Below are 144,179 nucleotides of genomic sequence, written 5' to 3' on the forward strand. Positions count from 1 at the left end.
CTCCCAGATCTTTCAGGATAAGCTAAGTGCTGATTTTCAGTTGTTTGGTTTTTTTTTGTCCAGCTTGCTTATTATGTCTCTATGCTAGCTGGTAGCTCTAGTGGACTGAGGTTCTCCCCATGTGCCATGAGTTGGCACATGGGTTCTTGTAATCTCAGGATGGTTTTTTTTGATTAGGGTTTTTTGCTGACCGCTCAGACCCCTTTTGTATCGTTCTGCTTTCTAGTTTACAGCGGGCCTCAATTTGCTGAACCTATATATATCATCTCTATGTGTGTGCCTTCCTCTCATTTCACCGTCAATACATGTGGGGGGCAACTGTACCTTTTGGGGTTCATTCCTCTGGAGGCAAGTGAGGTCTTATTTTCTCTGTAGTACTAGTTAGCTCTTAGGCTGGTGCGTGGCGTCTAGAACCAACGTAGGCACGCTCCCTGGCTATCTCTAGTTGCGTTTGTCAGGCGTAGGGCAGCGGTCAGCCCAGGTTCCATCACCCTAGAGCTCGTCCGATATTTTGTATTACTTTGCTTGTCCCTTGCTATCCCTAGCCATTGGGATTCATGACAGTATAGCCGGCCGACAAAGTGTTAATTGTTTGGGCTGAAGCAGGAGTAAAAGAAGTGTTTAAGGGAATTTTTTTTTTTTTTTTTTCCCTTCAGAGTTTTGCTGCCTAGCCCTTAATTGCTGTCTAGCTGCTTCTTACCTCCTCTTAACCCTTGAATGGCTCTGATCTTAGCTGTTTAACATGGATGTCCAGAGTTTGGCTTCCAGCCTGAGTAATCTCGCGGCAAAAGTTCAAAACATACAGGATTTTGTTGTTCACACTCCCATGTCTGAACCTAGAATTCCTATTCCAGAGTTCTTTTCTGGAGATAGATCTACCTTCCTGAATTTCAGGAACAATTGTAAATTGTTTCTTTCTTTAAAATCTCGCTCCTCTGGAGACCCTGCTCAACAGGTCAAGATTGTAATATCTTTCCTGCGGGGCGACCCTCAGAATTGGGCATTTGCATTGGCACCAGGGGATCCTGCATTGCTCAGTGTGGATGCGTTTTTTCTGGCATTGGGATTGCTCTATGAGGAACCTAACCTAGAGATTCAGGCTGAAAAGGCTTTATTAGCCCTCTCTCAGGGGCATGATGAAGCGGAAATATATTGTCAAAAATTTCGGAAATGGTCGGTGCTTACTCAGTGGAATGAGTGCGCCCTGGCTGCAAACTTCAGAAATGGTCTTTCTGAGGCCATTAAGGATATTATGGTGGGGTTCCCTACGCCTACAGGTCTGAATGAGTCTATGGCTATGGCCATTCAGATTGATCGGCGTTTACGGGAGCGCAAACCCGTGCACCAGTTGGCGGTGTCTTCTGAACAGGCACCTGAGACTATGCAATGTGATAGAATTCAGTCCAGAAGTGAACGGCAAAATTATAGGCGGAAAAATGAATTGTGTTTTTATTGTGGTGATTCAGCTCATGTTATATCAGCATGCTCTAAACGCACAAAAAGGGTTGATAAATCTTTTGCCATTGGTACTCTGCAGCCTAAGTTCATTTTGTCTGTGACTCTGATTTTTTCACTGTCTTCCATTTCCGTCGATGCCTATGTGGATTCGGGCGCTGCCCTGAGTCTTATGGATTGGTCATTTGCTAAACGCTGCGGTTTTAGTCTGGAGCCTCTGGAAGTTCCTATTCCTCTGAAGGGAATTGACTCTACACCATTGGCTATGAATAAACCGCAGTATTGGACACAAGTGACCATGCGCATGACTCCCGTTCATCAGGAGGTGATTCGCTTCCTTGTACTGTATAATTTACATGATGTACTAGTGCTTGGTCTGCCATGGTTACAAACTCATAATCCTGTCCTGGACTGGAAAACTATGTCTGTGTTAAGCTGGGGATGTCAGGGGGTTCATGATGATGCACCTCCGATTTCAATCGCTTCATCTACTCCTTTTGAGATCCCTGCGTTTTTGTCTGACTATAGGGATGTTTTTGAGGAGCCTAAGCTCAATTCGCTCCCTCCTCATAGAGAGTGTGACTGTGCTATAGAATTGATTCCTGGCAGTAAGTTCCCTAAGGGTCGTTTATTTAATCTGTCACTGCCAGAGCATACTGCTATGCGGAATTATATTAAGGAGTCCTTGGAAAAGGGACATATTCGTCCATCTTCGTCCCCTCTGGGAGCAGGTTTCTTTTTCGTGGCAAAAAAAGATGGTTCCCTGAGGCCTTGTATAGATTATCGCCTTCTGAATAAGATTACAGTCAAATACCAGTATCCATTGCCATTATTAACTGATTTGTTTGCTCGCATTAAGGGGGCTAGGTGGTTCACTAAGATAGATCTTCGCGGTGCGTATAATCTGGTGCGGATAAAACAGGGTGATGAGTGGAAAACCGCATTTAATACGCCTGAGGGCCATTTTGAGTATTTGGTAATGCCTTTTGGACTCTCCAATGCTCCGTCAGTCTTTCAGTCCTTTATGCACAATATTTTCCGTGAATATCTGGATAAGTTTATGATTGTGTATTTGGATGATATTTTGGTGTTTTCTGATGACTGGGAGTCTCATGTTCTACAGGTCAGGAAGGTGTTTCAGGTTCTGCGGGCCAATTCTCTGTTTGTGAAGGGTTCAAAGTGTCTCTTCGGAGTCCAGAAGATTTCTTTTTTGGGGTACATTTTTTCTCCTTCTGCTATTGAGATGGATCCCGTCAAGGTTCAGGCTATTTGTGACTGGACACAACCTACATCTGTTAAGAGCCTTCAGAAGTTCTTGGGGTTTGCTAATTTTTATCGTCGGTTCATTGCTAATTTTTCCAGTATTGTCAAACCTTTGACTGATTTGACTAAAAAGGGTGCTGATGTTGCTGATTGGTCTCCTGCGGCCGTGGAGGCCTTTCGGGAACTTAAGCGCCGGTTTTCTTCTGCTCCTGTGTTGTGTCAGCCAGATGTTTTACTTCCTTTTCAGGTTGAGGTTGATGCTTCCGAGATTGGAGCGGGGGCGGTTTTGTCACAGAGAAGTTCTAATGGCTCGGTGATGAAGCCATGTGCATTCTTCTCTAGAAAATTCTCGCCCGCCGAGCGCAATTATGATGTGGGTAATCGGGAGCTTTTGGCCATGAAGTGGGCATTTGAGGAGTGGCGTCATTGGCTTGAGGGTGCTAAACATCGTGTGGTGGTCTTGACTGATCACAAGAATCTCATTTACCTTGAGTCTGCCAGGCGTTTGAATCCTAGACAGGCTCGTTGGTCGTTGTTTTTTTCTCGTTTCAATTTCGTGGTTTCATACCTGCCAGGTTCAAAGAATGTGAAGGCAGATGCTCTTTCCAGGAGTTTTGTGCCTGACTCTCCTGGAGACTCTGGGCCTACTGGTATCCTTAGGGATGGGGTAATATTGTCCGCCGTATCCCCAGACTTGCGACGTGCTTTGCAGGAGTTTCAGGTGGATAAACCGGATCGTTGTCCACCAGAAAGACTGTTTGTTCCGGATGATTGGACCAGTAGAGTCATCTCCGAGGTCCATTCTTCTGTGTTGGCTGGTCATCCTGGAATATTTGGTACTAGAGACTTGGTGGCCAGGTCTTTTTGGTGTCCTTCCTTGTCTAGGGATGTGCGTACCTTTGTGCAGTCTTGTGAAGTGTGTGCTCGAGCTAAGCCTTGCTGTTCTCGGGCCAGTGGGTTGTTGTTATCCTTGCCCATCCCGAAGAGGCCTTGGACGCACATTTCCATGGATTTTATTTCTGATCTTCCGGTTTCACAGAAAATGTCCGTTATCTGGGTTGTGTGTGACCGCTTTTCTAAGATGGTTCATTTGGTGCCCTTGCCTAAGTTGCCCTCCTCCACTGAGTTGGTCCCTTTATTTTTTCAGAACGTGGTCCGTTTGCATGGGATTCCGGAGAATATCGTTTCTGACAGGGGATCCCAGTTTGTGTCTAGATTTTGGCGGACGTTTTGTGCCAGGATGGGCATTGATTTGTCTTTCTCGTCTGCATTCCATCCTCAGACGAATGGCCAGACGGAGCGAACTAATTAGATCTTGGAAACTTATTTGAGGTGTTTTGTTTCTGCTGATCAAGATGACTGGGTTGCTTTTTTGCCACTGGCCGAATTTGCTCTTAATAATCGGGCTAGTTCTGCCACGTTGGTCTCTCCTTTTTTTTGTAATTCGGGGTTTCATCCTCGTTTTTCCTCTGGTCAGGTGGAGTCTTCGGATTGTCCTGGAGTGGACATGGTGGTGGACAGGCTACATCAGATTTGGAATCAGGTGGTGGACAATTTGAAGTTATCTCAGGAGAAGACTCAGCAGTTTGCTAATCGCCGTCGCCGCGTGGGTCCCCGACTTCTTGTTGGGGATTTGGTGTGGTTGTCTTCTCGTTTTGTCCCTATGAAGGTCTCTTCTCCTAAGTTCAAGCCTCGGTTCATCGGTCCTTATAGGATCTCGGAGATTCTTAACCCTGTATCTTTTCGTTTGGCTCTCCCAGCATCGTTTGCTATTCATAATGTGTTCCATTGGTCATTGTTGCGGAGGTATGAGGTGCCCGTTGTTCCTTCGGTTGAGCCTCCTGCTCCGGTGCTGGTGGAGGGAGAATTGGAGTATGTTGTTGAGAAGATCTTGGATTCTCGTGTTTCCAGACGTAAACTCCAGTATTTGGTTAAGTGGAAGGGTTATGGTCAGGAGGATAATTCCTGGGTGGTCGCCTCCGATGTTCATGCGACTGATTTGGTCCGCGCCTTCCATAGAGCTCACCCTGATCGCCCTGGGGGTTCTCGTGAGGGTTCGGTGACCCCTCCTCAAGGGGGGGTACTGTTGTGGATTCTGTTTGTGGGCTCCCTCTGGTGGTTACTGCTGGTACTGGGTGACTTTGGTGGGTTGCGGCCTTTGGTTTCCACCTGTCCATCAGAGGCTGGGTGTTTCCTATCTTACCTGGCCTTTCTGTCATTCCCTTGCCGGCTATCAATGTATTCAGATGTGCTCTGTTTGGTTCCTGCCTACCTGCTCCCAGATCTTTCAGGATAAGCTAAGTGCTGATTTTCAGTTGTTTGGTTTTTTTTTGTCCAGCTTGCTTATTATGTCTCTATGCTAGCTGGTAGCTCTAGTGGACTGAGGTTCTCCCCATGTGCCATGAGTTGGCACATGGGTTCTTGTAATCTCAGGATGGTTTTTTTTGATTAGGGTTTTTTGCTGACCGCTCAGACCCCTTTTGTATCGTTCTGCTTTCTAGTTTACAGCGGGCCTCAATTTGCTGAACCTATATATATCATCTCTATGTGTGTGCCTTCCTCTCATTTCACCATCAATACATGTGGGGGGCAACTGTACCTTTTGGGGTTCATTCCTCTGGAGGCAAGTGAGGTCTTATTTTCTCTGTAGTACTAGTTAGCTCTTAGGCTGGTGCGTGGCGTCTAGAACCAACGTAGGCACGCTCCCTGGTTATCTCTAGTTGCGTTTGTCAGGCGTAGGGCAGCGGTCAGCCCAGGTTCCATCACCCTAGAGCTCGTCCGATATTTTGTATTACTTTGCTTGTCCCTTGCTATCCCTAGCCATTGGGATTCATGACAGGAGACCACAGGCCTGGAGGTAAGATTGATGTATGTAGTTGTGTCTTTCAATTGGTGGAATGCCTCACGTTCCCACTTTACGTTAGGCCAGACGACAATTTTCCCCCCCTTTGTCTGATGCCTTAAAGACCACATCTTCGTAGGACTGCAGTTCCCTAATTGATGAAGATTTCAACTGAAGGGCTAAGAGACAAGGGGGTAACCTCATCGACTTTGGCATGACGTTGTGGGGAACCCAACTTGATGCTCAGATGTTTGTTCTGTAAGCAATTCCTCCAACACCTGCAATGCCTTCAACTCTGAAGATTATGTGCTGGTGAGTTCTTGTTGTGCAACTTCTTTAAAATAAGATTATGTGAAAAGATGTGTAAGTCCTTCAGGGCTGAAAAATAATGAAAGGAGTTAGTAAGGGCGAAGGTCAGTCCTCTCCCCAACACCTCCAATTGTATTTTGGAAAGCACACGAGTGGACAGATTGATTACCTGTAACCCCCCCTGGGGACCAGCTCCAGGATGTCTGCTTGTTGCCCCTTTTTATTTCTTGTGGTCTGTCTCATCTCAATTTTATTGGGCCCTATCTTTATACATTTCATGACTATTTCTAAAGTTAGGTTGTTGATCATCATATGAGGTGCTGGATTTGATAGAGGCCGATCTACATTGTGAGGTATATCCCCCTCTATGTAGGGGCCGTGACCAGTCATATGGGGTCCTCCACTTATAACTCTGCTGGTTTTCTGGTCATTAATATCCCTCTGAAAATTTTTTTATTTTGGCTATCTGTATTTCAGTGGCCCACCGTTGGACTTTCTAATCCACTTCGTCATTGAGATTCTTTAAGGAAGCCCTCTTATAGTAAGATATTGTTTGCAGCTATTTATTCCAAAGGGTGTGCAATCAAATATTAAGTTAAGGGTGCCAACAGTTTTGTATAGCCCATTTTTAGTGTTTTGTGTGAAATGTCCAATTTGTCTTTTTTTCTTAACTTTTTTGTTATCAAAACTATACACAAAGGAAATTACATCTGTATAACACAACGTGTAATTGCAATAATTTTCTGTGAGAAATAGTTCATTTTCTGGAACAATTTCAAGGGTGCCTGCACTTTTGGCCATTGGCTCAAAAGTTCACATACCCCAGCCGAGTTTTTGCTTTCTTAGCCTTTTTTCAGAGAATATGAATGATAACACCGAAACTTTTTCTCCACTCATGGTTAGTGGTTGGGTGAAGCCATTTATTGTCAAACTACTGTATTTTCTCCTTTTAAATCATAGTGACAACCCAAAATATCCAAAAGACCCTGATCAAAAGTTCACATACCCTGGTGATTTTGGCCTGATATCATGCACAGAAGTTTACACAAATGGGTTTCAATGGCTACTAAAGGTAACATCCTCACCTATGACATTTTTGCTTGTAATCAGTGTGTGTTCATAAAAGTTGAGTGAGTTTCTGGGATCCCGACAGACTCTTGCATCTTTTGTCCAGCCACTGACATTTCTGGATTGTGATTCATGGCGAAAGCAAAAGAATTGTCAAAGGATCTAAAGGAAAAGGTAGTTGATTTCCAGCCCTGATAGTGGTCAGTGTTAGCCTGCGGCTAGTTCTCCGGTGGGCCAGCCTGACCCTGTAGTTCAGTGAGATTGGAGTTCACAGGAGTTCATAAATACGTTTACATGCTGCTAAATGTATATATATATATATATATATATATATACACAAGTGCTTCTCACTAGGGTTGAGCGACTTTTACTTTTTTAGGATCGAGTCGGGTTTCGTGAAACCCGACTTTCTCAAAAGTTGGTTCGTGTGAAATCGGCCGATTATTGTGAAAAGTCGGGGGGCCGACTGAAACACGAAACCCAATGCAAGTGAATGGGGATATTTTTTTGTTTTTTTTCTTCTCTCTCTCTCTCTCTCCTCGGACTGTGTAAATCACTACATCCAAAACGGTAAGATGGCGTTTATACCCCCACCCCCTGTGACGCCGCACAAACCAAGACGAAACCTATGTCATCACGCTGCCCACACTCCTTCATTGGCTGAAAAAATGGCGGTTAAAGCGTCATACGAAACGTGACTTTGGCGCGAAGATCGCCGACCGCATGGCCGATCCGACACTGAGATGGGCTCGGGTTTCACGAAACCTGACTTTGCCGAAAGTCGGCGACTTATGAAATTGACCGATCCGTTTCGCTCAACCCTACTTCTCACTAAATTAGAACATCATCAAAAAAGTTAATTTATTTCAGTTCTTCAATATAAAAAGTGAAAAGCATATATTATATAGAGTCATTTCAAACAGTTTATAACGCAGAGCCGTGAAAATAAAAAATAATTTTTTTTTCCTCACAAATTATTTTTTAGCCCCCAGTTTTGTATTTTCCTAAGGGTAACAGGAGAAATTGGACCAAAATAGTTGTGGTCCAATTTGTCCCAAGTACGGTGATACCCCATATGTGGGAGGAACCACCGTTTGGGCACATGGCAGAGCTCGGAAGGGAAGGAGCGCAGTTTGGAATGCAGACTTAGATGGAATGGACTGCAGGCGTCACATTGCATTTGCAGAGCCCCTGATGTACCTAAACAGTAGAAACCCCCCACAAGTGACCCCATATTGAAAACTAGACCCCCCAAGGAACTTATCTAGATGTGTTGTGAGAACTTTGAACCCCCAAGTGTTTCACTACAGTTTATAACACAGAGCCGTGAAAATAAAAAAATCCTTTTTTTTCCACAAAAATTATTTTTTAGCCCCCGGTTTTGTATTTTCCCAAGGGTAACAGGAGAAATTGGACAACAAAAGTTGTTGTTCAATTTGTCCTGAGTACGGTGATGCCCCATATGTTTGGGTAAACCATTGTTTGGGCGCAGGGGAGAGCTCGGAAGGGAAGGAGCACTGTTTTACTTTTTCAACGCAGAATTGGCTGGAATTGAGATCGGACGCCATGTCGAGTTTGGAGAGCCCCTGATGTGCCTAAACAGTGGAAACCCCCAATTATAACTGAAACTCTAACCCAAACATACCCCTAATCCTAATCCTAACCATATCCCTAACCACACCCCTAACCCAAACATGCACCTAACCCTAATCCCAACCACACCCCTAACCCCAACGCACCCCTAACCCCAACACACCCTGTCATGATCTCTGCAGGCAGAGATCATAGCAAGCCTATAGAGGGACAAGCTCTCGGAAGATGGAACTATACTGACCATGAACTAAGCCTGCCGCGCAACTAGAAATAGCCAGGTAGCATTTCCTATTTATCGCTAGATGCCCAGCTCTGGCCTAAGACCTAAATAGCTAGCAGAGGGAAATATAAGACCTGGCTCACCTCTAGAGAAATATTCCAAAGAAGACAGTAGCCCCCCACATATAATGACGGTGAGTTCAGATGAAACAACAAACGCAGCAGGAAAATAGTCTTAGCAAATTTGAGGTCCGCTTACTAGATAGCAGAAGACAGATAGTATACTTTCATGGTCAGCAGAAAAACACTAACAAAACACCATCCAGAGATTACCTTAAACTCTGGCATTAACTCATAACGCCAGAGTAGCAATCCCTGATCAACGAGAGCTTTCCAGACACAGTAACAAAACTTCAGCTGTGAACTGGAACAAATAGGCAAAACAAAACATGGACAAAAGTCCAACTTATCTAGTAGTAGTCTAGAAGCAGGAACAAGCACTGAGAGGCATCAGATAACATTGTTGACCGGCAAGAAACCACCAGAGAAATGAGCTTAAATAGCGACACCCACTACTGATGGAATCAGGTGAAACAGGAAAGAGGATGACAAGTCCAATTCCACAAGCGGCCACCGGGGGAGCCCAGAATCCAAATTCACAACAGTACCCCCCCCTCAAGGAGGGGGCACCGAACCCTCACCAGATCCACCAGGGCGACCAGGATGAGCCCTATGGAAGGCACGAACAAGATCAGAAGCATGAACATCAGATGCATTGACCCAAGAATTATCCTCCTGGCCGTAACCCTTCCAGTTGACCAGATACTGGAGTTTCCGTCTGGAAACACGAGAGTCCAAAATTTTCTCCACAACGTACTCCAACTCACCCTCAACCAACACCGGAGCAGGAGGCTCAACTGAAGGTACAACAGGTACCTCATACCTGCGCAATAACGACCGATGAAAAACGTTATGAATGGAAAAGGACGCAGGGAGGTCCAAACGGAAAGAAACAGGATTAAGAATCTCCAATATTCTATAAGGGCCGATGAACCGAGGTTTAAACTTAGGAGAAGAGACCCTCATAGGGACAAAACGAGAAGACAACCACACTAAATCTCCAACACAAAGCCGAGAACCAACACGACGATGACGGTTGGCAAAACGCTGAGTCTTCTCCTGGGACAACTTCAAATTGTCCATAACCTGCCCCCAAATGTGATGCAATCTCTCTACCACCGCATCCACTCCAGGACAATCCGAGGATTCCACCTGACCGGAGGAAAATCGAGGGTGAAACCCCGAATTACAGAAAAACGGGGACACCAAGGTGGAAGAACTGGCCCGATTATTGAGGGCGAACTCTGCCAATGGCAAAAAAGCAACCCAATCATCCTGGTCAGCAGAGACAAAACACCTCAGATATGTCTCAAGGGTCTGATTAGTCCGCTCGGTCTGGCCATTAGTCTGAGGGTGAAAAGCAGACGAAAAAGACAAATCTATGCCCATCCTAGCACAGAATGCCCGCCAAAATCTAGACACAAATTGGGTACCTCTGTCAGAAACAATATTCTCAGGAATACCGTGCAATCGGACAACATTCTGAAAAAACAGAGGAACCAACTCAGAAGAAGAAGGCAACTTGGGCAGAGGAACCAAATGGACCATTTTAGAGAAACGGTCACAGACCACCCAGATGACAGACATCTTCTGGGAAACAGGCAGATCTGAAATAAAATCCATCGAGATGTGTGTCCAAGGCCTCTTAGGAATAGGCAAGGGCAACAGCAGTCCGCTAGCCCGAGAACTACAAGACTTGGCCCGAGCACAAACGTCACATGACTGCACAAAGACTCGCACATCTCGTGACAGAGAAGGCCACCAGAAGGATCTTGCCACCAAATCCCTGGTACCAAAAATTCCGGGATGACCTGCCAATGCAGAAGAATGTACCTCAGAGATGACTCTGCTGGTCCAATCATCCGGAACAAACAGTCTATCAGGCGGACAACGATCCGGTCTATCCGCCTGAAACTCTTGCAAGGACCGCCGCAGATCAGGAGAAACGGCCGACAAAATTACTCCCTCCCTAAGGATACCTGTGGGTTCAGAATTACCAGGAGAGTCCGGGTCAAAACTCCTAGAAAGGGCATCTGCCTTAACATTCTTAGAACCCGGTAGGTATGACACCACAAAATTAAAGCGAGAAAAAAATAAAGACCAGCGCGCCTGTCTAGGATTCAGGCGTCTGGCAGTCTCAAGATAAATCAAATTTTTGTGGTCAGTCAATACCACCACCTGATGTCTAGCCCCCTCGAGCCAATGGCGCCACTCCTCAAACGCCCACTTCATGGCCAAAAGCTCCCGATTCCCAACATCATAATTCCGCTCTGCGGGCGAAAATTTGCGAGAAAAGAAGGCACAAGGCCTAATGACGGAGCAGTCGGAACCTTTCTGCGACAACACTGCCCCAGCTCCGATCTCCGAAGCGTCAACCTCAACCTGAAAAGGCAGATTCACATCAGGCTGACGCAACACAGGGGCAGAGGCAAAACGGCGCTTAAGCTCCTGAAAGGCCTCTACAGCATGAGGGGACCAATTAGCAACATCAGCGCCTTGTCTGGTCAAATCAGTCAGTGGTTTAACGACATCCGAAAAACCAGCAATAAATCGGCGGTAAAAGTTGGCAAAGCCCAAAAATCTCTGAAGACCCTTAAGAGAGGAGGGCTGAGTCCAGTCACAAATAGCTTGCACCTTGACGGGATCCATCTCAATGGAAGAGGGAGAAAAAATATACCCCAAAAAGGAAATTTTCTGGACCCCAAAAACGCACTTAGACCCCTTCACACATAAAGAATTAGACCGCAGAACCTGAAAAACTCTCCTGACCTGCTGGACATGAGAGTCCCAGTCATCAGAAAAAATCAGAATATCATCCAGATATATTATCATAAATTTATCCAGAAAATCGCGGAAAATATCATGCATAAAAGACTGGAAAACTGAAGGGGCATTAGAAAGACCAAAAGGCATGACCAAATACTCAAAGTGGCCCTCGGGCGTATTAAATGCGGTCTTCCACTCATCCCCCTGCCTGATCCGCACCAAATTATACGCCCCACGAAGATCAATTTTAGAGAACCACTTAGCACCCTCTATACGAGCAAACAAATCAGTAAGCAATGGCAATGGGTATTGATACTTAACAGTGATCTTATTCAGAAGCCGATAATCAATACATGGTCTCAAAGAGCCGTCTTTTTTTGAGACAAAGAAAAACCCAGCTCCCAAGGGAGAAGAGGATGGACGAATATGTCCCTTTTCCAAAGACTCCTTTATATATTCCCGCATAGCAGCATGTTCCGGCACAGACAAATTAAACAAACGACCCTTTGGATATTTACAACCCGGTATCAAATCTATGGCACAATCGCACTCACGGTGCGGAGGTAACGACCCAAGCTTGGGTTCGTCAAAGACGTCTTGATAATCAGAGAGGAACTCAGGGACTTCAGAGGGAATGGACGACGAAATAGAAACCAAAGGTACGTCCCCATGAATACCCTTACATCCCCAGCTCAACACAGACATTGCTCTCCAGTCCAAGACTGGGTTGTGAGACTGCAACCATGGCAATCCCAGTACCAAATCGTCATGTAAATTATACAGCACCAGGAAACGAATAATCTCCTGGTGATCCGGATTGATACGCATGGTTACTTGTGTCCAGTATTGTGGTTTATTATTAGCCAATGGGGTGGAGTCAATCCCCTTCAGAGGAATAAGAGTCTCCAAAGGCTCTAAATCAAAACCACAACGATTGGCAAAGGACCAATCCATAAGACTCAGAGCGGCGCCAGAGTCAACATAGGCGTCCGTGGCAATGGATGACAAAGAGCAAATCAGGGTTACAGACAAAATAAACTTAGACTGAATGGTGCTAATGGAAACAGACTTATCAAGCTTCTTTGTACGCCTAGAGCATGCTGATATAACATGAGTAGAATCCCCACAATAGAAACACAATCCATTCTTCCGTCTAAAATTCTGTCGCTCGCTCCTGGACAGAATTCTATCACACTGCATACTTTCTGGCGTCTTTTCCATAGACACCGCCAGATGGTGCACCGGTTTGCGCTCCCGCAGACGCCTATCAATCTGAATAGCCATTGTCATGGACTCATTCAGACCTGCAGGCAAAGGGAACCCCACCATAACATCCTTAACGGCATCAGAGAGACCTTCTCTGAAAGTTGCCGCCAAGGCGCACTCATTCCACTGAGTAAGCACAGACCATTTACGGAATTTTTGGCAGAAAACTTCAGCTTCGTCTTGCCCCTGAGATAGTGCCATCAAAGTTTTTTCTGCCTGAAGTTCCAAATGAGGTTCCTCATAAAGCAAGCCCAAGGCCAGAAAAAACGCATCCACATCGCGTAACGCAGGATCCCCTGCTGGCAATGAGAAGGCCCAATCTTGAGGGTCACCCCTGAGCAAGGAAATCACAATCCTAACCTGCTGAGCAGGGTCTCCAGCTGAACGAGACTTCAGGGACAAATAAAGCTTACAATTATTTCGGAAATTCTGGAAGCTAGCTCTATTCCCTGTGAAGAACTCCGGTAAAGGAATTCTCGGCTCAGATACCGGAGCATGTACCACAAAATCTTGTAAATTTTGTACTTTCGTGATGAGATTATTCAAACCCGCAGTTACACTCTGGAGATCCATTATTGTCAGGTGCACACAGAGCATACAGAGATTAGGAGGAGAGAGAGAGAAAAGACTGCAGAAGGCAGACTGGAGGAAAAAAAAAAAAAAAAAAAAAAATTTCAGCAGACTTCTTATAACTCTCCTTTCTCAACCTGGGTCTTTAACACTTTACGGGCCGGTCAAACTGTCATGATCTCTGCAGGCAGAGATCATAGCAAGCCTATAGAGGGACAAGCTCTCGGAAGATGGAACTATACTGACCATGAACTAAGCCTGCCGCGCAACTAGAAATAGCCAGGTAGCATTTCCTATTTATCGCTAGATGCCCAGCTCTGGCCTAAGACCTAAATAGCTAGCAGAGGGAAATATAAGACCTGGCTCACCTCTAGAGAAATATTCCAAAGAAGACAGTAGCCCCCCACATATAATGACGGTGAGTTCAGATGAAACAACAAACGCAGCAGGAAAATAGTCTTAGCAAATTTGAGGTCCGCTTACTAGATAGCAGAAGACAGATAGTATACTTTCATGGTCAGCAGAAAAACACTAACAAAACACCATCCAGAGATTACCTTAAACTCTGGCATTAACTCATAACGCCAGAGTAGCAATCCCTGATCAACGAGAGCTTTCCAGACACAGTAACAAAACTTCAGCTGTGAACTGGAACAAATAGGCAAAACAAAACATGGACAAAAGTCCAACTTATCTAGTAGTAGTCTAGAAGCAGGAACAAGCACTGAGAGGCATCAGATAACATTGTTGACCGGCAAGAAACCACCAGAGAAATGAGCTTAAATAGCGACACCCACTACTGATGGAATCAGGTGAAACAGGAAAGAGGATGACAAGTCCAATTCCACAAGCGGCCACCGGGGGAGCCCAGAATCCAAATTCACAACAACACCCCTAACCCTAATCCCAATCCTAATCCCAACCATAAATGTAATCCAAACCCTAACTTTAGCCCCAACCCTAACCCTAGCTTTAGCCCCAACCCTATCCCTAACTTTAGCCCCAACCCTAACTTTAACCTGTCATGTCGGACGCTGTTCACACTAGGGCGTCCGACAGACAGCAGTAATTCCACTTATGTCCACTACACGCTCAGTGGCGTTGGCTAGATTTTATCCAGCTTGCTCGGGGTTAATCTTGCTGGTAATCAGGTTGGAGGCTGGGTCACGCCCACAGCCTTTAAATAGTCGCGCTGGACTTTGGGCATCACCAATTATAGCTTGTGCTTTGTGCCTAGTGATTCCGGTCTGGAGTGGTGGTCTTGCTGTAGGAATATCGTATCTGGTGGTGTATAATCCTTTGTCATATTCCTCCTTTCTATTTGTATTTGTTTTGCCCTTTGCACATTATAGTGTATTCCTGTGTGTCTGCGGCGTGGTGCATTTTTCAGTTTTCCCTGTCTGTGCTTTCTGTGGGGATTGGTGTGTGGTCTCTTCACGGGGTGGTGGGTGGTGGTTTCAGCTTAGGGCTGAAACAGGAGTCAGGGTCAGGCCTGGCGGCCCAGACATGCACACCTTTAGTGTAACTTCTGGGAAAGGGACAGACAGGGTTTCCCTAGTCTGAGGGATATCGCAGGGGCCCAGGAAACCAACCTTAGTCTACCCAGTTCTCCCGTGATATAACCCCAACACTAACCCTAACTTTAGCCCCAACCCTAATTCTAGTCCCAACCCTAACTGTAGCCCTAAACCCTAACTTTAGCATCAACCCTAACCCTAACTTTAGCCCCAACCCTAACTGTAGCCCTAACCCTAACTTTAGCCCCAACCCTATCCCTAACCCTAATGGGAAAATGGAAATAAATACATTGTTTTAATTTTATTATTTTTCCCTAACTAAGGGGGTGATGAAGGGGGGGGGGGTTATTTACTTTTATAGTGGGGGTTTTTAGCAGATTTTTATGATTGGCAGCTGTCACACACTAAAAGACGCTTTTTATTGCAAAACATAGTTTTTGCGTCTCCACATTTTGAGAGCTATAATTTTTCCATATTTTGGTCCACAGAGTCATTTGGGGTCTTGTTTTTTGCTGGACGAGTTGAGTTTTTATTGGTACCATTTTTTGATCGCATTTTATTCAGATTTTTGTAAGGCAGAATGACCAAAAACCAGCAATTCATGAATTCCTTTTTTTTTTTTGGGGGGGTGGGGGGGAGTTTACACCGTTGCACGTTTGGAAAAATTGATAAAGCAGTTTTATTCTTCGGGTCAGTATGATTACAGTACGATACCTCATTTATATCATTTTTTTATGTTTTGGCGCTTTTATACGATAAAAAATATTTTATATAAAAAATAATTATTTTTGCATCGCTTTATTCTGAGGACTATAACTTTTTTATTTTTTGCTGATGTTGCTGTATGGTGGCTCATTTTTTGCGGGTACCATGGTTATTTATATCCGACTTTTTGATTGCGTGTTATTCCACTTTTTGTTCGGCAGTATGATAATAAAGTGTTGTTTGTTGTTGTTTGCCTCGGTTTTTTTTTTAACGTTGATCGCGTTAGATGTACTATCCCATCGGTGGTCATACGGGCCCATACCACCTCGATGGGATAGTACGTCTAATGTCAGAAAGGGTTTAACAGAAATAAACACTTGAAATAGATCACTCTGTTTGTAATGGCTCTATATAATATACGAGATTCACTTTTTTTAATTGAAGAACTGAAATAAATAACTGTGTATGGGTATGCATTTATTATGTGTATGAAAAAAAGAAGTAAAATATGAAAATGTGTATTACAGAATATTTAAAATGTAGCAATTACATATTTAAGAAGGTGGTTTTAAAATGGATTAAACCAAGGCTTTTTCTAATTAACTGAACTTCTGAACTTTCCAAACAAAACTATTTTTACATAACTATTCATGTTTGCCAGGTCTGAAAACTAAGTGTGGATAAACAATTCAGCTTTATTAGGATGCAAAAGCAAAGCTGGCAACACAAAACCTTCAGTCTAACCTGAAGATAAAGGATTTGGCATAGTCACTCTTTCTCCAGCCCCAAAGTCATGCTCACAGGGATGCAGAGGGCAACTCTAATTAGACTGCAAATATCTGCAGACTAAATATACAACAGAAAGAGACAGTCTCTAATATATTTATTTATTATGGCTACTTTGCACACTTGTTTTAAAGCGAATGCGCAAAAATACCATTGGCATCAAACATTTTTAATGTCTTTTTACATGAGTATATGATGTCATTCTAAAACCATCACTGTCCCCCAAAATTCTCTGCATAAAAGCAAAAATTACCCAACATGTTGTGTGTAGACTTTATAATATTTATGATAGACTTTGACTTCAACTGACAACTAATCTCAGAGTTTTTAGGAAAAAATGCTCTAAAATTTTGTAGATAAACAAAACGCAAACAAAAAGGGCTGTATTAAAATTACCTTAATAAGTACGGTACTCTTCACCAAATGTTTTGGGTTGAGCTGCTCACAAAATGTAATAGTGGCTGCAAAGATTAATACAATTTTTTTTTTTATTTCGCCTTTCCGTTGCAGAGATATTAGCAATCAAATATTTGGCAACTAATGACTAGTGATAATCAAATTTGTTCGCCAAACATAAATTTGGCATGAATATGGCACATTCAGATTCGTGATCGGGAACACAAGCAATATTTTATAAAATAAAACAAAATCAGAAACATTCAATAAAAAGTGCTGAGATATATTTCCATTGCTTCAAAAGTATTTTCAGGACTTTGCCTACAATAATGGTGGTTTATCATGAGTGCGGGGCACGTGTTTGATGAGGGGTGGAGGCTTGCAGAGCTCAGAGGAGTGGCGTTCTTGAAACAGTAATTTTTTTTCTTCTAACTTTATGTGTGCACATTGCGGCTAGCGAGTCACGGTGCAGGAAACATCCACAATGTCCTGACACAATGGCTTGTGTCATTGGCTGCTGAAATGACATGTCCCTCTCCATATATAGAGCGGACATCTTGTGTTAGAGCCATTTTAACACTGTAAGGCTATGTGCACAAATTCCAGATTTTTAGCTTTTTTTAGCGTTTTTGCGGCTGATTTCCGCTGCTAAAATGCTTAAAAAACGCTCAATGCAATCCGCAATTTTTGTGCCCATGCTGTGTTTTTTCAGCAAAAAAAACGCATTGTGGAAAAAAACCGCAGCATGTTCATTAATTTTGCGGAAAATCTGCGGATTTGCCGCTGTAGAATTGTATTTGGACCATAGGAAACAAACGCTAAAAATCCGTGAAAAAAACATGACAAATACGTGCAAAAAAAACGATAAAAATGCTAAAAAGACGCAAGCAGATTTCCTGCAAACGGAGCCCAGATTTCTTCTGGAAAATTCTGCATACTTTCGGCTATGTGTGCACATAGCCTAACAGCGCAGAGAGACTGCTCCTGACGCTGGCACTGTATGCAGATAGATTTTAGGATGTTAGCTAGGAGGTTGTTTGTTAGTCAGATAGTTTAGCTAGATAGTGTCCTGTGTGGCTATGAGATCGACCTTCCAGCAATATATACACTGCTCAAAAAAATAAATGGAACACTTAAACAGCAGAATATAACTCCAAGTAAATCAAACTTCTGTGAAATCAAACTATCCACTTAGGAAGCAACACTGTTTGACAATCAATTTCACATGCTGTTGTGCAAATGGAACAGACAACAGATGGAAATTATTGGCAGTTATCAAGACACACTCAATAAAGGAGTGGTTCTGTAGGTGGGGACCACAGACCCCATCTCAGTACCAATGCTTTCTGGCTGATATTTTGGTCACTTTTGAATGTTGGTTGTGCTTTCACACTCGTGGTAACATGAGACGGACTCTACAACCCGCACAAATGGCTCAGGTAGTGCAGCTCATCCAGGATGGCACATCAATGCGAGCTGTGGCAAGAAGGTTTGCTGTGTCTGTCAGCATAGTGTCCAGAGGCTGGAGGCACTACCAGGAGACAGGCCAGTACACCAGGACTTGTGGAGGGGGCCATAGTAGGGCAACAACCCAGCAACAGGACCGCTACCTCAGCCTTTGTTCAAAGAGGAACAGGAGGAGCACTGCCAGAGCCCTGCAAAATGACCTCCAGCAGGCCACAAATGTGCATGTGTCTGCACAAATGGTTAGAAACCGACTCCATGAGGATGGTTTGAGTACCCGACTTCCACAGATGGGGGTTGTGCTCACAGCCCAACACCGTGCAGGATGCTTGGCATTTGCCACAGAACACTAGGATTGGCAAATTTGCCACTGGCACCCTGTGCTCTTCGCAGATGAAAGCAGGCTCACACTAAGCACATGTGACAGATTTGACATAGTCTGGAGAAGCCGTGGAGAGTGATCTGCTGCCTGCAACATCCTTCAGTATGACCGGTTTGGCAGTGGGTCAGTAATGGTGTGGGGTGGCATTTCTTTGGAGGGCCACACAGCCCTCCATGTGCTTGCCAGAGGTAGCCTGACTGCCATTAGGTACTGAGATGAGATCCTCAGACTCCTTGTGATACCATATGCTGGTGTGGTTGGCCCTGGGTTCCTCTTAATGCAGAACAATGCCAGACCTCATGTGGCTGGAGTGTGTCAGCAGTTCCTGCAAGTTTAAGGCAGTGAAGCTATGGACTGGCCCTCCCTTTCCTCAGACCTGAATCCGATTGAAAACATCTGGGACATCATGTCTTTCACCATCCACCAACGTCCCGTTGCACCAGAGACTGTCCAGTAGTTGGCGTATGCTTTAGTCCAGATCTGGGAGGAAATCCCTCAGGAAACCATCCACTGCCTCATTAGGAGCATGCCCATGAGATGTAGGGAGGTCATACAGGCACGTGGAGGCCACACACACTACTGAGCATCATTTCCTTGTCTTGAGGCATTTCCACTGAAATTGGATCAGCCTGTAACTTCATTTTCCACTTTGATTTTGAGCATCATTCCAACTCCAGTCCTTTGTGGGATATTTTTTGTGATTTACGTTGATCATTTTTAGGTTTTATAGTTCTCAACACATTCCACTATGTAATGAATAAATATTTACAACTGGAATATTTCATTCAGTGATATCTAGGATGTGGGATTTTAGTGTTCCCTTTATTTTTTGAGCATTGTATATTTTGCCATTACTGAGGTCCACAGACAAAGACAGCAGGGCACATTTCATACAAGTGTGTTGTGCACTGCTTCTATTGTGCTCTATGCATGAGTATAGTGTTCTAAATCTTATTTTTTTCACTAGCTATATGTGAAACAGCCTGCTGTATCCCACATTGTCATTTAGTGCTGTGGTGACATTGTTCTGTGATTTGAGCTGTTGTGCATGGAAATTTTTTTTTTTGCCAATTTCTACCTTGATTCATCATGCCATATCTCACCTTGTTATTTAGTGGTGGTGAAAATCCACAGTATGCATAGCTCATGCACATTAAAAAAATATTATTTTTTATGTTGCTAAACGTGATTCAGCCCACTATATCCCACTTTGTAATTTTATAGCGGAGAAATGAAGCTGTCTGCAGAGCTCATGCACATTAAAAAAATAGGAAAAAGTTAACACATGCTCATAAATAAGGGAAGAAGATCAGCATAATCATAAAAGTGTATAGATAGAATAGCACCTTTAGTATAGATGTATAAATGTGACATAAAGACATACATACACACCAAGTATATATAATAGTAATGGTGTAAATACAGGTTAAATTGGTGTTAATATAATATGAGTAGATAACAAGGTACAGAAGTGCAGGAGTCAGAGAAGCCGATCAAGCATGTGGACAAAGTGAGTGTTGACTAATATAAAGTTAGCTTGAGTAAAGTGCATGTGCAATAATTATGAAAGGAGATAAGGATTTCATCTTTGCCTAAAGTGTAAGTGCAACACCCGCTAGAGCCGTGGGGTACTCAGAACCGGATTGCATGCTCTTAAAGGGATGGTCAAGGCAGCAACTGACCCAGTCCATGGCCCTGAGTGTGCAATAAAAGGGGATGAGGGAAACATTTGTAAGGGATAAGAAAATTGTTTGTGACGCCACCTGTGGTACTCGGCAAGGGATGGCCAATGCTGCTTAAAGGGATCTGCTGGGGCTGATGGTGATGCAGCTTAGATGGTTTCGCTCCCCACAGGTGGAGCGGAGGCCCCAGGGCTACAGGACAGTCTATGAGGGGTTGTAGATGTTAGGGTGCAGGAATCAATGAATGACACAGGGACCGTAGTTTTTTTACCTTTAATTGCAAGTGCAATCTGGAATACTGGTGACAAGTGATCTGGGAAATCCGGGCAGCCTGCGGTACACAATCCCCCTAGCCAAGTGGGGATGGAAGCCATCCTACTGCACTGTTTGCTGGGTTCTTGATGCCTTAAGCTTTCCTCAAGTCCCTCTCTCAGTCTGTCCCTCGGGTGGAACACTACCCACATGGCAGACAGCTCGAGCCTTTTTCAGGTGTCCCTCTCTCGTGGTGACTTCCAGTCTCTAGTCTGCTGCTGTGCCTTTGGGTGTCAGATGTGGCCAGGACACCTGCAATCTATTGGCATCCGGATTCAGTTGTGGGGTATACAGTTCCCTCTCAACCACAGATTCCGGTTTCCTGCACTCAATCCTGGGGTGAGCTCAAACACAGCTCCACTCCCAGTCCCTCTCCTTCCATTTTTCCTCTCCCTTTACTGTCTCACACAGACTGACCTCTAACTCCTCCTCCAAGCTCTGAAACCGTGTCCAGAGCTTCCCCTTCTGGTCTGGAGCCAGGAAAGTGTTGTATGCCAATGTTACCTGCTAAGGGGATCCCTTCTTGCTTCCAGGCATGGCATCACCCTCCCCGGGAGGCAGGCAATACCACTGTGGCAACCGGACTCCTGGGGTGCCACATAAATGTGCAGCTGGAGCACCCCCAGGTGCAGGGCAGTGGGGTACTCAGTACCGGGTCCCTCTGTCTCGGTTCTGGGGATGTCACGGTGGCCCGACCCGGTCCGTGGCCCTGCTAAGGGGCGCCCAATTAAAGGGTGTAGTTTGTCAAGTGTTTGTGACGCCACCTGTGGTGTTCGGTCAGGATGACCGATGCTGCTGAGGGGTCCGCTGGGGTGATGTTATGGCAGCTAGATGGTATACTTTCCCACAAGTGAAGTATGTCCCCAGGGCTTCCCGGTAAGGTAGATGGTGATGGTGCAGGTCGCAGTAAATAACGAGGACACAAGGTTGCAGTCTCTTTACCTTTTACTGTAGACTTCAGCGTCCACAATCCAGAGCACTGCTAACAGGGCTGGCTGAATCCGGCCTGTCCGAAGGCACATCCAGAGTTCCCTTTGCAGGTGGAAATCAGTAGCCTTCCTACTAGCGCCTGTGTGTTGTAGTACTTCCCTGCTGAGCACCACGGGATAGTCCTCACAACTGTCGTGTATGTTTCTGATATCCTCTCTCTCCGTCCCCCAGATTGTATGGATAGGACGACCCATATGACGGGGTAGGCCTGGAGCTATTTTATAGGGACCCTAGAGACGTCCCTCTCCCACAATTTGCCTCCGTTGTCTTCATTAGGTTAAAGGTTGGGCAGCTAACTTGGAATTAACTGTCCTGCCGTAGTTTGAAGTAATGCGTAGAGCCTATTACTCCCTCGGTGTTCCGGCCACCGGCTATGCGCCTCAGAAGGATGTTGCCGATCTTAAGGCAGAACTCCTCCCGGTATTATCTCCTTGTGCTGTGATCTCGTTTCTCACTTCTCCACAATATACTTCGCTTCGTGTCCTTTCTTAGGATGCTGCCGCAATGGGGTGCAGGCGCAGCTCCGTAACGTTCTATCTCTTGCTAAGTCTCTGCCAGGATCCCACCCCTGACAGGGTCCTCTGTCTGCAGCTCAGATGTTCCTCCTTCTCCCCCTGTCTGCCTGACAGGTCTTTCTTGGGTCTCACCCAGCAGCTTTCTCCAACTAACTTCCTATCCAACCCCCAGTTTTACCCGAGTGTGAGGAGTGGCCTAATAGATAGAACCCTTTGCTCCCCCTGGTGGTTGGAGTGTGAAGTGTAGTGTGTGACTGTGATACCTGGTCAGGTGAACTCCTTTAGTGCCATCAGACGTACCATCACTCCCCCTGGTGGAAGAGCGACAATACTGCAACGACCAGGACTCTGGGGCGCTGTACAGCCAGGTCTCCTACGCTCGTTTAAGCGCTTTCCTTCTTCTGGCAAGCACCCAAAATGCCGAAACGCACTTATACTTGGTGTGTATGTATGTCTTTATATCACATTTATACATCTATACTAAAGGTGCTATTCTATTATATCATTTTATGATTTTGCTGATTTCTGCCCTTATTTATGAGCATGTGTTAACTTTTTCCTATATTAACTCTTTGGAGATTACATTATTTGGAGTGACTACTATCCTCCTTTTTGGAACGTGCGCCATCACCTGGTTCAGCTTTTTTTCCTTCGTGTTTTTTATTTATTGTTTCAAACAAAATTTTGTATTTTGTATCTTTACATCTCTTGTTATGGTCTATTCTTTCATCATGTCCTCTTATATGATTCCTATCTAAGTTTGTGCATGACATTTAAAGCTATATCATATCTTACAAATGTGTTCTATTTTTGCTAATTGGTGTTCAATGTGTACATGGGGTAGGTGGTAATGTTTGTGAAACCAACAATGTCACGTTCTATACAAAGACAACTTCTGTTACTGGACGGGCTACTTCACTACCTTTCTTTGGCAGATGCACAGTGGTACGTCTTGTTTAGGCACATCAAGGGCTCTGCAAACGTAACATGATGCCCGCAGACCATTCCATCAAAGTCTGTATTTCAAAACATCACTACTTCTCTTCTGAGCCCCGACGTCTGCCCAAACAATGGTTCCCCCCACATATGGGGTACCAGTGTACTCAGGACAAACTGGACAACTTTTGGGGTCCAATTTCTCCTGTTACCCTTGTGAAAATAAAAAATTATGGGCTATAAAATCATTTTTGAGGAAAAAAAATGATATTTTCATGGGTTTGCTTTATAAACTTCTGTGAAGCACTTGGGGGTAAAAAGTGCTCACCACACATCTAGATAAGTTCCTTGGGGGTTCTAGTTTCCAAAAATGTGTCACTTGTGGGGGGTTTCTACTGTTTAGACACATCAGGGGCTCTGCAAAGGTAACATGATGCCCGCAGACCATTCCATCAAATTCTGCATTTCAAAACGTCACTACTTCCCTTCAGAGCCCCGACGTGTGCCCAAGCAGTGTTCCCCCCCATATATGGGGTGCCATCGTACTCAGGACAAACTGGACAACAACTTTTGGGGGCCAATTTCTCCTGTTACCCTAGTGAAAATAAAAAATTGTGGGTTTTTTTCACGGCTCTGCTTCTGTGAAGCACTTGGGGGTTCAAAGTGCTTACCACACATCTAGATAAGTTCCTTGGGAGGTCTAGTTTACAAAATGGGTTGATTTGTGGGGGATCTCCAATGTTTAGGCACACAGGGGCTCTCCAAATACGACATGGTGTCCGCTAACGATTGGAGCTAATTTTCCATTCAAAAAGTCAAATGCCGCTCCTTCTCTTCCGAGACCTGCCGTGCGCCCAAACAGTGGTTTATCATCATATATGAGGTATCGGTGTACTCAGGAGAAATTGCCCAGGAAATATTAGGATCCATTTTATCCTCTTGCCCATGTAAAAATGAAAAGACATTGAGGCTAAATGAAAATTTTTGAGAAAAAAAAGTACTTTTTCATTTTTGCGGATCAATTTGTGAAGCACCTGGGGGTTCAAAGTGCTCACTACACAACTAGATAAGTTATTTGGGGGGTCTAGTTTCCAAAATGGGGGTACTTGTGGGGGAGCTCCAATGTTTAGGCACAGAGGGGCTCTCCAACCCAAACATGGTATCCGCTAGCGATTAGAGCTAATTTTTCATTCAAAAAGTCAAATGGCGCTCCTTCCCTTCTGAGTCCTGCCATGCACTAAACAGTGGTTTATGACCACATATGAGGTATCAGTGTACTCAGGAGAAATTGCCCAACAAATTTTAAGATCCAGTTTATCCTGTTGACCATGTGAAAATGGAAAAAATTGAGGCTAAATGAAAATTTTTGAGAAAAAAAGTACTTTTTCATTTTTACAGATCAATTTGCGAAACACCTGGGGGTTAAAAGTGCTCAATATACATCTAGATAAGTTCCTTGGGGGGTCTAGTTTCCAAAATGGGGTCACTTGTGGGGAAGCTCCAATGTTTAGGCACACAGGGGCTCTCCAAACGCAACATGGTGTCCGCTAATGATTGGAGCTAATTTTTCATTCAAAAAGTCAAATGGCACTCCTTCCCTTCCGAGCCCTGCTGTGCGCCCAATCAGTGGTTCCCCCCACATATGGGGTTTCAGCGTACTCAGGACAAATTGATCAACAAGTTTTGGGGTCCACTTTTTCCTTTTACCCTTTGGAAAATAGAAAAATTGTTGCTAAAAGATCATTTTTGTGACTAAAAAGTTAAATGTTCATTTTTTTCCTTCCATGTTGCTTCTGCTGCTGTGAAACACCTAAAGGGTTAATAAACTTCTTGAATGTAGTTTTGAGCAATTTGAGGGGTGCAGTGTTTAGAATGCTGTCACTTTTTGGTATTTTCAGCCATATAGACCCCTCAAACTGACTTCAAATATGAGGTGGTCCCTAAAAAATGGTTTTGTAAATTTTGTTGTAAAAATTAGAAATCGCTGGTCAATTTTAATCCTTATAGCTTCCTAACAAAAAAAAATTTGTTTCCAAAATCATGCTGATGTAAAGTAGACATGTGGGCAATGCTAATTATTAATTATTTTGTGTCACATAACTCTCTGGTTTAACAGAATAAAAACTCAAAATTTGAAAATTGCTAAATTTTCAAAATTTTCGCCAAATTTCCAATTTTTTCACAATAAACACAAAAATTATCGACCTAAATTTACCACTAACATGAAGCCTAATATGTCCCAAAAAACAATCTCAGAATCGCTAGGATCCGTTGAAGGGTTCCTGAGTTATTACCTCATAAAAGGACACTGGTCAGAATTGCAAAAAATGGCCAGGTCATTAAGGTCAAAATAGGCTGGGTCATGAAGGGGTTAATCTTGTGTAATTGCACACTTTAGTGTGGCTTCTGTGCCTGCTGTTGCTGCTGCTGCAAATGTTAAAGAGAATCTGTCACCCCAAAAATCGTATATGAGCTAAGGCTGTAATGCTGTAGATAAGCCCCCAATGTAACCTGAAAGGTAAGAAAAATAGGTTATATTATACTCACCCAGGGTGAGTATAATAGAATATTGTATGTAATAATGCTGTAGATAAGCCCCTGATGCCAGTGATCTTAGCTCATATACGATTTTTGGGGTGACAGATTCCCTTTAACACAAATGTGTGGAAATGTGAACAGTCATGTTTGGTCTATATCTTCTTGGTAGGCTGTAGTGGAAGATGTGTTGGTCCCTATAATACTATTTCTACTCTTGTGAAATTGATGCTACTTCAGTGGTGTCAGGCCCTCATTTTTGGAAATATGAACACTCCTGGTTGGGTGTCCATGTGATGGGTTGGCTGTAGTGGAAGAGATGTTGATCCCTATTATACTACTTCTACTCTTGTGAAATTGATGCCACTTTGGTGGTGTATGCCAATAATTTTTGGAAATGTGAAGAGTCCTGATTGCATCTCTCCATCTGCTGGGTTAGCTGTAGTGAAGGAGATATCATTCTCCACTATACTCTTTCCACTGTGGTGAAATTGGTGCCACTTCAGTGACTTTAATGGCGCTCGGTTATGTTCAGCTAATATTCAATTAATAAATCAGCAAATATTGCAAATTTGGCAATCGTAATCTGAACTGTACATTGAAATATTCGCTCATCTCTACTAATTAGTCAAGTTTAATTAAGTCCAAAAGGGTGTTATTAAATATTTTACTGGGATGTGTACTTCTTCTCCCTGTATGAGTTGCTATGTGATAATAAAAGTTAACTCATTATGTGCCAATACTTCAATTGCTAATATCTCTACAACAGAGAAGTAAAATAAAAAAAATAAACGTAGTATTCCGCTCTGAGCCATTATTCCATTGTGTGTCTAGTTCAACATGAAAAATGTGATGAAAGGTCCTCTTTAACTAATATTAGCTACAGACAGAAAATAATACACTTTCACTCACAAGCAGTGTAGTCCCATTACTTTGTTGGGGAGCAGTGTTAAGAAGTGCAGAAGTAGGGATAAGAACTTAACATTAATTAACATTAAGTACATTTTTGCCCTAGGGGACAACAGCATTTTTCTGTCGCTGCTATATAACATTAAACATAACATTGTTTTGTTTTTTTTCTGAATTTTAGAGTACATTTTGAATTTTTTTTTTTCTTAACATACATAGTAGTGTGGCCTTTAACCCCTTCCTAACCTTGGATATACCACTGCGTCTAGGTTGGTAGATACTTACTGACTTTGGATGTACTAGCTACATCATGGCTAAATTGCGGCAAAGTTGCGGTGATCGCATTATTGTGCCTGCTGACTCTTGCAGCAAGGCACTTGGAGTTGTTTTCCAGGGGGGGTAGCGACGCCCCCAGCAACTACGATTGCTGTAATTAGCGGTTCAATTCTTAATGGTCGATCACCGCTTGGGCTGTAAGAGCACCGATCATAGGCTGGAGCCAAGCAACCATGGTGTCACCAGCGCCACCTCTGATTGGTGCGATCAGATGAAGATTTTGATCACACTAATAAGAGTGCCCAAACGCGATGTGTCCCCACAATGACCACCTTGTACTTCCTCATTTCGATGAGAATAAGCAGACGTGTTCCAGCTTCTTTGAATCGAAAATTTTATTACAAATTGCTTCTTAAAAAACCATGGCAATAGCGAAGTTCACTTGGCAAGATGTAGTTACGCGTTTCAACCTGCTCGAGGTGTCCTTTATCAAACTATACATCAACAGGTCCTATAGAACTTTTATACAAAAAGTGACCAATAAAAGAGTGATTTCAAATCACATGACAAACATGCTAATCATATTAAAATTCCACGTGCAAAAACAGGTGAAGAGGGGGAGGAGAAGTGAAAGAAGGAGAAAGAAACAAGAGAAGCAGTGTAAATACATAAAATCATGTCATTACATACATATACTTAGACACAAAAAGAAAGAAAAAAATTAATAATGGAACCAAAATTTATTGTGACCATTCAGCCCCACAGGATGGGATGTTCCCAAATAAAAAAAATCCCAAATGCCTCTCTTCTCATTAGAAGTCTATTGATGTTTCATTCTCTCAATGGATGAGCAATGTGTTCTATTCCAGAAATTCTAAATGAAGCAGTACTTCTTTGATGACAATGAATAAAATGCCTGGATGCAAATGAAATGGCATGATTTGAACTGGAAAGAGAAACAGTGCCTGTTATGTGTTCAGAAATTCTGACCTTTAAATTGCGGGTGGTGCAAACTATATGCATCAGATTGCATTCAATGCATTTTACCATGTAGACAACATTGAGAGAGTTGCAGTTTATACACTGCTCAAAAAAATAAAGGGAACACTAAAATCCCACATCCTATATATCACTGAATGAAATATTCCAGTTGTAAATATTTATTCATTACATAGTGGAATGTGTTGAGAACAATAAAACCTAAAAATGATCAGCGTAAATCAAAACTAATATCCCACGGAGGTTTGAAGTTGGAATGATGTTCAAAATTAAAGTGGAAAATGAAGTTACAGGCTGATCCAACTTCAGTGGAAATACCTCAAAACAAGGAAACAATGCTCAGTAGTGTGTGTGGCCTCCATGTGCCTGTATGACCTCCCTACAATGCTTGGGCATGCTCCTGATGAGGCGGCAGATGGTCTCCTGAGGAATCTCCTCCCAGACCGGGACTACAGCATGCGCCAACTCCTGGACAATCTGTGGTGCAAAGTGACGTTGGTGGATGGTGCGAGACATGATGTCCCAGATGTGTTCAATCGGATTCAGGTCTGGGGAATGGGCGGGCCAGTCCATAGCTTCAATTCCTTCATCTTGCAGAAACTGCTGACACACTCCAGCCACATGAGATCTGGCATTGTCATGCATTAGGAGGAGCCCAGGGCCAACCGCACCAACATATGGTCTCACAATGGGTCTGAAGATCTCATCTCGGTACCTAATGGCAGTTAGGCTATCTCTGGCAAGCACATGGAGAGCTTAGAGGTCCTCCAAAGAAATGCCACCCCACACCATTACTGACCCACTACCAAACTAGTCATGCTGAGGGATGTTGCAGGCAAGAGATCACTCTCTACAGCTTCTCCAGACTCTGTCACATCTGTCACATGTGCTTAGTGTGAGCCTGCTTTCATCTGTGAAGAACACAGGGTGCCAGTGGCAAATTTGCCAATCCTAGTGTTCTGTGGCAAATGCCAAGCATCCTGCACGTTGTTGGGCTGTGAGCACAACCCCCATCTGTGGACGTCGGGCACTCAGACCATCCTCATGGAGCTGGTTTCTAACCGTTTTGTGCAGACACATGCACATTTGTGGCCTGCTGGAGGTCATTTTGCAGGGCTCTTGCAGTGCTCCTCCTGTTCCTCCTTGCACAAAGACTGAGGTAGCCTTCCTGCTGCTGGGTTGTTGCCCTCCTACGCCCCCCTCCACGACTCCTAGTGTGCTGGCCTGACAGACACACACAGCAAACCTTCTTGCCACAGCTCGCATTGATGTGCCATCCTGGATGAGCTGCACTACCTGAGCCACTTGTGTGGGTTGTAGAGTCCGTCTCATGCTACCACGAGTGTAAAAGCACAACCAAAATTCAAAAGTGACCAAAACATAAGCCAGAAAGCATTGGTACTGAGATGTTGTCTGTGCTCCCTACCTGCAGAACCACTCCTTTATTGAGTGTGCCTTGATATTTGCCAATAATTTCCATCTGTTGTCTATTCCATTTGCACAACAGCATGTGAAATTGATTGTCAAACAGTGTTGCTTCTTAAGTGTACAGTTTGATTTCACAGAAGTTTGATTTACTTGGAGTTATATTCTGTTGTTTAAGTGTTCCCTTTATTTTTTGAGCAGTGTATATTGTTGAATTTTAAATTGTTGGGTGTTGTTGAAGTTGGAGAAAGTGCGAGTTGTTGCAGAATCTGTATGTGCTTTACATCTAGATCCTCCGCAGCCAAAGAATCCCAGATGGTTTAACTATGTCTTTTGTCTGGCTGTGGGATTAAAGAGGCTAGGTGAAATAATATTTCCCAATGTCACAGCTCTCTTAGCAACTACGTTACAACCTGATTCTAAAATGGTAGATAAAGTAAAATCATCATATAAAATTTGATCCTGTGCTTGTGTGTAATAAGATCTCACCTGTTCTTTCTGTGCACTATGTCCACTGCTCTATTCAAAGATCGCCGAGGATAACCCCTTCTTATTAATTTATCACAGCAATTATTCCCTTCTTCCTCCAGAATGGCATTCTCATTACAATTTCTAGTGATGCAGGTTAATTCTCCTACTGGTATAGAGTTAAATGTATGTTGGGGATAACTGCTCTTTGCATGTAGAATGGTATTGCCTGGTAAGGGCTTGGAAAATGTAGAAGTGATAATATTCCTTCCATGCACACCTTCCAACTGTAAATCCAAAAATAAAATAGAAGACAAATGAACAGTGTATGTAAAGAAAATGTTGAATTGGCTAGAATTAAGATACAGAATTAATTCTGGTATGACGGATACAATACCAGACCAAATAATCAATGTGTCATCAATGTATCTGCCATACTAGAAAATGTGTGACAAAAAAAAGATTGTCAATCGTGTACAAATACTTCTCCTCCCAATAAGCCATCACTAAATTGGCAAGTGAGGGTAAGTATTTCCCATCCATTGACACTCCTCTGGGTCGGAAATAGCACTGGCTGTCAAAGCAAAAATAATAGTGGTTCATCAGAAAGTGTGTAACCTGGATTATATACATGCACAAATCAGATGAAAAATCACTATATTTTTTTAAATGATATTCAAGTGCCTCAGCCACATTTTGAGGAATGGATGTATACAGAGCTGTGACATCACAATTTAGCCATGAAAAATCATTACTCCAAATGAAGTCGGTGAATTGATGCAAGACATCTCTGGAGTCAAACCCGGCGTTCTCAAACATAATGGTTGAAGAAGTGAGTCCAGCCATTCACTCAAGTTTTCGGTAATAGATCCAATGCCAGAGATTATCGGTCTCATTGGTGGTGGTGACAAATTCTTGTGAACTTTTAGTAATGCATGCATAATAGGAGGCACTGGGCATTCAACTTTCAGGAAATCAACCTGTGCCTTGGAAAGTACACCCCCAAAAAATCCCCCATCCACCAGTTTATGCACCTGAAATTTTTTGGTAGGATCAATAGAAAGTTTCCTATAAGTGGCTTCATCCTACAAAAAAGATTTAATCTGAATGCTATATGTGTCAGTATCCATAATCTCAACAAGACCACTCTTGTCAGCCATTTTAATAGTTAATTCAAACATGTACTTCAACTGCCGCAAACTGTGAGGGATTTAAATTGCAATGTTGTCTGGTACTTATTAATCATGTCCAAATGTGTTATTTCTCTTTCCATAACAGTTTGAAAATGATTAGTGATGAGCGAATATATTCGTTACTCGAGATTTCCCGAGCACTCTAGAGTGTCCTCCGAGTATTTTTTAGTGCTCGGAGATTTAGTTTTCAGAGCCGCAGATGAATGATTTAGCCAGCATAAGTACATGTGGGGGTTGCCTGGTTGCTAGGGAATCCCCACATGTAATCAAGCTGGCTAAGAGATGGAAATCATTCAGCTGCGGCGATGAAAACTAAATCTCCAAGCACTAAAAAATACTTGGAGGATACCTGAGTGTGCTCAGGAAATCTCGAGTAACGAGTATATTTGCTCATCACTAAAAACGATCCATATAGTCAACTCTTCAGTGGATAGGATAAAAAAGGGGTTTCTGGTGGCCAAGTGTGAAACTGTATTCACAGTCTTCTCCTTTGGTGAACTAATTGTATGTAAATCCTGAAGATCTTTCAAAGCAAATTTAAATTTCCAAAATTCATTATCAGGGATAGAAAAATTCTGATCAGTTGCCGCACACTCAGTTGAAAAAAAATGTTTGTTTTTTTTAACTTTAAGATTCCTGAATGAACTTATTGATATCCAATAGTGCTTGAAATAATTTTAATTGTAGCTTATTTATAGTTTAATAAAGGACGCCTCAAGTGTTTGGAACTCGTAACTATATCTTGCCATGTGAAATTAACCATTGCCATGGTTCTTTTAAGAAGCAATTTGTAATACATTTTTGGATTTAAAGAAGCTGGAACACATTTCTTTTTTCTCATCAGTACTACATGTGTAACTCCGCAAGTTCCATGCTTCAGAAAGCCGAGTGTCGCTGTGGGTGAGTTGGTTCATTCTTTTTTCTTAGTTAAATTAATTAATTTCTTTGAAGTTAATAAGACTAGATTAGTTATAGTAAAAATATACCATAGTAATCTATGTCTAGTACACTAATTTTTGCTGAATTTAGTTAAGGTTAGCGTTAGCATTTGTGCGTGCATCCAGCAACTACAGCAACTATTGAGCGCTGATCACTGATGCACATCAGTGATTGGCTTCTGGTTGTTTTTTTGTGTGTGAAAAAAAATTAATTAGTTGATAGGACTAGATTAAGGACAGTAAAAACATACGGTAGTAATTTGCATCTACTACAGTTTTTTTTTACTGAATTGAATCAGGACTAGAGTCAGATAGTGTCGAAAAAAGGAATCACATCCGTGCGTCTTATAGCCATTGAGCGCTGATCAGCGACACATTATTGATCAACCTCTAGTTGTTTTCCTTTTTTTTCCACTGAAAAAATAATTTAAAAAATTTGATTAGTTGATATGACTAGATTAGATACAAATATGGCAAAATTAAGCAATCTTCAGCTCACCGGGTTGACAAATGCCAGGGATGAGAGTGTGGTGCATGGAGACTTTAGGTTTGTTTCCTGAGCAAGTGAACAGGGAAAAGGCCTGGAAAATCCAGAAACTGCAAGGTTCACTAAAACACTACATTTATTTATAGGTTAAAAGTAAAACATGAAAAAACAAAAATTAAAAAGACATATTAGCAGTGCACTATGGTCTACGCATTTTGAGCAATACTAGCTCTTAACCCAGACAACTAACATTCAGAGTCTCTGAAAATATATAGCAAAGAATGTAGGTGTGGCATGGACAAAATCTCAGATGTGCTTAATTGTTAACCCTATGCATATTAGAAGAGAAATAAAATGGTGAGGGAGGAAGAAAGAGAAGAGGGGAGGGAATTGAGGGAAAGGGAAAACCAGAAAAAAGATAATAGTACACATAAATAAAAAAGTATTTGGTTCAAGAATGTATGTTTCCCAAGATTAAATGATATCCTGTAAAAAATGTGATTTTTTTTTAAATTTACATGACTGAATGTTATAATTTTCTGTTTAGCACCTGGGGGTTCAATGTGGGCACAATTTGTTAATAATAAATTCCCTGGGAAGTCTAGTTTACAAAAGGGTTCACTTGTGGGGGATTTCCACTGCTTAGTTATATCAGGGGCTCTCCAAACGCAACAATGATGCCGAAAGACCATTCCATCAAAGTTTGCATTACAAAATGTCCCTTCTTCCTTTTCAAGCCCTATCATGCACCCAAACAGTAGTTTTCCTCCACATATTGAGTATCAGAGTACTCAAGAGAAATTGCTAAACAGATTTTGGGGTCCATTTTCTCCTGTTACCCTTACAAATAAAAATTGGTGGCTAAAATAAATTTTGGGGGGAAAAATTGTTTTTTTTTATTTTCACTACTCAACATTATAATTTTCTGTGAATCACCTGGGGGACCTTGGAAGGACTAGTTCCCAAAATGGGATCACTTGTGGGGGATTTCCCCTGTAGGCACATCAAGGTGTCTCAATACATGACATGACATTTGCAGACCATTCTGTCAAAGTCTGCTTTCCAAAAATGCCACTGTTACTCCTTCCCTTCCATGTGCACAGGTATTAGTTTTTCTTCACACATGGGGTATCATCGTACTCGTGAGAAATTGCACAATTGGTCTCTATTTTCTCCTGTTACCCTTGTGAAAATAAAAAATATTGGGGATATAATAACTGTCCCCTGTCTCCACCCTCAATTCATCATTGGCTATTCCCCGTCCCCACCCTTGATTCATTATTTGCTGTCCCCATCCCCCACCCTCAATTCATTTGTTTTCCCTCATCATCCCACCCTCAATTCATCATTTGCTGTCCCTAGTAACTCACCCTCAATTCATTATTTGCTGTCCCCAACCATCAATTTGTCATTTGCTTTTCCCCATCCCCCACCCTCAATTCATTATTTGCTGTCCCTGTCCCCACACTCAATTCATCATTTGCTCTCCCCCATCTCCCACCCTCAATTCATCATTTGCTCTCCTCCACCCCTAATGCAATGCATCATTATTTGTGCTCCCCACCTCAATACATCATTACTTTCTGTCCCCCACCCTCAATACATCATCTTTTGCCTATACCCCATCCTCCACCTTCAATTCAACATCATTTTCTCCCCCATATCCATTTAATTCATTTTATTGAAAAAAAAAGTTTTTCATGCTTACCTCTGATTTGATGCCCTTCTTTACTTCTGAACTTACATTTTGGCATACTATATGTCATCTACATGATTGTTGTGAATTCCGCTCTTGGGCTCCCTCCGGTGGCTGTAAGTGGCACTATTGTGAGTTCTGTTCTTGGGCTCCCTCCGGTGGTTATAAGTGGTACGGCTGCTCCTTGGATTTAGCAGTCAGCAGCTGCTTCCACTGATTGTCTATTCGGGCTCGGCTATTTAGCCTGGCTCTATCCTTCAGTTAGTGCCAGTTGTCAATGTTCCTGGTTGGATTTACATCTCTGCTTGGATTTCTCTGCTATTCTGACCAGATCATCAAAGATAAGTCCTGGCTTGGTTCTTTGCAGTCCATATGTTGTGGACTTAATAGTTCAGTACATTCTATGTTTTTTCTAGTCCAGCTTGTCAGTATGGATTTATTCAGTTAAGCTGGAAGCTCTGGAGAAGCAGATTTACCCTCCACACCTTTAGTCAGGTGGTGGAGATTTTTGTAAACTCTGTGGTGGATTTTTCTAGTATTTTAATACTGACCGCACAGTATTCTGTCCTGTCCTATCTATCTAGCTAGATTGGCCTCTTTTGCTATATCCTGGTTTCATCCTGTGTATGTCATTTCCCTCTCCACTCACAGTCAATATTTGTGGGGGGCTGTCTATCCTTTGGGGATTTTCTCTGAGGCAAGATAGCTTTCCTGATTCTATCTTTAGGGGTATTTAGTCCTCCGGCTGTGACGAGGTGTCTAGGGAGTGACAGGAACATCCCACGGCTACTTCTAGTGTTGTGTTAAGTTCAGGGTCTGCGGTCAGTAAAGGTACCACCTCCTCCTGAGCACGTCCCATGTTGCTCCTAAACCACCAGTTCATAACACATGATAACATCATTGAGTAGGTGCTGTTACCAGGGTGACACCAAAGAGGCAGAGGGAGCTCCCCTGGAGCTGTGCAGCCATTTTATTTTGACGGCAGCGGAGCTCCATGAAAGCTTTCAGCACAGAGATGTGCATAGTCGAAGGTGTCGCACCAGCGGCCTACAATTAATTATTATACCCTGGGGCCCAGAGAACAGAAGCAAAAAAGGGGTATCTGGGCCCACCACTTTGCTTCTGCTCACTGTGCCCCATATACCAGTAAGGGCAGTAATGCCCTAATGTCAACTCTGTAATGCATATTTAATTGACTAAATATTACATACATAATACAGTAATTCACAGTAGATAATGAATAAATTAGTCACAATCAAACTAGCTCACCAGAAAGCTCTATACTACTTAGAATAAAATATAACCTTTATTTTGTCTTCAATAAATTTTAAAAAATACATAAAACATGAAAACACACACTACCACCAGAAAATGAAAAACAGAAATACCACAGGGAGGTGCCTAAAATGTTACTCATCTGAGCCGCCCTAGCTATCAGCAGAGTGTGGCACCCTAAACACCTGTGCAATGGTGCCCCCACTCGTCAACGGCTTGCCCTGCCTTCCCTATTAAGCCCTGAGTTGTGGCAGGGAAAAAGAGGAACAGGAAGTAGGTAGGTTTAGAAGGGATGTCATCCTGATGTGTCCAAAAAATTAATTGGTGTAAAAAATGTATTGGCCAGCATATAAAGTTATAGCTGCTTGGGTATAGCGTAAAGTAGGTAACTCAAAATAATCTGTCCCTATGTATCTGATTATCTACCTAGCTGCAGGGGGTTGGTACCTTATATAAACAAGATCGGTGCGCCCTCTCATCTGCAATTGTCCCTGTTTTTTTCCCTAATATGTTGTAAGATAGGGGAGGACTAACATGCTCAGAGCTATGGCATAAAAGATGACTGTAAGTTCTTAGTGTGTCCATATATTGGTTCAGTATAAAAGAGAAAAGAGATTGGATAGTAGATACTTATTTTACTACAAATTTTTGAGGGGTAGAGTCAAGTGTTTATAGATAAGCAAGGAGTCAGGTAATCACAGATAGGATGATAAACATATGCAGAATATGATAACTGCAAGAGATATTTCATATATCGGGCTTGCTTATGGGAAACAAAAATATAAAAATATAAAATATTATATAGCCCCTAAACAACCGTATGTGGGACGGGAACCATTAAAAAGACAATTAGATAGATAATATGGCCTCTTGATATATCACATACACATTCAATATTCATTAATATATATGGCCTATGTCCTATTCCTGTGATGCTAGCAACAGTGTGCCACTTGAGACAGGTGAATAACCATCAAATGCATGGGACTCCTCCCTATATTCAGGGAAGTTTACATGGCCTATATCCTATTCCAGTGATAATAGCAACAAAGTTCCACTCAGGGCAGGTGAATAGCCAGCAAATATACAGGTTCCCTCCCTATGTTCAGGGAGATTATCATGTTAGCAAAAGACAACTCAGATGTCATAAAGGTCAGAAATACAAATCCATAAAAATCAAAGTGAGTAGCCCATATCAGGACAATATAAAGATTCAGTGAATCAGACAAAACCTTGTAAACAGAGATGAACACTTGTATGACACAACACAGATCCCTAACGAAAATCAAAATTGACGCGTTTTTTCCTCTTCCGAGGTTCATCAGGAGTATAGTAAAGGAGTACTTAGCTGATGGTGTCCACATTCTGAAAAGGTTCAATGGCCAGATAACGCAGGATGCATGGAGTTAGTTCCCTCTAATGCAGTGATATAAGAAGCTTAGCACACTTTGATAGATAAATAATAAAATTATTTTTCTATTGCATGCAATTTCTTAAGATCTGCAAGTCTTTGACACATCTCTGCAATGCCATAGGTTCTCTTTTCTTAAGGCTAGGGTCACATTGAGTTATGTGACCGCGTTTAACGGACTACGTTACACCGCGGCATAACGCGGTGTTAACGTAGTCCGTTAACGCCGCCATAGCCTGTAATGGTGAATGCGTCGCTAGCACCCGCCCACATTGGGCGTGCGCTAGCGATGTGCCGTCATTTGAGTGATGGCCCGCGAACGCTGCTTGCAGAGTTCGCGGTCCGTTCCTCGCTAGCGCAGATCGGGGATCTGTGCTAGCGGGATCGGCTAACGCGATCCCTTTTGGGACATTGCGTTAGCGCAGTCCGTAGCGCTATGCGCTAAACGGACTGCCTTAACGCAATGTGACCCTAGCCTAATACATTTTAATGTTATTTTTCTGATGTGAAAAATATTGTATTTATGTATACAATGACTTGAAAAACAATATGCATATTGTAAGGTTGCCCTTTCTGAGTGGATTGGGGGACAATTGCTTGGCACGGGATTCAAGCACACGGGCACGATTTTTCACACAACAGTCTATCTGGTTTATTAAAGACTCATAAACCATATCATGAACAGTCCATTACACATTCAATCAGGACATCACATTAAGTCTGCGGCAACTAAACACGCTGGTCCTCTTCTGACCAGTTGCCGTGGGTTACCACACAGTTCATAGAACACCATAAGCACCAACAGTCTTATTGAGGTACCTTACAGGAGCTCCTGCTCCATCTGCTGACTCCTTGTCAGTCCACTCTTCTGGGTAAGCTGCCTCACAGGGATCACCAACTTGCCTGGCCGGCCCACCTTAGTCAGTCCAGACCCACCGAAGGACAGTAGCTTCCCCAACACCGATCGTCCAGGGCCACAGACTCAGAACCACGATCACACTGTGCTCTTCAGGACGTCCATCCCACCAGGGACCGTCCAACACAGAGGCATATAACCTGTCCGGGTGCTATTCAGGACGTTAGTCCAACACCCCAGGCATATGACCTGTCCGGGTGCTATTCAGGATGTTAGTCCAACACCCTAGGCCACCAGGTCTGAAGCCGCACCATGTGCTCTTCAGGACTCCTACTCCCAGGAAATCCAACACATCAGCATGTGCTCTTCAGGACTCCTACTCCCAGGAAATCCAACACATACTTCCAGGACCTTCACCACTCAGGTCCAAACACTGGAACCACACAGGAACATGTGACCCACACCCTGGTCACATTATATACCCTTAACCACTTCCCTGGGTGGGAGTGTGGATGTGTGGCCAGTTTATCCCGCCCATCTCACATAATAAGCCTAGTAAGTCTCCCTTACAACTACACAAACTCTTGAGGGACTACAGGTCCCAGAACAACAACATTGCATCAGACTTACCACGCAGACTCCCTCTGCGACACATATCGGCCATTCACAACACTGCCAGTCACTGTTTCACCACCATTATAACAACAGATATGCCTCCATGCATATCCCAAGGAGCACACACAGCGCCTCCTAGCTGCCACAGGGGTCACTGCATCACAATATTAATAACAAAGTTAACAGTTTGGAAAGTACAAAGATAGTTCACTGTTTATGTTTATCATATATTCTCTGAAAATAAAGTAAAAAATATATTTAAAAAATGTATTATACCTTTTGATTTGATTTTTGATATATCTTTACTTACTCCCACTAAACACCCCTTTATAACTGCTTTATTTATGACATATGCTTTCTATATTAGAGTAATATGCCTTAAACTTATATATTTTACCGTTGCTGCATCCTAAAACATAAAAGTATTTTAAATCATCCGGGTCAAATGAGTTCTCACTGAAGTATTTTTCCAGGTCATACTTAGCAGTCCCAAGAGTCAACAGTATGTAAAATGTATCCTGTAGCTTGGAAGCACTGGCACCGTACTGGACTCCTGGCATAGCGTCCTGTTAGAGAAGTACTGATGTAATAAAAGGGATGCTAGTAAAACCATTTATTTGGCTGGATTGTCAGAATTACTGCCAGTAGTAAAGTCTTCAAAAATTACCTGTATTCCATATGAGCTGTTAACGCTGTTTTTTCAATATACAATAGTTATCAGTTTCTCATTTTCTCAAAATTTTCTTTAAAAATAAAGTCTAAAATATATTTCTGTACTAAGAGAATATGGCAATATTGTCCAAAAGAGAATTAAGTTAACCACATTGATATAAAAGATATCAAAAAGGTAATAATTTTGTACTGCATAGCTTTAGAAAGAGGATATTTTTCTGCATTGGCTCTGTTTTACTTAAAGGGATTGTCCACTACTTAACTATGCCTTATTAATGGCTCCTCGGGGCTGAATAAATTGAAAAATGATGTACTTACCTTCCAGACCAATGCTGCTCATTTGCTCTCCTCCAGAAGTCTTGTGTCATGAGCAATGTCACTTCACAGCTGCAGACAGTCGGAAGCTGCTAATTGAATGCAGCCTTCCCATTATCATCCTTCTAGACATAATTGTGAAGGCTACAGTCCCTTTAACTAACCGAAAAGCTTTTATCAACATACAAATGCTAAATAAGTGCTATGTGAAGTACAGTAGGAAAATTACTATACTTTCCTAATACATTTATTGCTTTAAGCATATCAAGCTACAGTGGTATGTAAATGTTTGGACACCCCTAGTCAAAATTACTGTTATCGTGAACAGTTAAGTAAGCTAAAGATGAAATGATCTCTAAAAGGCCTAAAGTTAAAGATGACACATTTCCTTTGTATGTTAGGAAAAAAATAATACTCTCATCTTTTACATTTTAAAAATTACAAAAAAGAAAATGGGCCTATGCAAAAGTTTGTTCATCCTTGGAGATTTGTGTTCTCAAATAACAAAGGTTGCAGACCTTGATTAGCCTGTTAGCATTATGGCTTGTTCACTAACATCATTAGGAAAGGCTAGGTGATGTAAATTTCCCAGCTTTATAATAATTAATCCTCCTCAACCCTGTTCCAAAAAACAGCAGCCATGGGTTCTTCTAAGCAGCTGCCAACCACTCTGAAAATGAAAATGGTGGAAGCCCACAAAGCAGGAGAAGGCTCATTCCTAAGTTTGAAATGTACTTAAGAAATGGCAGCTAACAGGAACAGTAAAGGTCAAAGTAAGTTCTGGAGGACCAAGTAAATTTTCAGTGAGAGCTGCTCATAGGATTGCTAGAGAGGCAAATCAGAACCCTGCTTGACTGCAGAAGACTTTGAGAAAGATTTAGCAGGCTCTGGAATTGTGGTACATTGTTCTACTGTTCAGAGACACCTGCCAAATGTGGCCTTCATGGAAGAGCCATCAGAAGAAAACCTCTCCTTTGTCCTCACTATAAAATTCTGCTTCAGAAGTATGTAAAAGAACATCTAAACAAGCCTGATGCATTTTGGAAACATGTTCTTTGGACAAATGAGGTTAAAATAGAACTCTTTGGCCTCAATGATCAAAGGTATGTGTGGAGAAAAAAGGGCACAGAATTTCACAGCTCTCTCTGAGAGCTGCCACTGTGCAGGTGCGGGCAGCGCCAACTCGGAGGAGGAAATTTTTCTTCTTCTCCAGCAAGATGGCACCACCGGCGCCTGCGCAATAGCAGACATCAGATCACCTCTATATACACCGATAACTTCTACTGCACAAGCGCGGTGGGCACCATATTAATTTTTTTTACTATCTGGAAAACCTCAAGCACAGTTATTATTAACACAGTAAACATGCCATTATGCTGCAGCGCAGGTGCCACCTGCCTGCAGAAGTTTTTTTTTTAATTCTTCAGTATGTACATATATTCAGTATGTAAATTAGTGGGCAGGTCACTGAGGAATCAGTGACTTATCAGCAGGCTGCATTATGAATATCTAATCAGAGTACCACCTGAAGACTCCCCACAGGCCACCCCGCAGTATGGGCATATCATTAACACAAAACTGAAAATAAAGATTAAACATCAACCACAAGATGGATTTCTTCAACATCATTTTAATCAGTATATCGGCGCCGACCTGACACTGTGTGTAGGTTACTGTGCCCAATCCTGCTGACAGCTTACCTTTAAGAGATGCTGTCAAACATGATCACAACACTGTACAAGGCATCGAGCTCCATTGTACCAGTGATCCTTAGTCGGGACAGCATAATCAATGCTATTGTTACAAATGAGACAGCCCTTGTTCATTCACTCTATATCAACATGAAAAAAATGAAATGCTTTACTGGACTTTAAATGGGCTTTTCCACTAAAGACATTCATTAAATATGCTCTGGATCCTGAAAAACAAATTTAGTAAAGTCTTGCTTAAATAGAGCTGTACTACACATACTGGACCATCACTTTATTACACATTTTTATAATTCTACAGACTCACTATGATTGACCTCCAGCGATCATAAATGTATAACTTATTCACACGATGGCCCATATGCAATGGATATAAAAAGTGTTCACATCAATGTTAACATGCCAGGTTTTCGTCATCTATAAAAATCATGCCAAGAAAAATCATTGCAATTTGTTTCCACCTTTAATGTCACCTTTTGTACAAATCCGGTGAGAAACAAACTGAAATGATGGCAAGGGTGAAAGTATAAATAGCAATACTAAAATAATGTGGTTGAATAAGTGCAAACTTCCTCATATTGGGATGTGGTTAGTCAATCACATTTAAACTAGTGTTAAGTAGAAGCCAGAACACAGCTGTGATCGTATACAGAGATTCTGATTGCTCTCATATAAAGTTTCTGTTCCAGAAGAATTTTTCTGACTTTTATTAGTTGCATTTTACAGTACAATCCATGGTCCGTAAACAGCTTACAACACAGCTAACGTATCTCAATTTTGACAATTAACATCAGGAGATGGGTCAAGAAAAATTTCCATGTGTTATATATACTCTGGAACAAAGTAAAGATGGTAAGTAAAAAGTGGCTTAAACTTGACATAATAGTGAAATTACCTAGAACTAGACATCTTAGAGAAATTGATGAAAAAGTAAGAAGGAAATCAGTCCAGGAAGCTGCCAGGAGGCCTAGAATAACATTAAAGGAGATTGAGGAATTTCTAGCATGTACTGGTTGCGTACTGCACGTTACAGCAACCCGTATTCTTCATATGTCTGGACTGTGCTGTAGGCTGGCAAGATGGAAGCACTTTCGAAGAAAAAAAACATCTAAGCCCAGTTATATTTTGTCAATACCTACAATAAGACTGACTAAACATGGGAAAAAAATGTTATGTTCTGATGAGACAAAAGTTGAGCTTTTTAGCCAAAATTCTAAAAGGTAAGTTTGGTGCAAAGTCCACTCTGCACATCACCAAAAAAAATCATACCCACAGTGAGGCAAAGTGAAGACAGCATAATGCTTTTGGAAGGATTTTCAGTAACTGGAACTTGGGCTTTAGTCAAGGTGGAGAGAATTATGAACACTTGCAAATATCACTCAATTTTACTACAAACCTTCTGGCCATTGCTAAAAAGCTAAAGATGAACAGGAATTTCACCTTTTAGCACAGTAACAACTCTAATGATACCTTCAATTAATGTGAAAAGAAGATCAAAATTTTTGAATGGCCCAGCCAGAGCCTAGACCTGAATCCATTTGAAAGTCTGTAATTTGACCTGAAGAGGGCACAGTACACAGGAGATGCCCCTGTCTTCTGATAGATTTGGAGAACTATTGCAAGGAAGAGTGGCCAAAAATTGTCAATTCTAGATGTGCTATGCTCATTGAATCCTATCCAAAAATACCCTGAGTCCTGTCATAAGTTAAAAACTTACTTTAAAAAGGGGTTTTCTCAAGAATATCCCTGTATTTCACATAATCCATCTTCCCTTCGACCTGGACCTTTTTCCCTGTCCCTGCTGCAGAAAAACATCCCAACAGCATGATGCTGCCACCACCATGTTTCATTGTGGTGGTGTTCTTGGAGTTTTGAGCTGTGTTGTTTTGGCACCAGACATAGTGTTTACATTGGTGCTGAAAAAGTTCAATTCTGGTCTCATCTGACCATAGCACCTTCCTCCATACATTTGGAGAGTCTCCCACATGTCTTTTGGCAAATTCAAAACAACCTTACAATTTTTGTGTGTAAGTAAAGGCTTTTTCTGGCCACTCTTCCACAAAGGCTACCTATATGGAGTGTACAGCTTATTGTGTTCATGTGGACATATACTCCAGTCTCGGTTTGGGAACTATGCAGCTCCTTCATGGTCACCTTTGTATCTGTGCTGCCCCTCTAATTAATGACTTCCTTGCCCACACTGGGAGTTTTGTTGGACGGTCCTCTTGGCAGGTTTGTTGTGGTACTATGCTCTTTCCATTTGATGATAATGGATTTGTTGGTGCTCCAGGGGATCATCAGATATTGGTATATTTTTTTTTTACCCAACCCTGAATTGTACTTGTCAACAACTTTGTCCCTGACTTGTTTGGAAATCTCCTTGGTCTTCATGGTGTTGTTTTGAAGAGGTGCCTCTTGCTTAATGGTGTTGCAGCCTCTGTGGCCTTTCAGAAAGGTGTGGGTATAGTGACAGACTATGTGACAGTTAAATTGCACACATGTGGACTTTCTTTCACTAAGCATGAGATTTATGAAGGTCATTGTTTGCACTAGAAATTTTTAGGGGTGAATACATATACACAAGCCAATTTTTAGACATTCGATCCCATAAATTTAACTTATGCCTATATTTTTCTCATTTCATTTTACCAACTTAGACTATTTAGTGCTGATGCATCAAATACAAATCTGATTACAAAAATCTTTAAACACAGGTTGTAATGTAACTAAATAGGTAAAAAGCCAAGGGGTGAATACTTTCACAAACCACTGTATCCAGGCATGTGATTACATACAAAATTAATGCTTATTGCAGATACATAGTTGATTTATGTGTAACGGTGCCAGGATGGTAGTCATGGCGAGGGGCTTCAAAATTTCCACACCCTGGCACTCCGCTACATAAACATCATGTACAGTCTGAGTAATGTGTGTACATTGCCAGTCACTCACTTGTGGAATTGAGTTTTCTTAAGGGTGCTGCATTCCAGAGTTCTTCAGCACCACACAATGAAGGTCCGAGGCAAGTTCATTTTTAATAAAATAACTTTACTGAGCTCATCCAGTTTTATCACAGACACGGCACCGTAATCTTCATACTTCAAGGACATTCCTTTCCCTGAACTTCCCTGGTCTTCCTGCCATTTCTCATTCCCGTGTCATATCCTCCGGTACCGCAGCTCCCAAGTAGCCATACTAGCTTCGTCCTGTTGCTCCCCATCCACTTTCCCCATCCTGGGCAAAACTAAAGGATGCCACTGCCAATCCTTTTTATACCATAGGTCTTGGACGTTCTGGGATTTATCATTAAGCCTAACTGCTGTCTCTCTCATGCTGCTCTGATCCTTTGAACCTCATATCTCATACCATCCATAGGGCCTGGACTTTTAAGCTTCTCCTCACAGACTTGTTCCTCTCACAACCTGATAGCTCTGCTCAACTCTACTAACTGATTACCTCAGGGAGACACTCTTCCTGCCACAACCTGTCCCCACCCCCTTTCTCTACTGTCACTATTCTGACTGAAATCAGTTCTGAACCTAACTCAATCTAATCTCCTACTCTACAGTGCCTCCAGTGTTCTAACTCCTAAATGACCCCTTGTTAACACTAAACCTTACTCTATCACTATATCTCCCTATCTCTATCCCTAACCCATAAAGATATATATATATATATATATATATATATAACTTACTCAGTACATATACATTAGCACGCTGTTTGACATGTTAATACACAATAATACAATATCACATAACACATAACTTTTAGTGATGAGCAAGTGTGCTCGTTACTCAGGTTTCTCCGAGCATGCTCAGGTGGTCTCTAAGTATTTCAGCGTGCTCGGAGATTTAGTTTATGTCGACGCAGCTGAATGATTTGTGGCTGCTAGACAGCCTGAATACATATGGGGATTGCCTGTTTGCTAAGCAACCACCACATGTATTCAAGCTGTCTAGCAGCCACAAATCATGCAGCTGCATCGACATAAACTATATATCTGAGCATGCTGAAATATTTGGAGACCACCCGAACATGCTCGGAGAAATCCAAGTAACGAGCATACTCACTCATAACTGATCAATTTACATGTGAAACGTACCCGCTTTATTAGGAAAATGTGCAAATGCATGCAGGGCATAAGCTAGCCCCTCATACACCCCTTACACATGCATGCTATGACCACGGATTTCTCCTCCCAAAGTGATAGTTTAGTTACTATTTGCTGGGATTTTTTAGAACTCTATGTATCAAAATTTCACTTTGGTTCTTTTGATTATTTTTTATTGACTACATATCCCAGTATTACCCGCAGAGTAAGTACAGACATGATTGAAATGGAAATAGGAGATGCTGTCATTTGCTGTGACACTATGATTTTATTTTGTTTAATGCTTCAATAAATGGTCTCAAGTGCACAAATGTGTAATTTTATTTTACAGGGATAATAAACCTTGAAAGCTTGCTGACTGAGAAAAAAAAACTCTTAAAAATACTGACTTTATTTTCAGTGAGCAAGTTCCCAAAATAAATAGTCTTGTGGAAATCTGGCAAGAGAGAGGTCTTCCACCTTCTAGCTTTCTCGAAAATTAACTAACATAGATAGATACAAATAGGATTGAGTTTCACTCCCTTTCCATAATTAATGTTTAAGTGCTTTGAAGACTTAAAGGGAGACATGAAGAAGATGACTGAATTCCTCCATAATGATAAATACCTTTTCTTTAAACGGATTTCTCATTAAAAACATTTATCATCTATTCACAGATATATTTCTAACATGACATTCCTTACCATTTTTCTCGCCTCAGAATATCCTGTGATGTTTAAGGCAAGATTACCTACTTTAAATTGAAAAGACATGTCTTGTGATACTGTGTAGCAAGATGTTTATGCTATGTCTGTCTAAGTGTGGTCACCCAGTGGTTATGAGTAGGGTTGAGCGACCTTTAGTTTTTTAGGGTCGAGTCGGGTTTTGTGAAACCCGACTGTCTTAAAAGTCGAGTCGAGTGAAATCGGCCGACCACCGTGAAAAGTCGGGTTTCGGCCGAAACACGAAACCCAATGAAGGAAATTATTATTATTTTTTTTTTCTCTCTCACTTCTCTCTCTCTCTCTCTCTCTCTCTCTCTCTCTCTCTCTCTCTCTCTCTCTCTCCCGTCCCAGCACAGAAAATTTCGTATTGCACATTCCAAATCCCTACTGCGCACAAGCGATAACATGACGATAGGCGTTCACTCCCCTAAGACCTATGTCATCACTCTGCCCACGCTCATTCATTGGCTGAAAAAATGGCGCTAAACGCGTCATACGAAAGGCGACTTTGGCGCCAAGATCGCGTACCGCATGGCCGACCCCGCACAGGGATCGGGTCGGGTTTCATGAGACGCCGACTTTGCCAAAAGTTTTGACTAGGAAGCGGATTTACATGAGAGAATAGTCTTAATGCTGTACGGTCACTTTAAGGGAACGTTTAATTTTTGTAAAAAAAGTTTTGTTCTATACTTTAAAGTCATATGCTGTATATATGTAAACAGGCGTGTGATACATCATTTATGTCATGTTGGAGGAGCCGACCTGCTCTGTTCACTTGTTTTATGTTTTGTAAAATTGTTAACATATATAGTTTTGACCCGTTTCGCTCAACCCTAGTTATGAGGGTCCTATCAGCATGTTAGAAATTGGAACCCTTAACCAAATTCAAGAACAGGTAATGGTGGGCACATCTGTCCACTGTTTCTAGAAACATTTGTATCCTTTTCATCATTTATGGGAATATCATCTTTAATACAGTGGGGGAAATAAGTATTTGATCCCTTGCTGATTTTCTAAGTTTGCCCACTGACAAAGACATGAACAGTCTATAATTTTAAAGGTAGGTTAATTTAAACATTGAGAGATAGAATATCAAAAATAAAATCCAGAAAATTACATTGTGTAAATGATATAAATTTATTTGCATTTTGTAGTGATAAATAAGTATTTGCTACCTCTGGCAAACAAAACTTAACACTAGGTGGCAAAACTCTTGTTGGCAAGCACAGCAGTCAGGCGTTTTTTATAGTTGATGATGAGATTTGTGCACATGTCAGGAGGAATTTTGTTCCACTCCCCTTTGCAGATCATCTCTAAATCATTACGATTTTGAGGCTGTCGCTTGGCAACTCTGAGCTTCAACTCCCTCCATAAGTTTTCTATAGATTAAGGTCTGGAGACTGACTAGACCACTCCATGACATTAATGTGTTTCTTTTCGAGCCACTCCTTTTTTGCCTTGGCTGTATGTTTTGGGTCATTGTCTTGCAGGAAAATCCAGCCACGACCCATTTTTAATGTCCTGGTGAAGGGAAAAAGGTTGTCACTCAGGATTTTAAGGTACATTGCTCCATCCATACTCCTATTGATACGGTGAAGTTGTCCTGTGCCCTTAGCAGAGAAACACTCCCAAAACATAATGTTTCCACCTCCATGCTTGACAGTGGAGATGGTGTTCTTTGAGTCATAGGCAGCATTTCTGTTCCTCCAAACACAGAGAGATGAGTTAATGCCAAAGAGCTCAATATTTGTCTCATCTGATCACAGCACCTTCTCACCTTCTCCCAGTCACTCACAGAATCATTCAGGTGTTCAGATGGGACTGCACATCTGCCTTTTTGAGCAGGGGGACATTGCAGGATTTTAAATCTTCACGGCGTAATGTGTTACCAATGGTTTTCTTGGTGACTGTGGTCCCAGCTGCCTTGAGATCATTAACAAGTTCCCCCCGTGTAGTTTTAGGCTGATCTCTTATCTTCCTCATGATCAAGGTAACCCCACGGGGTGAGATTTTGCATTGTGCCCCAGATCGATGTCGATTGACAGTCATTTTGTATTTCTTCTATTTTCTTACTATTGCACCAACAGTTGTTTCCTTCTCACCCAACGTCTTACTTATGGTTTTGTAGCCCATTCCAGCTTTGTGAAGGTCTATGATCTTATCCCTGACATCCTTATAAAGCTCTTTTGTTTGCTCATGTTGTAGAGGTTTATGTCTGACTGATTAATTGAGTCTGTGAACAAGAGTCTTTTATAAAGATGACTATGTAAGACAGCTGTCTCCCTTAAAATTATAGACTGTTCATTAGAGATGAGCCACCTCCATAGTGTTCGGGTTTGGTTCAGTTCGTCGAACAGGGCCGTGTTCGACAAACTGTTTGTCGAACGTTCGACGAACACCGTCGAAACCCATTGAAACCAATGGCAGGCAAACACAAACACATACAAACACATGGAAAACACATAGAAAACACCTTAAAAGGTGTCCAAAAGCTGACAAGCTGCTCAGAAGACACAACAAACACATGGAAAGTCACAACTACATATTACATGCTACATATAGTCATGCGAAAAGAAAAGAGGTGGAGGAGTAAAAGGAGGAGGAGACACAGATATAGGCATGTCATGCCCTTCCAAAATCAAGAAAGGCTGGAGTAAAAATCTAAACTCACTCTACCAACACCCAGACGTCTTGACAAAAAAATAAAAAAATACATATCTTTAGGTAGAATGGCGGCAGGTCCATTCAGAACACTTTCCTTAGAAGACGTAGTGGTACCCCCGTTGGGAGTTGTGCCAAAAAATGAACCCAATACATTCAGACTAATCCACCATTTGTCATATCCAAGGGGCAGGTCAGTAAACGACAACATCGGCGTGGAACCAAGTACAGTACTATGTACTGTTCCTCCTTTGATGAGGCAATCAGGCGGGTCAAGAAGTTGGTAAGGGGCACCCTAATGGCCAAAACAGACATTGAGGGGGCGTTCCGGTTACTACCTGTGCCTCCGAATAGTGTCCTCCCATTGGGCTGCTTCTGTGAAGGAGCATACTACATAGATCGATGTTTGCCCATGGGGTGCTCCATATCCTGCTCACTACTTGAGGCGTTTAGTTGCATCCTTGAATGTGTCGTCATGGACGTTTGTAAGGCGGCACATATTATCCATTACCTCGACGACCTCTTATGCCTGGGCCCAAAAGATTCGCCACTGTGTGAAAACATGCGGTAGTCCACCTGTGAGAAGGAGAGAGCTGGAGGGAGAGTGGACACCCCAGAGCCAAGGGGTTAGATTGAGAAAGAAAGAAGGCGGTGTAGCTTGCTTCATGGGTGGGGTATTCTGCTGAGTAGCAGAAATTGCTACTAGGCCCAAAATGATTTCCTGGGCTAGATGCCGTTACAAAATAGCAGTTAGGTAAACAGGCGGTGTAGCTTGCTTCATGGGTGGGGTACGCTGCTGAGTATCACCAAATTCTACTAGGCCCAAAAGGATTTCCTGGATCAGATGCCGTTAAAAATAGTGCTTAGGCAAACAGGCGGTGTAGCTTGCTTCATGGGTGGGGTATTGTGCTGAGTTGCACAAAATGCTATTAGGTACAAAATGATTTCCTGGGCTAGATGCAGTTAAAAATTAGTAATTAGATCAACAGGTGGTGTAGCTTGCTTCATGGGTGGGGTACGCTGCTGAGTAGCACTAAATTCTACTAGGCCCAAAAGGATTTCCCAGGCTAGATGCCGTTGCAAAATAGTACTTAGGTAAACAGGCGGTGTAGCTTGCTTAATGGGTGGGGTACGCTGCTGAGTAGCACCAAATTTTACTAGGCCCAAATGGATTTCCTGGGCCAGATGCCCTTAAAATTAGTACTTAGGTAAACAGGCAGTGTAGCTTGCTTCATGGGTGGGGTACGCTGCTGAGTAGCACTAAATTCTACTAGGCCCAAAAAAATTTCCTGGGCTAGATGCCATTACAAAATAGTAGTTAGGTAAACAGGCGGTGTAGCTTGCTTCATGGGTGGGGTACGCTGCTGAGTAGCACTAAATTCTACTAGGCACAAAAGGATTTCCCGGGCTAGATGCCGTTACAAAATAGTAGTTAGGTAAACAGGCTGTGTAGCTTGCTTCATGGGTGGGGTACGCTGCTGAGTAGCACCAAATTATACTAGGCCCAAAAGGATTTCCTGGGCCAGATGCTGTTAAAAATAGTACTTAGGTAAACAGGCAGTGGGTGGCTGGGCTACTCTGCTGACTAGCAGACACTGAAGCTTTGGAGCAGACCTCTGAATCCCAGGCCATAGTATGAGTAAACAACTCTGCAGATGACCGCACCCACCTGGAATTGACCATGACAACGTCATGTAAAACTCAGCAAGGGGACTAAATAAAAGAGTCTCCATTTTTTCAAAAAATTCGGCCACAGACACCATTTAAGTGGCATCAATTTCGCCAGAGTTTTTTAAAACGGTTGGTGAGGTGATATTTAAAAGTCAAGCTTTTAGTCTCCCCAAGATGACACAGGGGTAGAAAAGTCCTTGCGGATCCAGGATTTGTTCATCTTGATGAACGTTAGTCTGTCTACATTGTCACTGGACAGCCGTGGGCGCTTATCTGTCAGCACACCACCAGCAGCGCTGAACACACGTTCAGAGAGAACGCTGGCTGCGGGGCACGACAAGATCTCCAAGGCGTGAGTGGTAAGCTCAGGCCATTTTTCAAGATTGAAAGCCCAAAATGAGCAGTTCCACAGTCATGGCATCGATATTAACTTGGAGATACTCTTGTACCATCCTCTCTAGGCGTTGGCTGTGCGTCAGACTTCTTGTGTCCTGTGGCCTTGCAAAGGATGTCTAAAAAAAATATTGAAACGATTGGAAAAAATTGCTGTTACCACCAGATACGATGTTACTGTTACAGTTAGAGTGATGACTCAATAGTCCCATGGTTGGCAAGTTAGATCTCAGAGATTGACTACGTGCACCACTGGTGTTTTGTGGAAAAGCAGATGTTAGATTCTGTAACAGTCTCTGCTGATACTCCTGCACGCGTGAATCCCTTTCTATGGCAGGAATTATTTCGCCAAATTTGCTTTTGTACCGGGGATCTAAGAGTGTGGCAACCCAGTAGTCAGCATTACTTCGGATTCTGACAATCCGAGGGTCATGTTGCAGGTAGTGCAGCAAGAAGGCACTCATGTGTCTTGCGCATCCAGAGGACCAAGTCCTTGTTGTCTTGGTGGTGGCAAGGTGAGAATCATGCTTCCTTCGTCTGCCCTCTCCCCCCAACCTTGCACAACTGAAATTTAATCAAGGTCTCCCTCATCTGATGAGTCTTCCATGCCCAGCGCCAGTTCGTCCTCCACTTCTTCCCCGCCTCCTGCACCTTCCTCAACAGTTTGGTTGCTACCATGTGCCCTCGGTAATCCCTCTCCCCCGGCCTCCAATGCCAGCCACCTTGGTGCTGCCAACCTTCTTGACCTTGGAGATATGATCCCTTCCGCATATGACTCCTCCTGTTCCTCCTCCCCCTCTTGTTCCACCACCTCACTCCGAACACTATGTAAGGTGTGCTCCAGCATGTAAATCACCGGAATGGTCATGCTGATAATGGCATCGTCAGCACTAAACATCTTCGTTGCTATTTCAAAACTGTGCAGAAGGGTGCATAGGTCCCTGATCTGAGACCACTCCTGCAGCGTGATTTGCCCCACCTCTTGAGCTCGTTGGCCCAGGCTATACATCATAACGTATTAAACCATGGCTCGTCGGATAGTGCAGACACTGCTCCTAGGCCCAAAACTATTAACTGGATTAGATGCAGTAAAAATTGAGATACACAGGTGGTATAGTTTGTTTCACAGGCTGGCTACTCTGCTGACGTGCAGACACTGCTCCTAGGCCCAAAACTATTAACTGGATTAGATGCAGTAAAAATTGGGATACACAGGTGGTATAGTTTGTTTCACAGGCGGGCTACTCTGCTGACGTGCAGACACTGCTCCTAGGCCCAAAACTATTAACTGGATTAGATGCAGTAAAAATTGAGATACACAGGCGGTATAGTTTGTTTCAAAGGCGAGCTACTCTGCTGACGTGCAGACACTGCTCCTAGGCCCAAAACTATTAACTGGATTAGATGCAGTAAAAATTGAGATACACAGGCGGTATAGTTTGTTTCACAGGTGGGCTACTCTGCTGACGTGCAGACACTACTGCTAGGCCCAAAACTATTAACTGGATTAGATGCAGTGAAAATTGAGATACACAGGCGGTATAGTTTGTTTCACAGGTGGGCTACTCTGCTGACATGCAGACACTGCTCCTAGGCCCAAAACTATTAACTGGATTAGATGCAGTAAAAATTGAGATACATAGGCGGTATAGTTAGTTTCACAGGCAGGCTACTCTGCTGAGGTGCAGACACAGCTCCTAGGCCCAAAACTATTAACTGGATTAGATGCAGTAAAAATTGAGATACACAGGAGGTATAGTTTGTTTCACAGGCAGGCTACTCTGCTGACGTGCAGAAACTGCTCCTAGGCCCAAAACTATTAATTGGATTAGATGCAGTAAAAATTGAGATACACAGGCGGTGTAGTTAGTTTCACAGGCGGGCTACTCTGCTGACGTGCAGACACTGCTACTAAGCCCAAAACCCAAAATGATTTACTGGGTTAGATGCAGTAAAAATTGAGATGCACAGGCGGTGTAGCTAGCTTCCCAGGCAGGCTACTCAGATGACTATCAGACAATGCTACTAGCCCAAAAGGATTGGCTGAGCTAGATTACACCAAATGCTGTGACTAACACTTGCACAGCACTGGCTCAGACCTGCCTGGCAAACAGTGCTATGAACTGCTGTAACCTACCCTGAAAAGGGCTGATATCACAACTAGTCTCGACTCCTCCCGACTCCCTAAACCTATCTCTCTGACAATTTGCTCCAAAAAAACACTCTTAGTCTGTATAGCGCCCACAGCAGCAGCGGTGCTGTCTAACACTAAGCTGCAGCAGTGAGGAAATGGTGGCGACGGAGCAAATGGCTGGCTCTAGGGTTGAGCGACTTTCATTTTTTTAAGATCGAGTAGGGTTTTGGGAAACCCGATTTTGTCCAGAGTCGAGTCGAGTGCAGTCGGCCGATTATCGCTAAAAGTCGGGGATCGACCGAAACACGAAACCCAATGCAAGTCAATGGGGAAGCATAGTCGGCAGTGAGTGGAGGCCAGGAAAACACCTACAGTGCCCATTTTAATGCCAAAAACATCCATTCTTGTTTCTGAAGCTTGCCAATCTTAATTAACTGTATAATAATAGTTGGGCATAAGGAATTGGGGGAAAGTTGTGGGGGGAGTATGGCTGGCTCAAGTTTTTCGTGGGCCCAGGAAATGCGGACTACGTCACGGCGGTGGAGCAGGGAAAGGTAAGTATTTAAACGTTGCAAGTGCTGTGATCCTGAGCAAGCAGGGGGGGGCCCACTCGTTCGCATTGGCACTGGCACAGGGCCCCTCAAAGTACGGCGGTGTGTTTGCATGGCGGGGGCGCCTCCCACCAGCAGCGACACTTTTGCGTACTCTGAGGGGCCCTGTGCCAGTGACGTCGCCAACGAGTATGCCCCCCCACCTGATGAAGGAACCTGCACTTTCATCTGCACCTTCCTCTTTGTCCCTGTGTAAGGTGGTATAACATGCGGGAAGGGGAACCTTACTTTCAGCAGGGTCAGATTCTGGCTGTGTAGAGTACAAGGGGAATGTAGTGGTCTAGGTCAATGTACCAGCAGACTCATTTAGCAGTGGCTGGGCAATGGGCAGGATGAGGAGGAAACAGATATAGGGCCAAAGAATAAAGTAGGCTAAATGCAGTTCAAAATTGGTAACAGGACTAAACAGGCGGCATTGCTTTGTTCAGTGGAGTAGCAAACCCAAGAGCAGCAGACACTGTTTCAAGGGCCTAACCACACTAGTAGGCCAAATGCAGTTTAATATCTGATAGTATAGGGCGAAAGCCAGAATGTGGAAGCTCAGCTTTGTTCAGTTGAGGACAACACCAGGGAGGGGCAGACACCTTTAGTAGGCCGGAAAAGCCTATTGCATTTTTTAAAATGGTAATTTGGAGCAGAAGGTTGAAGCTCAGCTTTATTTAGTTGAGGGCAACACCAGGGAGGGGCAGAAGCCGTTAGTAGGCCCTAACCACCATTTTGTTTTTTAAAAACCACTTAATGAGAGCCGGAAGGTTGAAGCTCAGCTTTATTCAGTTGAGGACAACACCAGGCAGGGGCACACAGACAGACACCTTTAGTAGGCCGGAAAAGCCTATTGCATTTTTTAAAATGGTAATTTGGAGCAGAAGGTTGAAGCTCAGCTTTATTTAGTTGAGGACAACACCAGGCAGGGGCACACAGACAGACACCTTTAGTAGGCCGGAAAAGCCTATTGCATTTTTTAAAATGGTAATTTGGAGCAGAAGGTTGAAGCTCAGCTTTATTTAGTTGAGGACAACACCAGGCAGGGGCACACAGACAGACACCTTTAGTAGGCCGGAAAAGCCTATTGCATTTTTTAAAATGGTAATTTGGAGCAGAAGGTTGAAGCTCAGCTTTATTTAGTTGAGGACAACACCAGGCAGGGGCACACAGACAGACACCTTTAGTAGGCCGGAAAAGCCTATTGCATTTTTTAAAATGGTAATTTGGAGCAGAAGGTTGAAGCTCAGCTTTATTTAGTTGAGGACAACACCAGGCAGGGGCACACAGACAGACACCTTTAGTAGGCCGGAAAAGCCTATTGCATTTTTTAAAATGGTAATTTGGAGCAGAAGGTTGAAGCTCAGCTTTATTTAGTTGAGGACAACACCAGGCAGGGGCACACAGACAGACACCTTTAGTAGGCCGGAAAAGCCTATTGCATTTTTTAAAATGGTAATTTGGAGCAGAAGGTTGAAGCTCAGCTTTATTTAGTTGAGGGCAACACCAGGGAGGGGCAGAAGCCGTTAGTAGGCCCTAACCACCATTTTTTTTTTAAAAAACCACTTAATGAGAGCCGGAAGGTTGAAGCTCAGCTTTATTTAGTTGAGGACAACACCAGGCAGGGGCACACAGACAGACACCTTTAGTAGGCCGGAAAAGCCTATTGCATTTTTTAAAATGGTAATTTGGAGCAGAAGGTTGAAGCTCAGCTTTATTTAGTTGAGGGCAACACCAGGGAGGGGCAGAAGCCGTTAGTAGGCCCTAACCACCATTTTTTTTTTAAAAAACCACTTAATGAGAGCCGGAAGGTTGAAGCTCAGCTTTATTTAGTTGAGGACAACACCAGGCAGGGGCACACAGACAGACACCTTTAGTAGGCCGGAAAAGCCTATTGCATTTTTTAAAATGGTAATTTGGAGCAGAAGGTTGAAGCTCAGCTTTATTTAGTTGAGGACAACACCAGGCAGGGGCACACAGACAGACACCTTTAGTAGGCCGGAAAAGCCTATTGCATTTTTTAAAATGGTAATTTGGAGCAGAAGGTTGAAGCTCAGCTTTATTTAGTTGAGGACAACACCAGGCAGGGGCACACAGACAGACACCTTTAGTAGGCCGGAAAAGCCTATTGCATTTTTTAAAATGGTAATTTGGAGCAGAAGGTTGAAGCTCAGCTTTATTTAGTTGAGGGCAACACCAGGGAGGGGCAGAAGCCGTTAGTAGGCCCTAACCACCATTTTGTTTTTTAAAAACCACTTAATGAGAGCCGGAAGGTTGAAGCTCAGCTTTATTCAGTTGAGGACAACACCAGGCAGGGGCACACAGACAGACACCTTTAGTAGGCCGGAAAAGCCTATTGCATTTTTTAAAATGGTAATTTGGAGCAGAAGGTTGAAGCTCAGCTTTATTTAGTTGAGGACAACACCAGGCAGGGGCACACAGACAGACACCTTTAGTAGGCCGGAAAAGCCTATTGCATTTTTTAAAATGGTAATTTGGAGCAGAAGGTTGAAGCTCAGCTTTATTTAGTTGAGGACAACACCAGGCAGGGGCACACAGACACACACCTTTAGTAGGCCGGAAAAGCCTATTGCATTTTTTAAAATGGTAATTTGGAGCAGAAGGTTGAAGCTCAGCTTTATTTAGTTGAGGACAACACCAGGCAGGGGCACACAGACAGACACCTTTAGTAGGCCGGAAAAGCCTATTGCATTTTTTAAAATGGTAATTTGGAGCAGAAGGTTGAAGCTCAGCTTTATTTAGTTGAGGACAACACCAGGCAGGGGCACACAGACAGACACCTTTAGTAGGCCGGAAAAGCCTATTGCATTTTTTAAAATGGTAATTTGGAGCAGAAGGTTGAAGCTCAGCTTTATTTAGTTGAGGACAACACCAGGCAGGGGCACACAGACAGACACCTTTAGTAGGCCGGAAAAGCCTATTGCATTTTTTAAAATGGTAATTTGGAGCAGAAGGTTGAAGCTCAGCTTTATTTAGTTGAGGACAACACCAGGGAGGGGCAGAAGCCGTTAGTAGGCCCTAACCACCATTTTTTTTAAAAAAAACCACTTAATGAGAGCCGGAAGGTTGAAGCTCAGCTTTATTTAGTTGAGGACAACACCAGGCAGGGGCACACAGACAGACACCTTTAGTAGGCCGGAAAAGCCTATTGCATTTTTTAAAATGGTAATTTGGAGCAGAAGGTTGAAGCTCAGCTTTATTTAGTTGAGGACAACACCAGGGAGGGGCAGAAGCCGTTAGTAGGCCCTAACCACCATTTTGTTTTTTAAAAACCACTTAATGAGAGCCGGAAGGTTGAAGCTCAGCTTTATTCAGTTGAGGACAACACCAGGCAGGGGCACACAGACAGACACCTTTAGTAGGCCGGAAAAGCCTATTGCATTTTTTAAAATGGTAATTTGGAGCAGAAGGTTGAAGCTCAGCTTTATTTAGTTGAGGACAACACCAGGCAGGGGCACACAGACAGACACCTTTAGTAGGCCGGAAAAGCCTATTGCATTTTTTAAAATGGTAATTTGGAGCAGAAGGTTGAAGCTCAGCTTTATTTAGTTGAGGACAACACCAGGCAGGGGCACACAGAGAGACACCTTTAGTAGGCCGGAAAAGCCTATTGCATTTTTTAAAATGGTAATTTGGAGCAGAAGGTTGAAGCTCAGCTTTATTTAGTTGAGGACAACACCAGGCAGGGGCACACAGACAGACACCTTTAGTAGGCCGGAAAAGCCTATTGCATTTTTTAAAATGGTAATTTGGAGCAGAAGGTTGAAGCTCAGCTTTATTTAGTTGAGGGCAACACCAGGGAGGGGCAGAAGCCGTTAGTAGGCCCTAACCAAAGTTGAAGGCCAAATGCAGTTTAATTTCTGATACTATAGGCCGAAAGCCAGAAGGTGGAAGCTCCGATTTAGACAGTGGAGGACAATTTGAATTAGGGACTGCAGACAGACTTAGTAGGCTGTCCCCTGTGGACCATGCATCCACCACATTAACCCATTGCGCCGTAATGGACACGTAATCTTCCGTGGCCATGCCTACAGGTCCATGCGTCTGTTGTCAGGTGCACCTTTGTACTCACAGATTGCCAGAGTGCATGGACAATGCGGTCTTCTACATGCTGGTGGAGGGTTGGGATGGCTTTTCTCGCAAAAGAAGTGTCGACTGGTTAGCTTGTAGCTGGGTACAGCGTAGTCCATCATGGCCTTATTAATAGTAAATAAAATATATAACTAGGCTCTATGAACTTTTAAATAGGTTCCAGGGGTACACGGGCAGCATTGGTGTGGTCAGTGGAGGAGTATTGCAAGTAGGGGCCGCAGACAGGCTATCAAAGGCCTAAAATAACAAACAGTAGGCAGTCATGGCAGTTTTACATCGGTTACATGGATACACAGGCAGGCACTCCAGGCAGCATTGTGGTCAGTGGAGGAGTATTGCAAGTAGGGGCCGCAGACAGGCTATCAAAGGCCTAAAATAACAAACAGTAGGCAGTCATGGCAGTTTTACATCGGTTACATGGATACACAGGCAGGCACTCCAGGCAGCATTGTGGTCAGTGGAGGAGTATTGCAAGTAGGGGCCGCAGACAGGCTATCAAAGGCCTAAAATAACAAACAATAGGCTCATTGCAGTTTTACAGCGGTTACATGGATACACAGGCAGCTAGGTGGTGAGTGGAGGAGTATTTAAAGTAAGGACCGCAGACAGGCTATCAAAGGCCTAACATAACAAACAATAGGCTCATGGCAGTTTTACAGCGGTTACATGGATAGACGGGCAGGCAGCTTGGTGGTGAGTGGAGGAGTATTTAAAGTAGGGACCGCAGACAGGCTATCAAAGGCCTAACATAACAAACAATAGGCTCATGGCAGTTTTACAGCGGTTACATGGATAGACGGGCAGGCAGCTTGGTGGTTAGTGGAGGAGTATTTAAAGTAGGGACCGCAGACAGGCTATCAAAGGCCTAAAATAACAAACAGTAGGCAGTCATGGCAGTTTTACATCGGTTACATGGATACACAGGCAGGCACTCCAGGCAGCATTGTGGTCAGTGGAGGAGTATTGCAAGTAGGGGCCGCAGACAGGCTATCAAAGGCCTAAAATAACAAACAGTAGGCAGTCATGGCAGTTTTACATCGGTTACATGGATACACAGGCAGGCACTCCAGGCAGCATTGTGGTCAGTGGAGGAGTATTGCAAGTAGGGGCCGCAGACAGGCTATCAAAGGCCTAAAATAACAAACAATAGGCTCATTGCAGTTTTACAGCGGTTACATGGATACACAGGCAGCTAGGTGGTGAGTGGAGGAGTATTTAAAGTAAGGACCGCAGACAGGCTATCAAAGGCCTAACATAACAAACAATAGGCTCATGGCAGTTTTACAGCGGTTACATGGATAGACGGGCAGGCAGCTTGGTGGTGAGTGGAGGAGTATTTAAAGTAGGGACCGCAGACAGGCTATCAAAGGCCTAACATAAAAAAATGGGCTGGCTGTAGGCACTTTATAATTGGTTCCAGGGGTACACGGGCAGCAGTGGTCTGGTCAGTGGAGGACTAGTGGAAGGAGGGACCGCAGACAGGCTTCAAAGGCCTAACATAAAAAAATGGGCTGGCTGTAGGCACTTTATAATTGGTTCCAGGGGTACACGGGCAGCAGTGGTCTGGCCAGTGGAGGACTAGTGGAAGGAGGGACCGCAGACAGGCTTAAAAGGCCTAACATAAAAAAATGGGCTGGCTGTAGGCACTTTATAATTGGTTCCAGGGGTACACGGGCAGCAGTGGTCTGGCCAGTGGAGGACTAGTGGAAGGAGGGACCGCAGACAGGCTTCAAAGGCCTAACATAAAAAAATGGGCTGGCTGTAGGCACTTTATAATTGGTTCCAGGGGTACACGGGCAGCAGTGGTCTGGCCAGTGGAGGACTAGTGGAAGGAGGGACCGCAGACAGGCTTCAAAGGCCTAACATAAAAAAATGGGCTGGCTGTAGGCACTTTATAATTGGTTCCAGGGGTACACGGGCAGCAGTGGTCTGGCCAGTGGAGGACTAGTGGAAGGAGGGACCGCAGACAGGCTTCAAAGGCCTAACATAAAAAAATGGGCTGGCTGTAGGCACTTTATAATTGGTTCCAGGGGTACACGGGCAGCAGTGGTCTGGTCAGTGGAGGACTAGTGGAAGGAGGGACCGCAGACAGGCTTCAAAGGCCTAACATAAAAAAATGGGCTGGCTGTAGGCACTTTATAATTGGTTCCAGGGGTACACGGGCAGCAGTGGTCTGGCCAGTGGAGGACTAGTGGAAGGAGGGACCGCAGACAGGCTTCAAAGGCCTAACATAAAAAAATGGGCTGGCTGTAGGCACTTTATAATTGGTTCCAGGGGTACACGGGCAGCAGTGGTCTGGCCAGTGGAGGACTAGTGGAAGGAGGGACCGCAGACAGGCTTCAAAGGCCTAACATAAAAAAATGGGCTGGCTGTAGGCACTTTATAATTGGTTCCAGGGGTACACGGGCAGCAGTGGTCTGGCCAGTGGAGGACTAGTGGAAGGAGGGACCGCAGACAGGCTTCAAAGGCCTAACATAAAAAAATGGGCTGGCTGTAGGCACTTTATAATTGGTTCCAGGGGTACACGGGCAGCAGTGGTCTGGTCAGTGGAGGACTAGTGGAAGGAGGGACCGCAGACAGGCTTCAAAGGCCTAAAATAACAAACAATAGGCTCATGGCAGTTTTACAGCGGTTACATGGATACACGGGCAGCTTGGTGGTGAGTGGAGGAGTAGTGCAAGGAGTGTCTGTCCCAGTACTCCCAAAATATAAATAGATGTTAATGTCTCGCAAAACAACCAAAACAAAAAAAAAGGTGGCATACTTAGGTACAGGGGTGGGCTCATCTGCTGAGTTTCTGACATAGTAATTTGGCAGTAACTATTTAATGGTGCCAATATAGGACACAGACACAGACTACTTTAAGTTGCATCATAGATGTCTACAAATTTGTATTGTCAGTGCCAGACATTGAATGATGTCAGCGAATAGACTAAAGATTGGTGGAGCTGTGCGACATAATTTTGCACGTGGTAGAGCACATTTTGAGCTGGGGTAGGGGGGAACTCTCTTGAGGCCGGCGGGACCGCCCTAGGGCCCCTCATGTTACAACGGTGTGTCTGACGTTGGGTGCGCACCACCACCACCAGAGACACTACATTGTACTATGAGGGACCCAGTAGCAATGCCGTCAACCAAAAGCGAGCACACCCACCTCTTCAGACAAACAGCAGTCTCACGGGTGCTTGCGCCAAGTCGCGATACCACGGCCCCGTGTGGGGAGTTTTGCCATTTAGGGAGGTGTAAACATGTCGTATGCTGTACAATCAGCTGCAGCAAATTAGACATTAGAAAAGTAATTCACAGGCAAGAGCTTTTCATAGGAAAGCTAGGTGTCGGCCGGGCAAGGTGGGGCAAAAGATTTCGAAATCCAGTTGTGGTTCATTTTAATGAATGTTAGATCGTCAACATTTTGGGTAGCCAGACGAGTCCTTTTTTCGGTTAATATTGAACCTGCAGCACTGAATACTCTTTCTGATAGGACACTTGCTGCCGGGCAAGCAAGCTCCTGCAATGCATATTCTGCCAATTCTGGCCAGGTGTCTAATTTGGAGGCCCAGTAATCAAATGGGAATGACGGTTGAGGGAGAACATCGATAAGGGATGAAAAATAGTTAGTAACCATACTGGACAAATGTTGTCTCCTGTCACTTTCAATTGATGCAGCAGTACCTGTCCTGTCTGCGGTCATAGCAAAATCACTCCACAACCTGGTCAGAAAACCCCTCTGTCCAACGCCACTTCTGATGTGTGCACCCCTAACACTCCTAGTCTGCTGCCCCCTGGAGCTCGTGTGAGAACGATCACGTGCGCTGTGTGCTGGGAATGCCTGAAGCAAACGGTCAACAAGAGTTGATTGTTTGGTTGCTAATATTAGTTCCAAGTTCTCATGTGGCATAATATTTTGCAATTTGCCTTTATAGCATGGATCAAGGAGGCAGGCCAACCAGTAATCGTCATCGTTCATCATTTTCGTAATGCGTGTGTCCCTTTTTAGGATACGTAAGGCATAATCCGCCATGTGGGCCAAAGTTCCAGTTGTCAAATCTCCGGTTGTGATTGGTTGAGGGGCAGTTGCAGGCAAATCTACGTCACTTGTGTCCCTCAAAAAACCAGAACCCGGCCGTGACACGCAACCAATTTCCTGTGCCCCCGGGAAAGGTTCGGCATTAAAAATATACTCATCCCCATCATCCTCCTCGTCCTCCACCTCCTCTTCGCCCGCTACCTCGTCCTGTACACTGCCCTGACCAGACAATGGCTGACTGTCATCAAGGCTTTCCTCTTCCTCTGGTGCAGACGCCTGCTCCTTTATGTGCGTCAAACTTTGCATCAGCAGACGCATTAGGGGGATGCTCATGCTTATTACGGCGTTGTCTGCACTAACCAGCCGTGTGCATTCCTCAAAACACTGAAGGACTTGACACATGTCTTGTATCTTAGACCACTGCACACCTGACAACTCCATGTCTGCCATCCTACTGCCTGCCCGTGTATCCTCCCACAAATAAATAACAGCACGCCTCTGTTCGCACAGTCTCTGAAGCATGTGCAGTGTTGAGTTCCACCTTGTTGCAACATCTATTAGGCGATGCTGGGGAAGGTTCAAAGACCGCTGATAGGTCTGCATACGGCTGGCGTGTACAGGCGAACGTCGGATATGTGAGCAAAGTGCACGCACTTTGAGGAGCAGGTCGGAGAACCCAGGATAAGTTTTCAATAAGCACTGCACCACCAGGTTTAAGGTGTGAGCCAGGCAAGGAATGTGTTTCAGTTGGGAAAGGGAGATGGCAGCCATGAAATTCCTTCCGTTATCACTCACTACCTTGCCTGCCTCAAGATCTACTGTGCCCAGCCACGACTGCGTTTCTTGTTGCAAGAACTCGGATAGAACTTCCGCGGTGTGTCTGTTGTCGCCCAAACACTTCATAGCCAATACAGCCTGCTGACGCTTGGCAGTAGCTGGCCCATAATGGGACAACTGGTGTGCAACAGTGTCATCTGCCGATGGAGTGGTTGGCAGACTGCGTTCTGTGGAAGAGCTGTAGCTTCTGCAGGAGGACGAGGAGGAGGAGGAGGAGGGGGTGCGAACGCCTACAGCCAACTGTTTCCTAGACCGTGGGCTAGGCACAACTGTCCCTAAATTGATGTCGCCTGTGGACCCTGCATCCACCACATTCACCCAGTGTGCCGTGATGGACACATAACGTCCCTGGCCATGCCTACTGGTCCATGCATCTGTAGTCAGGTGCACCTTTGTACTCACAGATTGCCTGAGTGCATGGAAGATGCGCTGTTTAACATGCTGGTGCAGGGCTGGGATGGCTTTTCTGGAAAAAAAGTGTCGACTGGGTAGCTCGTATCGTGGTTCAGCGTACTCCATCAGGGCTTTGAAAGCTTCGCTTTCAACTAACCGGTAGGGCATCATCTCTAACGAGATTAGTCTAGCTATGTGGGCGTTAAAACCCTGTGTACGCGGATGCGAGGATAAGTACTTCCTTTTTCTAACCAGAGTCTCATGTAGGGTGAGCTGGACTGGAGAGCTGGAGATCGTGGAACTTTCGGGTGTGCCGGTGTACATGGCAGACTGAGAGACGGTTGGAGACGGTATTGTTTCCGCCGGTGCCCTAGATGCAATATTTCCTCCTACAAAACTGGTGGTTCCCTGACCCTGACTGCTTTTGGCTGGCAAAGAAACCTGCACAGATACTGCCGGTGGTGCGGAAAATGGTGGCCTTACAGTGACGGAAGGGATGTTGCGTTGCTGACTAGCTTCATTGGCCGAGGGTGCTACAACCTTAAGGGACGTTTGGTAGTTAGTCCAGGCTTGAAAATGCATGGTGGTTAAGTGTCTATGCATGCAACTAGTATTTAGACTTTTCAGATTCTGACCTCTGCTTAAGCTAGTTGAACATTTTTGACAGATGACTTTGCGCTGATCAGTTGGATGTTGTTTAAAAAAATGCCAGACTGCACTCTTCCTAGACTCGGATCCCTTTTCAGGGATTGCAGACTGAGCTTTAACCGGATGGCCACGCTGTCCTCCAACAGGTTTTGGCTTTGACACGCGTTTTGGGCCAGATACGGGCCCGGCAGATGGAACCTGTTGCGATGTTGATGCCTGCTGCGGCCCCTCCTCCACCTCCGCTTCTGAACTACTGCCGCCTGCACCCTGTTCCCCCAATGGCTGCCAATCGGGGTCAATAACTGGGTCATCTATTACCTCCTCTTCGAGCTCGTGTGCAACTTCATCTGTGTCACTGTGTCGGTCGGTGGTATAGCGTTCGTGGCGGGGCAACATAGTCTCATCAGGGTCTGATTGTGGATCTGTACCCTGAGAGGGCAATGTGGTGGTCTGAGTCAAAGGAGCAGCATAGTACTCTGGCTGTGGCTGTGCATCAGTGCACTCCATGTCAGAATATACTTGTAATGGGCATGGCCTGTTAAATGTTTCACTTTCTAAGCCAGGGACGGTATGTGTAAAGAGCTCCATGGAGTGACCCGTTGTGTCGCCTGCTGCATCCTTCTCTCTTGTTGTAGTTTTTGCTGAGGAGGACAAGGAAGCGACTTGTCCCTGACCGTGAACATCCACAAGCGACGCGCTGCTTTTACATTTACCAGTTTCGGAAGAGGAGGCAAAAGAGCTAGAGGCTGAGTCTGCAATGTAAGCCAAAACTTGCTGTTGCTGCTCCGCCTTTAAAAGCGGTTTTCCTACTCCCAGAAAAGAGAGCGTTCGAGGCCTTGTGTAGCCTGACGACGAAACTGGCTCCACAGCTCCAGACTTAGGTGGAATATTTTTATCCCCACGACCACCTGATGCTCCACTACCACTACCATCATTACCAGCTGACAATGAACGCCCACGACGACCTCTTGCACCAGACTTCCTCATTGTTTTAAAATCTTAACCAAAGTAACTTTATTTGTTGCTGTCAAACAACTTACACGGTGAGCTATAACTTCAGTATGATTTCAATATCCCTTAACAGGTTGGTGAGACCACAAGGAAAATCAGGCACAATGTTACACACTCTGTTTTCTGTGGCACAAAATCACAGAGATGACACACACGCAGGACTGTCACTCAAGCACTAATGTCAATATTAATCTCCCACCTAATTTTTTTTTTTTTTTCTCAGGGAGACTTTAGAAACCAAATAATATTAAAAAAAAAAAAAAAAGGCTTTCTATGGCCCACAATTAGAGAGAGAGAGGTGGCACACCCAGGAGTCAAGACTGGCACACAAGCTGAAAGGGCAATATTACTCTCCCACTGTTTTTTTATGTTTTTTTTTTTTTTTCAGGGAGACTTTAGAAACCAAATAATAAGAAAAAAAAATAAATAAATAAATAGGCTTTCTATAGCCCACTGAATGAGAGATAGCACACACAGCAGTGGCACACAAGCCCTGACTGAGGCCAATATTTTTCTCCCACTGATTGATGTAGTGTTTTTGTGTTGAGGTAGATTTTAGAACACAAATCAAGGAAAAAAAAAATGCTTTCTATGGCCCACTGAATGAGAGAGAGGTGGCACACCCAGGAGTCAAGACTGGCACACAAGCTGAAAGGGCAATATTACTCTCCCACTGTTTTTTTATGTATTTTTTGTTTTTTAAGGGAGACTTTAGAAACCCAATAATATTAAAAAAAAAAAAAAAATAGGCTTTCTATGGCCCACTGAATGAGAGGGAGAGAGGTGGCACACCCAGGAGTTAAGACTGGCACACAAGCTGAAAGGGCAATATTACTCTCCCACTGTTTTTTTATGTTTTTTTTTTTTTTTCAGGGAGACTTTAGAAACCAAATAATATTAAAAAAACAAAAAAAAAAATAGCCTTTCTATGGCCCACTGAATGAGAGAGAGAGGTGGCACACCCAGGAGTCAAGACTGGCACACAAGCTGAAAGGGCAATATTACTCTCCCACTGTTTTTTTATGTATTTTTTGTTTTTTAAGGGAGACTTTAGAAACCCAATAATATTTAAAAAAAAAAATAAATAGGCTTTCTATGGCCCACTGAATGAGAGGGAGAGAGGTGGCACACCCAGGAGTCAAGACTGGCACACAAGCTGAAAGGGCAATATTACTCTCCCACTGTTTTTTTATGTTTTTTTTTTTTTTTCAGGGAGACTTTAGAAACCAAATAATAAGAAAAAAAATAAATAAATAAATAGGCTTTCTATAGCCCACTGAATGAGAGATAGCACACACAGCAGTGGCACACAAGCCCTGACTGAGGCCAATATTTTTCTCCCACTGATTGATGTAGTGTTTTTGTGTTGAGGTAGATTTTAGAACACAAATCAAGGAAAAAAAAAAAATGCTTTCTATGGCCCACTGAATGAGAGAGAGGTGGCACACCCAGGAGTCAAGACTGGCACACAAGCTGAAAGGGCAATATTACTCTCCCACTGTTTTTTTATGTTTTTTTTTTTTTTTTTCAGGGAGACTTTAGAAACCAAATAATATTAAAAAAACCAAAAAAAAAAATAGCCTTTCTATGGCCCACTGAATGAGAGAGAGAGGTGGCACACCCAGGAGTCAAGACTGGCACACAAGCTGAAAGGGCAATATTACTCTCCCACTGTTTTTTTAGTTTTTTTTTTTTTTTTTCAGGGAGACTTTAGAAACCAAATAATATTAAAAAAAATTAAAAAATAGGCTTTCTATAGCCCACTGAATGAGAGATAGCACACACAGCAGTGGCACACAAGCCCTGACTGAGGCCAATATTTTTCTCCCACTGATTGATGTAGTGTTTTTGTGTTGAGGTAGATTTTAGAACACAAATCAAGGAAAAAAAAAAAAATGCTTTCTATGGCCCACTGAATGAGAGAGAGGTGGCACACCCAGGAGTCAAGACTGGCACACAAGCTGAAAGGGCAATATTACTCTCCCACTGTTTTTTTATGTATTTTTTGTTTTTTAAGGGAGACTTTAGAAACCCAATAATATTTTAAAAAATAAATAAATAGGCTTTCTATGGCCCACTGAATGAGAGGGAGAGAGGTGGCACACCCAGGAGTCAAGACTGGCACACAAGCTGAAAGGGCAATATTACTCTCCCACTGTTTTTTTATGTTTTTTTTTTTTTTTCAGGGAGACTTTAGAAACCAAATAATATTAAAAAAACAAAAAAAAAAAATAGCCTTTCTATGGCCCACTGAATGAGAGAGAGAGGTGGCACACCCAGGAGTCAAGACTGGCACACAAGCTGAAAGGGCAATATTACTCTCCCACTGTTTTTTTATGTATTTTTTGTTTTTCAAGGGAGACTTTAGAAACCCAATAATATTTAAAAAAAAAAATAAATAGGCTTTCTATGGCCCACTGAATGAGAGGGAGAGAGGTGGCACACCCAGGAGTCAAGACTGGCACACAAGCTGAAAGGGCAATATTACTCTCCCACTGTTTTTTTATGTTTTTTTTTTTTTTTCAGGGAGACTTTAGAAACCAAATAATAAGAAAAAAAATAAATAAATAAATAGGCTTTCTATAGCCCACTGAATGAGAGATAGCACACACAGCAGTGGCACACAAGCCCTGACTGAGGCCAATATTTTTCTCCCACTGATTGATGTAGTGTTTTTGTGTTGAGGTAGATTTTAGAACACAAATCAAGGAAAAAAAAAAAATGCTTTCTATGGCCCACTGAATGAGAGAGAGGTGGCACACCCAGGAGTCAAGACTGGCACACAAGCTGAAAGGGCAATATTACTCTCCCACTGTTTTTTTATGTATTTTTTGTTTTTTAAGGGAGACTTTAGAAACCCAATAATATTTAAAAAAAAAAATAAATAGGCTTTCTATGGCCCACTGAATGAGAGGGAGAGAGGTGGCACACCCAGGAGTCAAGACTGGCACACAAGCTGAAAGGGCAATATTACTCTCCCACTGTTTTTTTATGTTTTTGTTTTTTTTTCAGGGAGACTTTAGAAACCAAATAATATTAAAAAAACAAAAAAAAAAAATAGCCTTTCTATGGCCCACTGAATGAGAGAGAGAGGTGGCACACCCAGGAGTCAAGACTGGCACACAAGCTGAAAGGGCAATATTACTCTCCCACTGTTTTTTTAGGTTTTTTTTTTTTTTTCAGGGAGACTTTAGAAACCAAATAATATTAAAAAAAAAATAATAAAAAAAATAGGCTTTCTATAGCCCACTGAATGAGAGATAGCACACACAGCAGTGGCACACAAGCCCTGACTGAGGCCAATATTTTTCTCCCACTGATTGATGTAGTGTTTTTGTGTTGAGGTAGAATTTAGAACACAAATCACGGAAAAAATAAATAGGCTTTCTATGGCCCACTCAGTGAGAGATGGCACACACAGGGATGGCACTGTAGCAGAAATGCCAATCTTAATCTCCCACAAAAAAAACAAAAAAAAAACAGGGACTGTCCTACAATTACTATCTCCCTGCAGTAATCTAAGCCAGGTATGGCAGGCAGCAATAGGAGTGGACTGATGCACAAATTAAATAAAAAGTGTGGACAAACAAAAAAGATAGCTGTGCAGAAAGGAAGGAACAAGAGGATATGTGCTTTGAAAAAAGCAGTTGGTTTCCACAGTGGCGTACACACAGCAATACAGCTATCACGGAGCCTTCTAGGGCAGCCCAATGAGCTACAGCGCTGAGGGGAAAAAAAAAAAAAAATAGCTTCCACAGTCCCTGCACACCGAAGGTGGTGTTGGACAGTGGAAATCGCTGCAGCACAAGCGGTTTGGTGGTTAGTGGACCCTGCCTAACGCTCTCCCTGCTTCTGACGAAGCGGCAGCAACCTCTCCCTAAGCTCAGATCAGCAGCAGTAAGATGGCGGTCGGCGGGAACGCCCCTTTATAGCCCCTGTGACGCCGCAGACAGCAAGCCAATCACTGCAATGCCCTTCTCTAAGATGGTGGGGACCAGGATCTATGTCATCACGCTGCCCACACTCTGCGTTCACCTTCATTGGCTGAGAAATGGCACTTTTCGCGTCATTGAAACACGACTTTGGCGCGAAAGTCGCGTACCGCATGGCCGACAAGCACAGGGGTCGGATCGGGTTTCATGAGACGCCGACTTAGCCAAAAGTCGGCGACTTTTGAAAATGATCGACCCGTTTCGCTCAACCCTAGCTGGCTCTTATAGGGCAAGAACATGTGACATACACAGCCAATGACACATGCCTTTGCTTGTGTGCATCACATGCACATTGCTGTGTGTGTGTGTGTGTGTGTGCACTGCTGATAGGCTCAGAGACTGCACCGCCCCTCTGTAAATGCAGGAAAGAAAAAAAAAATGTCTACTTCTTAAATTTCTACTTCTTACTATAAAGGCAGACGAAATTCACTAATTGAAAATCAATGTCAACCAAAGGTATCTGGATGAGTGTGCAGAAATAGAGAATGGTCTCATGTAAAGAAGAAAATGGTGGTTTTAAATGAGCTGTAAAGTGAAAAAGAAAAGGAGGGAAAAAGGGAAAAAAGGAAAAAGCAGAGGGGAAAAATTAAAGGAAAAAAAAGAAAAAAAAAAGAAAAAAATTATAGAAAAGAAGGAGGGAAAGGGGGTAGAACAAGATTATGCTGTAAAACATACGGCTCATGATGTCAAAAGAATTAAAAATAAGGAGGAAAAGATTCAGTATAGGAAGAGCACGCATATATATATATACACTCACCGGCCACTTTATTAGGTACACCTGTCCAACTTCTTGGTAACACTTAATTTCTAATCAGCCAATCACATGGCGGCAACTCAGTGCATTTAGGCATGTAGACATGGTCAAGACAATCTCCTGCAGTTCAAACCGAGCATCAGTATGGGAAAGAAAGGTGATTTGAGTGCCTTTGAACGTGGCATGGTTGTTGGTGCCAGAAGGGCTGGTCTGAGTATTTCAGAAACTGCTGATCTACTGGGATTTTCACGCACAACCATCTCTAGGGTTTACAGAGAATGGTCCGAAAAAGAAAAAAAATCCAGTGAGCGGCAGTTCTGTGGGCGGAAATGCCTTGTTGATGCCAGAGGTCAGAGGAGAATGGGCAGACTGGTTCGAGCTGATAGAAAGGCAACAGTGACTCAAATCGCCACCCGTTACAACCAAGGTAGGCCTAAGAGCATCTCTGAACGCACAGTGCGTCGAACTTTGAGGCAGATGGGCTACAGCAGCAGAAGACCACACCGGGTACCACTCCTTTCAGCTAAGAACAGGAAACTGAGGCTACAATTTGTACAAGCTCATCGAAATTGGACAGTAGAAGATTGGAAAAACGTTGCTTGGTCTGATGAGTCTCGATTTCTGCTGCAACATTCGGATGGTAGGGTCAGAATTTGGCGTAAACAACATGAAAGCATGGATCCATCCTGCCTTGTATGGAGCATCTTTGGGATGTGCAGCCGACAAATCTGCGGCAACTGTGTGATGTCATCATGTCAATATGGACCAAAATCTCTGAGGAATGCTTCCAGCACCTTGTTGAATCTATGCCACGAAGAATTGAGGCAGTTCTGAAGGCAAAAGGGGGTCCAACCCGTTACTAGCATGGTGTACCTAATAAAGTGGCCGGTGAGTGTATATATATATATATATGTACATGTACTGTATATATATATATATATATACACTGCTCTAAAAAATAAAGAGAACACTAAAATCCTACATCCTAGATATCACTGAATGAAATATTCCAGTTGTAAATCTATATTCATTACATAGTGGAATGTGTTGAGAACAATAAGATCTAAAAATGATCAACGTAAATCACAACTAATATCCCACTGAGGTCGGGAGTTGGAATGATGCTTAAAATCAAAGTGGAAAATGAAGTTAGAGGCTGATCCAACTTCAGTGGAAATGCCTCAAGACAAGGAAATGATGCCCAATAGTGTGTGGCATCCACGTGCCTGTATGTTCTCCCCACAATACATGGGCATGCTCCTGATGAGGTGGCGGATGGTTTCCTAAGGGATCTCTTCCCAGAACTGGACTAAAGCATCTGCCAACTCCTGAACAATCTGTGGTGCAACGTGACATTGGTGGATGGTGCGAGACATGATGTCCCAGATGTGTTCAATCGGATTCAAGTCTGGGGAACTGCTGACACACTCCAGCCACATGAGGTCTGGCATTGTCATGCATTAGGAGGAACCCAGGGCCAACCGCACCAGCATAGGGTCTCACAAAGGGTCTGAGGATCTCATCTCGGTACGTAATGGCAGTCAGACTACCTCTGGCGAGCACATGAAGGGCTGTGAGGCCCTCCAAAGAAATGCCACCCCACACCATTACTGACCCACTGCCAAACAGGTCATGCTGAAGGATGTTGCAGGCAGCAGATTGCTCTCCACGATATCTCCAGACTCTGTCACATCTGTCACATGTGCTCACTGGGAACCTGCTTTCATCTGTGAAGAGCACAGGGCGCCAGTGGCGAATTTGCCAATCCTGGTGTTCTGTGGCAAATGCAAGTGTCCTGCATGGTGTTGGGCTGTGAGCACAACCCCCATCTGTGGACGTCGGGTGCTAGGACCATCCTCATGGAGTCGGTTTCTAACCATTTGTGCAGACACATGCACATTTGTGGCCTGCTGGAGGTCATTTTGCAGGGCCCTGGAAGTGCTCCTCATGTTCCTCTTTGCACAAAGGCTGAGGTAGTGGTCCTGCGGCTGGGTTGTTGCCCTCCTATGGCCCCCTCCTCAACTCCTGGTGTACTGGCCTGCCTCCTGGTAATGCCTCCAGCCTCTGGAGACTACGCTGACAGATACAGCAAACCTTCTTGCCACAGCTCACATTGATGTGCCATACTGAATGAGCTGCACTACCTGAGCCATTTGTGCGGGTTGTAGAGTACGTCTCATGCTACCATGCGTGTGAAAGCACAACCAACATTCAAAGGTGACCAAAACATCAGTCACAAAGCATTGGTACTGAGATTTGGTCTGTGGTCCCCACCTTCAGAACCACTCCTTTATTGAGTGTGTCTTGATAATTGCCAATAATTTCCATTTGTTGTCTATTCCATTTGCACAACAGCATATGAAATTGATTGTCAAACAGTGTTGCTTCCTAAATGGACAGTTTGATTTTACAGAAGTTTGATTTACTTGGAGTTATATTCTGTTGTTTAAGTGTTCCCTTTATTTTTTTGAGCAGTGCATATATACATACAGGTGGGTGTTTCTCACAAAATTAGAATATCATCAAAAAAGTTAATTCATTTCAGTTCTTCAATACAAAAAGTGAAACTCATATATTATATAGATTCATTTCAGAGTGAGCTATTTTGAGTGTTTATTTCTGTTAATGTTGATGATTAATTAGAATAATTAACAAAAACACCTACAAAGGCTTCCTAAGCGCTTAAAAAGGTCCCTTAGTATGTTTCAGTAGGCTCCATTATAATGGGAAATATTGCTGAATTGACCGACATCCAGAAGGCAATCATTGACACACTCCACAAGTAGGGCAAGTCACAGATCACTGTTTGTATTGAGTCTATATAATATATGAGATTCACTTTTTGTATTTAAGGACTTAAATAAATTAACTTTTTGATAATATTCTAATTTTGTACAGAATACCTAAGGAAACGAAAATGAGCATATTATTGGTAAACAACTTCATGTTCTCTACTAAGTGCATGAGGCTCCAATGCTTGAAGCCGATATATCCAAAATGCTTCATTTTCTTTTAGTTTAAGAGATCTGTTGCCCTATCTCCTAGCCAAAAGGATAGTGTCTATAACATGAAAACATAATTATGATATATTATGCCCCTTGAAAATAAAGGGTGATGGAATTGGTAGCATTGTTTTTTTCCACCGAATGGTGGATTTATGTTGGGAAAAGCGGTCTTGGATATGTTGGGAGGTTTCCCCAACATATCCAAGACTGCATGGGCATTTAATGAGATATATCACATGTATGGAGTCACAAGTAAAGAATCCTTTAATGGGAAACCTTCTGCCAGTCCTGGGATGGGCAAAGGACTCCCCTTCATAATATTAGAGCAATGCAGACAGCGAAGGCAAGGGAAGGTCCCTTTACTATGAGTGGCCAGGAAATTCTGTTGGTTCATAAGTTGGAGCCAATATCTGCTCTGAACAAGAGGTTCCTAAGATTCTGTGACTTTTTGTAAGAAAGGCATGGTGGCATGTTAAACTCAGGAATATGTGGATAGGAGTTGCCTAGTAGAGACCGATTTTTAAAGATGACTTGGTGAATATATCACATAAAGGGGTGGAATGTGTTGACAAATGTAACCCTGGGGGAATTGTTTTTATCTGTTGGTTTGGGTGGGAGAGAAAAGGATAGGAGGGGGTCAGGGCACCCTCTATTTTTAAACTTCTGTCTAACCTCATTAAGATGGATGACGGGTGGGGCTGTCTGTGACTATGTGATTTACTCTCCAAAACTGAGACCGAGGAAGTGACTTTTTGATGTGACCACGGTGGCAGCTTGTGTAATCAAGAAGGCTATTCCTATCGGTCGGTTTTGTGTATAAGTCAGTAGATATGGTGCCTTCATCATTAAGAAGATCTTTAGTGTCCAGGAAGTTTATCTTTTGCTGATCTTGATGTATAGTAAAGCTTAGGTTGGGTACCTGTTGGTTAATAACCATGTAGAAAATGTACTGTGCTGTCAGGGCAGGAAGAGGAGGAGGATGACTCCAAGGGCAAGGAATGTGATAATACAGAGGATGATGATGATGTGTTAGATCCCAGTTGATGTGAACATAGAGGCACACAGCTGAGTAGGTCATCTGAGGAACAAGACAAAGTAGTTACATTGCACCATACGTTGCAGACACGTAGTGATACAGCCATGACTGTGGCTGTAACTAGCAGCATCCAAAGGGTCTGCAGCTCGCAGGGGTAGCAAGAGTTGCCTAGTCTGGGCCTCTTTTGACATGGTAAAGGATGAGCCAACTCACATAATCTGCGAACTTTGCAAAAAAGCTGAGTTGAGGTAAAAAGTGCAATAATTTACTACATGTAAGGACCTTCACATGTGCAATCGACATGCGTTACTGTAGGAATCCCACTGCACAAAAATGCGTACAAGCAAACCTCATCAAACAAAAGCCAGCCCCATCAATCACATCTGCTGCTTCTTCCTCCTCCTCTGTTACCATGCCAACTATTCAACTATTAAGACGAAGGTCTTTGACCGCAGAACCTTGGATACTTTACCCGCTCAAGTCATGTTGACTGAGAGCCCACCATCAACTGTAATGGAAGTGGACATGCCTGCATTTTTTGACCGATCTCAGAGAACGAGCACACCACAATATTCTCAATCCACTGTAACATCTCTGCCTGCACCTCCCTCATGAACCAGCAGTTTGTCCAGTTCACCGTACTCCACCCTCTCTCAGGACTGCAGCCAGCCAATGGTTTCACAGTTATTGTCACGTAAAAGATGATCTCCTCCTACGCATGACAAAGCTAAGAGGTTGAACTCCACTATCTCCAATCTGTTGGCCACCGGAATGCTGCCATTCCGCCTGATAGATACAGATGGTTTCCTAAAGCTGATGGCTAGCGCAGTTCCCCAGTACCAATTGCCCCATTGCCATTACTTTTCTAAGAAAGCTGTGCCTGCGCTACACCAGCATGTCGCAGACAACATCACCCATTCCTTGACTAAATCTCTGTCTGCCAGGGTGCATTTCACCACAGACAGTTGGATGACTAAGCATGGCAAAGAGCGTTACATCTCACTGACTGGGCACTGGTGACTCTGGTAGCTGAGGTTGCAGGCACTGCTTCACACGTCTTGGAATCCCCAAGGATTGCAGGACAAACCTCTACATTTAAAACTTTTCTCCACTTCTTCTGCCTCCTCCTCTATCTCCTCTAGGGCCTCCAGCTGTGCCCTCAACCTCTGCCTTAATGAGAAATGCATTCCAAGAGTGCATAATTAATCACCACCACCTCCTTACTGCATAGCCAGGGCTCACTGCAATCAGGTAGTATTAAAAGTGATATGCCTTGGAGATCGCAGTCATGCAGCTGTAGAGTTGTGGACAGCTTTCCAGGCTGAGTTTGATCATTGGCTGTCTCTTCTGAACCTGAGTCCAGGGAAGGCTGTGACCGAAAACAGTGTGAACCTTGTGGCGGCCCTATGGCGAGGCAAGCTCACACACGTGCCTTGCATAGCTCACGTCCTCAACCTGGTGATACAGCATTTTGCCTGCCACTATCCTGGCCTGGGTGAGCTGCTCCAGAAAGAACGTAAGCTGTGTGCTCATTTACGCCATTCGCACCCCTCAGGTCATTGACTGGCATTGATACAGAGGTCTTTGTCCATGCTAGTTAACAGGTTGATATGCGATGATCCGATACAGTGGAATTCCACTCTGCACATGTTGCAATGACTGTGACAGCAGCAATGAGTTCTGAAACAGTATGTCATGTTGTATATCCTTGGCCAAAGTAGTACGACTGTGGCGTATATCACCTTTATAGAGTGGGCACAGATTAAAGACCTCTGCTCCCTACTGCACAGTTTCGAAATGGATACTAAGATGGTTAGCACTGACGACACCATCATCAGCATCACTATTCTGGTCATCTATGTGCTGGAGCAGACTTTGAATAGCCAGCCGGAGGAGATGGCAGTCCCAGCAGAAGAGGAAGAAGTAGAGGAGGATGCAGAAGGGATAACATTGTCACTAAGTTCCAGACTGTCATCACACAGGTGGGTGCAAAGGGAAGGTGGATTACTGCGATTAAGAGGGGCTGGTGATAACAGGAAAACTGTTATCGAAGGTGCAAGATCCGGGGAACAAATGGAAGAGGTGATGGGCGAGCAACTGTCAGATGAAGAGAACAATTCTCCCCTCTCTGTTGTTTGTGGTTGGAAGGAGGTGATTGAGGAAACAAGCCTCATTGTTACCCAGCCACCAACACAGCATGGGCTTGGACCTCATGGTAGAGCCAAACATATGAGTGCCTTCTTGCTGTACTATCAGCAACATGATCCCCATATAGTTATGATTAGGAATACTGCTGACTACTGGTTTGCCACTCTATTAGATCCACGCTATAATACCAAATTTTGCCAGATGCTTCCGACCTTGGAAAGGGACCTGCGATTGCTGGGGTATTGAAACATGCTTTTACGAGTGGAGAAAATGGTGCAGGAGTATCTGGAAATGAATATCAATACCATCAGGGAGGGTTTGGACCCTTTCACATTTTGGTCTTCCAAAATGGATGAGTGGCCTGAGCTCGCCTCACATGCCTTGGAGGTTTTACTGTGCCTGGCAGCCAGCATTCTCTCAGAACGCGTCTTCAGCACTGCTGGTGGTGTCTTGACAGATAAGAGCAGCTGGCTGTCCCCTGAAAGTGTAGACCACCTAACTTTCATCAAAATGAACAAGTCATGGATTTCCGAAGAATTTGGATACTGTGCAGGTTGGGTGATATTGCATTTTTTAGTGTAATGCATTAATGTCACGTAACTGCACTCTGTGATATCTTTAGTGTGGCTTCTGTGCCTGCTGCTGCTGAGGTTAACACAAATTTGTGGAAATGTGAACAGTCATGGTTGGTCTATATCTGTTGGGTTGGGTTGGGTTGGGTTGTAGTGGAAGACGTGTCGGTCCCAATTATACTGTTTCAATTCTCGTGACAGTTATTCCACTTTGGTGGTGTCCGGTCTTCATTTTTTAAAATGCAAAAACTCCAGGTTGGGTGTCCATCTGCTGGATTAGGTGTAGTGGATGACCTGTCAGTCCCTATTATACTATCTATACTGTGGTGAAATTGATGCCACTTTAGTGGTGTCTGCCAATAATTTTTGGAAATGTGAACACTCCTGGTTGGGTGTCCATCTGCTGTATTGGGTGTAGTGGAAGACCTGTCGGTCCCAATTATGCTGTTTCTAATGTGGTGAAATTGATGCGACTTCTGTGGTGTAAGGCCCTCATTTGTTTAAATGTGAACACTCCTGGTTGGGTGTCCATCTGCTGGATTGAGTGTAGTGGAAGACCTGTCGGTCCCAATTATACTATTTCTACTGTGGTGGAATTGATGCCACTTTGGTGGTGTCTGGCAAAATTTTTTGGAAATATGAACACTCCTGGTTAGGTCTCCTTCATGCGTGTTGCCTGTAGCAGTAGGTCTCGGAAACCATCTGGCCTCCACTTCCTTGGACTAAGCTACCCGTGTTACTATCCTTAAATTTTTCTGACAATGGTAGTTTGCAAAACTGATATTTGTGCCACCTGAGTGTGGCTGAGCATGAAAGTAGGTAGAGGTGTTGCATTTGGTATCAGGGCTCCCCGCAAAGGAGGCCTACGTCTTCCTGTGACATTCAATTTAAAGCTGTAAATGCTGTACCAGCTCCCATTACCTCATGTCTTGCTGATTTCTGCAGTGCCATATTACAATTTGGACTGTGGGTGAATTGATGCCACTTTCCTACTTTCCTGGTGTCTATTCCTCATTTGATTTATTGTGGCAGCATTTGGGGCTGTTATAAGTTGTTTTGCATGCGTTGTTTTTTTCTCCCATCGACATGAATGGCACTCGGTTATGTTCAGCGAATATTCAACGAATTAATTGGGAATATTGCAAATTCAGCAATCGTAATGCAAACCGAACATTGAAATATTCGCTCATCTCTAGTGTTGAGCATTCCGATACCGCAAGTATCGGGTATCGGCCAATATTTGCTGTATCGGAATTCCGATACCGAGATCCGATACTTTTGTGATATCGGGAATCGGTATCGGGATCGATATTAATGTGTAAAATAAAGAATAAAAATAAAAAATATTGATATACTCACCTCTCCGACGCAGCCTGGACCTTACCGATGTAACCAGCAGGTGAGTATATCAATATTTTTTATTTTTATTCTTTATTTTACACATTAATATGGATCCCAGGGCCTGAAGGAGAGTTTCCTCTCCTTCAGACCCTGGAAACCATACAGGATACCTTCCGATACTTGGTGTCCCATTGACTTGTATTGGTATCGGGTATCGGTATCGGCGATATCCGATACTTTTCGGGTATCGGCCGATACTATCCGATACCGATACTTTCAAGTATCGGACGGTATCGCTCAACACTACTCATCTCTAATAATGAGCAAGTTTGTCTGTCAGGGCAGAGCTGACAGTTTCTGGCAGCATGGAGGTGCTGCTTCATCTCCATGCTGTTGAAGCGATCAGCCTGCAAAGAATGATTGTCCCGTAGTGGGACAAAGTAAAGAAGTTAGAAAAAGTAAAAAAAAAATTAAATAATTGTAAAAATATTTTAAAAAATAATAATAATAAAAAAATCAAAATGTATTGTAACACTAAATAAATATTTGAATGAAAAACAAAAAAGCAATAAAAGTACACATATTTGGTATCACCGTGTCTGCAAAGACCTGACCTATAAAAATTTCTCACTTGATAACCCCCTTAGTGAACACCATAAAAAAAAATAAAAAACAATGCAAAAAACAATGCTTTCTCATCTTAGCACCTAACAAAAAGTGGAAAAAAACACAATAAAAAAGAAGGATATAAATAAGCATGGTACTGCTGAAAATGACATTCTGTCCTGCAAGAAACAAGCTATCAAACAGCTTCATCAGCTGAAAAATAAAAAAGTTATAGTGTTAGGCGAAGGATTCTCCTGCTGCGTGGGATAGATCCCAAGCATTATCTGATTCTGTGGTTTCCGATTCAAGTCCAGCTGCTGCAGTGACGCTGCTACCATGAGGCAACTTGAGCTCTTTGGCTCAGGCAGCAGAAGAGAGGGGGCGGCAGATTCTGTAACTGGATTTGCGCTGCTAGGTTTTTTTGGTTTTTTTTAAACTCAGGGGTCAAGTGCCTGAGGAGGATGGGGGAGCCACGCACACAGGGGAGGAGGATGGGGGAGCCACGCACGCAGTGGAGGAGGATGGGGGAGCCACGCACACAGGGTGGGAGGATGGGGGAGCCATGCACATAGGGTGGGAGGATGGAGAATAAATATGGAGTATAAATACTAGGCCCTATAGGGGGGACACAGTGTGTATAGAAAGGAGAGGTCAGTGTGAAGAGCATGTACAATAAGAGGGACAGTGTGGGGGTCATATTTTGTGCAGACAATATAGTGAGGGGCAATTTATTATACAGGAGCATTATAATGACACTTATATCTTTAAGGGCGTCTTGTGGAGACTTTCTGCAAAAGAGCAGAGAAGATGGAAGTCTGCAAAGACGGCTGTGGATGAGAAAACTCATCATGGGGTCTGGACAAGATGAAGAAAAGGAGAACGACTCCAGAGACAACGTCATCTATAAGGTACCTGGATGTAAATGTTATTTGTGATACTAACTAACTCTCATGTTTTTATTTATGTTAGGAGCATTAAAGGGGATGTCCAGGTTTGTGATGAGTCTGCAGTCATTCTTTGTGACTGCAGACTTCTGACTTCTCACAGTGCGCACTGCACGCTGTCAGGATTCTCTGGTGCTGGTGATTTACATACATGCTGTCACATGCTGACTAGACATTTGTGACCTCACTCTATGAAAATGAACTGAGTGAGGCCGGGCATGTCTAGTTGGAATGTGGTCAGAAGTATACAAATTACATGCTTGTGCTGACATGACCGTCCACCGGCCAGGGAGAATCCTAAATGTGTGCAGTGTATTAGTTGTGAGAATTCAGAAGCTGCGATGTCAGGATTCAGCTCTGCAGGTTCCAGTCGTCACATGGACACGTCACTCATATGCGATTTTCATACTCATGGTCCTGTGACAACGAGCTTCTCTTCTGCTTCTCTCAGTTTTTCACTGAACATTGAGAGCATTAGGGAGAGGAGCTCGTGGATACATGACTGAGTGTGCATATCGCATATGTCCTTGGTGGAGGGGGGGCACCAAAATGAATTCTTGCCCCTGGTGCCAGAAACCCTAGATACACCTCTGCTGGTATGCTACTGTGAGCGGCGATTGCCGGGTTTGGTGGAGGGATGTGTGTGCACAGGCAGTGAGGCAGGGACTGTGTGTGTGTGTGTGGGGGGGGCGCCATTTTTCCTTTCGCCTCAGGCAGCAGAGAGGCTAGGTTCACCCCTGAGCTGCTGCAATTGCTGCTCAGCACAGATAGTATACATTTGGTTACTACTGTCTCTCCAGCCAAGTCTATGGTAACCAGTGATATACAGGCGCAGCCTTGCGCTCTGGAGTCCAGAGATCACCTTACTGAGCACGTCCGTGATGTGGCATCTTCTCATTGGTTGTCAGACAGCTGCTCTGGTGATGTGCCAGCTCCCGATTGGCCCATGAGTGATGTCTCTGCCAACTGGGCATGAATGTTTGGGGTGGAGCCTAGCATATAAAAGGCTCTCAGCGGAACACGTGAGCGTGCTAGTGTCATTTATGTTTGGCGTGTGTGTGTGTGCGTCCGCCCATGCATGTGCATGTCTTTTCTCAGATACTGTACACGTTGGCAACCAGGCTTTTATGCGATTTCGTACCCTTGGCTCAACCCCTGAGTCTCTATTCTGCTACATGCTTATGGTGGCGTTTAGGCACAGGTTCAGTAGTGTCAGGACTGGGGTAACTAGCCACTTGGCTTAGCATCTGTTTCATCCATGTGCACGATTGGCACAGTTCAGGCACAGAGCAAGATCAACCCTTATGCTATACTTCTCAGTGAAAGCGACAGGGTATTGTATCTAGCGTCAAAGTGCTCTCTCTCTTGGCTCAGCATCTGCTTCATTCATGTGTGCGGTTAGCACTGTTAGTTGCAGAGCTATCCCAATCCACTTGCTATTATGCCTGAGATGTTAACAGGGTATAGCACTTCGTATACTCGTGCCGTACCTCTCGGGGAAGTAAATGAACTTGGTACTGTGTGTTCCACGTTTGGCATTTCTGAAGCAATAAGAGGCCACCTAAAGTATGGGTACATGCCTCCAGATGCACGGGCTGGGCATAATGTGCTTGTGACTGCAACATACTGGTCACTACAGTGTACTGGTCACTACAGGAGCAGTTTGCAATTTTCACTCTTCAACATACATTCCTGCTTGTTTCTGGAAAATATCCATTTAGTCAAAATCAGCAATACCCCTGTAGAGAAATTCCCAAAGGGGTATAATTTCCAAAGTGGGGTCACTTGAGGAGGGATTCTGCTCTTCTAGTGTGGCGCCCCTGAGGGTCCATTCACCTCACCAAGAGGTGTGGAATTCCGCTCTCGGGTAAGGAGAGGCGCTGAACAGAACCCTACACCTGCATCCAACACCAGACAATTCAATCAGGGCACCTGGATGCACCCTAAGGGAGGAAGGTCTCATCTCAGGCTAGATAGGAAAGGATGTTGGAGGAGTGGGTGGGGTAGGTAGAGTAGGGGTGGAGCTTGTTAGGAACATCAGCTAGACACAGATTGAGAGGGAAGTGGAGCTGAGCAGACGTGGGGGTCTGCAGCTCCTGTCAGACTTAAAGGGGTTCCCAAAGAGAGGGAACTGAAAGAAAGTGGCACGACAGAAATAACTGAAGGAAGGGGTTCCAGGGGCACGGGTAGTGAGCAATCCACCTGTGGGACCGGTATACAGACATGGAGAAACCAGATTGCAGTGAGGGATCGGCCCTAAAACTAGTGGAGAAACTAAGGACTCAGCTAGATAACCAGAGGCAGTGGTATCTGCACATGCCACAGCCACATCCACACATATTTGCTGAAAAGGCAGCCATATAGGAGCAAGGGGACTCAGAGGACATCGCCCGACAAGGTCCGAGTCTGCTGAATTGTGACACTATGTGTGAAGTCGCAGGGCAGAAGGGTGTAAGCCAGTGTAGGGAGACGGCCAGAGAAAGGAACATAAGAAAGTGGGTTCTTGAAAGTGTACCCAATTTGCTTGAGAGCTGGCTGGACCACAGACCTGAAGGACATGGCACCTCGGCTGGGGTAACTAAGAGTTGTGAGTAAAGCATTGGAAACTGCACCACGCTGTGTCCTCACATTTATTTACTGCTCCATCTACTCTGCACCACAGCTACTACAGCTACCACAACAGCCAACACCACCATCATACAACCTAAGTGCCCTGGCAATAAAGCTCTGCCTGTGGAGAGCTGTACCAACTCTGCTGCATCGCCATCAGCCCCAGCAGTCTCTTCAAGCAGCCAACACCTTTATTCCCGAGTACCACAGGTAGCTTCACGAACAAACTCAATAAACTTTATTTCTCATGTACTTAACCCATTTTATTGGATGCCCAGGGCTGCAGACCGGATCACTGCCACTGTGACACATCTCTTTAAGAACTGGCCCAGTTCCGAGTACCCAAAGTCCTAGCAAGCACTCCACTAGCAATTAGGGGCTCTGCATATGGAGTCCGCAAACTCTTCTAGGAAAATCTGCGCTCCAGGAGGCAAATAGCGCTTCGTCCCTCCTGAGTCTCTCCGTATGGCTAAGTAGTACTGTACAGCCACATATGGGGTATTGCCATGTTCAGTAGAAATTGTGGGACAAATTATGGTGCCATTGTTACCCACTTCTTGTGTGAAAAAATAAAATCTGGGACTAAAACTAAATTTTGATGGCAAAAATGTAGTTATTTTTTCTTCACTGCTCAACTCGTATAATTTTCTGGTATAAAATTCTGTGACACACCCTTGGTGTCAATATGATCACTGCACACCTAGATGAATTCATTAAGAGGTATAGTTTGTAAAATGGGGTCACTTATGAGGGGTTCTGCTGTTCTGGCACCTCATGGGCTCTCCCAGTGTGTCATGGTACCGGCAAACCATAACAGAGAAATCTGGCTCTCCTAACCTTCTGAGCTTTGCGCTGTGCTGAAAAATACTTCCCGGTTACTTTTACATTTCTGTGAAGCACCAGGGGGTTCAAGGTGCTTACCATGCATTTAAATACATTCCTTGAGGGGTCTAGTTTCCAAAATGGGGTAACTTGTAGGGTGTTTCCCCTGTTTAGCCACATCAGGGGCTCTCCAAATGGGACATGACGTCCGCTAATGATTCCAGGAAATTTTACATTCAAAAAGTCAAATGATGCTCTTTCCCTTCTTAGCTCTACCGTGCTTCCAAACAGTAGTTTTCTTCCTCTTATGGGGTATCGGCATATTCAGGAGAAATTGCACAGCAAATTGTACGGTGCACTTTTTCCTGTTACCATTATAAAAAAACGCAATATTTTGTGCTAAAAATATATTTGTGGGAAAAATTAATTTTTTTTTATTTTTACGGTTCAACATTATAAACTTCTGTGAAGCACCTGAGGGTTCAATGTGCTAGTTTCCAAAATGGTGTCACTTGTGGGGGATTTTCACTGTTTAGGCACATGAGAGGCTCTCCAAATGCGACATGGTGTCTGCTAATTGTTGCAGAAAATTTTGCATTCAAAGATATCACTACACATCTAGATAAGTTCCTTGAGGGGTCTAGTTTCCAAAATGGGGTCACTTGTGGGATGTTTCCACTGTTTAGGCACATCAGGGGCTCTCCAAATGGGACATGACTTGCGCTAATGATTCCAGGAAATTTGACATTCAAAAATCCACTAATTGTTGCAGCAAATTATGCATTCAAAAAGTCAAATGGAGCTTCTTCCCTTCCAAGCCCTGCTGTGCGCCCAAACAGTGGTTTTCATCGGCGTTAAGATAAATGTTCATTTTTTTTCCATATTCCAAAAATTCCTGAAGGGTTAATAAACTTCTTGCATGTGGTTTTGAGCACCTTCATAGATGCAGGTATAAGGTATTTTCTATCATATAGACCCCTCAAAGTGACTTCAAATGTGATGTGCTCCCTAAAAAAAATGGTGTTGCAAAAATGAGAAATCGCTGGTCAACTTTTAACCCTTTTAACTTCCTAACAAAAAAATGTGGTTACAAATTTGTGCTGATGTAAAGCAGACATGTGGAAAATGTTACTTATTACCGGTAAGTATTTTGTGTGACATATCGCTGTGATTTAAGAGCATGAAAATTCAAAGTTAGAAAATTATTAAATTTTATAAATTTTCGCCAAATTCAGTTTTTTTCACAAATAAACGCAAGTTATAGCAAATACATGTTACCACTATCATGAAGTACAATATGTCACAAAAAAACAGATTTAGAATCACTAATTCCAGAGTTATTACCTCATAAGAGACAGTAGTAAGAATTGTAAAAATTGATCTTTTCATTAACGTTCAAAACACCCTCGAGGGTAAAGGGGTTAAATTTAAAAGCAAGAAATTCTTTGACATATTTTACACCTAAGTTCATCTCTAAGTAATTTCGGGTCACTTATAGACAAGTCCAAACAGTGCTCATTTAACACATGAACATGAGTGGATAAGTCTTGGTAATAGGTAACAACTTGCTGGTGACAACTTATAGTAATGTCTGTCAGCACATTGAACTTACTGGAAGAAACGTTCTCTGGCAGAACTTTTCAGGTACAATATATGTTACCGTACAATTTATATGTACACAATATATGTAAGCCAGAGAACACTCTTCCTGGAATAAAACAAAAAAAAAAAACACGTCATTGTCTTGGAGAAAGATATTCACATTTAAGTATTTCGGTCCCTATAAATGCAAATAGTAAAACATATGCAAATAATTATTGTAAATATAAAATACCTTCCTTTTATTGAAATTTCTTTTAAGTTATTCTGCCATACAAAGCTGTGTAGTTTCACAGGGAGTAATGGGGACCACAGGGTTCGTCATATGGGGCACTGCCTTGAATATGTAATCTTACATTATCCTAGAACACACAATCTTTATTCTGTTGGATTATTTCAGGATTAAATGTAACAAATTTTACATTTTTCTTAAAGAAGTTGTCCACTATTTGGACAAGCTATTCTCATACACCTCGCTTGGCCCCAATAAAATAAAAAAGCTTATACTCTCCTCCCTTGCCGGCACCAATCCAGTGGTGTCAGCACTTGCTTTACCGGTGCTCTTGTGCTGTTTTTGTGACACGGGAGCTATGTGCCCAATCAGTGGTGGCATCACTGTCTTCATCCTTTGTACGGTTAAGTAATTAACAGGAAGTGAGGGCTGCAGCTGCTTTCTCATTTCCTGTTAATTACTTAACTGTATGAAGGCGGAAACAGTGATCTCAGCGCTGATTGGGCACATGGCTCACGTGTCACAACAACTGCAAGACAGCACCGAGAACACAAGTGCCGACACCACTGGAATAGCTCTGGCACAGGAGGTGAGTGTAAGCTTTTTAAATTTATTGGCGTCAAACATTTAGATCAAGAAGGGGTTGTCCTAGTAGTGGCCAAACCCTTTAATGTAACACAGATATATAGTAAAACGTCATGTCCAGTATGAGTGTCCTATGACAGCTCTGTACAACTTCCTAGATATACAGAGTTATATAAGGGTTACTTTAGCTAGGACAGTACATGGCATACATAGAAATTGTGGAGACTTATTGCAAGAGAGCACATTTGCCCTCCACATCTCCCCCCCAAAAATAAAGTTCATAAGCTGACACCTGCCAGGTATGGTTGAAGCTCAGAGTTTGATCTCGCTCCATGTAAGTCCTCCTCCCAGCAAATTTTTCAATGTCTTAATATATTAGGCTGCCGTCACACTAGCAGTATTTGGTCAGTATTTTACATCAGTATCTGTAAGCCAAAACCAGGAGTGGAACAATTAGAGGAAAAGTATAATAGAAACATATGCACCACTTCTGCATTTATCACCCACTCCTGGTTTTGGCTTACAAATACTGATGTAAAATACTGACCAAATACTGCTAGTGTGACGGCAGCCTAACAATCATCATGTTTTATAGCACTGTATACTTACAAATGCTCATTTTGCCTTTCTACCCAACTAATTCGTCTTTTTTATTAGGTCTTTGACATCACGTGATTAAAAACTGACTACAGTAACTGAATCCTTCTAAGCTCTATGTAGAAACAGGAGGCCAATTTTCCTACATGACTCATGAGTTTTACAAAAGTCCCTGACAGGGGGAGGGAGCAGCTGGGTCAGAAATTAACCCCTTTCTGCCAGCTGACGGAATAGTACGTCAGCTGGCAAAACCCCCGCTTTAAGGTGGGCTCCGGCGGCGAGCCCACCTTAAAGCCACGACATGTCAGCTGTTTTGTACAGCTGACATGTGTGCGCAATGAGCGCGAGCGGAATCGCAATCCGCCCGTGCCCATTAACTAGTTAAATGCCACTGTCAAACGAAGACAGCGGCATTTAACTACCGCATCAGGCCGGGCGGCCGGAAATGACGTCATCGCCGACCCCCGTCACATGATCGGAGGTCGGCGATGCTTTAGAATGGTAACCATAGAGGTCCTTGAGACCTCTGTGGTTACTGATCCTCGGTAGCTGTGAGCGCCACCCTGTGGTCGGCGCTCACAGCACACCTGCAATTCTGCTGTGTAGCAGCGATCTTATGATCACTGCTACATAGAGCCGATCGGGTTGTGCCTGCTTCTAGCCCCCCATGGAGGCTATAGAAGCATGGCAAAAGTGAAAAAAAAAGTAAAAAAAATGTGAAAAAAATAAAAAAAATATAAAAGTTTAAATCACCCCCCTTTCGCCCCAATCAAAATAAATCAATAAAAAAAAAATCAAACCTACACATATTTGGTATCGCCACGTTCAGAATTGCCCGATCTATCAATAAAAAAAAGCATTAACCTCATCGATATATTGCATATTGATATATGAGAGAGCCTGGTGAGAGAACAGTTTACGTTCTAAAAACTATCCCCTGTATGAAAAGACACATGCAATAAAATAAATAAAATAAATAAATAAAATAAATAAAATGCAATAACGGGCGATCAAAAGAACGTATCTGCACCAAAATGCTATCATTAAAAACGCCAGCTCGGCACGCAAAAAATAAGCCCTCACCTGACCCCAGATCACGAAAAATGGAGACGCTACGAGTATCGGAAAATGGCGCAATTTTTTTTTTTTGCAAAGTTTGGAATTTTTTTTCACCACTTAGATGAAAAATAACCTAGTCATGTTAGGTGTCTATGAACTCGTACTGACCTGGAGAATCATAATGGCAGGTCAGTGTTAGCATTTAGTGAACCTAGCAAAATAGCCAAGCAAAAAACAAGTGTGGGATTGCACTTTTTTTGCAATTTCACTGCACTTGGAATTTTTTTCCTGTTTTCTAGTACACGACATGGTAAAACCAATGTTGTCATTCAAAAGTACAACTCGTCCCGCAAAAAATAAGCCCTCACGTGGCCAAATTGATTGAAAAATAAAAAAGTTATGGCTCTGGGAAGGAGGGGAGCGAAAAACGAAAATGAAAAAACGGAAAAAGCTCCGGGGGTGAAGGGGTTAAAGAGGGGATTGATAACTGCAGGGATAAGAGACTTTCTGTTTCTACAAAGTGCAGAGAAAAAAGAACACTTAACTCGGTAGAAGGGAAAATGAGCAATTGTAAGTACACAGTGCTATGTAATATTATGATTGCAATATATTAAGAGGATAAAAGCTGTGATGGGAGGTGGGCTTCTTTATTGCTTTTCATATACTGTATATTTCATGCTTGAAAGATGCTAAAAATAAAGGGTTGACCAGAAATTTCAGAAGTCTTGGTTGGCTAATATCCATAGTGTCTCTCTACTTATTGGCTAGCTTAACCTACTTATGTTTCTGCCCATTTGTTTGTGTTTGTTTGTGTTCCATAAGCCAAGATTACAAAAAACCTGCACAAAACATGAAATGCACCATAGTGTGTGTGTGCGTGCGTGCGTGCGTGCGTGCGAGTGTGTGTGTGTGTGTGCGCATGTGTCTTTTCATACAGGGGATAGTTTTTAGAACGTAAACTGTTCTCTCACCAGGCTCTCTCATATATCAAAACAGAAGCAGGGAATTGCAGGAGTATTGTAAGCACAGCTTTGATTGGTGTGAAATTCTTATCTCAGGAATTACAGCTGTAATAAATCTATCACAGCTTCCTTCATGACCTGGTTGTAATAAATCTTGCACTGTAATCTTTTTCTAGATCATGTTCCAATTGGCCCACTTGTCCCCAACTCAAGGCTTGATAGCAACTATTTGGCCTGCCTCCTCTGGAGGTATACCATGGTAAGATACTTTAAAATATTGCTTTTATTTGTAGTTGCTGCTTGGTATAATATTTTAATATGATATATTTTGAAGCACATTGAAAACCTCCAAAAGTGACCCCAATTTAATAACTGCTTCTATCAAAGCCTAATTCAGGTTCTTTACTGGAATTTAAGCAAGTAGAAAGAACAAAATACAAATTTAATTTATTTTACTTAAAGGTTGCTTTGGCTCCAAATTTTTCATTTTTACAATTGGTAATAGGAAAAAAATGCATTTTATTACATACCATATATACTCAAGTATAAGCTGAGATTTTCAGCCCATTCTTTTAGGCTGAAAGTGCCCCTCTCGGCTTATACTCAAGTCACCCCCACCGGTCTGTCTCCCGTCACCCCTACCGGTCTGTCTCCCCTCTCCCCCAGTTCGCCTCTCTGTCACATCATACTCAACTGCTCCCGGCATGGTCCCTGCTTCTCCGATGGTCTCCGGGCTCCGGCAGCTCTTCCTGTGTTCAGCGGTCACGTGGTATAGCTCATTAAAGTAATGAATATGGATGCAACTCCACTCCCATTGGGGTGGAGTGCATATTCATTACTTTAATGAGCGGTACCAGTGACCGCTGAAAGCAGGAACAAGCTCCCGGCGCCAGAGAGACTATCGCATCAGAGAAGCAGGTACGTGCAGACCACACCAGGAGGGTGAGTATGGCGGGGGAGGGTGAGCATTGCGATATTCACCTGTCCCCGTTCCACCGCCGCCCGCCAGTCCGTTTTCCACGTCATCTGGCTGTGACGTTCAGGTCAGAGGGTGCGATGACATGGTTAGTGTGTGCCCTCTGACTGAACAGTCACTGCAGAGACCCGGAAGACAGAGTGGCGCGTGACGGTGGAACGGGGACAGGTGAATATCGCAAGTGTCCCGCCTGCTCAGGACAAGAGGTGAGTATGTCATTTTTTTTAAAATCGCAGCAGCATATGGGGCAAATGTTTCTATGGAGCATCTTATGGGGCCATAATCAATCTTTGTGCAGCATTGTATGGGGCAAATGTTTCTATGGAGCATCTTATGGGGCCATAATCAACCTTTATGCAGCATCGTATGGGGCAAATGTTTCAATGGAGCATCTTATGGGGCCATAGTCAACATTTATGCAGCATTATATGGGGCAAATGTTTCTATAAAGCATCTTATGGGGCCATAATCAACTTTTGTGCAGCATTATATGGGGCAAATGTTTCTATGGAGCATCTTATGGGGCCATAATCAACCTTTATGCAGCATTGTATGGGGCAAATGTTTCTATGGAGCATCTTATGGGGCCATAATCAACTTTTATGCAGCATTGTATGGGGCAAGTGTTTCTATGGAGAATCTTATGGGGCCATAATCAACCTTTGTGCAGCATTATATGGGGCATATTTTTGTATGGGGCCCATCATAAACTTTATGGAGCATTACATGGGGTGTATTTTGTATTGAGCATTATATGGGGCCCATCATGAACAGTATGGAGCCTTATATGGGGTGTATTTTGTATGGAGCATTATATGGGGCATATTTTGTATAGAGCATCTTATGGGGCTCCTGAATAAATATGGATATTCAAAAACAATTAACCTTTTGATGTCTCAATTCATTTTACTTTTATTGGTATCTATTTTTATTTTTTAAATTTACCAGTAGCTGCTGCATTTCCCACCCTAGGCTTATACTCGAGTCATTAAGTTTTTCCAGTTTTTTTGTGGCAAAATTAGGGGTTTCAGCTTATACTTGAGTATATATGGTAATTTCTCCCGATTCCAACAATACCTCACATCTGGTCAGAAACTACTGTTTGGACAAAAGGCAGTAGATATGGGTAAATTTATTTAAGTTTAATTGAATTCTACTCAAATTTTACTAAAATCTGCATTCTGTAGAATACACAATTTTTTAAATTATGTAGCTGCTGCCACCATTTTGCTGGAGAGTAAGTTACATGAAAAAAAATACATACTCACCTTTTGCTCACTTCTCCAGCTGCCTCTGCTTCTTCCTGTCTACTGTACGGTCCTCAGTGCCTTTGTCCTATGGCATCTTCAGTTCAGTATTCACTCTAGGTCTTGAGCAGGCCTTGGAGTTCAGTACGCATGCTCCATTGCCTACTCCTGGCTGGAAGTCCCAGATTAGATGTTGCTCACTTGTCCCTGGAATCGGCTCTGCTCCATCTGTGTCACGGGGCAGAAATAGGAAGACAGGAGATGAGGAATCTGGGTCCCTGAACTGCCCCTCAGGCTAGGGGAAGCCCTGTCTTTCCTTAACTTGGGGGTACCCTTGAAGGTAGGGAGGCCCAAGTCACCGACCTGTCCCTGTCTCCTGTGTAACCCTGAACTAAACCCCCAACCCCCACCCCAGGAGGTGAACAGTGTAAACAGCACCACAAAGCAAATAAACAATATGAGAGTGAGGGGAACACGATACCAAAAGGTGAATGCACAAACTACAAAGTAACAAAAACTCAGAACTTAGCTTGTGCACGCCGCTGCAGACACTACAACACAGATAGTACAGCAACTGAGCTCCATACACCAGACTTGGCTGACATCAGGGAGCTGCTACTGCAAGGTTGGTCTCCTGAAAGGACCTGTATAACCAACAGTCAGCTGATGCACCAGGTGACCTTATAAAGGATGGTGGGAGTGGTCACAAACATCAGCTGACCCAGCAGCAATGCAACAACACCAGCGGCCACCGGGGGAGGGAAAAAACTGCATTAACCCCCAATGACCAGAAAGGAAAAAAGGTTTAAATCAGAGGGAAACCAGATCTGCCACCGATCCAAACATGGATAGTGACAGTACCCCCTTTCAATGAGTGGCCTCTGGACACTCAACATGAGACCTCACCAGACCTACCTACGGTGAGGATGCCTCGATCCACCAGAGTTCACCTCGTCAGGCACCCGACTCTCAGGTTTATGGCAAACGCGACCTGATGAAAATGCCAGCAACGTAGGCTCCGGAGGAGCCACAAATCTCCAGAGCGCCGACCTGGGGAATGAGTTGTGTACATGCATGACTGGGGTAACTCCAACTGAAAAGTCCCCGGGCTGAGAATGGCCGACATCCAATATGGCCCAATCACCCTGGAGTTCCAGGTCCCAGTTGCACACTTCCACCTGATGTTTTTGGTAGATACTAGTGTTGAGCGATACCGTCCGATACTTGAAAGTATCGGTATCGGATAGTATCGGCCGATTCCCGAAAAGTATCGGATATCACCGATACCGATACCCGATACCAATACAAGTCAATGGGACACCAAGTATTGGAAGGTATCCTGATGGTTCCCAGGGTCTGAAGAAGAGGAAACTCTCCTTCAGGCCCTGGGATCCATATTAATGTGTAAAATAAAGAATTAAAATAAAAAATATTGATATACTCACCTCTCCGGAGGCCCCTGCACCTTACCACTGTTAACCGGCAGCCTTCTTTGCTTAAAATGAGCGCGTTTAGGGCCTTCCATGAATTAGAATTAGGAATTTAGGACCTGAGAATGACGTCGCGGCTTGTGATTGATCGCGTGGCAGTCACATGAGCGGCACGCGACCAATCAGAAGCCGTGACATCATGGAAGGCCCTAAACGCGCTCATTTTAAGCAAAGAAGGCTGCCGGTTAACAGCGGTAAGTTGCAGGGGCCTCCGGAGAGGTGAGTATATCAATATTTTTTATTTTAATTCTTTATTTTACACATTAATATGGATCCAATACCGATTCCCGATACCACAAAAGTATCGGAACTCGGTATCGGAATTCCGATACCGCAAGTATCGGCCGATACCCGATACTTGCGGTATCGGAATGCTCAACACTAGTAGACACCCATACGTACTCATTCACACACAGGTCCGGACCTGAACGTTTATTTCCATGCAAACGTTTGCCACAGAATGGAGAATTCTTTGAGGAATTGATAACAGAGGCATCCCCCTGTGTCACTACACTCACAACCCACAATGCTCCGGTGGAACCACCACCCATATCTCACCCCTCCTCCTAAGAGGTCTCTGACCCACCAGGTTAACCTGTAGTGAGGGTAAAGTCTTGCCCCTAGTCCCTGGCAACACCTCTGCTGCACCCACTGAAAGGTAAGGGGTAGGTTTTAGAAGAACGGCAGAGATCGTAGCTCCCGGGCAGCAGTCCTTACACGACTGACCCCAGCTGACTACTTCCCTGGACCGCCAATCTATGACCGGGTTATGTCTTTTCAACCAAGGGAGTCCTAAAACCATGGGAGTTGGTATGCCCTCCAAGATGTAGCATGATAAAGACTCTTCATGACAAGCCCCTATACGCAGATGTATATTATCTACGGCTTGTGTAATGCTCCCCTGGCTGAGCGGAGCAGAGTCAATGGCCTGGACGCTTAAGGGTTTCGCTAGCGTCTTACTCATTAGGCTATGGATCTGGACAAAATGAGCATCCACTAAATTGACTCCTGCTCCACTGTCCACAAGCACCGGAATATTCTCAGTTACCCCACCAACAACCACCTCAGCAGGCAAGGTACACAGACAAAAAATGGAGGAAATATACACACCCTGGTTGCCTCCCTCCACACGACCAGGAGGACGTGGATCTTTATATGGTGCAGGTACTTTGGCACGCGCTGGGCAGACATTGATAAAATGACCTATCTGCCCACAGTAGAAACATGCCCCCACTCCACGGCGAACCGCAGGCAATCCAGTTTGGGAACCAACTCCTCCCACCTGCATGGGTTCGTCCGCCTGCCCAGGTGTGTCCTCCTCCCTAGCTAGGACTATAGGGGGCACATTTGGTGTATGCCTCTCCCTCAAGCGTCTATCCACCCGGATGGCAAGGGACATGGCGGCCTCCAACGACCTAGGGGCTGCGTACTGCACCAGAGTATCTTGAAACCTAGGGAACAGACCCTGCACAAAATGGCTTCTAAGGGCAGGGTCATTCCACTGTGTGTCAGTGGCCCACCACCTGAACTCTGAACAGTACTCCTCAGCCGGCCGACCCCCTTGCTTGATCTTACGGAGTCGGGATTCCGCCAGGGAGACGCCATCTGGATCACCATACACCAGAGCCAGAGCCGTAAAAAACTCGTCCACCGACTGTAGGGATGGTGAACCGGTCGGCAGGGAGAAGGCCCAGGATTGGGGATCACCCTTAAGGAGGGAAACGATGATTCCCACCTGTTGTTCCTCACTCCCTGATGAACGAGGGCGGAGCCTGAAGTACAACTTGCAGGCTTCCTTAAAAACCAAAAATGTATCTCTCCCTCCAGAGAACCTGTCTGGGAGAGATATCTTGGGTACTGGTTGAGCCTGTACCTGAGCCGAGGCCCAAAACCACAACAATTGCTGCAGCAGCTGCACCACCTCACCACGCAGCACCTTACACTCCTCGGTGAGAGTCTGTAGCAATTGGGCAAAGGCCTGCATTTGGGCCATGGCTCACCAGAAAAAAAAAAAGGAATGGTTGGTTATAATGTCACGGGGCAGAAATAGGAAGACAGGAGATGAGGAATCTGGGTCCCTGAACTGCCCCTCAGGCTAGGGGAAGCCCTGTCTTTCCTTAACTTGGGGGTACCCTTGAAGGTTGGGAGGCCCAAGTCACCGACCTGTCCCTGTCTCCTGTTTAACCCTGAACTAAACCCCCAACCCCCACTCCAGGAGGTGAACAGTGTAAACAGCACTTCAAAGCAAATAAACAATATGAGAGTGAGGGGAACACGATACCAAAAGGTGAATGCACAAACTACAAAGTAACAAAAACTCAGAACTTAGCTTGTGCACGCCGCTGCAGACTCCACAACACAGATAGTACAGCAACTGAGCTCCATACACCAGACTTGGCTTACACCAGGGAGCTGCTACTGCAAGGTTGGTCTCCTGAAAGGACCTGTATAACCAACAGTCAGCTTATGCACCAGGTGACCTTATAAAGGATGGTGGGAGTGGTCACAAACATCAGCTGACCCAGCAGCAATGCAATAACACCAGCGGCCACCGGGGGGGAGAAAACTGCATTAACCCCCAATGACCAGAAAGGAAAAAAGGTTTAAATCAGGGAAACCAGATCTGCCACCGATCCAAACATGGATCGTGACAATCTGCTCCGGTCCGTTGAACTTATTTGTGCTCCATGTCTGGCTTTTCAGGTAGCCTATTTAAGGACTTACTGGTATTGAACCTCAGACTAGACTTGCAGTTGTATATGCACACCAACATTACTGTGGGCTACAGGACATCTCCTATAGACCAGCGGCTTCTAGTGCCTCTTCCTACTTGTCTGTGTCTTCTAGTGACTCCGGAGTTCTGTCAGCTATCGGATTTCTGAACCTATTCTTTGTTTGATTGCAGTTTCCAAGATGTCTTCCTGGCTTTATGTGGTTTCCTTGGTTACTGACTTTCCCATTAGTCTGTAGTGTTATCTGCTAATGTCCTGCAGTTTTCTGCACTCCAACTGCTTGCCTACAATTTCCTGAGGTCCTCCGCCTGCCTGCAGTTTCCTGCACTCCACCTGATTGCCTGCAGTTTCCTGGTGTACTTCACCTACCTGTAGTTTCCTGTATTCTACCTGTGGTTTCCTAATGTCCTTCACCTGCCTGGGGTTTCCTGCCCTCTACCTGCTTGTATGAAGTTTCCTCATGTCCTCTGCCTGCCTCCATACAGTTAAAGAGAAAGAGATGTATGCAAAACGTTGAGATCACCATATAATATAACTTTTATTGTAGCAAGGGAAAACACTTCAAGAAATATTTAATTATTTTTACATTTAAAAAGCCAAAAGGGCTTAAAAAATTATAATATGGGTGTGTCAGTGTAAAGCAACCACCTAACCTCATCTGCCCATTGACTTATACCACAGAGAACTCATAATTAGGGTTGAGCGAAACGGATCGGACAAATTCAAAAATCGCCGACTTTCAGCAAAGTTGGGTTTCGTGAAACCCGACCCGATCCCATTGTGGGATCGGCCATGCTGTCGGCGATCTTCGCTCCAAAGTCGCGTTTCGTATGACGCTTTCAGCGCCATTTCTCAGCCAATGAAGGAGGACGCAGAGTGTGGGCAGCGTGATGACATAGGTCTCGGTCCCCACCATCTTAAAGAAGGGCATGACAGTGATTGGCTTGCTTTCTGCGGTGTCACAGGGGCTATAAAGGGGCATGCATGCCGACCGCCATCTTACTTCTGCCGATCTTAGCATAGGGAGAGGTTGCTGCAGCTTTGTCAGAAGCAGGGATATTGTTAGGGAGGAAAGATTAACCCCCAAACCGCTTGTGCTGTAGCGATTTCCACTGTCCAACACCACCTTTTCTTTGCAGGGACAGTGGAGGCTAGATTTCTGTGCATCAGCTCTGTAGCTTATAAGGCTCCCTGATAGCTGCATTGCTGTTTGTACGCCGCTGTGCAAACCAACTGCTTTTTTAAAAGCTAAAATCCTGTTGCTCCTTTCTGCACAGTTCTATTGTTTATTTGTCCACACTTTTGTGTGCAGCAGTCCTTTTTGTTGCTGCCATACTTGTCCTGAGATCATTGTAGGGAGATTGTTATTGTAGTACAGACCCTTTTTTTATATATATCTGCCAGCCCCTTTCTGCCACGTACACTGTGTAGTGTAATACAGTGGGCCTGTTTTTTGCAGTAGTCTCCCACACGTAAAAAGGGAGATTTAAATTGCCGCTAAGTGCATCTGCCTCAGTTCTGTTTGTCGTATATCTGCCAGCCCCTTTCTGCCACGTACACTGTGTAGTGTAATACAGTGGGCCTGATTTTTGCAGTAGTCTCCCACACATAAAAATGGAGATTTAAATTCTCAACAAGTTTACATACATCTTCTACCTTGTTTTACAGTACCATATAACGGTTGTTAGTTTGGTTACATTTTCCCAAGAATGAAGAAGTCTGGTGGAAGAGGCCGTGGGCGGTCATTGCCAGCTGTTAATGATGGTGGTGGTGGTGATGGTGGTAGAGCATCTGGTGGTAGTGGGAAAAGCAAAATAGCACCTAAGGCTCGAGTTGTTGAGCCAGCGTCATCGTCTGGCTACACAATGCCTCGAAGGCTCCCTTTTCTGGGAGTAGGAAAACCGCTTTTAAAGCTGGAGCAGCAGGAAAAAGTTTTGGCTTTCCTTGCTGACTCAGCCTCTAGCTCTTTCGCCTCCTCTTCTGAAAGTTCCAAATTTAAAAGCAGCGAGTCGTCAGTGGATGCTCACGGTCAGGAACAAGTTGCTTCCTTGTGTCCTTCACCCAAAGCAAAAGTGAAGGATGCGGCAGGCGAAACTACAGTTTACTCCTTGGAGCTCTTTACACATACCGTGCCAGGGTTAGAAAGGGAAATAGTTCACAGCCCTTTACAAGATGAATCGGACATGGAGTGCACAGATGCACAGCCACAGCTAGATTATTATGCTGTTCCATTGACTCAGATCACTACATTGCCCTCGCAGTGTACTCAGCCAGAACCTGACCCTGATGAGACTATGGTGCCCCGTCCCGAACGCTATAGCACCTTACACAGTGACACAGAGGAAGGTGCACAGGACATTGAAGAGGAGGTGATAGATGACCCAGTTGTTGACCCAGATTGGCAGCCATTGGGGAAACAGGGCAGTAGCTCAGAAGCGGAGGAGGATGATCCGCAGCAGGCACCAACATTGCAACAGCTTTCATCTGGCAGGCCCGTATCAGGCCAAAAACGTGTGTCAAAAAAAAAAACAGTTTTAGGACAGCGTGGCCATCCGGTGAAAGTAGGACAGCGTGCAATGCCTGAAAAGGTATTCGATAGAAGGAAGAGTGCAATGTGGCAATTTTTAACCAAGATCCGAATGATCAGTGCAAAGTTATCTGTAAGAAATGCTCAAAGACCTTTAGCAGAGGGCAGAATGTCAAAAATTGAAATACAATGTGCATGCGTAGACATTTAACCAGCATGCACTTGCAAGCCTGGACTAACTACAAAACGTCCCGTACCGTTGGTGCACCTGCTCAGAATGAAGGTAGTCAGCAACGCTACATTGCTTCCCTCACTGTAAGCCCACCATTTAGGACACCACCTGCAGCAAATGCGGAAGTATCGTCGCAAGGCCAAAGCAGTCAGGGAATCACCAGGTTCTTGGTAGGAAACACTGTATGTAGGCCAACATCAAGAATACCATCACCAACCCTCTCTCAATCTGCCATGTCCACCACCACCACCGCTAGTTCCACCATATGCAGCTCTCCAGTCCAGCTCACCCTACAAGAGACTCACGTTAGGAAAAGGAAGTACTCATCCTCACATCCGCGTACACAGGGTTTGAACGCCCACATTGCTAGACTAATCTCGTTAGAGATGATGCCCTACCGGTTGGTTGAAAGCGAAGCTTTCAAAGCCCTGATGGCCTACGCAGTACCACGCTATGACCTACCCAGTCGACACTTCTTTGCAAGAAAAGCCAACCCAGCCCTCCACCAGCATGTCAAAGACCGCATTGTTCATGCACTCAGGCAATCAGTCAGTAGAAAGGTGCACCGCACAACAGATGCATGGACCAGTAGGCATGGCCAGGGATGTTACGTGTCCATCATGGCACACTGGGTTAATGTGGTGGATGCAGGGTCCACAGGGGACAGCCATAGTGGGACAGTTCTGCCTAGCCCATGGTCTAGGAAACAGTTGGCTGTAGGCGTTCGCCACCCCTCCTCCTCCTCCTCCAGCAGAAGCGAAAGCTCGTCAACAGAGTGCAGTCGCATGACCACTCCATCCGCCGTTGCTAGTGTTGTACACGAGGTGTCCCATTATGGAACAGCTAGTGGTAAGCGTCAGCAGGCTGTGTTGGAAATGAAGTGTTTGGGCGTCAACAGACACACCGCGGAAGTTGTGGCCGAGTTATTGCAGCAAGAAACTCAGTCCTGGCTGGGCAGTGTACATCTTGAGGCAGTCATGGTAGTCAGTGATAACGGAAGGAATTTTATGGCTGCCATAGCTGTTTCAGAACTGAAACACATAACTTGCCTGGCTCACACCTTGAACCTGGTGGTGAAGTGCTTCCTGAAAAGTTATCCGGGGTTACCAGCCCTGCTCCTGAAGGTGCAAAGACTTTGCTCACACATCCGCTGGTCGCCCGTACACTCCAGCCATATGCAGAACCATCGGCGATCGTTGAAGCTTCCCCAGCACCGCCTAATAATCGATGTTGCAACAAGGTGGAACTCCACACTGCACATGCTTCAGAGGCTGTGCGAACAGAGGCGTGCTGTAATGTATTTGTGGGAGGATACACATACACAGGCAGGCAGTTGAATGGCAGACATGGAGTTGTCAGGTGTGCAGTGGTCGAAGCTACAAGACCTCTGTCAAGTGTTTTGAGCAATGCACATGGCTGGTAAGTGCAGACAATGCCATCATAAGCATGAGCATCCCACTAATGCGTCTGCTGATGCAAAGTTTGATGCACATTAAAGAGCAGGCGTTTGCATCCGAGGAGGAGGGAAGCCTTGATGACAGTCAGCCATTGTCTGCTCAGGGAACTCTCCTGGACGAGGTGGTGGACGAAGAGGAGGAGGAGGAGGATGATGGGATGAATATTTATGGGAGGAGGAAGCTTCTCAGGGGGCAATAGAAACTGGTGGCGTTGCAAGGTCAGGTACAAGGTTTTTGCGGGAGGCAAGTGATGTTGATTTGCCAGAAAGTGCTCCTCAATCCAGCACAAGCAGTGAATTGACACCTGGAACATTGGCCCACATGGCTGATTATGCCTTGCGTATCCTAAAAAGGGACCCCCGCATTTTCAAAATGATGACCGATGACGATTACTGGTTGGCCTGCCTCCTGGATCCACGCTATAAAGGGAAACTGCAAAATATCATGCCACATGAGAACCTTGAGCAAATATTGGCTACCAAACAAGCAACTCTTGTAGACCGTTTGGTTCAGGCATTCCCAGCACACAGCGGCGGTGATGTTTCTCACACAAGCTGCAGGGGGCAACATGGCAGAGGTGTTAGAGGTGCACAAATCAGAAGTGGCATTGGACAGAGGGGTTTTATGACCAGGTTGTGGAGTGATTTAGCAATGACCGCAGACACGACAGGTACTCATGCATCAATTCAAAGTGACAGGAGACAACATTTCTCCAGTATGGTTACAAATTATTTTTCCTCCCTTATCGATGTTCTCCCTCACAGGTCATTCCCCTTTGATTACTGGGCATCTAAAATAGACACCTGGCCTGAATTGGCAGAATATTCATTACAGGAGCTCGCTTGCCCAGCTGCTAGTGTGCTATCAGAAAGAGTCTTCAGTGCTGCTGGTTCAATACTGACCAAAAAAAGGACTCGTCTGGCTACCCAAAATTTTGATGATCTAACCTTCATTAAAATGAACCAATCATGGATTTCTAATTATTTTGCCCCACCTTCCCCTGCTGACACGTAGCTTGCCTGAAAAATGTCTTGCTTTTGGCCTCCTCTTACTGACTGCTCCAATTCCTCCATTTGCAACTGCTGAATGTCCACCATAAGCCATTTTTTTACCTCCATAAATGGGCTGACTCCTCCCTCAGGGCCGTGGTCACCACCTAGCGCAAGCACCCGTGCGAGTGCCGTTTGCCTGGACAGGTGGGTGTGCCCACTCTTGAGCGACGGCACTGGCACAGGATCCCTCATAGTACAATGAAGTGTCTCTGATGGTGGTGGTGCACAACCAACATCGGACACACCGTCGTAATATGAGGGGCCCTGGGCCAGTACCACCGCCCACGAGAGAGTGTCCCTCCCCAGCTCGAACAGCGCTCTACCACTTGCAAAACTTACCTCTCCCGGCTCCACCAATGTGTAGTCTGTTCTGTTAAATCCTTCAATGGCACTGCCAATAAAAATGTGTTGAAATGATAGATGATAGTAAAAATATACAGGGGCCCTGGCCTCCATTTAGACCAGTTAATACTTTGCACAAACTACCACTGTCTGCTACTCAGCAGAGGAGTCCACCCCTGTACCTAGCTATGCCACCTGTTTATTTATGAAAATTTGTTTGGCAGACATTTACCTCACTTTATTGTTTTGCCCTACTAACTGTGTCATCCACTCCTTACAGTTGTCCTCCACTGAACAAACCTATGCCGCCAGTTTACTCCTGTTACCTGTTTTGAACTGCATAGAGCCAACTTTTTTATTTTAGGCCTTCTAAGTCTGTCTGCGCCACTCCTTACAATCGTCCTCCGCTGACCAAACCAATGCTGCCTGTGTACCCCTGTAACCTATTTTAAACTGCATAGAGCCTACTTTCTTATTTTAGGCCTTCTAAGTCTGTCTGCGCCACTCCTTACAATCGTCCTCGGCTGACCAAACCATTGCTGCCTGTGTACCCCTGTAACCTATTTTAAACTGCATTGAGCCTACTTTTTTATTTTAGGCCTACTACATGTGTCTGTCTGTGCCACTCAATACAGCTGTACTCCACTGAAAAAAGCTGAGCTTCAATTTTCAGGCTTTCAGCCTATATCAAATATTAAACTGCATTTGGTCTACTTGTTTGGTTGGGCCTACTAACGGTGTCTGCCGCTCCTTGCTGTTCTCCTCCACAGAACAAAGCAGTGCCGCCTGTTTACTCCTGTTACCAATTTTGAACTGCATTTTAGCCTACTCACTTATTTAGGCCTACTCACTGTGTCAGCCTCTCATTACAGTTGTCCTCCACTGAACAAAGCAATGCCGCCTGGTTAGTCCTGTTACCAATTTTGAACTGCATTTAGCCTACTTACTTATTTGGGCCTACTCACTGTGTCAGCCTCTCATTACAGTTGTCCTCCACTGAACAAAGCAATGCCGCCTGGTTAGTCCTGTTACCAATTTTGAACTGCATTTAGCCTACTTACTTATTTGGTCCTACTCACTGTGTCAGCCTCTCATTACAGTTGTCTTCCACTGAACAAAGCAATGCCGCCTGGTTAGTCCTGTTACCAATTTTGAACTGCATTTAACTCACTTTTTTATTTGGGCCTATATCTGTGTTTCCTCCTCATCCTGCCCATTGCCCAGCCACTGCTAGATGAGTCTGCAGGTACATTGACCCAGACCACTACATTCCCCTTGCACTCTACACAGCCAGAATCTGACTCTGCTGAAAGTCAGGTTCCCCTTCCCGCATACTATACCATCTTACACGGGGACAAAGAGGAAGGTGCAGATGAAAGTGCAGGTTCCTTCATCAGGTGGAGGGGCATACTCGTTGGCGACAACACTGGCACAGGGCCCCTCATAGTACGCAAAAGTATCTCTGCCGGTGGGAGGCGCCCCTGCCATCAAACACACCACCGTACTTTGAGGGGCCCTGTGCCAGTGCCAATGCGAACAAGTGGGCCCCCCTGCTTGCTCTGGATCACAGCACTTGCAAAGTTGAAATACTTACCTCTCCCTGCTCCACCGCCATGATGTAGTCCGTGTTTCCTGGGCCCATGAAAAACTTGAGCCAGCCCTACCCCCCACACAACTTTAGCCAAATGACCCCCTGTTTTCAATGAATAACTATTATTATAAGGTAAATTAAGATTGACAAGCTTAAGTAACAAGAATTGATGTTTTTGGCATTAAAATGGGCACTGTAGGTGTTTTCCTGTCCTTCACTCACTGCCGACTTTGCTTCCCCTTTGACTTGCATTGGGTTTCGTGTTTCAGTCGGCTCCCCGACTTTTTGCAATAATCGGCCGATTTCACCCGACCTGACTTTTAAGAAAGTCGGGTTTCGCGAAACCCGACTCGATCCTAAAAAAGTAAAAGTCGCTCAACTCTACTCATAATATAAATATCCAAAACACAGTATTTTATAGTTCTCAGCCACAATTATTACAGTGGCATGTAAAAGTTTGGGCACCCCTGATTAAAATTACTGTTATTGTGAACAGTTAAAGAGGACCGTTCACCCTCACATATATTAAGGTATATCACAGTAAGGACGCTGAATGTATAAATAAACATGGAATAAACCACCTTTGAAAGCATAATATCTGTGAATAGAAGAATTATGTTGAGTGATTGACAGTTCATGTGAGGGCCATCTTGAGGTCGGCAGCTCAGGGTCCTGTGTTCTAATGAGACACGCCCACAGATTTCACAGCATCCCATATCAGCTTACTTGTAAGCTAGTTTACATGAAACTGGTCAATTCTAAAAAAAATATCTACTGTATATGTGTGTTTGTGTTTGCGTGTGTATGTTTACATTTACATCCTGCATCTGCAGCTCTTGCTTTGGTTTGCCGATTCGGCACAATGTCAACATTGTGGCATGATGAACAAGTGACGTCACTCAAAGCCAGTCAAATCAAATGAAGAGCTTCAGATGCTGGGAGGTAAGAAGCAGTTTGAAGAGCTCCCAAACAATGGACAGATTATTGGTCTACTCATTGTACCATGTTCTGCAAATAGATTTGCACAAATTCTAATATACATACCAATATTTATATATACATATATAGAGACTCAAAAAAGAGGCAGCACTCCATTGTTAAAGTGAAACATGTGGTAGGTTTAATCGACCCACATAGCCGGGCGACGTTTCAGCTCAATCTGAGCCTTTATCAGGCTTGATAAAGGCTCAGATTGAGCTGAAACGTCGCCCGGCTATGTGGGTCGATTAAACCTACCACATGTTTCACTTTAACAATGGAGTGCTGCCTCTTTTTTGAGTCTCTGTGAATCTGGTGCAATCATTGGACTGGTTGCCTGGGGCCCTGCACCCGAAGATAAGTAAAAGTGTTGTGCTGTTCCTTTTTCTTTACTATATACATATATATATATATATATATATATATATATATATATATATACACTCACTGGCCACTTTATTAGGTACACCTGTCCAACTTCTTGTTAACACTTAATTTCTAATCAGCCAATCACATGGCGGCAACTCAGTGCATTTAGGCATGTAGACATGGTCAAGACAATCTCCTGCAGTTCAAACCGAGCATCAGTATGGGGAAGAAAGGTGATTTGAGTGCCTTTGAACGTGGCATGGTTGTTGGTGCCAGAAGGGCTGGTCTGAGTATTTCAGAAACTGCTGATCTACTGGGATTTTCACGCACAACCATCTCTAGGGTTTACAGAGAATGGCCCGAAAAAGAAAAAAAATCCAGTGAGCGGCAGTTCTGTGGGCGGAAATGCCTTGTTGATGCCAGAGGTCAGAGGAGAATGGGCAGACTGGTTCGAGCTGATAGAAAGGCAACAGTGACTCAAATCGCCACCCGTTACAACCAAGGTAGGCCTAAGAGCATCTCTGAACGCACAGTGCGTCGAACTTTGAGGCAGATGGGCTACAGCAGCAGAAGACCACACCGGGTACCACTCCTTTCAGCTAAGAACAGGAAACTGAGGCTACAATTTGCACAAGCTCATCGAAATTGGACAGTAGAAGATTGGAAAAACGTTGCTTGGTCTGATGAGTCTCGATTTCTGCTGCGACATTCGGATGGTAGGGTCAGAATTTGGCGTAAACAACATGAAAGCATGGATCCATCCTGCCTTGTATGGAGCATCTTTGGGATGTGCAGCCGACAAATCTGCGGCAACTGTGTGATGCCATCATGTCAATATGGACCAAAATCTCTGAGGAATGCTTCCAGCACCTTGTTGAATCTATGCCACGAAGAATTGAGGCAGTTCTGAAGGCAAAAGGGGTCCAACCCGTTACTAGCATGGTGTACCTAATAAAGTGGCCGGTGAGTGTATATATATATAGTGGCAAACCTCCAAAGGCGACCACTATGGTGCTCATGAGTCTGGGGGAGCTGGATACAGTACCCCCATCCACATCATCGCACGTTGAACTGTATTGGCATCCTGGATACTGAAATAGCTGAAAACAATAATGGAGGAGGAAGCCGTCAACTCACTCTTCCATAATTCTCCCTGTGTATCTAGACTCGGACGTCTCAACTCAGTGAGCGTGATGACATCGCCACACTGCTATTTTGAGGTTTAGCTACAGATTTTCAATGATGTTCAGATCTGGTGACTGCAAGGGCTATTGTAAAACCTTCAACTATGCCTTTTAAGGTAGACTATTGTGGATTTTGACATGGGTTTAGGATCATTATCAATTTGTAGAAGCTGGTGTTATGGTTTCATAAAAAATTCTTCCCTCTACTCGTGAAATGTTCCACCATGCCATTGTTGCAACACAAAACCAAAGCATTATTGATCCTCCCCCTATGCTTAATGGTTGGCAAGATGTACTTTTCCAGAAATTCTGTGCTTTTTTCTCCAAACATACCATTGATATTTTGGCCAAAGAGTCCTATTTCAACCTCATCGGTCCACAAGACAAGTTTTGAAAATCCATCAGGTTTGATTAGATGTTCTTTTGCATACTTCTGACGCTGAATTTTACAGTGAGGACACAGGAGAGATTTTCTTCTGATGACACTTCCATTCTTCTGATGACCCTTGTGGATACAGATTTAATTTCAGCGACGTTTCGGCAAATAGCTGCCTTTTTCAAGCAATATCTGTGTAAAGATACACAATAATGTTAGTGATTAGTGATGAACGAATATACTCGTTACTCGAGATTTCCCGAGCACGCTCAGGTGTCCTCCGAGTATTTTTTAGTGATCGGAAATTTAGTTTTTATTGCCACAGCTGAATGATTTACATCTGTTAGCCAGCATAAGTACATGTGGGGATTCCCTAGCAACCAGGCAACACCCACATGTACTTATGCTGCCATGTAAATCATTCAGCTGCGGCAATAAAATCTAAATTTCCGAGCACTAAAAAATACCCGGAGGATACCCGAGCGTGCTCGGGAAATCTTGAGTAACGAGTATATTCGGCTCATCGCTCATCACTAGTGATTACCTTTCAGCGACACGACTATATTAGAATGCTTGTAACCATTTTGGCTTTTTAAATGTTTTTAATAAATACTGTATGTCTTGAAATGTTTTCCCTTGTTGCAATAAAGGTTATATTGCATGGAGATACCAATGTTTTGCATACTATTTTTTTCCCTTTTACTGCATTTAGTTTTTTTTAGTATGTATTTGGCTGATCCCAATATATTCAGGAGTGCCCTCAGTACTTTCTCTCTGCCTGCCTGTGGTTTCCTACACTCCACTAGCTTGCCTGCATTTTTCTGATGTCCTCCACCTGCTTAAGGTTTCCAGGCCCTCCACTGAATCACCCAGTGAGCTCCTTGAACTACTCATAACACTAAAATGAACAATGGGCCACAACTTCCATCCGTGGGCCCCATAGTTCACTGCTCATATGCAATTAACTCCTGAAGCCCCAGTCTAGAGTGAACAAGACTGGAGATGTGATGCGATGGAACCATAGAGATCAGACAGTGGACAGGGAGCAACATGAGTAGCTGGAGAGGTGAATGGTGAGTTGAGTATAACTATTTTCCTTTTTGTACTTCTTACATTTATTATGCTGTGGGATCCAGAGAGAATATAGGCATTCATCTGGGGATGCAGAGAACCTTTTGAACTTGCAGGTGTTTTTCATAAATTGGTTTCACAGTAGATGTTGCAAAATAAAATGAAAATTGTAATTTTACACAAATATGTCATGTTGATGCCTAATATGTTATGCCCAACTAAGGCCACTGTGAAAAAGACTATTTAATAATAATTTAGCTGAGTTTCCTGATTTTAGAAACATCCTGCACATGGCCCTAATATTTTGCCTGGACATACACTACAGCTAAGGCATCAAAGAGCACCATGACTACTTGATACCTAATTTAGTGGATACTAAATTATATAGCATAGGTAGACAACTTCAGAGGTTTGGAGGTGAAATGAGAAAAGTAACTTACAAGAAATTACCCCTATCTGAAAACTACACTATCAACACATGTATCATGTGCATAAGAGGCATTTTAGTCCCAAAGCTTTTTCAAGAAATGATTGCGCATTAGCTAGTCAAAATCAAATGTGCAATTCTTCCATACAGGAAAGATATATATCTTGGTACCGTGTTAGCCAGTAGATAGAAAAATATTTAGAATTGAGAGTCTCGAAAGCTTGCAATTTGTTACCATCTTTTCAGTTAGCCATTAAAAGGTATCAACCACTGAGGACTCTAAATTCTAAATATTTTTCAATTCTTCCATAGTGTAGATTCCAGAGAAGAGAATTCATGTAAAAAATTACACCTATTCAGGGTATACATCTAGGATTATAATGAGAAATAGCATTTTAACTGATAATAGAATTTATAATTTGTGGACATATTTAGGTGGCTCTTCAAATTATAAAAGCCATCCCAGCGTCAAGGTGTACCCAAATCGGGGTGGTCCTAACTTCTAGTATTAAAACCTTACCATGTGTCAAAGCTAAATCAATGTGAACAAGGACCGAGCAGGACCGGGTCCCGAATATGGATACCCAGCAAATGAGAAGATATAGAAATGTAATGTCCAGCTCAAAGAGGTGAGGCCACGCTATTATCTGCATAAAGTGCACAAACCTGAAACTTAACCGAAAAAATGAACTGGAGTATAAGTTGGCATTCATGCAAAATAGGAGCATGTTCACACTGGCCATTAAACAAACAAAACCTAAGACAGAAACAAAAAGACTCGGTCCTGCTTGACCCATATTAACGTTGACGTGAGCAGCAAGATTACCTTTACACTATAATACTATGAGAAGAGTCTTAGAATTTAAGAAACTAGGGTATATAAATATTCAATGTCCCCAATACCTGTGGATAAAGAGTAATTGGTCCAGGGGCTTTGTCAATATCTAATTGACCCAAACACAGTAGAATTTCTTATTTTAAGTAAGTAGTATTGGGTGGTGGACCTTGAGTATTTATTTGATACCGCTAGAGGGCTAAGTGTACAGTACTTTACATTTAAGACATCTGCATTACCTGTAATATGAAGTGAAATATCTATGATTATTTAATGCAGATATTTTTTGCTAATTTAGCAAGCGGTGTATTTATAATAACTTCAAATTATCACTGAAATAAAGGACATATTTACTGCTATATTGGTAAATACCAGTTCATGGCAGGATGCAGACAAGATCCAATGGTACACGTTGGGGGTGGCACAGGTGCAAACCACTGCTAAATATTTTACAAATCTATCATCCATGAGGGGAGTGGATGCTTAGTATTATAAATGCACATAAATAAAAACGAATAATTCTTGTACGGCCTTACAATATTTGTTTTGGGGGGGGGGAAATAGTATTGCTTTTGCTGATCTAATAATATGAGCATGATGGATAGGTTGTAAGCTGACATTAATGGGAATCTGTCAGCAGGTTTTGATACCTCATCTGAGAGCAGCCTGGTGTAGGCAAAGAGACCCTAAATCCAACAATCTATCACATCATTTACTGGATGCAGCAGTTCTGACACAGGCAAAGTTTTTAGATTTAGCATGAAGCAGAGCTGAAAAGTCTACCCCTCCCAGGCTCTCTGTGTACAGTGTCTATTGACAGTGAGCTACTTATCACAGAAGGGGGTGGAGCTAGACTAGTGGCCTTTTGCATCTAAGAGAATGTGAAAAACAGCACTCACCAGGTATATGGTTAAAGGTCTTTTATTCCATAGTCCATAGAACAAGTACAAGCAAAGGAGAAGACAGAGACTCACTCCCTGCCCTCCTGCTTTGCTTGTACTTGTTCTAGGGACATTGGAATAAAGGACTTTTAACCGTATACCTGGTGAGTGCTGCATTTCACATTCTCTTGGAAGCAAAATTTGATATCTCTAATGTCAGAAACACCAATAGATGTGATACATGACATATAGCTCCACAAGAAAGGGCTATTAACGCTATTATCGCCGCCACATGCTGGAACTGGGGCCTAAACAGCTTCTCTTGACATTTCCCTTTAACACATAACTGTATGCCTGACACATTATACAAATCTGTTTGCATTTTTAATACTGAATAACAATCTTCCTCATGGATGAAGGGTGTGGTCATCATTCATTTAGTATTTATATTGTTGTTACGTCCATCATATACCATTAGGGCATATCTTCATCTTACAGTCGCCTTCTATTTTAACTATGTATTGGTAATTATGGCCCTTTTTCTCAGTGACATTTTGTGGATTTGATGCCTTTTTTGGTGAATTTTTCTTCCCCTTATCTAAAATTAAAAGGGGCGTCTACTATTTTTGATCTAGGCTTAGGATAGGTCATCAATGTAGCCATCACTATCAGATTGGTGGGAGTGTAGCTGCTGCCCAATGTAAAATGTAAATGTAGCCAGTACAGCATGGCTCCTTACACTATGTAGTGGGCACTGCAGCTCAGCTCGCATTGAAATGAATAAGAGCTAAACTATAGTCCCAAGCAATGTCCACTAGACAATGTATGAATCCATGCTGTTTTGTTGCATACACTTTATATATCTGGGTGCTGCAGATGCTGCAAACAATAAATTGGAGGGGGTGCAGGGTTTCAGATCCCAATTGATCTGATATTTATGACCTATCTTTGGATAGGTCATCAATATCAAAGTGAACAACCATTTTAAAGGGAATCTGTCACCCCACAGACATATATATACCTATTAACACCTTAATCCCTGAGGGTGGTTTGCATGTTAATGACCTGGCCAATTTTTACAATTCTGACCACTGTCCCTTTATGAGGTTATAACTCTGGAACACTTCAACGGATCTTGGCGATTCTGAGATGGTTTTCTCATGACATATTCTACTTCATGACAGTGGTAAAATTTCTTTGATATTACCTGCGTTTTTTGTGAAAAAAAACGGAAATTTGGTGAAAATTTTGAAAATTTCGCAATTTTCCAACTTTGAATTTTTATGCCCTTAAATCACAGAGATATTTCACCCAAAATACTTAATAAGTAACATTTCCCAAGTCTATTTTACATCAGAACAATTTTGGAAACAACATTTTTTTTGTTAGGGAGTTATAAGGGTTAAAAGTTGACCAGCAATTTCTCATTTGTACAACAAAATTTACAAAACCATTTTTTTTAGGGACCACCTCACATTTGAAGTCACATTTAGGGGTCTATATAGCAAAAAATACCCAAAAGTGACACCATTCTAAAAACTGCACCCCTCAAGCTGATCAAAACCAAATTCAAGTAGTTTATTAACCCTTCAGGTGCTTCACGAGAGCTAAAGCAATGTTGAAGGAAAAAATGAAAATTTAACTTTTTAGTCACGAAAACGATTTTTAGCAACAATATTTTTATTTTCCCAAAGGTAACAGGAGAAATTGGAGGGCAAAAGTTGTTGCCCAATTAGTCCTGAGTATGCTGATACCCCATATGTGGGGGGAACCACTGTTTAGGCGCATTGCAGGGCTCGGAAGGGAAGGAGCGCCGTTTGATTTTTTCAACCTAAAATTGGCTGGAATTGCGATCGGACGCCATGTTGCGTTTGACGAGCCCCTGATGTGCCTAAACAGTGGAAACCCCCCACGAGTGACCCCATTTTGGAAACTAGACCCCCTAAGGAACTTATCTAGATGTATGATGAGCACTTTGAACCCCCAGGGGCTTCACAGAAGTTTATAACGCCCGGGCATGAAAATAAAAAATCATATTTTTCCACAAATATGATCGTTTAGTCCCCAATTTTTTATCTTCCCAAAGGTAACAGGAGACATTGGACTGCAAAAGTTGTTGTCCAATTTGTTCTGAGTATGCTGATACCCCATATGTTGGGGAACCACTGTTTGGGCGCATGGCAGGGCTCAGAAGGGAAGGAGCGCCGTTTGATTTTTTTTCAACCTAAAATTGGCTGGAATTGCGATCAGACGCCATGTTGAGTTTGACGAGCCCCTGATATGCCTAAACAGTGGAAACCCCCCACAAGTGACCCCATTTTGGAAACTAGACCCCCTAAGGAACTTGTCTAGATGTGTGATGAGCACTTTGATCTCCCAGGGGCTTCACAGAAGTTTATAACGCCCAGGCGTAAAAATTAAAAATCATATTTTTTCCACAAACATGATGGTTTAATCTCCAATTTTTTATTTTCCCAAAAGTAACAGCAGAAATAAGTTGTTGTCCAATTTGTCTTGAGTACGCTAATACCCCATATATGGAGGGGAACCACTGTTTGGGCGCATGGCAGGGCTCGGAAGTGAAGGAGCGCTGTTTGATTTTTTCAACCTAAAATTGGCTGGAATTGCGATCGGACACCATATTGCGTTTGACGAGCCCCTGATGTGCCTAAACAGTGGAAACCCCCCACAAGTGCCCCAATTTGGAAACTACACCCCTTAAAGAACTTGTCTAGATGTGTGGTGAGAACATTGAACCCCCAAGTGTTTCACTAAAAGTTTATAATGCCCGGTGTGAAAATAAAAAATCCTATTTTTTGCCCACAAAAATGATCTTTTAGTCAACAATTTTTTAATTTCCCAAGGGTAACAATTTGTCCTGAGTACGCTAGTACCCCATATGTGGGAGAAAACTACTGTTTGGGCACACATTAGGGCTTGGAAGGGAAGTACTGATGTTTTGGAATGCAGGCTTTGATGGAATGTTCTGTGGCCGTCATGTTCTGTTTGATGAGCCCCTGATGTGCCCAGACAGTGGAAACCCCCCACAAGTGACCCCAACTTGGAAACTAGACCCCCTAAGGAACTTGTCTAGATGTTTGGTGAGAACTTTGAACCCCAAGTGTTTCAATAAAGTTTATAACGCCTGGGTGTGAAAATAAAAAATCCTATTTTGTGCCCACAAAAATGATCTTTTAGTCCCCAATTTTTTTAATTTCCCAAGGGTAACAGGAAAAATTGGACCCCAAAAGTTGTTGTCCAATTTGTCCTGAGTATGCTGGTACACCATATGTGGGAAAAAACTGTTTGAGCACACATTGGGGCTCGAAAGAGAAGTACTGATGTTTTGGAATGTAGACTTTGATGGAATCGTCTGCGGGCGTCATGTTCCGTTTGCAGAGCCCCTGATGTGCCTAAACAGGAAAAAACCCCACATGTGACAACATCTTGGAAAGTAGACTTCCAAAGAACTTACGTAGATGTGCCTCGTTTGGAATTAATCTGTTTCCTGCAAATTAGTAGTGCATGGAGGTGTGGTACAATTTAAAGCAATCCTTCATACACAGGCCAGGTTTTTCGGGGCAGGTGTCGCATTGATAGATGGTGTCCTTGCGTATTTCTCTTTTGTAGCACACTCAGCACCTTTTTTGTGGCTTAACTTTTCTTACCGTTGGCGAGACCACCCCAGGAAAATGCTGACCTGGTATGATACGTGCACCTTCAGTTCCAGAAGTACTGGGGCCCACTCCTTCCGGAGTGCCAAACATCAGGGCCTTAAACACTACTTCCTGGAAATGAAGGTATGATGTATCGGTGTTGCTTGCACATCATGACAGCCGGAAAGCGTTGAGCATTGCCATTTGTACAATGTGCACAGAAAGCTTTTTGTACCACACCCTGGCCTTTCTCAAAGCACTGTATGGTTGGAGGAGTTGATCAGAGAGATCAATGCCCCCCATGTTTTTGTTATACCCCAGTACACAGGTCGGTTTGCTGACCTCTGTAGAGGTACCCCTTACAGTGCTGGGGGCGCTGCCATCACCGTGTATGGTGGTCAATAGAAGGACATCCCTTTTGTTCTTGTACTTGACCACCAGTAGGTGGTCGCTACATTGGGCTTTGCTCTCACCTTTTCTGAAAGTCTGCCCAAGTAGCATCTTCGGGAGGCCTCTCTGATTTTTGCGGACAGTACCGCAGGCTGCGGTACCTCGCGGAGAGAGAGATTTGTAGAGTGGGATGCTAGTGTAAAAGTTATCGGTATAGAGGTGATAGCCTTTATCCAGCAGTGGGTGCACCAAATCCCATACAATTTTCCCACTCACTCCCAGGATAGAATGACACTCAGGCGGTTCAATCCTGGTGTCCTTCCCTTCGTACACTCTAAAGCTGTAGGTGTACCCTGAGGCATTCTCACACAGCTTGTAGAGTTTGATTCCATAACTGGCCCTCTTGCTGGGCAGGTATTGACGGAATCTGAGCCGCCGCTTAAAATGAATTAAATACTCATCCACGCAGATGTCCCTTTGAGGCACGTACACTTCTGAAAACTTTTTGTTGAAGTGTTCGATGACCGGCCGAACTTTGAACAGACGGTCAAAGTTGGGGTCATCTCGTGCGGGACACCGTGCATTATCGTTGTAATGTAGGAACTTATGGATGGCCTCAAAATGTGTCCGGGTCATGACCATTCGGAACACTGGAGTGTTATATAAAATATCAACACTCCAATATTGCCGAAGTTCAGGCTTCTTCAGGATCCCCATGTGGAGGACCAGGCCCCAAAACTGCATCATTTCAACTGCGTCTACAGGAGACCAGTTAGAATATGATGAACCCGAGTTTTGGTCCAAAAATTGCCGAGCATACAAGTTAGTTTGTTCCACCATGAGGTTAACGAAAGTCTCAGAGAAAAAGACTTTGAAAAAGTCTAGTTCTGTGAGGCCGGTGGTATCAAACTTGATTCCTGATTCTGCCATAAAATCAGGAATCAGTGGCTCGTAATTTTCAGGTGGCGAGTAGGGTTGAGCGAAACGGGTCGGCAATTTTCAGAAGTCGCCGACTTTTGGCAAAGTCGGGTTTCATGAAACCCGACCCGACCCCTGTGTAGGGTCGGCCATGAAGTCGGCGATCTTCTGAATCTGGAATCGGAATTCCGATACCGATTCCCGATATGTTTAAGATATCGGGAATTGGTATCAGAATTCAGATTTAAGTGTAAAATAAAGAATTAAAATAAAAAATATTGCCATACTTACCATCTGATGCGCCCTGGTACTAAGCGGGAACCTTCCTTCCTTAGAATCAGCCTTCCAGGACCTTGCGGTGACATCGCGGTGACGTCGCGGCTTGTGATTGGTCGCGCGGCCGCCCATGTGACCGCTCGCGCGACCAATCAAAAGCCGCGACGTCACCGTGACGTCACCGAAGGTCCTGGAAGGGCTGATTCTTAGGAAGGAAGGCTGCCGGAAAGAAGCAGGGCGCGTCCGAGGGTGAGTATATACCTAATAGGAATATACTCACCCTCGGCTTCTTTTCCTAGCACCACAAATAGCAGCAGCCGGGGAACGTGCCTACGTTGGTTCTAGACGTCTCGCGCCAGCCGGAGAACTAACTAACCCTAGAAGGGAAAAGAAAGACCTTTCTTGCCTCCAGAGAAAAGACCCCAAAAGTTGGATACAAGCCCCCAACAAATAATAACGGTGAGGTAAGAGGAAAAGACAAACGTAAGAATGAGCTAGGTATTTAGCAAAGAGAGGCCCACTAGCTAATAGCAGAATATAGTAAGATGACTTATATGGTCAGCAAAAACCCTATCAAAATATCCACGCTGGATATTCAAGAACCCCCGAACCGTCTAACGGCCTGGGGGGAGAACACCAGCCCCCTAGAGCTTCCAGCAAGGTCAGGAATCACATTTAGTACAAGCTGGACAAAAATGAGAGCAAGCAAATAACCAAAAAACGAAGAAGCAGGACTTAGCTTAATTTTGCACGAACCCGGACCAGCAGACAGGAGCAAACAGAAAGGATCTGATTACAACGATGCCAGGCACTGGACTAAGGATCCAGGAAGCTTATATAGCAACTCCCCTGGACTAACGACCCAGGTGGGTGCCAAACTGAGGAAAGACAATCCCAGAGTCATATCACTAGTAACCACAAGAGGGAGCCAAAAAGTCTAATTCACAACAGTACCCCCCCCTTAAGGAGGGGTCATCGAACCCTCACCAAGACCACCAGGGCGATCAGGATGAGCAGCGTGAAAGGCACGAACTAAATCGGCTGCATGCACATCAGAGGCAACCACCCAGGAATTATCCTCCTGACCATAGCCCTTCCACTTGACCAGATACTGAAGCCTCCGTCTGGAGAGACGAGAATCCAAGATCTTCTCCACCACGTACTCCAACTCGCCCTCAACCAACACCGGAGCAGGAGGCTCAACAGAAGGAACCACAGGTACAACGTACCGCCGCAACAAAGACCTATGGAACACGTTGTGAATGGCAAACGACACCGGACGATTCAAGCGAAAGGACACAGGATTAAGGATTTCCAATATCTTGTAAGGACCGATGAAGCGAGGCTTAAATTTAGGAGAGGAGACCTTCATCGGAACAAATCGAGAAGACAGCCATACCAAATCCCCAACACGAAGTCGGGGACCCACACCGCGGCGGCGGTTGGCAAAACGCTGAGCCTTCTCCTGTGACAACTTTAAGTTGTCCACCACATGATTCCAGATCTGCTGCAACCTATCCACCACAGAATCTACCCCAGGACAGTCAGAAGGCTCCACATGTCCTGAGGAAAAACGAGGGTGGAAACCAGAGTTGCAGAAAAATGGCGAAACCAAAGTAGCGGAACTAGCCCGATTATTAAGGGCAAACTCAGCCAACGGCAAGAAGGTCACCCAATCATCCTGATCTGCCGAAACAAAACACCTCAAATAAGCCTCCAGAGTCTGATTAGTTCGCTCCGTTTGTCCATTAGTCTGAGGATGAAAGGCAGACGAAAACGACAAATCAATGCCCATCCTAGCACAAAAGGATCGCCAGAACCTGGAAACAAACTGGGATCCTCTGTCAGACACAATATTCTCAGGAATGCCATGTAAACGAACCACATTCTGAAAGAACACAGGAACCAGATCGGAAGAGGAAGGCAGCTTAGGCAAAGGCACCAAATGGACCATTTTAGAAAAGCGATCACACACCACCCAGATGACAGACATGCCCTGAGACACCGGGAGATCTGAAATGAAATCCATGGAAATGTGTGTCCAAGGCCTCTTTGGGACAGGCAAGGGCAAGAGCAACCCGCTGGCACGAGAACAGCAAGGCTTAGCTCGAGCACAAGTCCCACAGGACTGCACAAATGACCGCACATCCCGTGACAAGGAAGGCCACCAAAAGGACCTAGCCACCAGATCTCTGGTGCCAAAAATTCCCGGATGCCCTGCCAACACCGAGGAATGAACCTCGGAAATGACTCTGCTGGTCCACTTATCAGGAACAAACAGTCTGTCAGGTGGACAAGAGTCAGGTCTACCAGCCTGAAATCTCTGCAACACACGTCGCAAATCGGGAGAAATGGCCGACAAGATAACTCCCTCTTTAAGAATACCAACTGGTTCTGCGACTCCAGGAGAGTCAGGCACAAAGCTCCTTGAAAGAGCATCAGCCTTCACATTCTTTGAACCTGGTAAATACGAGACCACAAAGTCAAAACGGGAGAAAAACAATGACCAGCGGGCCTGTCTAGGATTCAGGCGTTTAGCAGACTCGAGATACATCAAATTTTTGTGATCAGTCAAGACCACCACACGATGCTTAGCACCCTCGAGCCAAAGACGCCACTCCACAAATGCCCACTTCATGGCCAGCAACTCCCGATTGCCAACATCATAATTCCGCTCAGCAGGCAAAAACTTCCTAGAGAAGAAAGCACATGGTCTCATTACCGAGCAACCAGGGCCTCTCTGCGACAAAACGGCCCCTGCCCCAATCTCAGAAGCATCCACTTCGACCTGAAAGGGAAGTGAGACATCAGGCTGGCACAAAACAGGCGCCGAAGTAAACCGGCGCTTCAACTCTTGGAACGCCTCCACGGCTGCAGGAGCCCAGTTAGCAACATCAGAACCTTTCTTGGTCATATCCGTCAAAGGTTTAACAACGCTAGAAAAATTAGCGATAAAACGACGGTAGAAGTTAGCAAAACCCAAGAACTTCTGAAGACTCTTAACTGATGTGGGTTGAGTCCAATCATGAATAGCTCGGACCTTGACTGGGTCCATCTCCACAGCAGAAGGGGAAAAAATAAACCCCAAAAAGGGAACCTTCTGACACTTTGAGCCCTTAACAAACAAAGCATTCTCACGCAAAACCTGAAACACCATCCTGACCTGCTCCACATGTGAGTCCCAATCTTCAGAGAAAACCAGAATATCATCCAGATAAAAAATCATAAATTTATCCAGATACTTCCGGAAAATATCATGCATAAAGGACTGAAACACTGAGGGAGCATTAGAGAGCCCAAAAGGCATCACCAAGTACTCAAAATGACCTTCGGGCGTATTAAATGCTGTCTTCCATTCATCTCCTTGCTTAATGCGCACAAGGTTGTACGCACCACGAAGATCTATCTTGGTGAACCACTTGGCACCTTTAATCCGGGCAAACAAGTCCGACAACAGAGGCAAAGGATACTGAAATTTAACAGTGATTTTATTCAGAAGCCGATAGTCAATACAAGGTCTCAAAGATCCATCCTTCTTGGCCACAAAAAAGAATCCCGCACCAAGAGGGGAAGAGGATGGACGGATATGCCCCTTCTCCAGAGACTCCTTGATATACGAACGCATTGCGGCATGCTCAGGTACAGACAGATTAAATAGTCTTCCCTTAGGAAATTTACTACCTGGAATCAAATTTATGGCGCAGTCACAGTCCCTATGAGGAGGCAGAGCACTGGACCTGGACTCGCTGAATACATCCTGATAATCAGACAAATACTCAGGAACTTCCGAAGGAGTAGAGGAAGCAATAGACACCGGCGGGGAATCAGCATGAATTCCCTGACAGCCCCAACTTGACACAGACATTGCCTTCCAATCCAAAACTGGATTGTGGGTCTGTAACCATGGCAGACCCAAAACGACCAAATCATGCATTTTATGCAGAACAAGAAAACGAATCACCTCCCGATGTTCAGGAGTCATGCACATGGTTACCTGCGTCCAAAACTGCGGTTTATTTTCCGCCAATGGCGTAGCATCAATACCTCTAAGAGGAATAGGATTTACCAATAGTTCAAGAACAAAACCACAGCGCTTGGCAAATGACAGATCCATAAGACTCAGGGCAGCACCTGAATCCACAAACGCCATAACAGGGTAAGAAGACAATGAGCAAATTAAAGTCACAGACAAAATAAATTTAGGTTGCAAATTACCAATGGCGACAGGACTAACAACCCTTGTAAGGCGTTTAGAGCATGCTGATATAACATGTGTAGAATCACCACAGTAAAAACACAACCCATTCTGACGTCTATGATTTTTCCGCTCATTTCTAGTCTGAATTCTATCACTTTGCATTAAATCAGGTGTTTGTTCAGACAACACCACCAGAGGATTAGCGGTTTTGCACTCCCGCAAACGCCGGTCAATTTGAATAGCCAGCGCCATGGAATCATTCAGACTTGTAGGAATGGAGAAACCCACCATCACATTCTTAATGGCTTCAGAAAGGCCATTTCTGAAATTTGCGGCCAGAGCACACTCATTCCACTGAGTAAGCACGGACCATTTCCGAAATTTTTGGCAATACACTTCAGCTTCATCCTGGCCCTGAGAAATAGCCAGCAAGGCTTTTTCTGCCTGAACTTCAAGATTGGGTTCCTCGTAAAGCAATCCGAGCGCCAGAAAAAACGCATCAATATTTGCCAATGCCGGATCTACTGGCGCTAGCGAGAAAGCCCAATCCTGTGGGTCGCCCCGTAAAAAAGAGATAACAATTTTAACTTGCTGAGCTGAATCTCCAGATGAACGGGGTCTCAGAGATAGAAACAATTTACAATTATTCCTGAAATTCCTAAACTTAAATCGGTCTCCAGAAAACAGTTCAGGAATAGGTATTTTAGGTTCAGACATAGGACTACTGGTAACAAAATCTTGTATGCCCTGCACACGAGCAGCAAGCTGGTCTACACTTGTAATCAAGGTCTGGACATTCATGTCTGCAGCAAGCACAAGCCACTCAGAGGTAAAGGGGAGGAAGAGAGGAAAAAAAAAAAAAACAACTCAGAATTTCCTTTCTTATAATCCCACTTCAGCAATGCATAAACATTCAATGTTGGCCTGGCATACTGTTATGACCCCAATGGCAGAGGGTCTCAGAAATAATTACTAAGTCTGCAAACACAAAAAACCAGCTCATAGGGCAGTGGTAACTGAGCTGACCATATATCTAATCCTAGCACCACAAATAGCAGCAGCCGGGGAACGTGCCTACGTTGGTTCTAGACATCTCGCGCCAGCCGGAGAACTAACTAACCCTAGAAGGGAAAAGAAAGACCTTTCTTGCCTCCAGAGAAAAGACCCCAAAAGTTGGATACAAGCCCCCAACAAATAATAACGGTGAGGTAAGAGGAAAAGACAAACGTAAGAATGAGCTAGGTATTTAGCAAAGAGAGGCCCACTAGCTAATAGCAGAATATAGTAAGATGACTTATATGGTCAGCAAAAACCCTATCAAAATATCCACGCTGGATATTCAAGAACCCCCGAACCGTCTAACGGCCCGGGGGGAGAACACCAGCCCCCTAGAGCTTCCAGCAAGGTCAGGAATCACATTTAGTACAAGCTGGACAAAAATGAGAGCAAGCAAATAACCAAAAAACGAAGAAGCAGGACTTAGCTTAATTTTGCACGAACCCGGACCAGCAGACAGGAGCAAACAGAAAGGATCTGATTACAACGATGCCAGGCACTGGACTAAGGATCCAGGAAGCTTATATAGCAACTCCCCTGGACTAACGACCCAGGTGGGTGCCAAACTGAGGAAAGACAATCCCAGAGTCATATCACTAGTAACCACAAGAGGGAGCCAAAAAGTCTAATTCACAACACTGTAGCACCACAAGGCCCAGCAAGACTAGATCTGGCTGTGTGATCGCTCTGCAGGAGTCCTCAGCTAGAGTGGGGACCCCTGCAGAGCGGTCAGACAGGTCACCTGCAGGTGACAGACAGGTCACAGAGTGTAATAATTATAGGGGATAACTCAGGAAACTCTTTGCGTGGAACAAGACAACTACAGGACACAGTTTTATAAGTGCTCTATATTATCACACGGTGATTCAAACAGGTGCAGAGAGAAACTCAAGTCCACAACACTTGGTGCAAATATCAAATGCAGCTCAGCAGTCTATAGGAAACTTCAGAGGAAAATGCAATCACGCAGAAAGTCTATAAAGCACAAATATTCTTGAGGATACTTGACATGAATAAGTCCTTGTCTTAGTCCAAAACACAGATAGATATGCTTATAAGGCAGTTCAATTAATATCTTAGCTCAACCAGGGAGGTCTGGGTAATAGTCTCAGGTTCTTGCAGAGCAGCAACAGCTTACATGTCCAGCAAATGCAGATGGAAGTAAACACGAGCAGCAGATGAAGGTGGATTACTGGAACTGGTGTATGCAGCAGGAACTCAGAGCAGAGTAGCAGGATAACCCCACAGGTTCACAGGAGCAGGTATATAGCCAGGGAGTCACCAGAGGTCAGGAGCTGGATGCAAGGCAGAAAACTCTAGCACAGACTGAAGGCTGGGGTGGAGTGTGGAGTTTTATAGCAGGAAGACACAGTGCACATGAGACCAAAGACGCCATCTTGGAAAAGGGCAGTAATGCACAAAAAGGAAATAAAAAATGTTCAGAGTCCTGATATTGAGCGGTCACACCGCTGCTGTGAGCTGTCATTGGTGGGATCGAATGATAATATCGATCCCACCAATCCCTGCAGGCTGTCAGGACTCCGAACATTTTTTACCTTTTGTGCATTACTGCCCTTTTCCAAGATGGCGTCTTTGGTCTCATGTGCATTGTGTCTTCCTGCTATAAAACTCCACCCCAGCCTTCAGTCTGTGCTGGAGTATTCTGCCTTGCATCCAGCTCCTGACCTCTGATTACTCCCTGGCTATATACTTGCTCCTGTGAACCTGTGTGGTGATCCTGCTACTCTGCTCTGAGTTCCTGCTGCATACACCAGTTCCAGTAATCCTCCTTCATCTGGTGCTCGTGTTTACTTCCATGTGTATTTGCTGGACATGTAAGCTGTTTCTGCTCTGCAAGAACCTGAGACTATTAACCAGGCCTCCCTGGTTGAGCTAAGATATGATTTGAACTGCCTTATAAGTTTATCTATCTGTGTTTGGACTAAGACAAGGATTTATTCGTGTCAAGTATCCTCAAGAATAACTGTGCTTCATAGACTTTCTGCGTGATTGCATTTTCCTCTGAAGTTTCCTATAGACTGCTAAGCTGCGTTTTATATTTACACCAAGTGTTGTGGACTTGAGTTTCTCTCTGCACCTGTTTGAATCACCATGTGATAATATAGACTTTACCACTTATAAAACTGTGTCCTGTAGTTGTCTTGTTCCACGCAAAGAGTCTCCTGAGTTATCCCCTATGATTATTACACAGGCCCTGGTGACCATGGCAACTGCCTAGGATCCCTCCGATCCTAGGCAGGTCACAGCCAGGTAACCAGCAGGGCACACAGCAGTCACAACATGACCACCACTGTGCCCTGTGATTGGCGCGATCGTCGACAGCATCGATCGTGCCAATCAGCACCTGCTGGGCCTGCACTAGGCTCTGGCCTACGATCGGTGCTATTGCAGCACCGATCCAGGCCGGGATAGCAGGGCACAGCGCGGTAATACCGCCGCTGTGCCCTGCGATTGGCACGATTGATACAATCGGCGATCACGCTAATCCTGGCGTTGCCAGGCACTGGCCCTAGGATCGAGTACATCGGTACTCGATCCTAGCCTGGGACCTCATTGTTTCAGCCAATCAGATTGGCTGAAACAATGAGAAAAGCTGTGATTGGCGGTTCAGATTTGAACAGCCAATCACAGCGATAGATAGGCCTTGGGGTTGGAGCCAGGCCCTGGGATGCCGACGCCATCTTCCTCCAGGTAAGATGGCGCCGGAAATTTAATGCGATCACTGCGACTTAAGTTGCGATGCCGCATTAAACAGTATGACGTACTATCCCGTCACTGGGAATTAAGTCCCAGGTCACCTTGACGGGATAGTACATCATATGGGATTAAGGGGCTAATATGGGCATAAAGGTAACAGAAATGTTACACTAATCCTACCTGTGTGCCTCATGTTAATGGTCTTGTTGCTGAGAAATCTTATATTCTGTCTTCATGCTAATTTCTTCCAGCCTCTCGGGTGTGCTTCAGGATTCTGGGGCCATAACTGACGCTGATGGGAGGAGGTAAGTATTACAATGAAAACAGGGGGCAGGGATTGCGTCCAGGCACTGCATGCCATGGAGCCTGGAAGAACTCATTAGCATAAAGACAGGATATAACATTTCTCAGCAACAAGACCGTTAATATTAGGCATAAAGGTAGGACTAGTGTGACATTTCTATTACCTGTATGCCCATATTAATATGACATATATGACCCGGGGGTGACAGATTCCATTTAATATTATTTTCTTCCCTTATATCTTGCATCAACATTTTGATTCTGCACTACTTGATTTCTGGGTCCAATAGTAGTATAAATGCAATGCCAGCTAATTAACCCCCGGTGGAAGAGCCCAAAGGTTATAGTTACTGCCTAGACTGCTAGATTTAGATAAATATCTTAGCTGTCTTATATTCATAGTGCGTAGAAATTCAGCATGGCTCATAAAAAATTTGGATTTGGCCTGCAATATTTCTATTCTTCAACTCTAAAGTATTGCATAGCACTAGGAATGCAATAAAGATGACTCATCCAAAATGCCCTAAATTCTACAATCAACTGAGAAATAAAATAACACATTTCTATATATTTCAGAAGAAGATGAAAATACGAATCTAGCAATGTTCCAGAGAACTGGAGTGTTTCGCTTTCTCATTGGACAGTCAGCTCTTATGCATTAATAATAATAATAATAAGAGTTGTTTGTCACGGATATAAAATGACAAAATAGGTAGAAATAGGCAAAGGTGGATATTTTATTTTAAATGTAGCTGTAAAGCACTACAGGTTCACAGAGGTTAAGACAAACACAGATTTCCCTAATGAAAAAGTCAATGAGGCAGAGCAAAGGCTAATTGCAGTGTGTTTGTCACCAAAACACAATTGAATCTATTAGGAGTATGATACATTTGTAAATTTGGAGCCCCCCAAGCACATATGCGATTTGCACATTTACTCACATGTCGACAAGCTGCTCACCCTAATTTAATGTTCAGTGAAAAACTGAGTGAAGCAGGAAGAGAAGCTTGTTGTCACCTGACCATAAGTATGAAAATGACATATGAATCGGTGACCATGTGATGATTGATGGAATCGGCAAGATGAATCCTAATAGTGAGTATATGACACACTGTTAGGATTGGCATGTTACAAGACTTCATTTTATAATTAAAAGGCTCATCCAGGTATGAGATGAACGTCTGCAGTCATTCTAGGTGACTGCAGCCTTCTGAATTCTCATAGCACATGCACTGCACACTTTTAGAATTCGCTCTTGCACAAGTACGTGATTTATAGTTCTGGCCACCTTCCAACTAGATGAGTCCAGCCTTGCTCAATTCATTTTCATTGAATGAGACCACACCACACGTATGGAAATCGCCGGCATGAGAGAATCCTGACAGCATGCAGTGAACACTGTGAGAATTCAGAAGCCTACAGTCACATACTGTAGAATGACTGCAGACTCTTCACAAAACTGGACAACCCCTTTAATGCTCCTAACATAAATAAAAATATGAAAATTAGTCAGTATCACAAAAAACTTACATCCAGGTACCTTATAGATAACATTGTCTCTGGAGTCATTGTCTTTCTTTTCTTCGTCATCTTGTCCAGACTCCATGATGAGTTTTCTGATCCACAGGTGTCTCTGCAGACTTCCATCTTCTCTGGTCTTCTGCAGAACATCCCCACATGATGCCCTTAAATATAGCAGAGTACTTATAATGCTTCTAAATAAAAAATATCTGCCCTACCCTGAGCCCCTGAATAAATAATTGTCTCTCACTATAATCCCTGCACAAAATATGACCCTCACACTGTCCCTCTTATGGTACATGCTCTCCAAATAGCTTTATCTTTTCTACACTAGGCCCCCTCTTCAAACCATCCTCTCAGACTGGGTCCCCTCTATAGGGCCCAGTCTCTATACACTCTCCCTCCTTGGTATACTGTTCTCTCCTAACTGTGCCCTTACACTGTTCCCCCATGCTGCCCTCCCCCACTACTTACTCGGTCTCTATTCTGTGCCAATTCACACTTTTCTTCCCCCATACTGTCTTCTCACACTACTGCCTTTAATAGTCTCCTAACACGTTTCCTTCTCCACATACATTTACCCTCTCAATTTCCATTCTACCTCTTCACAAATTCCCCAATTTCTCATATAGTATCTGTAAACATTTTCCCCTCACTCTTCATACTGTGTCTGTACCCATCCTCCCCATACATGCCCCTATCTCATACCTTCCTCCTCATATTGTGTCTTCAAATTTCTCCCGCTCCTCATATTGTGTCTGCACCTGTCCCTTCTTTACTCCCCAAACTTGTGTCCTAAAATCATACCCCATTACATTAAATCTCCTCCAGCTCCGTTACACTAAATACCCCCATCACAGTAATTTTTCCCAGCCCCGTTGCAGTAAATCTCCCTCACACACAGTAAATACCTCCTCACACACACAAAAAATACCTCCTACACACAGTAAATACTCACACACAGTAAATACCTTCACCACACTCAGTTAATACCCCCACATACACACAGTAAATATCCCCCCACATAGTAAAAACCACACTCAGTAAATACCCCCCACATACAGTAAATACCCCACACACAGTAAAAACCCTGTACACAGTAAGTACCCCCACCATACACAGTAAATACCCCCTTAAACACAGTAAATACCTCAAACACACAGTAAATACCCCACACACAGTAAATACCTCCCCATACACACACAGTAAATAACCCTCACAATAATACCCCCCACACAGTAAACACCACCCACACCCAGTTAATACCCACTCCACATAGTAAATATATCCCAGGACACAATAAATACTCCCCCACACAATATATATAACCCCACACACAGTCAATACTCCCCCACACTATGAATACCCCCTCCCTCACCCTAATTACCCCCCACATGCAGAAAATACCACCCCACATGCAGAAAATACTCCGTCACACAATTAACACCATCTCAAGCAGTAAATACCCCCCAATCCCTATCTTTGGTGTCTTTAGCTCCACTTGCTAATGTGGAGCACTTTCCACCATGCTGTCTGCGCCGGCGATCACATGATCTGATCACTCTGCTGACGTTTCTCTGAGCCAGTGGTCAGAGCTTCAATTGTACTTGACACGAGTACAATTTATCACTGGGAGCTTGTGCGCTAAAGCTTCTCTGTGCTGGCTGTCAACTTGACAGCCAGCTCAAAGAATAGCTGAATCTCAGAGTGGAGGGTGGCAGAATGCAGCCGCTTGTTGAGACAATTCGGACTGCCGCATTAGCGGCCCGAGTGCACACCCTGCCAGCTGCAACTGGGCACATGCCCCGGCTGCCTTACCCTAGATACGCCACTGTTCTTAACAATGAAATTGAAACACCAAGAAGGAAAAATTGCAGATTTATGGAAATGAAAAGATCGATAGATAATAGAGTTAATAATATGTAAATTATGAAAAATGGAGGCATTTACAAAACATCTCATTCAATCAATATTAAGTATGTGCACTGCTTGTAGAAATACATATCCTTAAACACCTTATCATGCTATCATTAAAGTTATTATTGATTGTCTGAGATATGTTTTGCCATTCTGCATGCACTTACACATGCAAATAATCAAGATCCGTTTCTGGCAGATCCCTTTGCAATTGCCAGCAAGAACCATCTCTGGATTTGTCTTCCATTGAAGAAATAGAGCTGCCAGCAGTGGCTCTTGATGATTTACATGCCCAAGTGCATTCAGCTTTTAGAACATTCCTCAGACTACTATTAATAATCTCATTGACAGCATACCAAAGCATGTAAGTGGCTCTCATACCTGATACTGATTAACCACTTAACGTCCAATGATGGATATATCCGACATTGGATGCCTCCCACTGTTTGGTGCGGGCTCCGGTGATGAGCCTGCACCTTTTCCGGCACATGACAGCTGATCTGATCATTGTCATGTGCCCCTAACAGCTGCAGGTGGAATCGCGATCCATCAGCTTGTTAACATGTTAAATACCCCTGTCAAACTCTGATCTGACAGCGCATTTAACAAGCATGCACAGGAAACGCATCATTAACGCTGCCCATCGGCACACATGTCACATGACCACAGATCACCTGTTGGGTTGGCATGACAACCCGGGGTCTTCAGGAGACCCCTGTGGTTGTCATAGCCAGATAGCTATGAGCGCCGCCCAGCATTTGACGCTCATAGCAAGTGAGCATTTTGCAGCCCTGCTCTATGTAGCACAATCGATCAAATGATCACAGCTTCTAGTCTCCCATGGAGACTATTGAAGCAAGTAAAAAGTAAAAAAACAATGATTTAAAAAATATAAAAGTTCAAATCACCCCATTCGCCCCATTCAAAATAAAACAATAAAAAAATCAAATATTTGGTATTGCTGCCTTCAGAATCGCCCGATCTATCAATATATAAAAATAATTAATCCAATGGGTAAAAGGCGTAGCGAGAAAAAAAAATCGAAATGCCAGAATTACATTTTTTTGGTTGCTGCAACATTGCAATAAAGTGCAATAATGAGCGATCAAAAGATATTATGCACACCAAAATGGTATCAATAACTGGGAGGCGCTGGACCCGGACCTGCAACACCCATCGGACTGGACCGCACTGGACACCCCCCTCCCCGGGTGAGTATAATAAAACTTATTTTTCTTATGTTGCAGGTCAGACTGGGGGCTTATCTACAGCAATATAGAAAGCTGTAGATAAGCCCTGAAAGGCAGTGGCCATATATTATATCGGCCAAAACTGATGACAGGTTCCCTTTAAATGAGAAAAAACCTAAATGTGGTGCCCCTGCGGGTCCAGTCGCCACAGAGGTACTGCACCTTAGCCAGAGGTGTGGTACTCTGCTCTCGGGTAAGGAGGGGACACTACGCAGTACCCACACACTAGCATCCAACACCAGACCTCTATAGGTCTGGCGGGAACTAGGTAGAGGGTGTGGGTGGAGAGAGTGTCAGTTGTTAGGAGTTGTCATGGAAACTAAAGGAGGAGTTAGTCAGTCAGTGACAAGAGGAGTGAACAGTGAGAGGCAGAGAGAGTTGGAGCTGGGGATTTGAGCAGTGAGGAGCTCATCCCAGCACCAGAGGACAGAGAGAGAGAGAACAAGGAAGATAGAGAGAAGCTCCTGACAGAAAGTAGAGAGAGAAGGGGTCCTAGGGGCACACGTAGTGAGGAATCCACCCGTGGGGACCGCATCCACGCCAACCGTAGTTGGGTGAAGGGACCAGGTCGCAGTGGGGGAACCAGCCCTCAGACTAGTGGAGAACTACAAGGCTCAGCTAGCCAGACGGAGGCTGTGGTATCTGTACGTGCCACAACCACACATACTGAAAAGGCAGCCACATAGGATCAAGGGGACAAGGAGGATGTCGCTCCACAGGATCTGAGGCTGCTGGCTTGGGACACTGTGTGTGAAGGTGCAGAACAGGAGAGGCGGGAGCCAGCGCACTGAGACGGCCAGGGAAGCAACATAAGAAGGGGGTTCTGGCAATGTGGACCCCAAATTATCTGAGAGCTGGCTGGACCACAGACCCAGAGGACACAGCACCTGGCTGGGACTGCATTTAAGAACTGTGAGTAAAGTGTGGAAATTGCAGCCTGCTGTGTCCTCTGAATTATTACTGCGTCACCTGCCCTGCATCACAACATTCATCATCATTAACTTTAACTCTTTAACTGCCCTGGGGCCTAGCTCTACCTGTGGAGAGCTGAAACATCTCTGCTGCGTCTGCATCCACCCCAGTGGACCTGAACTGCAGTGTCGGCCTTTTCCCTATTGCCGAGCACCACGGGTGGCATCACGAACTAATCCCTTATAAACTTTATTTCCCCTTTAATTGACTTTTATTGGATGCCCATGGCCACGGACTGGGTCACTGCTGCCGTGACCACCCCCTTAAGAACCGTCGGACCTGTCCTGAGTACACCACGGCCCTAGCGGGCGCTCCATAGACATGTTCGGTGTCTTCGAATTTGTAATGACCTGGAGAATCATAATGGCAGGTCAGTTTTAGCATTTATTGAACAACGTAAAAAAATATCCAAAAAACAATTGTGGAATTGCACTTTTTTTTTGCAACTTCACAAAATTTTGGATTCTTTTCCTGTTTTCCAGTACATATATGGAAAAATTAATGATGCTGTTCAAAAGTACAACTCGTCCCGCAAAATACAAGCCCTCACATAGCCAAATTGACAGAAAAATAAAAAAGTTATGGCCGTAGAAAGAAGGGGAGCAAAAAATGGAAATGCAAAAACGGAAATACCCCTGATCCTTAATGGGTTAAATCAAGTTGTTTTAAAAATGTTGTTTTAATTTTGTCATCATTTGCATATCGTTATCATGTCTATCAGTTGCGTGATTTTTATAGCTCCATGACTTTTTCTTCTTGGTGTTGCAATTTCAATGTTGATGAATGTATTTGCAGTAAAATTTGAACAATCCTTACCATATTAAGGCCTGAGCTTAGATCTTAGATCTTAGTAAACCCTAGAATCTAACTTTCAAATAATACATTATACTCAAGGAGCAGCCTAATAAGTTATTATTTCTGGCTTTGGGAGTCTTTAACCAAGAAGTGAGAATGAATGATCCAGTGGTGACAGCACAAAAAAAAACAGAATTTGTTCCTGTCACCACTGTACCTGGACAAGCTTACAGGGACACTAGGTAATCAGGGACCTTTCCTTATGCTACCACCCTCTTCATCTGTGAGGTGGATGGAATTCAGCTTTCGTGTCACTTATAGAGATGACAAAACCTGTACTGGTTCAAACTTTCAAGATGGATAGAGGATATTAGCTTTGGACATCCTCATTATTGGTAAGAAGAATTGTAATATTAAAACCACTTGCTTAATTAGTGTTATGCGTTCGAGTGCAACCTATCCAGGAATTGCTTGTTTGTTAGACATTTCCTGCAGGTATTGAGGCTGTTGAACAGCCGAGAGACATGCAGCCATGGCGACTCGAACATAGTAGTCGAGCACGCGGAGGATACTCTATTAGCACATGAGCATGCTCACTCAACACTAGTAGTTTTCCGTCGCCATCAAGATATGGACTCATTAAGAGCTATGGTGGAAAGAGTAGGTATATAGCAAAAAGACTTTAGCAACAGACGTAGCCATGTGAGGGCTTATTTTTTGTTTGTCGATTTTTTGTTTTGAATGTGAGCATTTAATTAGTGTTGAGCATTCCGATACCGCAAGTATCGGGTATCGGCCGATATTTGCGGTATCGGAATTCCGATACCGAGTTCCGATATTTTTGCGATATCGGGAATCGGGATCGGGATGCATATTCATGTGTAAAATAAAGAATAAAAAAAAAAAATAGGGATATACTCACCCTCTGACGCGCCCTGGTTGTAACCGCTGCAACCGGCAGCCTCCCTTCCTAAGAATGAGCGAGTAAAGGACCTGCGATGACGTCGTGGTCTTGTGATTGGTCGCGTAACCGCTCACGTGACCGCTCACGTGACCGCGACGTCATCGAAGGTCCTTCACTCGCTCATTCTTAGGAACGGAGGCTGCCGGTTGCAGCGGTTACAACCAGGGCGCGTCAGAGGGTGAATATATCCCTATTTTTTATTTGTATTCTTTATTTTACACATGAATATGGATCCCAGGGCCTGAAGGAGAGTTTCCTCTCCTTCAGACCCTGGGAACCATCCAGGATCACTTCCGATATTTGTGTCCCATTGACTTGTATTGGTATCGGGTATCGGTATCGGCGATATCCGATACTTTTCGGATATCGGCCGATACAATCCGATACCGATACTTTCAAATATCGGAAGGTATCGCTCAACACTACATTTAATTTATCATGCAATGTATTGAAAAATTAAAAATAAACTTTTTGTGGTGAAATGCAAAAAAGGACAGTTTTGCTATTGTTGCTTGGGTTTCTTTTTACAGTGATCACTGTGCAGTAAGAATTACATGTTAACTTTATTCTGTAGGTCTGTATAATTATGGCGATAGCAAATATATAAAGGTTTTTTTTTTACGTTTTACTACTTAAAAATTATTTTTTGCTGCCAATACTGATAGCTATTTTATTTTTCTGTCGACAGAACAGTGTTATTCGTTTTTGAGTGAGTTTATTTATTTTTGCTACCATTTTCATGAAAATATGACTTTTTGCCTGCTTTTTATATAATTTTTTGGAAAAATAGGGTAACAAAAGGAGAGAAATACTGGAATTTTCTTTATTTTATAAAGCATTATAATAGTATTTAATGGGACAGATATTTATAAATGCCCTAATACGTATAATTATTTAATTGTTTTTACTTTTTAGATTTTATTTAAAAATGGGAAAATAGTTGATTTTAAGCTTTATATCCTGTTTTTTTATTTAAAAAAAAATATTTTAAACAATTTATATTTTTTAAGTTCTCCTATGTTACTTGAAAGTGGCTGTGGGAAGGCGTTATTCATGTACATAGATGACCTCAGGCTGCTAGGAGAAATCTTTCTCTCTGTGTAACCAGTTAATTACTGCAGTCACTATTGACCATAACTGCTGTTATGTGAGCTAGTGCTGACAACAGGATTTTCACGAATGCATCAGCTATATAGCTGCATATTATAGTGGGTATGCACTGCGTGTGGAGCTACGTTAGTCACCAAGACTGTTGTATAGATATGCATCCAATATGCAACATGCATGTACAGTATGTCACATTTCGGGAAACGGTTAAGTCCTGTAAGTTGGAGAGTTCATTGTTTATTGATTGCTTTTTGCTCTAAGAAATTCTGCAGATTCACTGATTGAAATCTGGAGAATTTATAGGCCAAATTAATAACTAGTCTTTGTAATGCTTGTCTGAACATTCCTGAACAAACAGTGGCGAACAAGAGTCTGATGGTCCCTGATGCAAGATTTGAACTGTGGAACCACAAACCTGAATATATACTGTATACATTTATTGTCAAACTAATGTGTTTTCTCTTTTGAAATCATAATGACAATCCAAAACATCCAAATGACCCTGATCAAAAGTTCACATACCCCATATCTTAATACTATGTATTGCCCTCTCTAACATCAATGACAGCTTAAAGTCTTTTGTGGTAGTTGTGGATGAGGTTTATTATTTTCTCAGATGCTAAAGCTGCCCACTCTTCTTGGCAAAAAGCCTCCAGTTCCTGTAAATTCCTGGGCTGTCTAGCAACTTTGACCAAGTTTCCTGTGCCTTTGTAGCTCACACATCCCCAAAACATCAGTGATCCACCCCCGTGCTTTATAGTGGGAATGTTGTGTGGGAATGTTGTTCCTTTCATCATAGGCCTTGTTGACCTCTCTCCAAATGTAACGTTTATGGTTGTGGCCAAAACATTCAATTTTGGTCTCATCACTCCAAATTACCTTGTTCCAGAAGTTGTGAGGCTTGTCTCTGTGCTGTTTTGCGTATTGTAGGCAACATATTTTGGATGTTTTGGGTTGTCATGATATGAAATGAGAAAACATAGTAGTTTGACAATAAATGGCTTCACCCAACCACTATCCATGAGTGGAGAAAAAGTTTTGGTGCTATCATTCATATTCTCTTAAAAAAGGCCAAGAAAGCAAAAATTCTGCTGGGGTATGTAAACTTTTGAGCACAACTGTATATGTATATTCCCTCCATCCTGATATTTATGTGCCTCATCCTGGTATATATCCCCCATCCTGGTATGTCCTTTATCCTGGGCCCCATCCTGGTACATATATCTACTTCCTGGTAAATGGCCCCAATTCTGCCACTGTTCTTTATTGTATAGAAAGAAAATAAACCATTATACTCTCCAGGGGTGTACATAGAAGTCATAAGGACCCACAGCAGAAGTATAATACACTCCCCATAGTCCTCCATATATTATAATGCACAACCCATAGTCCTCCCTATAATATAATGCACTCCCCATAGTCCTCCATATTGTATAATGCACCCACCAACATCATCCATAAAATATAATGCACCCCTTATAGTCCACTATACTGTATAATACATCCCCATAGTGCTCTATATAGTATAATGCACAGTCCATAGTCCGCCAAAAAGTATAATGCACAGCCCAGTCATACATGTACACTAATTCACAACCCATAGTCATTCATGTAATATAACGCACAACCCATAGTCATACATGTAACATGATGCACAGCCCATAGTTATACATGTAGTATAATGCACAGCCCATAGTCATCTATGTTGTGTAATGAACAGCCCAGAGTCATGCAAAGAATATAATGCACATCCCATAGTCATACATATAGCATAATGCACAGCCGATAGTCATCCATGTAGTATAATGCACAGCCCATCGTCATCCATGTGGTAAAATGCACAGACCATAGTCATACATGTAGTATAATGCACAGCCCATAGTCATACATGTATGCACAGCTCAGTCATAAATGTAGTGTAATGCACAGTCTATAGCCATCCACATACTTTAATACTTAAACAATTTGTCATTTTCTATGGGAATGGATCAGACAGATTAATCTTTACTTCCCCCATACATCAAAGGGCCTTGGTTGAGGTCATAAGGATGTCATCACTTTAGCAGTTGTTCTTTCTATACACCTTTTGTTAGGTACTAAGCTTTAAAATTGTGAACACCACAAGACCTACAAAATGGTCTGAACCAGTTGTCTAACCTTTACAACTTGGCCCTTGTCAATCAGATCAATGTACGTCAATTTTCCCTGCTTCCAGCACATCAACTTTAACAAGTGACTGCTCACTTGCTTTCTAATATATCCCACCCAATAACATTATTATGATGCTTGCATACATTTTTTTACCATCAAGGAACGTACTCATTATAGCTGAATGCAGCGTGGAATAACACTTCGAGTACATTTGAAATTATATCACTGTGATGAAAGCATAGTTCATATAAAATTTGCAAAAGCAAGGATCATGGTAAAATGTAGAAATATAAACAAGTATGTAATCCTGAGCAATCTGAAAAATGCATTTATTACTCTAATACTGATGAATTTGGATTTTCACTTATGTTATAGTAATTTGTAATATGAACTGTAGTTGCTTTCTCCATAAAGTATATTTGACTAATTTTTTCGAGCTTAACAAAAGCTTAAGGATATTGACTAAGACAAAAGACACTGATGAGTAATCTTTATCAATAAAGGTGATCTTTCTATTTATAATACTACTATAAATGCCAAACACGCTGTCATTAATCCTTGCCAATCACAAAGCCATAGCAGACAGCGCAAGTAGAAAAAAAATCAAAGATGGAGAGAACTCCGCAAATGTCACCCAACCAGGGCATTCTGTACAGTGTGTTACGTTAAGAACGTACTAGTATGTATGGACGCCACTTAAATAATAATTACTATTATGTCTTAAAAAATCTATGATATGAAGGGCCAAATGCAACTAAAGGCAGTCTTGGGAGAAAGGAACTTGTTAGAGAGTAAATGTTGGTATATGGGCATGTTCACACGTCTCTTTTTTGTTGCATTTTTTGCACTACTGGCTGGTCTCGCTCACTTAAACTCTCTTTTCCTCTGCCCGGCTTCTAGCAGGGCATGTACAGCATGACCTCTCCGTGGCTCAGCATTCTTCACTGGCCGATGTATTCAACTAGCTTAGAATAAAATTAAAAAAAAATGTGAAAAAGAACCATAATTCCTTTATTTTCCCACTGATATTGGTGAAAAAATTAAAGATGAGAGTATGAAAATAACATAGAAATTGAGCCCAAGCGTCACAAAAAAAAAGCAAAAATTATTTGAATATCTAAATAAAAGAAAAAAATTACAGTTCTTTAAACTACATTTGCAAAAAAAACTAAAATGTGCCTGCTCAGTAACGGGGACACATGGTCTAGTATTGAATGGGTTAAAGAAGACATATCAGTTATTATAAAAATACCTATAAAAAGTGACAGTAGATGAAATTATACATCGTACACATAGTTAGCAAATCAGATCATTTTCCTCATAGTTACAACAATGGATGCTTTTCTTTTACCAGAGGTAAAGAATCTGCAGAGATTTTCTTCTCTGGGAGATACCAACTGTGAGGTTGGGTGGAACTAATTCTATACATCATCTGAATGGCAAAGTGGAGCCTTGTGCTAAGATTATGCAGCATTTGACTATTTTATGGATATGCTGGTCAATATCATGTCACATGAGAGGCAGTTGTGGGCAACGGAAGCATACTTTGTGCCATACCATGCTTCAGGAAAATGAGGGTCCTGGCTAGGTGTGTGTGCTTTTGTTACATGGGCGATACACCTCTGAAGACCGCATGCTGCCATTGTACAGGGTGGGCCATTCATATGGATGCACATGAATAAAATTGGAATGGTTGGTGATATCAACTTCCTGTTTGCAGCACATTAGTATATGGGAGGGAGAAAACTTTTCAAGATGTGTGGTGACCATGGCGGCCATTTTGAAGTCTGCCATTTTGGATCCAACTTTATTTTTTCCAATGAGAAGAGGATCATGTGACACATCAAACTTATTGAGAATTTTACAAGAAATACAATGCTGTGCTTGGTTTTAATGTAACTTTATTCTTTCAAGAGTTATTTACAAGTTTATGACCACTTATAAAATGTGTTCAAAGTGCTGCCGATTGTGTTTGATTGTCAATGCAACCCTCTTCTCCCACTCTTGACACACTGATAGCAACACTGCAGAAGAAATGCTATCACAGGCTTAGAGTATCCCTTGTTTCAGATGCTGCACATCTCGTATCTTCACAGCATAGACAATTGCCTTCAGTAAGTTGATATCCCCAACCATTCTCATTTTATTTACAGTAGGTGTATCCATATAAATGGCCCACCCTGTACTTGGTAGGCCAGGACTAGATGGTATTAAGATGAATGAGGGAAACCAAAGTTAAAAAATTAACTTTAATGGGAAGGTACATTTTCCCCTGAAGGTACCATGCAGGTTGAGATGGCCCCTAACATCTAATCAAAAATAATAAGTTAAACCACACCTCATGTAGCCAGAGTCCTACAGGACACTATTTAGGATGCAGATCACAACCAGGGAATTCGTCGTCGAAAAAAGTCCATACCAAGTAGTAGAAAAGACAGCACCTCAATCCTCGGTGAAAAAGAACCACATTTTATTCCACCTCCTGTGGCAAAGTTTCGATCCAAAAGATCTACTTGAGAAAGATCTTTTGGATCGAAACGTTGCCACAGGAGGCGGAATAAAATGTGATTCTTTTTCACTGATGTTTGAGGCGCTGTCTTATTTACTACTTGGCTCTTAACATCTACTCTCAGCTGTAGGTTGATTTGTGAGGACCTCACTGGCTGAGGTGTATTGGTATGACTCCTCACTAGTACATTCAAAGTCTATTTGATGAGGGTCATAGACTTCCTGCTGTGCTACTGTATCTTCAGCTCTCCATAGGAGAACTTGTGTCCCAGTATGGCAACACTGTAGCTTCTTCTCTGGTATAGAAAAATGTTTTCTTAAGTTCTGTTTTCTGAGGTAACGAATCATTCCTGTATCTTATGTTATGATCTGGTGGCCTAGGAGTAGCATTGGATGTACTCTGGAGAAGGTGGTATCTGTACTGACCGCGGACCCTGAACTTAACACCGCAACTAGAAGTAGCCGTGGGATGTACCTACTGATCCTATACACCTCGACACAGCCGGAGGACTAATTAACCCTATAGATAGAAAAGGGAAAACTATCTCGCCTCAGAGAAAATTCCCAAAGGATAGGCAGCCCCCCACAAATATTGACTGTGAGAGGAGAGGAGAGGAAAAAAACATACACAGGCTGAAAACAGGATTTAGCAAAGGAGGCCAAACTAGCTAAATAGGAAAGATAGTCAGTATTAAAATAGGAAATATCCACCACAGAAAATACAAAAAACTCCACATCTAACTAAAGACATGGAGGGTATATCTGCCTCTCCAGAGATTCCAACTTGACTGCATAAATCCTTACACAGATTAAGCTGGACAAGAAAAAACATGAAATGCACTGAACAATGAGGCCCACAAAATGTGGGCTGCAAAAACAAGCAGAACTTATCTTGGTGAAAAGACCAGGAAGCAGGAGAAACCATGAAGGGATGTGAATCCTCCAGAAACAATGGACAACTGGCACTGACTAAAGGGTGAGGACAGACTAAATAGCCCAGTCCAGAGTGGACACACTTGATAACTGCTGTGAAGGACAGATAGCAGCGCTACCACTTATAACCACCGGAGGGAGCCCAAGAACAGAATTCACAACAGTACCCCCCCCTTGAGGAGGGGTCACCGAACCCTCACCAGAGCCCCCAGGCTGATCAGGACGAGCCAAATGGAAGGCACGAACCAAATCATCAGCATGAACATCAGAGGCAAAAACCCAAGAATTATCCTCCTGGCCATAACCCTTCCACTTGACAAGGTACTGAAGCCTCCGCCTTGAAAAATGAGAATCCAAGATCTTCTCAACAATGTACTCCAACTCCCCATCAATCAACACCGGGGCAGGAGGATCAACAGAGGTAACGACGGGTACCACATATTTCCGCAACAAAGATCTATGAAAAACATTGTGGATGGAAAAAGAGGCTGGAAGGGCCAAACGAAAAGACACTGGATTGATAATCTCAGAAATCCTATAAGGGCCAATAAACCGAGGCTTGAAATTAGGGGAAGAAACCTTCATAGGAACATGACGGGAAGACAACCAGACCAAATCCCCAACCCGAAGCCGGGAACCCACACGCCGCCGACGGTTAGCAAAACGCTGAGCCTCCTCCTGAGACAAGACCAAATTGTCCACAACATGAGCCCAAATTTGCTGCAACCTGTCAACCACAGAGTCCACCCCAGGACAATCAGAAGGCTCAACCTGCCCCGAAGAAAAACGAGGATGAATCCCAGAATTACAAAAAAAAGGTGAAACCAAGGTAGCAGAACTAGCCCGATTATTAAGGGCAAACTCGGCCAATGGCAAGAAAGCCACCCAATCATCCTGATCGGCAGACACAAAGCATCTCAAATAAGTTTCCAAAGTCTGGTTAGTTCGCTCGGTCTGGCCATTTGTCTGAGGATGAAATGCGGAAGAAAAAGTCAAATCAATGCCCAGCCTAGCACAAAAGGCCCGCCAAAACCTGGAAACAAACTGGGAACCTCTATCGGACACAATATTCTCCGGAATGCCATGCAAACGAACCACATGCTGAAAAAACAACGGAACCAACTCAGAAGAGGAAGGTAATTTAGGCAAAGGTACCAAATGAACCATCTTAGAAAACCGGTCACAAACCACATCCTCTGGGAAACCGGAAGATCCAAAATAAAATCCATAGAAATATGCGTCCAAGGCCTCTCAGGGACCGGCAAAGGTAAAAGCAACCCACTGGCGCGTGAGCTGCAAGGTTTGGCCGGCGCACAAGTCCCACAGGACTGCACAAAGGAACGCACATCCCGTGACAAAGAAGGCCACCAAAATGACCTACTAACCAAATCTCTGGTACCAAAAATCCCAGGATGGCCAGCCAACACAGAACAGTGAACCTCAGAAATCACTTTGCTAGTCCATCTATCAGGAACAAACAGTTTCCCCACTGGACAGCGGTCAGGTTGATCAGCCTGAAATTCCTGAAGAACCCGTCGTAAATCAGGGGAGATGGCAGAAAGAATCACCCCCTCCTTCAGAATGCCGACCAGCTCCAGGACCCCAGGGGAATCAGGCAAAAAACTCCTAGAGAGGGCATCAGCCTTAACATTCTTAGAACCCGGAAGATACGAGACAACAAAATCAAAACGGGAGAAAAACAGGGACCATCGGGCCTGTCTAGGATTCAGCCGTTTGGCAGACTCGAGGTAAATCAGATTCTTATGATCGGTCAAGACCACAATACGGTGCTTAGCCCCCTCAAGCCAATGTCGCCACTCCTCAAATGCCCACTTCATAGCCAACAACTCACGATTACCGACATCATAATTGCGTTCCGCAGGCGAAAACGTTCGAGAGAAGAAGGCACACGGTTGCATCAAGGAACCATCAGAATTCCTCTGAGACAAAACGGCCCCTGCCCCAATCTCAGAAGCGTCAACCTCAACCTGAAAAGGAAGAGAAACATCCGGCTGACGCAACACAGGGGCAGAAGAAAATTGGCGTTTAAGCTCCTGAAAGGCAGAAACGGCCGCAGAGGACCAACTAGTCACATCAGCGCCTTTCTTCGTCAAATCGGTCAGGGGTTTAACCACACTGGAGAAGTTGGCAATGAAACGGCGATAAAAATTAGCAAAGCCCAAAAATTTCTGAAGGCTCTTCACGGATGTGGGCTGGATCCAATCATGAATGGCCTGAACCTTAACCGGATCCATTTCTATAGATGAAGGAGAAAAAATGAAGCCCAAAAAAGACACCTTCTGTACTCCAAAGAGGCACTTGGACTTGGTTGAAGGCCAAATGCAGTTTAATATCTGATACTATAGGCCGAAAGCCAGAAGGTTGAAGCTCAGCTTTATTCAGTTGAGGGCAAACACCAGGGAGGGGCAGACACCGTTAGTAGGCCGTAACCAAAGTTGAAGGCCAAATGCAGTTTAATATCTGATACTATAGGCCGAAAGCCAGAAGGTTGAAGCTCAGCTTTATTCAGTTGAGGAAAAACACCAGGCAGGGGCAGACACTGTTAGTAGGCCCTAACCACCAATTTTTGAAAACACAGAACTTAATGAGAGCCAGAAGGATGAAGCTCAGCTTTATTCAGTTGAGGACAAACACCAGGGAGGGGCAGACACCGTTAGTAGGCCCTAACCACCAATTTTTGAAAACACAGCACTTAATGAGAGCCAGAAGGTTGAAGCTCAGCTTTATTCAGTTGAGGAAAAACACCAGGGAGAGGCAGAAACCGTTAGTAGGCCCTAACCACTAATTTTTAAAAACACAGCACTTAATGAGAGCCAGAAGGTTGAAGCTCAGCTTTATTCAGTTGAGGAAAAAGACCAGGGAGGGGCAGACACCGTTAGTAGGCCCTAACCACCAATTTTTAAAAACACAGCACTTAATGAGAGCCAGAAGGATGAAGCTCAGCTTTATTCAGTTGAGGACAAACACCAGGGAGGGGCAGACACCGTTAGTAGGCCCTAACCACCAATTTTTGAAAACACAGCACTTAATGAGAGCCAGAAGGTTGAAGCTCAGCTTTATTCAGTTGAGGAAAAACACCAGGCAGGGGCAGACACCGTTAGTAGGCCGTAACCAAATTTGAAGGCCAAATGCAGTTTAATTTCTGATACTATAGGCCGAAAGCCAGAAAGTAGAAGCTCCGATTTAGACAGTGGAGGACAATTTGAATTAGGGACTGCAGACAGACTTAGTAGGCTGTCCCCTGTGGACCATGCATCCAACACATTAACCCATTGCGCCGTAATGGACACGTAATCTTCCGTGGCCATGCCTACAGGTCCATGCGTCTGTTGTCAGGTGCACCTTTGTACTCACAGATTGCCAGAGTGCATGGACAATGCGGTCTTCTACATGCTGGTGGAGGGTTGGGATGGCTTTTCTCGCAAAAGAAGTGTCGACTGGTTAGCTTGTAGCGTGGTACAGTCCATCATGGCCTTATTAATAGTAAATAAAATATATAACTAGGCTCTATGAACTTTTAAATAGGTTCCAGGGGTACACGGGCAGCATTGGTGTGGTCAGTGGAGGAGTATTGCAAGTAGGGGCCGCAGACAGGCTCACAAATGCCTAAAATAACAAACAGTAGGCAGTCATGGCAGTTTGAAATTGGTTACATGGATACACAGGCAGGCAGCATTGTGGTCAGTGGAGGAGTATTGCAAGTAGGGGCCGCAGACAGGCTCACAAAGGCCTAAAATAACAAACAGTAGGCAGTCATGGCAGATTTACATCGGTTACATGGATACACAGGCAGGCACTCCAGGCAGCATTGTGGTCAGTGGAGGAGTATTGCAAGTAGGGGCCACAGACAGGCTATCAAAGGCCTAAAATAACAAACAATAGGCTCATGGCAGTTTTATATCGGTTACATGGATACACGGGCAGGCAGCATTGTGGTCAGTGGAGGAGTATTGCAAGGAGTGTCTGACACAGTTAGTACTCCAAAAAAATAAATAGATGTTAATGTCTCGCAAAACAACTATAAGTAAAAAAAGGGTGGCATGCTTAGGTACAGGGGTGGGCTCATCTGCAGAGTTTATGACAAAGTAATTTGGCAGTAAATTAGTATTTACTGGTGTCAATATAGGACACTGACCCAGACTACTTTAACTAGCATCATAGATGCAAACAAATTGGTATTGTTTGTCAGTGCCAGGCATTGAATGATGTCAGTGCATAGACTAAACATTGGTGGAGCTGTGCGAGATAATTTTGCACGTGGTACAGCACAGTTTGAGCTGGGGGGGGGAACTCTCTTGTGGCCGGCGGTACCGCCCCAGGGCCCCTCATGTTACAACGGCGTGTCTGACGTTGGGTGCGCACCACCACCGCCAGAGACACTACATTGTACTATGAGGGACCCAGTGGCAATGCCGTCGACCAAAAGCGGGCACACCCGCCTCTTCAGACAATCAGCACTGTAACGGGTGCTTGCGCCAAGTTGCGAGACAACGGCCCCGTGGGGGGATTTTTCCCATTGGGGGAGGTGTAAACATGTCGTATGCTGGACAAACAGCTGCTGCAAATTAACAGATTGGAACACTCAGTAAGACCAGTCCACAAGCAAGACCTTTTTATAGGAAAGCTAGGTGTCAGCCGGGAAAGGTGGGGCAAAATAATTTGAAATCCAGGAGTGGTTCATTTTAATGAAGGTGAGATCATCCACATTTTGGGTAGCCAGACGAGTCCTTTTTTCGGTTAATATTGAACCAGCAGCACTGAATACTCTTTCTGATAGCACACTAGCTGCTGGGCAAGCAAGCTCCTGCAACGCATATTCTGCCAATTCAGGCCAGGTGTCTAATTTTGATGCCCAGTAATCAAATGGGAATGACGGTTGAGGGAGAACATCGATAAGGGAAGAAAAATAGTTAGTAACCATACTGGACAAATGTTGTCTCCTGTCACTTTGAATATATGCTGCAGTACCTGTCCTGTCTGCGGTCATTGCGAAATCACTCCACAACCTGGTCAGAAAACCCCTCTGTCCAACGCCACTTCTGATCTGTGCACCCCTAACACCTCTGCCATGTAGCCCCCTGCAGCTTGTGTGAGAACCATCACCGGCGCTGTGTGCTGGGAATGCCTGAATCAAACCGTCTACAAGAGTAGCTTGTTTGGTTGCTAAGATTTGTTCGAGGTTCTCATGTGGCATAATATTTTGCAATTTGCCTTTATAGCGAGGGTCAAGGATGCAGGCCAACCAGTAATCGTCATCGCTCATCATTTTAGTAATGCGTGGGTCCTTTTTGAGGATACGTAAGGCATAATCCGCCATGTGGGCCAAAGTTCCTGTTGGCAAATCTGCGGTTGTGCTGGTTTGAGGGGCAGTTACAGGCAAATCTACGTCACTTGTCTCCCTTAAAAAAACAGAACCCGGCCTTGCAACGCCACTAATTTCTGTTGGCCCAGGAGAAGCTTCCTCATTAAAAAAGTACTCATCCCCATCATCCTCCTCGTCCTCCTCCTCCTCTTCGCCCGCTACCGCGTCCTCTACACGGCCCTGACCAGACAATGGCTGACTGTCATCAAGGCTTTCCTCTTCCTCGGCTGCAGACGCCTGCTCCTTTATGTGCGTCAAACTTTGCATCAGCAGACGCATTAGGGGGATGCTCATGCTTATTATGGCGTTGTCTGCACTAACCAGCCGTGTGCATTCCTCAAAACACTGAAGGACCTGACACAGGTCTTGTAGCTTCGACCACTGCACACCTGACAACTCCATGTCTGCCATCCAACTGCCTGCCCGTGTATGTGTATCCTCCCACAAAAACATAACAGCACGCCTCTGTTCGCACAGTCTCTGAAGCATGTGCAGTGTGGAGTTCCACCTTGTTGAAATGTCGATGATTAGGCGATGCTGGGGAAGGTTCAAAGACCGCTGATAGTTCTGCATACAGCTGGAGTGTACGGGCGAACGGCGGATATGCGAGCAAAGTCTGCGCACTTTGAGGAGCAGGTCGGGTAACCCCGGATAACTTTTCAGGAAGCACTGCACCACCAGGTTTAAGGTGTGAGCCAGGCAAGGAATGTGTTTCAGTTGGGAAAGGGCTATGGCAGCCATGAAATTCCTTCCGTTATCACTCACAACCTTGCCTGCCTCAAGATGTACAGTGCCCAGCCATGACTGAGTTTCATTCTGCAAGAACTCGGACAGAACTTCCATGGTGTGTCTGTTGTCGCCCAAACACTTCATTGCCAATACAGCCTGCTGACGCTTGCCACTAGCTGTCCCATAATGGCACACCTGGTGTGCAACAGTGGCAGCTGCGGATGGAGTGGATGTGGACTGGGGTGTGTGGACGAGCTCTCGCTTCTGCATGAGGAGGAGGAAGAGGAGGAGGGGGGGCGAACGCCTACAGCCAACTCTTTCCTTGACCGTGGACTAGGCAAAACTGTCCCAATATTGCTGTCCCCTGTGGACCCTGCATCCACCACATTCACCCAGTGTGCCGTGATGGACACGTAACGTCCCTGGCCATGCCTACTGGTCCATGCATCTGTTGTCAGGTGCACCTTTGTAGTCACAGACTGCCTGAGTGCATGGATGATGCGGTCTTTAACATGCTGTTGGAGGACTGGGATGGCTTTTCTAGAAAAGAAGTGCCGACTGGGTAGCTCGTAGCGTGGTACAGCGTAGTCCATCAGCGCTTTGAAAGCTTCGCTTTCAAATAACCAGTAGGGCATCATCTCTAATGAGATTAGTCTAGCAATGTGGGCGTTCAAACCCTGTGTACGCGGATGCGAGGATGAGTACTTCCTTTTCCTAACAAGAGTCTCATGTAGGGTGAGCTGGACTGGAGAGCTGGAGATCGTGGAACTAGCGGTGGTGCCGGTGGACATGGGTGACTGAGAGAGGGTTGGAGATGGTATTCTTGCCGGTGCCCTACATGCAGTGTTTCCTACTACTAACCTGGTGATTCCCTGACTGCTTTGGCCTGGCGACGAAAGCTGCACAGATACTGCAGGTGGTGTGGGAAATTGTCGGCTTACAAGGAGGGAAGGGATGTAGCGTTGCTGACTAGCTTCATTGGCCGAGGGTGCTGCAACCTTTAGGGACGTTTGGTAGTTAGTCCAGGCTTGCAAATGCATGGTGGATAAATGTCTATGCATGCAACTTGTATTTAGACTTTTAAGATTCTGACCTCTGCTTAAGGTTGTTGAACATTTTTGACAGATGACTTTGCGCTGATCATTTGGATGTTGTTTAAAAAAATGCCAGACTGCACTCTTTCTACTATCAGATACCTTTTCAGGCATTGCAGACTGAGCTTCTTTAACCGGATGGCCACGCTGTCCTCCAACTGGTTTTGGTTTTGCCATGCGTTTTTGGCCAGATACAGGCCCGGTAGATGGAACCTGTTGTGATGTTGATGCCTGCTGCGGCTCCTCCTCCTCCGCTTCAGAACTACTGCCGCCTGCACCCTGTTCCCCCAATGGCTGCCAATCGGGGTCCACAACTGGGTCATCTATGACCTCCTCTTCTATGTCGTGTGCGATTTCGTCTGTGTCAACGTGTAAGCCGGTGGTATAGCGTCCGTGATGGGGCACCATAGTCTCCGCTGGGTTTGATTCTGCCTCAGTACACTGCGAGGGCAATGTTCTGGTCTGAGTCAAAGGAACAGCATAGTAATCTGGCTGTGGCTGTGCATCTGTGCACTCCATGTCCAATTCAACTTCTAATGGACATGGCCTGTTAACTGTTTCACTGTCTAACCAAGGAACGGTATGTGTAAAGAGCTCCATGGAGTAACCCGTTGTGTCTCCTGACGCATCCTTCTCTCTTGTTCTGGGTGAAGAAGACAAGGAAGCGACTTGTCCCTGACCGGGAGCATCCACTGACGATGCACTGCTCTGACATTTGGCACTTTCCGAGGAGGAGGTGAAAGAGCTAGAGGCAGAGTCAGCAATGAAAGCCAATACTTGTTCCTGCTGCTCCGGCTTCAAAAGTGGTTTTCCTACTCCCAGAAAAGAGAGCGTTCGAGGCCTTGTGTAGCCAGACAAGGAACCTGGCTCAACAACTCGAGACTTAGGTGCTGTACTGCTTTTACTATGACCACCTGATGCTCCACCACCACTACCATCATTACCAGCTGACAATGACCGCCCACGGCCACGACCTCTTCCACTAGACTTCCTCATTGCTTGCAAAACGTAACCAAAGTAACACTATTTGTTACTGTAAAACAAGGTGAACTCAAACTTCTGTAGGATTTAAATATACCTTTATAGGTGCCTGACACTGAAAGGAAAATCAGGCCCAATGTTACACACTAGGTTTTCTGTGGCCCAATAATTTGAGACAGATGGCATACACAGGCCCAGCACTCAAGCAGAAATGCCAATCTTAATCTCCCACTATTTTTTTTTTTTTCTGGGAGAATTTACCCCCCCCCCCAAAAAAAAAAGGCCCAGTATTACACAGTGTTTTCAGTGCCACACAATGAGAGAGAGATGCCACACACAGCAATGGCACGGAGTCAGACTTGACAATATTTATCTCCCACTAATTTTTTTTTTTGGAAAAGGGAGAATTTAGAAAAAAAAAAAAAAAGGACAAGTATTACACAGTGTTTTCAGTGGCACACAATGAGAGAGAGATGCCACACACACAGCAATGGCACGGAGTCAGACTTGACAATACTTATCTTCCACTAATTTTTTTTTTTGAAAAGGGAGAATGTAACCCCCCCCCAAAAAAATGGCCAAGTATTACACAGTGTTTTCAGTGGCACACAATGAGAGAGAGATGCCGCACACAGCAATGGCACGGAGGCAGACTTGCCAATATTTATCTCCCACTAATTTTTTTTTTTTTGAAAAGGGAGAATGTACCCCCCCCAAAAAAATGGCCAAGTATTACACAGTGTTTTCAGTGGCACACAATGAGAGAGAGATGCCACACACAGCAATGGCACGGAGGCAGACTTGACAATATTTATCTCCCAATATTTTTTTTTTCTTGAAAAGGGAGAATGTACCCCCCCCAAAAAAAATGGCCAACTATTACACAGTGTTTTCAGTGGCACACAATGAGAGAGAGATGCCACACACAGCAATGGCACGGAGGCAGACTTGACAATATTTATCTCCCACTAATTTTTTTTTGGGAAAAGGGAGAATTTAGAAAAAAAAAAAAAAAAGGACAAGTATTACACAGTGTTTTCGGTGCCACACAATGAGAGAGAGATGCCACACACAGCAATGGCACGGAGTCAGACTTGACAATATTTATCTCCCACTAATTTTTTTTTTGGAAAAGGGAGAATTTAGAAAAAAAAAAAAAAGGCCAAGTATTACACAGTGTTTTCAGTGGCACACAATGAGAGAGAGATGCCACACACAGCAATGGCACGGAGGCAGACTTGACAATATTTATCTCCCACTATTTTTTTTTTTGGAAAAGGGAGAATTTAGAAAAAAAAAAAATAGGACAAGTATTACACAGTGTTTTCAGTGGCACACAATGAGAGAGAGATGCCACACACAGCAATGGCACGGAGGCAGACTTGACAATATTTATCTCCCAATATTTATTTTTTTTTAAAAGGGAGAATGTGCCCCCCCCAAAAAAAAAAATGGCCAACTATTACACAGTGTTTTCAGTGGCACACAATGAGA

Source organism: Ranitomeya variabilis, chromosome 2, assembly GCF_051348905.1.
Source record: "Ranitomeya variabilis isolate aRanVar5 chromosome 2, aRanVar5.hap1, whole genome shotgun sequence".
In the NCBI taxonomy this organism is placed as follows: domain Eukaryota; kingdom Metazoa; phylum Chordata; class Amphibia; order Anura; family Dendrobatidae; genus Ranitomeya; species Ranitomeya variabilis.